Source organism: Rattus norvegicus, chromosome 15, assembly GCF_036323735.1.
Source record: "Rattus norvegicus strain BN/NHsdMcwi chromosome 15, GRCr8, whole genome shotgun sequence".
Lineage (NCBI taxonomy): Eukaryota > Metazoa > Chordata > Mammalia > Rodentia > Muridae > Rattus > Rattus norvegicus.
Window position 1 is genome coordinate 46,781,651 of NC_086033.1, and position 144,179 is coordinate 46,925,829.

The following is a 144,179-nucleotide window of genomic DNA, read 5'->3' on the forward strand; positions in this document are numbered from 1 at the left end:
ACTTGGCTATTATCATAACTTCAGTCAGTAAAACCATTGTGTTGCAAATGAAAATGCAAGATGAATTTGATTGGATTTGTTTTTTTATTTTATTATGGGTGTCCACTTAGTGATATGAGGGGTGGTTGTTGCAGAAGCCATTTAGCTCCTGATATATCTATGAACACTGGCCTACATAAGTAAGAGCTCTCTATACCAGATGTAGAGTTCGTGTCTTCCAACAGTGATGCCTTTGCCTCAGTTTCATACAAACAGAAAGTAGCTCTTGGACAGCCATGCCTTTGGGTGGTACACTGCTCTCAGACTGGGTGCTGTCTACTGCAGGCTTTGCATGCCTGTCTGTCTATACTCTTCTTGTTCATTATCACTTCACTTTTCCAGCTTTGTTACTTGTCTATCTTTATGCTACCTCTGAGATAACAATGTAACAACCCATGCATGAGCAATAGTAACATAACAGACAGGTAATCTCCTCCTCTTGGTACCATGTCTGCAGACCTTCAGTTCGTCTCTGACTGGATGCTTGCTGCCTTTTTCCCTGGGAAGGAGCAAAATGAGAAGAGGAGTGTTTGGAGAATCACAAAATGTTTCCCTTTCTCTACTTAAAAGTGGTTGTAGTTTTAAAAAGTTGAAGCCAACTTATTGAGTCTATTCAATCCCAAATTTAGTCATTGCTAAGATGGCAGTACAGCTGTAAGCTCCTGCATCTGTAAGAATGTATCAAAACAGACCTCCTGTTTCTGATACAGCAAAAGAGAAGGGACTAAGACAAGAGCAGAAGCCAGAAAACTGCTGTCCAACTTTACCATGAGGGGATCTGAAGTTCTTAAGAAATAAAAACAAGAATGTTAATAGCAGTTCTTCAAACATAGACATCAAATGTTTGGGTGAAATAGTGTCAACTGTTTCTTTGGAGGTTGAAGAAGATGGTCAGTTTTTATGACCAATGTAAAAAATGCCCATATATGAGTCATACTGCTAATTTAAGCCATGAAGGTATGTCTTCTAATTAGAGGTATAACACTTGATTTGGTCTGGACCCTCAGCAGTGGTTGGAGATCTCCAGCACCCTGTGCTATTGTTAGTATTACTTTCCTAACTGTCCAGATCTGACCTTAAATCATCCTCTCCAGCTCTTTTGCTTTGTCGGTTCAAGGTTGGATTGTTGGACTATTGTTACTACAGCAGAGCACAAGGTGTTCAGGTGAATTCCAGCTTGGTGTTTATTGAGCACTTACTTACCAGGTGTGAATACTTCAGCAGACATCGCTCAATCCTCATGAGGCATTTACACTAGACGCTCTGGGAATCTTTATGTTACACTCTACCCTTTAAACCAATCAAAATTTTATACTTCCAACAAATTTCCATATCATTCATTTGTAAGCAAAATCAACCCTGTCCTTAATTTGTTTGTCAAAAGCAAAACCAAACAAAAAACCCCAAATACTTTGATAGAGATAGAGAATTCTGGTCTTCCATTCAAAATACAGCACAGCCAGTTAGTGACGGAAGATGGGGTTTTTGTGGCAAGCATGCATATGTAACTGCTGCCTACTGCCTTCAGTGTGGCTGCCTCAAAGGAGAAAACTTAGACAGCGAGAGCCCACTGAGATGTTTTCTCATCTCACAGACACAGAATGTAAGTGTGAAGTAAGAGCATTCAATAATGTGAAAGTTACCAAGGTCAAAACTGACTTTGTTTTGACAAACTTTCATAATGTGTAGCTGAAAGTCACAGAGAAACCTTGTGTGTGTGTGTGTGTGTGTGTGTGTGTGTGTGTGTTTGTGTGTGTGCGAGTGTGCGCATTTTGGTCATATACTGTGTTAATCATAAAGACATACTGGAGGTATTTGTCTTATAAGGAGAAATGATTTATTTGGGCTATAACTTTGGAGATTTTCATTATGATTAATGGGCTCTATTACTTTGGGTCTGAGATGGCCATTGGTGGTAGTAGGAGGGAACATTGGTTTAACATGTCTTATTGGTTGGGGAGCAACAGACAGGAATAAGTGGGGTTATTTCTCAAGTTCATCCCTGCGATCGAATGATTCTCTACTGGGTTCCATCTCCTGAAATTTCCACTACTTTCCAGCACTTTCTAGCACCATACAAGATCATACTGCAATGCACAGGCTTCTCAGACATATCTAGCACCCACATACAGCATACATCTTAGCCATGAACTTTCTGCATGTCCCACATGCTCATCTGATTCCAAATGAGCCTGTAATGTATGTCACAAGACGTTCCTCTGGCTTGCAGCAGTTCAATCAAACTGGCTGCACCAAGGCACGTACTCAACAGGAAAGTGTCCTCCATCTCCTGAGACCAGTGAGGCATTCAGCTTATAAGGACTTCCTTTTCTCTGCCCTGACCCTTTAGATACTTATATGATTTGCTTAATGTGCACAGCCTCAGTTACAATTGCCATCACAAAGTTACTTTATGCGTGCAAGGTGGCATCACAAGCATCCACAAGGCCTTCCATACATGAATTCCTGGTTCCTGTGACCTTAACAGTTGTTAGGCTCAGGCTGCCATCTCTGGTTTTGCTTTGCTAATAACCAAAGCTACCAGTTCTTCAGGCAGACTCAAAATCTGTGCTTCTTCTGTCAAATCTGGGCACATAGTTCCCAGTGGTTTCCATCATATCTGGGAGGCCTCACAACCATAATCTGTCTCATTTAAACACAAGCATCAGATTCAAAAGGATGTAGAGCTGAATAGAACAGTTTAATGCTCAGCTCATGGACTTAATGCTCAGCTCATGGGCGGAGAAACAGCCCAGTGTTCAGATCACTAGCTGCTTTTGCAGAAGATCTGGATTAGGTTCCTTATGCCTACAAGGTGTCTTACATCCATTCTTAATTCAAGGTCTAGGGAATCTGATACTCTTTTCTGGCTATACCAGATATTAACAGAGTATAATACAAAAACACACACACATACATACAAATCACTCAAATGTATAAAATTAAAATAATTAAATCTTCAAAACAGAATAAGATTTAATGCAAGGTGGGGAGTGAGATGGCTCAGTGGTAAGAGTGTTTGCTGTACAAACCTGATGTCCTGGGTTGTGTTCCTGAAACTTACAGTGGAAAGAGAGAACTGGTTTCTGAAATCTATCTTCTGACCTCTGCAAACATCTTAGACACAGACAGAATAATACACAAAGGCAAACTCTCTCTCTCTCTCTCTCTCTCTCTCTCTCTCTCTCTCTCTCTCTTTCTCTGACACACACACAAACACTCACAGTACACTTACACACATAGACACACACTCACATACATACAGACACACAATTCATACATGCACACATTCATACACAGAGACACAGACACATACACTCACATGCACTAAAACAGGCACAACACACACACACACACACACACACACACACACACACACACACCCTTGTTTAAACATCATTTGCTGTATGATCTTCAGAAAAGCCCAGAATTTTTGACACTCCCAGTTAGCTTTTCAACTTTTAAAAGATTTATTTATTAATGTATATGCATGTTTTGAGTGCATGTATGTATGAGTACCCATGTGCTTGCAGTGGCTGGAAAAGCCAGAAAAGGGAGTCAGATCCCTTGAACTGGAGCTACAGGCAGTTGTGAGCACCTCGTTGCTCCTGGGACCCAAACCATGGTCCTTGGCAAGATTAGGAAAGTGCTCTTACCTTCTCTTACCTGTTGAGCCATTTCTCCATCCCAAAGTGTCACTTAAAAAATAATAGTGAGAAACCTGCCACCTCATGTTTCCTCACATGAAAAATCAAGATCAAAATTATAATAATCATTTCTGAAAAGAAGTATACCATCAGTGGTCAGACACCATGTCAATGATACTTCATTGTTTTCTCTTTGCACAACTCTCAAGGCAAACTTTAAACTTCTGAGGGTGGGAATTGTAATGTAAATAAGCTTGAATTCTCTATAACACCAACCTTAGCATCTCCAGTTCAGCGAACACCCCATCGACATCTGCTAGTTTGATATAAATGAGAGTAACCTACTCCCCCCCCAAATATATCTAATTTTTTATGGCTATCAGCAGGCATGCGTTCTCTTGGTAAACGTGAGTTCCTTCTTGTGATATGTAAATTAAATTATCAACTTGATGAGATATAGAATTACCACGGTAACTAATCTCTGAGAAGGTCTGTGAGGGATTGCCTAGATCAGGATGAACTGAGTTGGGAGGACCAGCTATGAGCTTGGGTTACTTCATTCTGTGGACTGGCATCTTGGACAGGAAATGAGAAAGGATTGGGAGTGCAATTAGTAATTACCTTCTGGTTCCTGACATGGACCCATGATGCCAAACACCTCAAGTTCCTCCTGTCATACCCTCCAGCCATGGTGGATCAAATACCCTGGAACCAACAGTCAAAATAAACAGGTCCTGCCTTAAATTGCTTTTTATCAAGATTTTGTCACAGCAGTGAGAAAAGTCTATCTATAGCTAATCTATATGGCAATTAAATACTTTAAAAATTCCATTCATTGCAAAGAAGAGAATATGATCAGAGAGGAAAATAGATGGATGATGTGCAAAGCATTCGAAAGACTGATGTTTGGAATGGCTGGTGAAAGAAAAGAGAAGATGAGCTGGGATTTGGAGCCACAAGTTGGTTGGAAGCTTAAAGAGGGCAAGATGCTTCAGACTTATCTAAAACCCCTTTGTCTCCAGGTCACTAGGGAGCATGGAGGAGGAGGAATCAAAGTGCTACTAATCAATGGACATGCAGTTTTAAATGAGTAAGATGAGTGAATTCCAGGGATGCTTTGTGTGGATGCCATTCCCTCTTGAGTCACTAGCAGCATTATGTGCACGTACATACTTTTAAAGTCGGTACATCTCATGCAGTGTGCTTGCCCAAATAAAGATATAAATACACACAACATAACGTTAAAAGATCTTTTTATTTCTAGCTAAGATGAGGAGTCCATGGGTTGTTGTCCATTTGTAGTTAATCACACCTATAGGATAAAGCCAACACATACCCAGCCCCTCCACAGTCCACTGTAGAGAAGTATGAGTCTTTTATTTTCTTCTTAACAGCAAAGGGGCTTGCATTCTCAGAGGCTGGCTATATTGTGTGTCTGATGTAGAGTTCTGCTAAGCTGTTTTTGGTCCTTTTGAATGCCTGCTGCTGCTGGGGTTTCTGCTGGGACATCTCAGCACAGCAGAAGGATGAAATGATGGGCGGGCAGCTGAAATCATGCTCAGCCTCCCACCTGGCAGCAAACCTGGCTCCATCTGTCAGTTGTTCTGGATGGGTGACGAGTCCAGCAGTTCAAAGTCCTACTCTGAGCCCGTTCGGAGCACCTTTTTACTGTCCAGGGACCTGGTATTTCTCTGGTGTAGGAGAGCAGATGGGAGCCAAGTGTTCTCCAGCTCAGTGCCCAGAGTACATGGGATTGGCAACCTCACGGGTCCACAGTGCTTTGCCCCTCGGGAGTTTGAGGAGGAATGCTGTGCTTACTTTGGTTCCTTTTACCATCTTTTTGTCATGACCCATCTGGGTGAAGTTTGGAATGCTGTTTATACATTTAAAACCCAACCAGGCATGAAATTAACATTGGGTGAAATTTCAATAACTGCACAGATAGTAAGGCTGAGTGCTTATGCACTAAGTCTGGTAAGAAGAGCATAGCACCAGAGTGGAAGGATGATCAGTATCTCAGATCGAGGAAGAATTTTCTCTGAAGGATTACAGAGCCCAGTTGATGTGCCTGCTGCCCTTTTGAACATTCATCTTTAACAGTTACATTTTGATATCGGAATCAAGGAGCTGTGGAAATGAGTCAGTGATTAAGAACACTGGCTGCTCTTCTAGAGGACCTGGGTGCAATTCCCATTAACTACGTAGTGACTAATAACTGTCTGTAATTCCAGTTCTAGAGACTCTGGTACCTTATTGTGATCTCTGTGGGTACTGCACAGAAGTGGTGTACAGTCATATGTGAAGATGAAATACTCCTACACATAAGATTTTAAAAACAAAATTTAATTATATTTAAGGATTGAGATTATTAATGTCATGAACTTATCAGATAATCAAAAAGAATCACTGAATTTTTTCTACCTCTGTATAAAAATTATATATATAGCTATTATATATATAGCTAATATATCATAATGTATTATATATGTGTGTGTATGAGCATGTGTGTGTGTGAGCATGTGTGTGCGTTTGTGAGCATGTGTGCATGTGAGCATGTGTGTGTGTGTGTGTGTGTGTGCACGCGCACATGAGCATGCGCCTGCATACTTGTGGTCTAGGACTCTATTCTCAGTTTAGTTTTATTTTTAGTTGAAGGATCTACCAGACTATAATGAAGATATAAGATAAGCTATGTTTTCAGCTGAAGGGTTGACTGGAAGATTCTGTATACAGGATGTTACTACACACATTATTGGCAGAATTCCTTTCTTCAATGATATTGTGCTTAGGGCAACAGTTTCTTGTTGTCTTTTGTCATCTCCCATTGCCACCAGCAGGTTCTTCATGAAGACTTCTATGAAGACTCCCCTGCAAGCATGACTCTCTGTTTCTTCAAGGCTAGAAAGAGAAAAGGGAAAACTTCTACATAACAAAGCTGTCTCCATGTGATAATCATGGATGTGCCATCCCATTGCTTTTGCCATGCAGGGTCAAAGGCAACTGAAGGGAAGAGAGTGAGATGGAAGGGCAGACCCCCCGGAGAAGAGTCAGTCTCTGTGGTCTCTAGCTAAGAAAGCAGATAGTCAGTTCTGGGTTCCAACTTGGATAACAATGGGACACCATTCTCTGTGATGTTTCATTTCTATACTTGCAAAAATATGGGCAACTAATGTACTCCTGGCTAATTCATACTGCTGCTAGTAGTCTAGTCTCCAGTGCATCTAGTCATTTCCCCATCAGCAGGAGTGAAGACAGCTCTTTGAACCAGAGAGAAGAAGCTCTCTGTGCTTCTTCTGTTCCGTCTGAGGCTTATTTCTTATTTTTAGCAATAACTCCTCCACCTTCATTTCTTAACTGCTGTTGACTGACGTCTCGAAGGATTTGGCTTATATTCATCTCATTCTTCTTCTTCTCCATGCCTTATGGGGAGGGGGAAGCTTGCTCTTAAACATGGACCAATTTGCTTTCCCATTCATAGATGTGACATAGGGTGCTCTACTTCCTAGGATTCTCATAAGGAAATTCTCCATGGAAAGCCCGTTCACATACCGTGTGCTCTACAGTTCTAGGCTCCCTTTGTAACCTCCACTACTGCCTTCTCCAAAAGGGATGTTGCTTGGGATGGTAGGTGGCTTCTTTGAATGATCTTCATAGGCCAACTCTTGAATAAACTCTAGCAGAGTTAGCTTGTGCTAGTGTTTGGGAATCACTCACTTTGCTCAATGAATGAATATGTGATGGCGGTGGCTGCAGTATCCGCAGAACAAGTGCTATAGTGGAGTGACAGAGTCCTTACTCATTACTCTCTGTCTCTCCCTCTATTGGTAATTACTTAGACGTCATTGTCTTCATGTCCTTTGCAGTTTGATGTGGCCATAGCACCGAATTCTAGCCCATGGAATGTCGATAAAATTGATGTGTTTTGTCATCCTGGACTTTAAATGTCTTCATTATACATTTCATAATTTTTTTTATATCCTGTTGGCTGAATTGAGAAAAAACACAAAGAGAAGTAGAGTTAGAGAAGAGACAGACATCTCAATGGCCACGGAGAACAAACCACAGCATACTCACATTGGACACTCACTCTCCCAGAAGCAGACTGTTACTGTGTTACTTATTCTATGTATGTATGTATGTATGTATGTATGTATGTATGTATGTATGTATGTATGTATGTATGTATTTATTTATTTATTTTTACACTCCAGATTTTATTCCCCTCCGGCTCCACCCTCTTATTTTTCCACATCTCACACCTCCTCCCATCTCCACAAGGATGTCCCCACTCCACCCATACCACCAGACCTCTAAATTTCCTGGAGGCCTCCAGTCTCTTGAGGGTTAGGTGCATCTTCTCTAACTGAACCCAGACTCCGGAGTCCTCTGCTGTATATGTGTTGGGTGACTCATATCAGCTGGTGTATGCTGCCTGGTTAATGATCCAGTGTCTGAGAGACCTCAGGGGTATGGATTAACTGAGACTGCTGGTCCTCCTACAGGGTTGCCCTCTTTCTCAGTTTCCTCCAGCTTTTCCTTAGTTCAACTAGAGACAGCATCAACAGTTTCTGTCCATTGGTTGGGTGTTCATATCTACATCTGACTCTTTCAGCTGCTTGTTGGGTCTTTCAGAGGGCAGTCATGATAGGTCCTTTTTTGTGAGTCCTCCATAGCCTCAATAATAGTGTCGGCCTTGGGGCCTCCCCTTGAGCTGGATCCTACTTTGGGCCTGTTGCTGGACCTTCTTTTTCTCAGACTTTTCTCCATTTCCATCCCTGCAGTTTTTTCAGACAGGAAGAATTATGGGTCAGAGCTTTGACTGTAGGATAGTAACCTCATCCCTCACTTGATGCGCTGACTTTCTGCTGGAGGTAGCTCAACAAGTTCCCTCTCCCCACTGTAGGGCATTTCATCTACCCCTAACCTCCACTGCTTTTAGTCCCGAGAGTTTGTTACTTCCCATGTCTCTGGTACATTCTGGAGGGTTCTCCCAACCACCTTCCTCCCAAGGTTACCTGTTTCCATTCTTTCTACTGTCCCTCAGGGCTTCAGTCCTTTTCCCCTACCCAATACCAGATCATGTTCCCTTCTCCTCCAACCCCTGTCCCCTTTCCCTTCCCTATCCCTCCCTCCCTCCCACCTTGCGAATTTTTTCTTCTCCCTTTCAAGTAGGACCTTTTTGAGTTCTGTGGACTGTATCTTAGGTATTCTGGACTTGTGGGGTTTTTTTGTTTGTTTCTAATATCCACTTATTAGTGACTACTTACCATGCATGTCCTTTTGGGTCTGAGTTACCTCATTCAGGATGATATTTTCTAATTCTATCCATTTGCCTGTAAAACTCAGGATGTCCTCATTCTTAATAGTGGAGTAGTAGTCCATTGTGTAAACTCTGTATACATTCTTTTGTCATGAGACATCTGGGTTGTTTCCAGCTTCTGGCTATCACAATAAGCCTGCTATGAACATAGTGGGACACGTTGGGTATATTCCCAAGAATGGTATCGCTGAGTCTTTAGGTAGATCTATTTCCAATTTTCTGAGGAACCTCCAAATTGATTTTCAGAGTGGTTGTACCAGTTTGCAATCCCACCAGCAATGGAGGAATGTTCCTCTTTCTCCACATTCTCTCCAACATGTGCTGTCACCCAAGGTTTTTATCTTAGCCATTCTGATTGGTGTAAGGTAGAATCTCAGGGTTGTTTTGATTTGCATTTCTCTGATCACTAAGGACTTTGAACATGTCTTTAGGTGCTTCTCAGCCATTCTAGATTCCTCTGTTATGAATTCTTGATTTAGTTCTATACTCTGTTTTTTGATTGAGTTGTTTGGTTTTTTAGTGGTTAGCTTCTTGAGTTCTTTATACATTTTTGATATTAACCCTCTATTGGATGTGGGGTTAGTGAAGATTTTTTTCCAATCTGTAGGATGCTGATTTGTCTTATTGACTGTCCTTTGCATACAGAAGCTTTCCAGTTTCATGAGTCCCCGTTTATCAATTCTTGATCTTAGAGCGTGAGTGAGCCATTGGAATTCTATTTAGGAAATTTCTCCCAGTGTCAATAAGTTCAAGACTCTTTCTTCTATTAGATTGAGTGCTACTTATTCTAATAGAAAAACCTTTGAGTAGGCCTTCTCCTTATAGTAGTCTTAGTTGAGACACCTAAAATTCTACAAGTGTGCATTAGCTTCCCAAGTATGCTTGTATCTTTTCCTATAGCATACTTTTAATGCTCATAGCTATTCCTAGAGCATACTTACAATGCCTTTGAAGGAGGAATGGAGAACCTAAAACTCCAGTGAGAAGCTAATAAAGCAGTCCTCTGTGAGAGAAGTGAGCTAAATATACCTGAGCAATGACAAACAAGAGGGAAAGGGGAGTAGAAAGCAAGAGAACTGGGTTTGGCGCACAGGTATTTGATTTAAGGTATACTGTGCAGAATGAACTTCACAAGGCTTAGGAACAAATTCTGTGTCCAGTATTTATGTGTAGGTTCGTCTGGGAATGAGCCAAACTTTACTATGTGATGTATATCTATATAAGGTGTTCCTTTTCTTTCTTTTCTTTTGCAAGGGTCAGGTGCTGAGGACGAAGCTCTGGTCCTTGTGTATGCTAAGAAAGCACTCTGCTCCTCATCCACATCCTAATCAAGTATTTGTGTTCCTCCTCCAAGTTAACTTACTGTGTTTTTTCATTCATACTATCTTAGCAGCAAAGACATTGTTGTGGCTCAAGGCTTCTCCTACGGTGTTTCTGTAAATACTCTCGAGGACACTGTGACAAGATGTTATTAGCCTCATTTAACTCCAACTTATCCTTTAGCTCTAAGTTCAATTACCCAGAAAACTGATCTGATTCTGTACATTAGATCATCTTTTTTTATTACTGACTCATGGGGACATGCCTCTCATCTCTCTAGGACCTGATTATACTCATGTTGAATTTATTTTTCTCTTCTTTACTGTATTATAACCTCCATGAGCATAAGGATCAAGAATGGTTTCCCCTTTGGAAAAAATCCACCCCACGCAGGACACCAGTGGCAGACAGTCTGAAAGCGTGTTAAATAGACTGAAAAATATCATCTAGTAATCAGCTCTGCAATAGGTCAGAAAAAGGACAATTGTCCCTCAACTACATGAGATTTGCCTCCCTGGGACAACTTACTAAGTGGCTGCATCCTATCTTCAGAAACTGCCTCTACTCTCACATCATGGTGATGGCCACCATCATGAAGCTCCACTAATGGCTGTTTCTATAGTAACTGAGATGTCCCAAGTTTTGTAAACAGAGCTGAATTCCCTTGCTATAGTTACTGTCTTATAGGATCTTATCTTAACTACAGTTGAAACTAACAAGTAGACTTTTTTGTGATAATTAATGATTGTTTGTTAGAGATGTTAATTTTTTTAAAAATATTTTTATTAGTTATGTTATTTATTTACATTTCAAATGTTATGCCCCTTCTCAGGTTTCCCTCCACAAACCCTCTATCCCCTCCCCCTTCCCCTGCCTCTATGAGGGTGTTCCCCTACTCACCCACTCACTCCAGCCTAAGTGCCTTAGCATTCTCCTATGCTGAGTCATCAAGCCTCCACAGGACCAAGGGGCTCCCCTCCCATTGATGCCAGATAAGGCAATCTTCAACTACATATCCAGCTGGAGCCATGGGTTCCCCATGTGTACTTTTTGGTTGGGGGTTTAGTCCCTGGGAGCTTTGGGGGGTCTGGTTGGTTGATATTGTTGTTCTTCCTATGAGGTTGCAAACCTCTCCAGCTCCTTCAGTTCTTCCCGTAACTCCTACATGGGGTCCCAGTACTTAGTCTGATGGTTGACTGCATGCATCCACATCTATATTGGTCTGATTCTGGCAGAGCCTCTCAGGGGACAGCTATACCAAGCTCCTGTCAGTAAGTGCTTCTATCAGTGATAGTGTCAGAGTTTGGTGTCTGCATATGGGATGGATATTTAGATGGGACAGTCTATGAATGGCCTTTCCTTCAGTCTCTCCTCCACTCTTTGTTGCTGAAGTTCCTTCTGACAGGAGGAATTCTGGATTAATATTTTTGAGATGGATGGGTGGCTCATCCTGTGACCAAGGGTCATGCCTATCCACTGGATATGGTCTCTACAGGTTCTATCTCACCTTTGATAGGTATTTCAGCTAATGTCCTCCCTGTTGGGTCTTGGGAACCTCTTGGGTTCCTGGCATCTGGGACTTTTTAGTGGCTGCTCCCAGTTTTCCCTCCCCCACTGCTACATACTTCCTTTCAAATGCTTGACCTTCTGTACTTCTCCCCCATTTCTTCCTGTATCTGAACCACCTGCCCCCCATTTTCCCTCCCTCTTCTCTCTCCCTCCCAGACCCCTTACTCCCTCTCCTTCCTGGGATTATTTTCTTCCTCCTTCTGAGTAAGACTGTAGCATACACATTTTGATGTGGTCTTTCTTCTTTTTGTGTTTCATATGGTCTGTCAGTTGTATCTTGGATATTCCAATCCTTTTTATGGCTAATATACACTTATCAGTGAGTACATACTATGTGTGTTCTTTTGTGACTGGGTGATTCAGGATGATATTTTCAAGTTCTACCCATTTGCCTAATGAAGTCATTTTTTTAACAGCTGAGTAGTACTCCACTGTGTAAATGTACCACATTTTCTGTATCCACTCCTGACATCTGGGTTCTTTCCAGCTTCTGGTTATTATAAATAAGGCTGCTATGAACATAGTAGAGCCTGTGTCCTTGTTATATTTTGAAGCATCTTTTGGGTAGATGCCCTGGAGTGGTATAGCTGAGTCCTCAGATGGTACTATGTTCAATTTTATGAGGAACACCAGACTGATTTTCAGAGTGGTTGTACCTGCTTGTAATCCCCCCAGCAATGAATAGAGGAGTGTTCCTCTTTCTCCACATCCTTACCAGCATCTGCTGTCACCTGAGTTTTTGATCTTAGTCATTCTGACTGGTGTGAGGTGGAATCTCAGGGTCATTTTGAGTTGCATTTCCCTGATGACTGAAGATGTTAAACATTTCTTTAGGTGCTTCTCAGACATTTGAGATTCCTCAGTTGAGAATTCTCTGTTTAGCTCTGTACCCCATTTTTAAATAGGGTTATTTGGTTCTATGGAGGCTAACTTCTTGAGTTCTTTGTATATTAGATATTAGCCCTCTATCAGATGTAGGGTTGGTAAAGCTCTTTTTCCAATCCATGAGTTGCCGTTTTGTCCTAATGACAGTGTCCTTTGCCTTACAGAAACTTTTCAGTTTTGTGGGGTTCCATTTGTCAATTTTTGATCTTTCCCACTTTCTTGTCTATTAGAATCAGCATATTTGGTTTTATGTGGAGGTCCTTGATCCACTTGGACTTGAGCTTTGTACATTCTTCTACATCTTGACTGCCAGTTGAACCAACATTATTTGTTGAAAATGCTGTCTTTTTTCCACTGGATGGTTTTGGCTTCTTTGTCTAAGAACAAGTGACCATAGGTGTGTGGCTCCATTTCAGGGTCTTCAATTCTATTCCACCAATCTATCTGCTTGTCTTTGTAGCAATACAAATACATTTTTGTTTTTGTTTTTAATCACTATTGCTCTGTAGTATAGCTTGAGGTCCGGGATAGTGATTCAACTAGAAGTTCTTTTATTGTTGAGAATGATTTTCGCTATCCTAGGTTTTTTGTTATTCCAGATAAATTTCTATCTCTCTGAAAATTGTGTTGGAGTTTTGATGGGGATTGCATTGAATGTGTAGATTGCTTTTGGCAAGTTGGTCATTTTTACTATGTTAATCCTACTGATTCATGAGCATGGGAGATCTCTCCATCTTCTGAGGTCTTCTTCGATTTCTTTCTTCAGAGACTTGAAGTTCTGATCATACAGATCCTTCACTTGCTTGGTTAGAGTCACACCAAGATATTTTATATTATTTGTGACTCTTGTAAAGGGTGTTATTTCCCTAATCTCTTTCTCAGTCTGTTTATTCTTTGAGTAGAGTAAGGCTACTGATTTGTTTGAGTATATCCAGCTATGTTGCTAAGGTTGTTTATCAATTGCTGTAGGAGTTCTCTTTTGGATTTTTTTGGGGGGTCACTTATGTATACTATCATATTATCTGCAAATAGTGATATCTTGACTTTCTTTTTTCCAATTTGTATCCCTTTGATCTTCCTTTGTTGCCTAATTGCTCTGGCTAGAATTTTGAGTACTATTTTTACTTACACACACACACACACACACACACACACACACACACACACACTGCACACATGAATACACACTTTTATTCTGTAGCGCCAAACATTTTGAGGGAAAACAGCTTAAATGTTTCTTGGCTTTGAAAATGTAAAGCAAAGAATTTCCTGGGATAAGAACTCTTCATAGAGTTTTTCTTGCTATGATCAGTTACATGGTGGGGGATGCTAATGGGTCTCAGGATATTTTAAAGCCAATTACTGAGAGGACTTGCTGCATGAGGATAGAGTGTAGGTGAAGCATGATCACAGTGACCATAGGGAAAGGAGACATACAGAGCCTATTAGAAAGGTCAACATTAAACTCAGCAAGCAGATGTAGAAATAGAAGTAAATTGTAGGTAATATCCTTAATGCTAATAAACTCAGAGAGGTTAATCATTAAGGAAGTGTAAACTTTTAGGCTGTGATTTTCAGTTACTATGGTTTATTTGGAAAGGTAGTCTTTTTTATAGTCTGTCATGCCTATAATTTTACTGTCTTTAATTATTCTGAAACACTTTGAAGGGAAGCGAACTATTATTTGACTTTAATATGTTAAAGATGGGCATAATCAAACCTAATAATAAGAGGTAGATTGTTATGAACCACATCAGTTCAAATGACTTTATACTTTTACCATAAGAAAACAAATTGGAATGGATTGGTCCCTTGCTTTGAGGATCTAAAAATGAAGAAATTCCAAACACAATGGTCTTTAGATATGGACCATGGACAGCAGAAGGAACAGTGAAGTAAATGTCATTCACCCCAGGCTTCTCTTCTGGCGCCTACATTGTGGCTCAGGGAATGAAGCTCCATTATTCTAACCATCCTCACAGAGCACCAAAGACAAACTTTAAAGTCCAGAGAAGATAAAACATTTGGAATTCCTGGGGAAAGCAGCCAAGGTGTGGAGAGAAACATAGAAAAAAAAAGCACTCTAGAAGAGCAGATGAGGGTCTTCCCCCATCTTTGGTTAAAGAGTCTGCATATGTGTAAGGTGTCACACTAAGACATTCTAGGTAACTCAGTCTTGTGCTCTCACTGCTGTGGGGGCACTGAAGCTCTTCTAGGTAGTGAGATGTCCTCATTTAATGCCCTGGAGCCACAGAAGAGTGTTGTGTGAAGATGAGGATAACCCATCATTGGAAAGACTCTACTCCAGATCCTTCCTAATGTTTATCCACTTGAAATGATGACCATAACCCATAAAGATCACCTCATGGAATGGTGCAGCTCTCCTTGGGGAGTTTAATGCAATCAATTGCTTAATAACATTTAGCAAAAATTTCTAGCCACAATCAATACACTGAATGTTGGTGTTGTCTCAAGTTTACATGTTGAAAGCCTAACCTAAATACCTGACGCAATGTGTTGTGAGATGAGACCTTAGGGATGTAATTATATCATGAAGATGGAATCCTTATGAACAGGATTAGTGTTTTTATAAAGATAATCTTCATTCATGGTAACATTTAAATAGTGATGACACAGTGAGGAGATGGCTGTCTATCAATCAGGAAGCATGTACTCACCAGGTGCTGCCTATGACAATAGCTTGACCTTGGGCTTCATCAGAACATAGGTTGCACTATTATTATTGTTGTTATCATCATCATCATCATCATCATCATCATCATCATCATCATCATCATCATCATCTTTACCTCCAGATCACAGTTTCCTCTCCCTCCACTCCTCCCAGCCCCTTGCTCTCCCCTCTTCTTCCTTAGCATGCACTTAATCAGGCTATTTCTCCTTGTAGCTCTCTCTGGGACAGAGAGTTAATAAGCAGTCTGTGCTATGGTTTGGCAGCTCTCATTGCTGTATGGAAATTGGCTCTTCCTTGCTTTGTGTCACTTACTTTATCCTGAAATCACATGATGTAAAATTTTTGGTACCAATAGGAAGTTATGAAAGTCAGGACTTTTATTTTCTCTGATAATTTGGCCTGAGACTCCTCAGGGACTCCACAGGGAGACTGGCATAGGGCTGCTTTCTGAAGAGCTTCTCCTACACCCCTCAGCTCTCTCATGGTTCTCTAACTCTGTCCCTATAGTTCTTATTCTCATCCTTAATGAAGCTCCTCCCCAGGCTTCAAAGGGAAGCCTATCCCCCCTTAGGACCCCATTATGTTTAGGTCTCTCCATTTTGTACTGTAACTGCCATATGCTTCCCCTCTCACCTCATTAAAAGGGAATTACGAGTCAGCTTCCTCTGTGGACTGAGTGCAGTGGCTTGTTCACTCATCTTTATAGACACCTTTTCTGTCTCTAGTGCTGTGTATTAAGTATTTGTTATTTACATTCTTATGAATATATCCTTTTCTTATATTCATATAAATGCAGCGTATGATACCTCCTCTAGCCCAAACAGAATATGGTATTATATGAAGAAAAGGTTACTATGACACATAACAAAGTAAATCATAAATATAAACAGACTTATGCATGATATATGGTAGAATTAGGTAGAAAAGGACAAAAAGCAGCTACAGTTATATGCTCTATATGATCAACTATCTGAGGAAAACAAAGGGTGTGGCAGTTAGGCGAGGTAAGTTGATGGCATAAAAATGGAATAGAAATAGAGCTGACAGCATTTTTAACATATTAACTTACTTGATAAGTTTTATAAGATTTATTGAGGCTTAGAAATGATTTTGATAATGTGACACATTAATTTAAAAGGGAAGAGGGAAGACAAATAACACTAAAGATGTTTAATAAAGACTTAAGGAATTGTATTATTTTATATTTACCTATAATTATAATATCTATCTATCTATCTATCTATCTATCTATCTATCTATCTATCTATGTAATCTTAAATGAGACATGATGTCCCTAAGTGTGCACTAGTACACTTATATATTTATAGTTACTAACAGCTGTCTGACTGAAATTAAGGCTTTCTCTAAGGAAGGAACTCAGACCTGTTACTGGAAACCTAATTAACTACTTGGGTCTGACTAGTAATAATCTCAGAAAAGAATCTGCAGTCACCACTTTACCAAATCAAGATAATTCGTAACTGCACCTTAAAACTTATCCTTGTGTGCATAGGTAAGCATAGGACCAAGGTACCTAGTGAGAGAGTGCAACCTTTCCAGAAACAGTGAAACACAGTGGGCCTCACCCCATGCTTAGATGGAGGATAATGTGACATCAGACTTGCAAATAAACATTAACATAGAAATGCAATTCTGGAAGAAGTTGGATAAAGATGCATTTGGATGGAGCAAGAGTCCTTGCGTAGAATGTATAAGAGTCCTTATGCATAACCTCCAAGCCATGAAGAAAAGGTTTGTTGTCAAACTTATTCTCTTGTGGAGATAGAAAGTGAAAAGGGAAACCACACACCTGAGAGCTGACTTTCCTACAAACATTTGATAAAAGGTGTGTGACAGAACCTGTAAGGAATCCTTAATTTATGAAAATAAGACCATATGCTCAATAAAAGTGGGGCAAAGGTTTACAGAATCTATATAAGAAGACACACTAATAGGTAATAAACACATAATTAATGCCAGACATAGTGACATAAACTGTAATCCCAACACTTGGGAGGGTAAGGTTTGCCATGTGTGCGCCGAGCCTGGGTTTTACACACACACACACACACACACACACACACACACACACACACACCATACACATTTGCATATGCACTCACAAAAACACACATACTCATATATGTACATACAGACATATACACATATACATATACACACATACACCTATGCACACTCTTAGTCTGTTGAGTATATGACCCTGAGTTACAACTTTCTCAAGTATTGCTTAGGTCTTCAGCTTTTCTCTTTAGGTGACAGGCAAACTCCTGAGACAGTGGACATTGACTGCATATTCTCCCTTGTAGGTATGGTATTCTGTGAAGTAGGTCTTCCTTATGGGGAATTATTTGGTATATTTTAAGAGTTACTCTTTTCTTCTAAGGAGACAAGAACAGATTATTTCCTTGGGACCTGTTATAAGTTTCTGATAGGGTTTTGGGGGGTAAAATCCAATGAAATTTTGAAGCTATCCCTTCCCCTGGAGTTTCTGACTCCCTTGCTAGCTCACAGTCAGCTTCTCGCAAGCTGTCCACATGACAGCTGGTGTTTCTCAGATGACAGCTCCAATAGCTTCCTCTTAGGCTCATATGGTCTCTGCTGCAGCTTCTTTATACATTTTTCTCTTCTGACTGACTTCAGAGTAGTAGTTTGTCTTTTATATCAAGACTTTCAGGAGTCTAATGACAGCTTGCTCAGGTTCTTGTAAGGACATGAATGCTGATGCCCAGGCCTTCTGCAGGAAATTTCCTGTGTTCTTTCTATATCTCTCCTAGTCCAAAATCTACAGAATGCTGTTATCATTACTTAAGAAAATATTTCCTTTTAAGTAAATGGACACAATCTATTTAAAACAAATTTTCAATCAAATTTTCAATTTTGAAACACAAAACGTTTTCAAAAATTGAAATTTCAATAAATTTTTAACTATAGAAATGCATTAATAAGAAGTCATTGACTCAAACTATGGGCTTTAAATTACTTAATTAAAAAACTTGAATTTCATTTTTATTTATGCATATGGGTGCTTTGCTGCACATGTGGGCATGCTTGTATGCCTGGTGCCCAGAAAAGCACATGATTGAGTCCCATAGGAATGGAGTAATGGACAGTTGTAAGCCATCATGTGGGTTCTGAGAATCAAAGCCTGGGTCTCTGGGAAGGCAGTATGTACTCTTCACCACTGAGCCCTTTCTAAAGCCCCACAAACAATGGGTTCTCAAAACAGAGTAATAACATACAGCTTGTGAAAATGTATGATGGGAAGATCAATTGTGTAGAAACTAATAAGTGAAAAACCAAGGTTTTGATCATATTTATGGGTATATATGAGCAAGTGAACATCTATGTGATTGTGACTGAGTAAACTTTGAAAATAATAAACAATAAATATTTGTGAGCAAAGACCTGGAGAATTAAGAATTCACAGGTGCGTGGAGACATATTGTTCATGCTATGTGCTTCCAGTTTAATTGATTTTAGCACGCAATATGGAATAATAAAGCTATTAACTACAAAACAAACCTTATGTACAATTATCCCCCAAATGATTTCAGACAGTGTGTTTATTTGGTTGTTGGAACTTGGCTCACTAGCCACGTCTGGTTTTCGACAAGCTACTAAAGCCTTTTTAGAAAAGACAGAGCATTAGAAAAACCATCAGAGAACACAAGTAGCATTTCCAAATAAAAGCACAGAAAAGGAACAGTGAGGCACCAGACACAGATATTGAAGATTTTACAGCTTTATGTTTCTCTGTAGTAGCTAAAAAGAAAAATGCTTGCCAGTGACAAAAAACAACAACAACAACAAAAGAAACAAAACAACAACAACAAAAAAAACCACTATTGATTCTAGCAGCTGCAGAGAAAAATCTATCTTGTAGAAATTGGTGTTAAACAGAAAAGATAATTAATTAGGAGAGTGTGTCTTCCTGTGGGATGTTTGATTCTTTTTTAGCCCGTGGCATGTTATGAGTTTATTCTCATTTCTTGGATTTAATTGAAATGTATGCCGTTCAGTTTCCAAAATGCTTCTGGAACTTTCTCTTTCACTGATTTATCTAATTGCTCTTACATTTGCTGTAAACAATATCAAAGACAAAGGACAAACATAATAAATACCCCAAACCATACATTTAGCGTCATAAAAACTGAAACATTTTCAGCCAGTGGAATACAAATATGTCCAAACACTGTCCCTTTCTCCAAAACAGAAAACTTGATGAAGAGTCAACAAGCCCACATATAAACTAGAACTTATTGCTACATTGATAGGATTTGGAGAAAAGTATAAATTCCAGAGACCTCAGAGATAAATAAACTCTATGTCCCCCACTCCTACCCCAAATCATGGCACCTTCAAACTTGTGATTAAAAGGAGAAAAGGAGACTTGTAGAGAGATTCTGTTAAGTGGAGTGGAACTGAGCTATAACAATAAAAACAACTTTGTTTTGATACAAAAACAGAAATGCTGACCAATGAAATCAAGTTGCAGACCCAGACATACATCCACACACCTATGAACACATGAATTTTTGATAAAGAATCGAGAAACACACACTGGAAAAAAAAGACAGCATCTTCAACAAATGGTGCTGGTCAAACTGGATGACTGCTTGTAAAAGAATCCAAAAGGATTCACACTTAGCATACTGCCCAAAACTCAACAAGAGAAGGATCAAAGACCTTAACAGAAATGAGAACCTGAACCTGGTAGAAGAGAAAGTGGGGAATAGTTGTAAGCTCACTGGCACAGGAAATGACTTTCTGAACAGAACATTGTTAGCACAGCCACGGAGATCAACAATTAATAAATGGGACCTCATGAAACTGAGAAGCTTCTGTACTGCAAAGGACACCATCAATCAGCACAGCAGCCTACAGGATGGGAAAAGTGATAGAGGGCTAATATTCAAACCATGTAAAGAACTCAAAAACTAGATATTAAGAAAACATATAAGCCAACTTACAAATGCAAGTTTATGACTATTATTTATTCAAATATGCTCATGTTGTTTCTTTTCAGTCTCGCTTTGCTTCTGACTCTCCTGTTAAGTGCAGGTCAAAGGCTTTATGGAGCTCCACGATATCTTCTTAATGCTTTCTTCATTATGTTTTCATTCCATTGATTGGGCAACTCTTCAACTGTACCTGTCTTTCTTCTTCCTGCCCAAGGATGAAGTTTCATCTAATTCATACCATTAAATCGCACACTTTCTTTATTTAATTTATATATCTTTATTGATATTTTTGATGTTATCACTATCCTTTCCTGAACTTTTTCATACATAGTTTTCCTTAGCTGTTTGAATACATTTAAAATAAATTATTTAGGGGTGTGTGTGTGTGTGTGAGTGTGTGTGTGTGTGTGTGTGTGCATGCATGTGCACATGTTAAACTCAATGTATAGTGTCTATGGAATATTCTATTCATGCTTATTTCTCTCTGTGTAAGTCAGTCTTTTGGTTTCTTTGAATTTCTTAATACAGCCATTCATATGAATGTATATTACATATAATACACACACACATACACACATGCACATGCACATGCGGGCACACACACACACGCACGCACGCACGCACGCACACACACACACACGTGCGCCCGCACTGGAATTGATAACCCTTGACATTGAGAAACATTTAAAGGATGAACACATGGAATTCGTTCTTGACTTAAGAACGATTGACTGGGGAGTGGTGGGTATGATTCAGGGAGAAGGCTGACACTTAGTTAAACCCTGCAACTTTAGCCTGGCTCAATCATAGCCAAGATCTTTGATCTCTATTAGGGCTTTAGACTGTTGTGGCCCAGTGCCCTTTGCTAGTACACAGGCGAGTGTTTGCAACTTAGAGTTTTATTAGAAATCTAACTCAGCAGAATGACACTCAAGAAAAAAATAACTCTTATCCTCCATTTACTCAAGATGGCTTCTGTCAGATTGTTGGAAGGCTATATTTTGGACAATTTATTAAATTGCCTTAATGTAATTGTGTTTAGTATCTCATCTTCAGAATTTAAAATATTAAATATGGGCTCAAGTCCCAGCTCTATCCTTTTTGGGAGAGCTTCTTAGCCACATTTAACCTCCATTGTTTTCAAATTGAAAACATGGGACAATAGCTCCTTTATGGAGTTTCATAGAGCTCTCACGATCCAGTCCATGGAGAGAAAACAGAAATCTACAGTTCCTAAAAATATCCCGTAGCTTAAAATTTGTAGGTTATAAACAAAGCACCACATAAAATTCATTTTGGTGTATTTGTAGTAAAAATCTGTCCTGAGTTCTGTGTCAAGGTGACTGACAATTTTCAAGGTCTCTTATAAAATATTCCATCTCTGTTTTACAACCAGGTTCAAAAGGGCTCTGCTTCTCCTAGAATGTGTTTTTGCTGCCTTTTCCCCTCTCGTTACTCTCCAGTAATGAGAGTGTACTAATTTTTCGCAGTTCTCCTTCTGCCCGAGCTGCAGAGAAAAAACAGGGAATATTTGTCCTTTATAACAAGTCTACCAGCTGGTCTAACTTGTTTATCTATTTCCTCCCATTTCTTATGCTTATGATTCTTAAGCATTTATCTGACAACTGTAGTATAAATGTCTGCTTTTAAGTCACATTAAACTCTTTTGGGACAGCTGAGCTATTTAAAGTTGAGTCAGAATGTCTCGGAGACTCTCAAGGTCCTCCTTTCCTCAGCTGAAGGTTGAAGGTCATACAAAGGCGCTGAAAGTCACGTGGTAAACCAAGCACAGTACAAGGGTAAGCTCAGGGTGTGGGGACCTGGTGCAAACTAGAAAGTAGCGAATCCTGGAAAACACCTCAGGCTTAGATGTTTGGGATGAAAAGACGGGGGTGGGGGTGGGGGTGGAGGGGTGGGGGTTGTCCCTATTTTAAAAAGAGAGTGGTGTAGCTGTCTCTGGTCACCACTTTTAAGTAAGAATGAAATGTTGCTGCTTTTGAAACTTAAGGGAAGAAGCTCAGGATAAAAGGAGTTGTTTTACTACACATGGTGTTTACTCTGCTAAAAGGATTATAGATAATAAATACAGAGAGGAAGCCTCTGTCATAGAGTAAATACTGTGCCAGAGAAAGTCCTAGAGGAAATTGCTTGTTGAGAGTGGCCCTGGGAAGTTTGCCCTCTTCCCAGAAATCTGGTTTTCCCAGCTTTCGTGTATTGCCAGTGGTGATCAGAACATTACTCACAGACATCATTCTGAAGCAGCTCTGTGGCAAAGGGCGTTGTCCGCTACAGCCTGCTTCTGCAAATAAACAGAGGAAACCATTCAGAACAGCAGTCCACACAACCAAAAAGCACCTTTGCCAGGAGGGTGGTGGCACCACAGTGGAGTTCCCTGGCAGGGTTGCATCCCCTTAAGAGCTGACAGAAAACTCATCTTGTGTTCATGAGAGAAGCAGGGACCGAGCAAATGTACTCATTAAGGTACCTCCGAGGTGTAGGACCAGCTGGTTGAGGATGGGGTGTGTGGTATGATCACAGAGACTGCTCCTCCAAATACAGATGGGGAAACTTTCTGAAGCAGATTAGTCCTTTCAAAGCCACTTTTTATTTATTCGCTGCTCATCCACTTACTCATTCTTACCGGGGCTTGGTGATTGTCAGCTCCCAACTGATTCTAGTGCAAAGTGAAAGGATGCTCTACCATTTAGGAGTTCAGTTAGTGACATGACTGTGACTATCTATAACCACAATAAAAGGAAATGGATTGAGACGCAGGACACAGAGTGTCTGACTATTGGGCTGGGGGGGCAGGTCAGGAGTAGGTGTGGGGGTGGGAGTGTGGATAGTTGCCTGCTATCCCCATCTCAGTGCCGAAGATGATTCCAGGTCTTTTGGTTTCTTAACCAGTGACAGGGTTCTTCAGTTTGCCACAGTCCTAAACCATACTGGGGCATCAGCTCTTTCCATACCTGCCTATCTGTATGGAACTTTAAGTTCAGAAGTGGTACCAGGCTCTGGAACTGGGCTGCCTGTCCTTATTTATTTTTCTAATCCCATGAGTCCGTGATGATCCTGGAATGCTTTCCTGAGGCAGTACACGTAATTGCAGATAAGACACTAGGACACTGGGATAGAAAGAACACCTCACCCCCATCCCTAGCACTTTGCTGCCTGGCCTCTAAATGACCTGCAGGTGGTAAGCAGATGAGATCCACACATCCCAGAGGACCCAGGTAAGAGCCACCTCAGCAGTTCATCAATGGAACAAGCTGAGCAGGAGGCATCTGGGGCTGGGAGGGCAAGCAGTAACCTCAGCCTAGAGGATAATGATTCAGAGAAGAAAGTTGTCACCTGATTCCAAAGCTAAGGTCACAAAGCAGGTGGGAGTACAGGACTGGAATTTACTGTACTACAAGAGGTCAGAGCTGAGGCTCTTGGAACAATATGGTAGGGAAACAGCTTAGAGAACACCATAGTCCGTGGATCTGGATTTGGAGGTCCTGGATTTGGAGGTCCTGTAGCTGCACGAGAGACACACAGAAGAGCTTTAGAAAGAACTGGTAGCCACAGTGGTAAGCACTGTGGACAACTTAAATTTGCAAGTGAATGAAAAGTCCCGGTATTGATGACTCCTACATGCTCCCTCAACTCCCCAGACCACCCCAAAAACCCCAAAATCAAAAACATCCTAATGTGTAGCAAAGACCAAAGCCTGAATGATCGCAGTGCTTCAAGCACAGAATAACAGAATAACTAGGTAGAGCAGCTAGGCAGGGAATGATGCTTTGCTTTTTGTCAAACATCTCACACAAATCATTTAGTTTATGTGGGAGCCGTATTGGATTTGGGCCTGGTTGCTTTGTCACTGTGTGGCCTTAGTCTTAGATTGTAGGATCAAAAGCCCCTCCCTGTAATTTATGGCACAAGAAGTTTACATTCACAGAATGTTGTCAACCTGAACAAGACCCTTCTGGGTCTCCAACAAGGTTTGACCCCTGCTGAGCCCTGCCCTTGCATGTGGAAGCCTTTTGTCCCCAACTGGGAACAGTCTGGCCAGGTACTTCTCACCTGAGTCAGAATTAGGCTGGCCTTCCTGGTTATTTCCCTAATTTATTCAGGCCACATAGTCGGTCCTCTGTTATCTAAGTCTCAGCCAGGGTTCCCCACTGTGCTTGACAGATACCTGCTAAGTGGTGTTCTTTGGATATATAGTTTGGTCAATAAAGAAACCAGAGGCTCTCTTCCTCTTCTGGCTTGACACGAATAACCTGTGTGTGTGTGCTTCTTTCATCCCGCAGGCTTTCGCCCGATTCTCGGTACCTTGTCGGTGCTGGCACCGACAAGTTTATCCTTATAGTGTCCAAGAGGAAGATAAAGGGAGGGTTGTCCCTGTTTTATGTACAAGGAGTGACTAGACTGCCCAGAGTCAGTACAAGATTTCCCACATCCCAAGTAACTAAGAGACCAGATAAAAATTCTGGCTCCTTCTCTTTTGTTACCAAACAGCTCAGAACTCGGAGTTGCCTGAGGTCTGGTCACTGTGACTTCTGTTGCTACTATTTCTTTCTTTCTTTCTTTCTTTCTTTCTTTCTTTCTTTCTTTCTTTCTTTCTTTCTTTCTTTCTTTCTTTTTTTTATTAACTTGAGTATTTCTTATTTACATTTCGAGTGTTATTTCCTTTCCCGGTTTCCAGGCAAACATCCCCCTAATCCCTCCCCCTCCTCTTTTTTATTGGTGTTCCCCTCCCCACCCTCCCCCCATTGCCGTCCTCCCTGCAACAATCTAGTTCACTGGAGGTTCAGTCTTAGCAGGACCAAGGGCTTCCCCTTCCACTGGTGATCTTACTAGAATATTCATTGCTATCTATGAGGTCAGAGTCCAGGGTCAGTCCATGTATAGTCTTTAGGTAGTGGCTTAGTCCCTGGAAGCTCTAGTTGCTTGGCATTGTTGTTCATAAGGGGTCTCGAGCTCCTTCGAGCTCTTCCAGTTCTTTCTCTGATTCCTTCAACAGGGGTCCTGTTCTCAGTTCAGTGGTTTGCTGCTGGCATTCGCCTCTGTATTTGCTGTATTCTGGCTGTGTCTCTCAGGAGCGATCTACATCCGGCTCCTGTCCGCCTGCACTTCTTTGCTTCATCCATCTTGTCTAATTGGATGGCTGTATATGTATGGGCCACATGTGGGGCAGGCTCTGAATGGGTGTTCCTTCTGTGTCTGTTTTAATCTTTGCCTCTCTATTCCCTGTCAAGGGTATTCTTGTTCCCCTTTTAAAGAAGGAGTGAAACATTCACATTTTGATCATCCGTCTTGAGTTTCATTTGTTCTAGGCATCTAGGGTTGCTACTATTTCTTGTCCTACTCTTTAAAACAATAGAATCTTCTTGGGGACAGGGAACTTCCTGTATCCATTGTGACATGGTGAGTGATGGGTTATATCTTGAGGTAATAGGACATCTGAAAGGATTTGTTTTACTTGTTTTTGACTGAAAGGTATTAGCTAGCCAGCCACCTGACCTTGCCTATCAAGTTGAACTCCCACCATGAATCTGCATGTAATTTGCAGTTAGTATATAACCCAGTTCACATGTGCACTGGGTATTTGTAGTACTACATCATAAGAGTCTTGAGTAGAATGGCCTCTTGGGTCTCATTTCAGCAGCTCAATGACATCATCAAGCACCCAGATATTTCTCACCTCTCCACTTTGTGATCTTTCATGTGTCTCGGCTGGCTTGACTTCTTTTAATGAGGCATTATGGAAACATATTAAATAACAATATTTATTGTCATTCAAATACTCCTTCGGTCAGACTTGGATCACAGTCACACCTCAGAAGTTCAACACACTGTGGTTTGCCTCCTTGGTGTAGATAGCTCCAAATTAAGGCAGGAACTGGGGTGCAATCATTTTCCTGAGGAGTCTCTCTTTCAACAAACATAGGATTCTATGATGGTATGCAAGCCGAAATGAGAAGCTCTTGGTTAGAAGCCGGCTATATTTGATAAGATAGGCACTTGGGTTGGATTTAGAAGTGAAATTACTGTACTTTTCTTCACTAGTTTTGGTTTTGGTGCTCTCCAGGGTGAGATAGTGACCAGTGTATCTCCATGATGGGACAGCTGGTATTACTATGAGGTATATGAGCAGCCCTGGAAACCTCTGGTTCAGTACAATGATCTGCTGACCAGGCCGTGCATGTCAACCCTTCACTCTCCTTGAATCTTCTCTACCTTGCCTGGTGTGTGAGGAATGACATGAATCAGAGCTGCCTATGCAACTCAGTCTCTACAATAGTTTTGTGACCTACTGGGACATAACTATAGTGAAGTGATGATTTACTTCACCCTCCATTACATATGGCTAGTACCAAGACTAGCCAAAGAAGGAGCATTCCTAGAACTCCATGTAACTTTATAGTCCTCACTGTAGTATCACTATGCCTATGAGCATCCTCCAGGCTCTTCCCAAGAAAGTGGGACTTAGTGGACTACTCTCACTATGACACATTCTACAGATCTTATTCAACTGTTACACTCATTTATTTGCTAAAACTGAGCCTCTCAGTTCTAAGAGACCTAGGGTAGGTTTGTAAGGTAGATTGAGAGGCAGAAATCACAGACATTTTCTTTATTCCTATTAGATTCCTTAGCCTTTCCTTTCATTTGTTTTTCCTTATTCCCCCCAGTTTCTTCCTCTAGCTCACTTCTTCAGAGCCTGACCAGGTTAAAGATCTTACATTCACACCCAAGCAGAAATGCAAGCAAGTTCATGCTTTGTTGGTGCTCACAGAGATTAGAAACCCTCATTCAGTGTTTGGAAGATTGCCATGTAACTTCCTTTGAGATGAGATTGGAAGCTACAATGTACAAAGGCACCATTTCAAACCCAGTTCTACCCTTAGTACCAGGTCAGAGTCTTCCCTCAGGAGAAGGGTCTGATGTGGAGATATGGATGGTGGTAGAAAGTTTGCATGCTGAAGGGAACCTACGATTCAGGAAGAGGAGAAATGGAATAAGATATTTACTTTCTAAAGGCAAACCAAACCCAGATAAATATAAATTCTAGGTGGTGGGCACAATAGAGTTAGAACATAGTCAGGGGACAAATGAGGCAGAAATAAGTACCTCCACACACAGATTACAGTCTAGGAGCAGAGGAAATAAAGGAAATAACTGTATTTCAGGTTCTATTTTCCTCTTTTGGGTTTGTATGGTAGTAGTTGTGCTTAGCAAACAAGAATTGGACATAGGGACTCTGCTTAGTTATTCCTACTTGTTATTTGTTTGAAAACTTCTGGATTGTTCTTTTTAAAGCAAGCAATAATCTTCTGTCTAAATAATGGACATATGCCAAGTCTTAAGACCTAGAAAACAGTGAAGAAAACTACAGATGGTGGTAGTCACTGAGTTTGGGTCACTTTCTGTTCATGGCAGGAGAGGTTGATTTGAGAAGGTAATTAAAACTCTTTTAGATTTATATGTTTTATATTATGCATGTGAGTGTTTTGCCTACATGTATCTATGTGCACCATGTGCATGCCTGGCACCTACAGAGTTCAGGAGAGTGTATCAGATGGTCTGGAACTGGAGTTGTGGCTGGTTGTAAGCCATTATGTGGGTGTTGGGAACCAAAGCCAGGTCCCCTGAAAGAGCAGCAAATACTCTAAACCACTGAACCACTCCCCAGGCCCTAGGAGGCAATTTAATATTCATGCTTTATACATGAGTCAGATAAGCATTGGAAGTAAAACCTTTGCCTGAGGTGCATAACAAGTAGACTGGCACCACAGAAAAGTTCATAATTTGGAGTTATCCCCTCTCCTCAACCTATCATACTTTTAGAATCACTTTGAGGATGGAAACCAGAAAATCCTCGAGCCCTTTCAGTCTACCAAATCAATATCTCCAAGAGATAACCCTAGGAATGCATGCTTTAAGAATAGATCTTTGGTATTTCCTAGGGACTAGTCATGTATGAAATGCTGAGTTGTGAATTGCATTTCAGCTAAGGTCTATCTTGCAGCCCTGGCCAATATGGTAGCTTTATATTTTGCTCTGGCTAGGACTTTCTGGACAGAATCTTCAAGCCTGGAACAATGGCAGCAGACACAGGCAGGGGCCCCTTTGTTCCTGTATCCAGCCTGCCCTACATTCTCCCCAAGGCCTGCAGCACTCTGCAGGACTCTGATGTCCTGGAATGTTAGTTCTTGACTTTGGCATACTCTGCCTTGGCCTGGCTCACTGCTGACGACCTGTCTGGATCTGGTTCCTGTCTGGATTATGTTTCTGCATTGCTAAGAGGTGTTGAAGCTAGCCATTCCCTGCTCATTTCATATTTTCTCTCCTTTCTTGATGGTAGGTAAGAATTGTTAGGGTTCTTGACTCCCTTTGACTTTTGCATGTACTTTCCTTTTCAGAAAAATAAATGTGGACATTCCTAAAGAATGAGGGAAAATTTAGTATGATGCTTTTTATTTTCTACTTTTACTATGTATATGGTGTAGGGATTGAAGGGGTTACGTGGGCATGTGTAGTACCCTTTGAATCAAGAAGAGGATGAAGTGTCACTTAGATGGCCTTCACTTGCCCACTGTAGCTGTTTGTATTTTTGAACTATGAATCAGAACAAACTGTTCTCCATTGAGTTCTTTTTGTCATGGTATTTTAAGACAGCAACAGGAAAATAAATTAAGACATCTAGTCAACCAACAGTGCCTTCTCAAGGCACTATTCTGCAGATCTACGAAAGCTATTAATGTTATTGTTTCTCACAAGCATGTCTATCCTGAACCTTAAAGAAATGTGAACTTGCTTAAAACACTTTGGTGTTAATGAGTCAAAGTACCTTCTCAACAAAAATTCCATTGGCATTGTTTGCATGTTATGTTTTAGGTCCCCTGAGTCGATGATATCCCACACTGTAGCATTGGGGTAAGAGATGACAGTGTAATGTTGACATCAATGAAAGGACCCCATAGCCTTTCCCCATCACCCCTCTCCCAATCTTCTTTTAAAAGGTCTTAATATTTGAAATGTCACTATTCAAAATTGATGGCCCTGTGGAATTCAGAGTGCTGTGCTACCTTCAACAGATAGCTGCAAATATTCTCCTAAGCTGTTCAGTCACTGACAGGACTTTATTAAATCATAGTGCATTACTAGCTAAATACTAGGGCCAGGGAATAGATGTTTCTAGAATTGGAGAATATTATCTTAATATATCAGGACTGAAGACAAGGGGTGGCCCATGAGACCCAGACCCTAATTCTGAACAAAATTTTCCAGATACCTTAGTTTCTCTCTGAGGAAAATTGCCTTGGAACTAGAGCAATTATATCTAATACCTGAACACTTAGCAAAGGTCATATGAGCAATTTCATCTCTCATGCATTTGCTCCATAGAACATTCTTTGTATGTAGCTGACATTGCTTGGTTTAATAACACTCTGTTCACCTCGCCTTCCATTAGCAGATTAATATGAAAGCAATCTTTAAAGGATACTGCAGATCTTTAATTACTACATCAATGTTAAAATTTATATTGATGCAGCTAGAATATATTAAATGTTAATGGAGATCCCTAGGAACATTTGGCAGAGCTTTGAGATATTAGCATAAATTAATCTCTCCTTAACAAATGGCTTACTTTTGGAGCTGAGGAAATGGGTAAGCGACTCCCTCTAGAGTGGCTTTGCTGCTCTTGTGCAGCATCTGCTAGGGATAGGCTTTGGGATGGGAAAAGAAAAGAAAAGAGAAGAGAAAAAGTGAAGGAAAAAGGTGCCCAAGATTTAATCCACAGCCTCCTTGCACTTACTAATTATCAACAGAGGCGTTTAATTACAAAGAAGAACATGATGTCCTCACCTTCCTTCTCTGAATGGGGCTGTCTGGTTAGCCTGCACTGCAGACTCTAAGGGAAAAGAAGACAGGGTGGATGCATGGCTATCCCCTTCTACAGCTCGTTTGCAGAGTAGAGCAACATGAGCTACTTCTGAAGGTACTAACTTAGGTTTTGCTCCATCTTTGTTACTGGGTTGCATTAAGGCAACCTGTCATTTTGTTATCTTAAAACATGGACAGATCTTTCTAGAGAGACTGTGAATAGGCACGCAGAGGCCTGGATCCAGACTTCCTGGTTCACATGTGAGACATATATCCCGCCTCAGATTTGTGATGCTGAGCACAACATTTGACCCCTGTCATGGCTGACTTTCCTCATCTGTACAGTCAGAGGGATAATCATGGTATTTCAGCTGTAATTACTGCCTGCAGGCCCCAGCAGAAAGTAACCCTGGACTGCTTTCTGTGCTCTGGGCACTCCTATATCCTTAACCCTACAGATCCATAAATGGTCCTGTATTTCTCTGAAACTTGGAACCTAGAGTCAGCGTTGGCAAGGTGCATGCAGACTACATCTTTCTAGCCATTCTCTTGGCGAGTACTGCTCAGTTCTAGAACACTGCTTCTGCTTCTCAGTTGTGTTCTTACAACCCAGAGTCACCATTAAGTTTGACGGATCATATTGCCACTGACTTCGGTGCTGACACTGTTTCAGAGTCCAGGGAGGAGCTAGGAAGCAGAATGGGTTAGGTAGCAGAGGACGGCAGCCAGTCAACTTATTGAAGTACATATGGGGCATAATGATGAATAAGAAAATCTCATCCCTCAGAAGTACTGATCATCTGTTTCCTTACTCTACCTTGGGTCAGGTCCACTACGGTAGAGGCATAAGTTAGTGTAATATATATGTAAGAGTTACACAAAAAAATCTTTGCACAATAATTCACAGTACTAAGTAATTCATATTTATTTAAAATTTGCACACATGTCGGAGAAGATATATATATATATTTGAAACATGATTCTGATTCTTTAAAGTGATAACTACATGAAACATTAGCCCTTTTTCTTAAAATGACACTAGATGAAGCATGATTCTGATTTAACTTTTATGATTTTGTAAGACTCAAGTAAATCTTTAAGTGAAATTATAAGACTATTTTATTTAAATAACATTTATTTCTAATGTATATATTAATTACTATATGCATCTTATGACTTAAATTCTGAATCATTTTCAAAGCCAAATTCAGAAAATTGGAAATAACTTAAAATTCTTATTTCCATATGTATTCTATTTTCCTCTCTTTGGTCAAAATACTCATATTTTATATAATTTGAATAAAAGACTTTATGACAGAATCATTAGGTTGTTTTTAATGAGTGCATAAGGGATTGCTGGGTTGCTTGACAATTTATTATCTTGATGCTCAGACAGATCAAAGTGAAAGTGGACTTTAGAAAACCAAAGTATAATAAAAATCAGTAACTATAAATAGATTTCTGATGTGTAAATCACTTACACTGATAATCATAATTAATATACCATTAAAAACCCACCATTCCTGAGATTATTCAACATATACAGCTATAACAATATTAAAATGTCCATGTTTTCTTATCTGAATTATATTTATGTACTAATATTTATTTGTGCAGTTTTCCAAAGCACAAGATACAAAAGATAATTGCTGGGTTTTAAGAGATCACATTTTATTTATTTTATGTTTAAAATTTTATTCAATATTTTTACACTCCAGATTTTATCCCCTTCCCAGTCTACCCTTTGAGAGTTCCACATCCCATACCTCCTCCAGACCCCTCCTACCCCTGTCTCCACCAGGATGTCCAAACCCCCACATCTCACCCCACCAGACCTCCCCACTCCCTGGGTCTTCCAGTCTTTTGAGGGTTAGGTGCATCTTCTCTGACTGAACCCAGTCCAGGCAGTCCTCTGCTGTTGGGGACCTCAAATCAGCTGGTGTATGCTGCTTGGTTGGTAGTCCAGTGTCTGAGAGAATCCTGTGGTTCAGATGAATTGAGACTGCTGGTCCTCCTACAGGGTTGCCTTCCTCCTCAGCTTCCTCCAGCCTTTCTCTATTTCAACCACAGGGTTCAGCAGCTTCTGTCCATTGGTTGGGTGTAAAGATTTGCATTGAACTCTTTCAGTTGCTTGTTGGGTCTTTCAAAGGGCAGTCATGGTACGTCTCCTTGTGTGTGCACTCCATAGCCTCAGTAATAATGTCAGGCCTTGGGGCCTCCCCTTGAGCTGGATCCCACTTTGGGCCTGTTGCTGGACCTCCTTTTCCTCAGGCTTTTCTCCATTTTTGTCCCTGCAGTTCTTTCAGACAGGAAGAATTATGGATCAGAGTTTTTGATTGTGGGATGGCAATGATGCCCTGTCTTTCTGCTGGAGGTGGGCTCTACAAGTTCCCTCTCTCCACAGTAGGGCATTTTATCTAAAGCCATTCCCTTTGAGTCCTGAAAGTCTCTCACCTCCCAGGTCTCTGGTACATTTTGGAGGGTCCCCCCACCTCCTGCCTCCTGAGGTTGCCTGTTTCCATTCTTTTTGTTGGCCCTCAGGCTTCAGTCCTTTAACCCCCCACCTAATACCTGATAATGTTCCCCTCTTCCCTTCCCTGTCCTCTTTCCCACCTAGGTTCCTCCCTCCCTCTTCCTCCTGTGATTGCTTTCTTTTCCCTACCAAGTGGCATCCTCACTTGGGCCCTTTGGCTTGTTAACCTTTTTGAGTTCTGTGGACTGTATCCTGGGTCTTCTGTACTTTTTTTTTTGGCTAATATCTACTTATTAGTGAGAACATACCATGCATGTCCTTTTGAGTCCAGTTACCTCACTCAGGATGATATTTTCTAGTTCCATCCATTTGCATGCAAAACCTAGGATGTCACAACACATATTTTAAAAGGTAACAATAGGCTCAAAGACTTAAAAACTTGTGATGAGCTAATTGTGAGATGCATAATAGTATGCTCGGTTTGTTGATGCCTAGTGTCCAGAATTGTGATGGAAGAGTCCAGTTAACCCTGGAAGGAGGAGCAAGTGACCAAGGAGAAGTGTAACTAGATCAATGAAATAAAGTCAGAAAACAGAGAATGGGGATAAATAAACACATTGACAGCAACAGGCACAAGAGGAGAAAAGTTTGAAGACTGGGGTGGGGACCAAAAGGGAGCAAAGGGGAAAGAGAAAAAAGGACAGAGCAAAGAGATGGGGCATTCAGAGAAGAAACTGGAAAAACAACTATGAGAGGATGAACAGAAAGTCACTGCTATTTATTTATTTATTTACTTATTTATTTATTTAATGAACACAGACATGTCCATCAAGGGGGTATGAGTGGAGGCATGTCATTAGGGCTATCAGAGTGCACACAAACTGGTGTACACTTGCCAATAGTAAGTAGACACAAAGTGGAGAAATCCTTAAGAAAATACGCTGAGATAGCAAAAGGTTTGGGGAAAGGGGAAAACGTTCAAGAAACCAAATCTTAAGTGCAGCTCTTCCTTAATGTCCAACATATTTTCATTGAGTTCATATACCAAGTATAAAATTTGAGAAACTTGAGATCACATATGGAGACCTGGGCTTACGTGGGAAAGGGGTGCTCAAATCACATTGTGCCACTGACTCTGTGAAGACTTCTTGGGATGTCAGTTTCCCATCAAAAGTCTCTGCTGGATATATGCATTTATATATGAACATAAAAGCAGCCGCCAAGCACTTCATTATTCTCAGTACCACTAATGCATGCATTAAGAGAAGCTCTATAGCTTATCAATCTCTTAGAAGCCTGTCAAGGTTGGACAAAAGACAAAAAGACAAAAGATAGGAACTTCTGATTTTAAGATTTGCTGCAATATCCTTGAAATGTGGGAGCTGGACATACAAATTGAAGAAGCAAGGGACAATTGCCATTCTGTAATGATGCTATATCAGGTCTCCATCAATGAGAGACTGAGGCGAGTGGACAGAAAAAGTGAAGACATACAATTAATATTTTCAATTTAAGGAAAACTAGAGAATGGGAGAAGCAGCCTTGCCTAAGCAGGAATGGTTACTGGCAGCCTAGGATAAAGTAGGCACTGATTTAAATTTCAAAATGTCTTCTGTTCTTCTGTCCATGAGGGTGCCAGTTCCCATTTCTGGGATTTTGCTTTTCTTTCTTTCTTTTTTTATTGGATATTTTATTTATTTACATTTGAAATGTTATCTCCTTCCCTGGTTTCCACTCTGGAAACCCCCTATCCCATCCTCCCTCTCCCTGCTTCTCTGAGGTTGCTCCCCCACCCACTCACCCATCCCCACCTCCCACCCATTCCCACCTTCCACCCCGGCATTTTCCTAAAATAGGGTATAGAGACTTCCCAGGACCAATGGCCTCTCCTCCCACTGGTGCCCAACAAGGCCATCCTCTGCTACATATGTGGCTGGAACCATGGGTCCCTCCATGTGTACTCTTTGATTAGTGGTTTAGTCCCTAGGAGCTTTGGGATGTTTGGTTGGTTGATATTGTTGTTCTTTCTATGTGTTTGCCAACCCCTTCAGCTCCTTCAACTCATTCTCTAACTCCTCCATGTCCCCTGTGTTCAATCCAATAGTTGGCTGTGAGCATGCGCCTCTGTATTTGTCAGGCTCTGATAGAGCCTCTCAGGAGAAATCAATCAGGCTCCTGTCAGCATGCACTTCTTGGCATCTGCAATAGTGTTTGGGTTTGGTGTCTGTATATGGGATGGAAAGCAACATTAGTTAGTATATGCCTTCACAGGATATTGGGATGGCAATCACAGATTATACAATGTATGTGAGTATTTGAGTATGTTTCTAGAGTGTGTTTTCTCTTTCCAACTTCTGAGGGCAGAGGTGATGCTGTTTGTTCCTTGACACATCTCAGACTGCACACATGCTCATACATATGCCAAACAAGGTGTGTAAACTATTGCTAAGCATGCTTGGTTGAAGTACAATGAACTCTCTATGATAGATCAAATTGAAAAGCCCAGCCTCGGTGTCCCACACACTATGCTTGGATTTATTCCATGAATTAAAGCACATCACTAGGACATACTATGGAAGTAATAGAATTTAGTCCTACTTTAATAATTCTCAGGTGTATGTGTACCATCTTTAAGAGATTCCATGAGCTCTTAAGTATGAACCTCAGCTGTGGTGGGTCAGAAGCTAGAAGTCAGTACTGAGAATTCTTTGAGCTGTATTAAACTAAAGCAGGAGTGGCTGGGGAGATGGCCCAATGGTTAAAAACACTTTTTGTTCCCGTAGAGGACCCAGGTTCAGTACCCAGAATCCAAATGGCAGCTCACAACCAATTGTAACTCCCCCAGGGACCTGATGTCCTTTCCCAGCATCTACAAAGAAGGACTCCATGTTGGAGGGGCACGGGAAGCAGCATCTTCTATAACAGTAAAAGCTTCATGATCTGTCCATTGATGAGAGTGGGGTGCTGAAATCTCCTACTACTCTTGTGTGAGGTGCAATGTGTGCTTTGAGCTTTAGTAAGGTTTCTTTTATGTATGTAAGTGCCCTTGTATTTGGAGCATAGATATTTAGGATTGAGAGTTCATCTTGTTGGATTTTTCCTTTGATGAATATGAAGTGTCCTTCCTTATCTTTTTTGATGACTTTTAGCTGAAAATCGATTTTATTCAATATTGGAATGGCCACTCCAGCTTGCTTCTTCAGACCATTTGCTTGGAAACTTGTTTTCCAGCCTTTCACTCTGAGGTAGTGTCTGTCTTTGTCTCTGAGGTGTGTTTCCTGTAGGCAACAGAATGCAGGGTCCTCATTGCGCATCCAGTTTATTAATCTATGTCTTTTTATTGGACAGTTGAGACCATAGATGTTGAGAGATATTAAGGAATAGTGATTATTGCTTCCTGTTATATTCATATTTGGATGTGAGATTATGTTTGTGTGCTTTTCTTCCCTTTGTTTTGTTGCTAAGACAATTAGTTTCTTGCTTTTTCTAGGGTGTAGCTTGCCTCCTTATGTTGGGCTTTACCATTTATTATCCTTTGTAGGGCTGGATTTGTAGAAAGATATTGTGTAAATTTGGTTTTGTCATGGAATATCTTGGTTTCTCCATCCATGTTAACTGAGAGTTTTGTAGGATACAGTAACCTGGGCTGGCATTTATGTTCTCTTAGGGTCTGTATGACATCTGTCCAGGATAGTCTCTGGTGAGAAGTCTGGTGTGATTCTGATAGGTCTGCCTTTATATGTTACTTGACCTTTTTCCCTTACTGCTTTTAATAGTCTTTGTTTTGTGCATTTGGTGTTTTGACTATTATGTGACAGGACGATTTTCTTTTCTTGTCCAATCTATTTGGAGTTCTGTATGCTTCTTGTATGTTTATGGTCATCTCTTTCTTTAGGTTAGGGAAGTTTTCTTGCATGATTTTGTTGAAGATATTTACTGGTCCTTTGAGCTGAGAGTCCTCACTCTCTTCTATACCTATTATCCTTAGGTTTGATCTTCTCATTGAGTCCTGGATTTCCTGTATATTTTGGATCAGTAGTTTTTTCCATTTTACATTATCTTTGACCATTGTGTTGATGATTTCTATGGAATCTTCTGCTCCTGAGATTCTCTCTTCTATCTCTTGTATTCTGTTTGTGATGCTTGTATCTATGGCTTCTTGCCTCTTCCTTTGGTTTTCTATATCCAGGGTTGTCTCCCTGTGTCCTTTCTTTATTCCTTCTATTTCCATTTTTAATTCCTTCACCTGTTTGATTGTGTTTTCCTGGAATTCTTTCAGGGAGTTTTGTGATTCCTCTCTATAGGCTTCTACTTGTTTATTTATGTTTTCCTGAGTTTCTCTAAGGGAGTTCTTCATGTCTTTCTTGAAGTCTAGATCTTGCTTTTCTGGTGTGTTTGTATATTCCGTGTTTGCTTTGTTGGGAGAATTGGGCTCCGATGATGCCATGTAGTCTTGGTTTCTGTTGCTTGGGTTCCTGCGCTTGCCTCTCGCCATCAGGTTGTCTCTGTGTTACTTTGTTCTGCTATTTCTGACATTGGCTAGACCATCCTATAGGCCTGTGTGTCAGGAGTGCTGTAGACCTGTTTTCCTGTTTTCTTTCAGCCAGTTATGGGAACAGAGTGTTTTGCTTTTGGGCGTGTAGTCTTTCCTGTCTACTGGTCTTTAGCTGTTCCTGTGGGTCTGTGTCCTGAGTCCACCGGACAGGTCACTTGGAGCAGAAAAGTTGGTATTACCCAACTGGTCCTGCAGCTGAAGTTGCTCCTGGGGGGCTGCTTTTGAGCTCTCCATGAGGGCGGCAACCAGGAGGGCCTGCGCCTCCTTTTCCCGGGGACCCCATACACCGGGGTCCCAAATGGGGTTAGGTGTTTTCCTCTGGAGTCAGAAATGTGGGCAGAGTGTAGTCTCTTCTGGCTTCCCAGGCATGTCTGCCCCTCTGAAGGTTTAGCTCTCCCTCCCATGGCATTTGGGTGCAGAGAACTGTTTACTGGTTCCCTTCAGGTCCGGGCAGTGTCTGGACTGTGAGGGATCTGCTATTCTAGTGCCCCTATCTTCCGGTTCCCAGAGGCCGTATACAGTTTCCTCATCATATCTTCTTTAATCACTTTTCTCCTTTACTGTTCATTTAGTTTTTTCTTTTAAATGTTTATTTTCTAGAATTCCACACATATACAGAATGTATTTTGATTTTTATCTACCTTTCATTCCAGCTCCTCCTGAACTGCAAGACTTCATCCTATCCTGATCCAACTACATCTCGTATATGTGTGTTTATAGGGCCATACCCTGGAGCAGAGCTCACCTCCCTAAAGAACACCAACTCTCTCTGTCCTAGCAGCCTTCAACCAGCTAAACTCCTCAGCAAGGGGTGGTGTTTTTTACACTCCCCCCCATCTAAGATAGGAGTAAGATCAGTTTGATCTTATTCTATTCTGGTACCACAACCTGCTGTGGGTTCCTGACTACAATACCAGAAGGCAGTTTACAGCACTCTTTCTCAGCTTTCTGCTCTTTCATCTTTTTGCCTCCTCTTCTGACATGTTTCCTAAGTCATTGTAATGTATGTATGTATGTATGTATGTATGTATGTATGTATGTATGTATGTATTTTGAGACCAGTGTTCCTTGTTGAACCTGGATCATATTGCTCCTGCTGGACTGGCTGAGTAGTAAGCCTCTGGGGTCCATGTTTCTCTTCTTCCTGAACTGTGTATATAGATATGAGATTCAACTTGGCTTTTATGTGTTCATTCTAGAGACCCAAACTCAGGTTCTTGTGCTTGTGCAGTGAGCACTTTACCCTGGAGACATCTCCTAAGCCCACATATATTTGCATGGAATGGAATGAAATGCATATAATGATTTGACTTTCATCAGTTTTTAAATGGAAACATATAAACTTTCACTTTTCTTATACTTTTTCTAAGCAGTATTGCAATGAATGTTTTTTGGACCATCCTTAGCTACATTTACAACTATGTTAAACGTCATTCATGGAAATGTGATAGTGTAAAAACAGGATGACCATTTAAAAATTTGATGCACATTTTCAAATGGGGCAAAAAAAATCACTTGTTTCCACTGATATTATCTAGGCAGTACACGAGAGTGGCCATTACCTGATTCTTGCTAGTAATAAATGAAAATTCTATAATGTATTTAAAACTAGGACTGTTATAATTCACTTATAGAAGGTTTCCTTATTTCAGTAGTACAGTTGATGTTCATTGGGTAAATTTTATAATTTGTGTATGTTTTTTTCTTTTTTCCCATTTTTATTAAATTGGGTATTCCTTATTTACATTTCAAATGTTATTCCCTTTCCTGGTTTCAGGACAACATCCCCTAGCCTGTCCCCCTCCCCTTCTATATGGGTGTTCCCCTCCCCCCATTACCGTTCTCCCATCAAAAATTCCGTTCACTGGCTTCCCCTTCCATTGGCACTCTTACTAGACTATTCATTACTACCTATGAATGGGAGCTCAGGGTCAGTCCATGTATAGTCTTTGGGTAGTGGCTTAGTCCCTGGAAGCTCTGGTTGCTTGTCATTGTTGTTCATATGAGGTCTCAAGCCCCTTCAGCTCTTTCAGTACTTTCTCTGATTCCTTAAACAGGGGTCCCGTTCTCAGTTCAGTGGTTTGTTGCTGGCATTCACCTATGTATTTGCCATATCGTGGCTGTGTCTCTCAGGAGAGATATACATCCGGTTCCTGTCAGCCTGCACCTCTTTGCTTCATCCATCTTATCTAGTTTGGTGGCTGTATATGTATGGACCACATGTGGGGCAGGCTCTGAATGGGTGTTCCTTCTGCCTCTGTTCTAAACTTTGCCTCCCTATTCCCTGCCAAGGGTATTCTTGTTCCCCTTTTAAAGAAGGAGTGAAGCATTCGCATTTTGGTCATCCTTCTTGAGTTTCACGTGTTCTGTGCAACTAGGGTAATTCAAGTATTTGGGCTAATATTCACTTATCAATGAATGCTTGCCATTTGTGTTTTTCTGTGATTGGGTTACCTCACTCAGGATGATATTTTCCAGTTCCCTCCATTTGCCTATGAATTTCATAAAGTCATTGTTTTTGATAGCTTAGTAATATTCCATTGTGTAGATGTACCACATTTTTTGTATACATTCCTCTGTTGAAGGGCATCTGGGTTCTTTCCAGCTTCTGGCTATTATAAATAAGGCTGCTATGAACAGAGTGGAGCACATGTCTTTGTTATATGTTGGGGCGTCTTTAGGGTATATGCCCAAGAGAGGTATAGCTGTGTCCTCAGGTAGTTCAATGTCCAATTTTCTGAGGAACCTCCAGACTGATTTCCAGAATGGTTGTACCAGTCTGCAATCCCACCAACAATGGAGAAGTGTCCCTCTTTCTCCACGACCTCCCCAGCATTTTCTGCCACCTGAGTTTTTGATCTTAGCCATTCTCACTGGTGTGAGGTGAAATCTCAGGGTTGTTTTGATTTGCATTTTCCTTATGACTAAAGATGTTGAACATTTCTTTAGGTGTTTCTCAGTCATTTGGCATTCCTCAGCTGTGAATTCTTTGTTTAGCTCTCAACTCCATTTTTAATAGGGTTATTTGACTCCCTGCAGTCTAACTTCTTGAGTTCTTTGTATATTTTGGATATAAGCCCTCTATCAGTTGTAGGATTGGAAAAGATCTTTTCACAATCTGTTGGTTGCCATTTTGTCCTAACAACAGTGTCCTTTGACTTACAGAAGCTTTGCAGTTTTATGAGATCCCCTTATGTTGATTCTTGATCTTAGAGCATAAGCCATTGTTCAGGAAATATTCTCCAGTGCCCATGTGTTTGAGATGCTTCCCCACTTTTTCTTCTATTAGTTTGAGTGTATCTGGTGTGATGTGGAGGTCCTTGATCTATTTGGACTTAAGCTTTGTACAGGGTGATAAGCATGGATCGATCTGCATTCTTCTACATGCTGACCTCCAGTGGAAGCAGCACCATTTGCTGAAAATGCTATCTTTTTTCCATTGGATGGTTTTGGCTCCTTTGTAAAAAATCAAGTGACCATAGGTGTGTGGGTTCATTTCTGGGTCTTCAATTCTATTCCATGGTCTATATGCGTGTCTCTGTACCAATACCATACAGTTTTTATCACTATTGCTCTGTAATACTGCTTGAGTTCAGGGATAGTGATTCTCCTGGAAGTCCTTTTATTGTTGAGGATAATTTTAGCTATCCTGGGATTTTTGTTATTCCAGATGAATTTGCAAATTGTTCTAACTCTCTGAAGAACTGGATTGGTATTTTGATGGGGATTGCATTGAATCTGTAGATCGCTTTTGGTAAAATGGCCATTTTTACTACATTATTCCTGCCAATTCATGAATCTGGGATATATTTCCATCTTCTGAGATCTTCTTCAATTTCTTTCTTCAGAGGCTTGAAATTCTTATCATACAGATCTTTTACTTGCTTGGTTAAAGTCACACTAAGGTATTTTATATAATTTGGGACTATTATGAAGGGTGTCTTTTCCCTAATTTCTTTCTCGGCTTGTTTCTCTTTTGTGTAGAGGAAAGCTACTGATTTATTTGAGTCAATTTTATACCCAGACACTTTGCTGAAGGTGTTTATCAGGTTTAGTAGTTCTCTGGTGGAACTTTTGGGATCACTTAAATATACTATCATATGATCTGCAAATAGTGATATTTTGATTTCTTCCTTTCCAATCTGTATCCCTTTGATCTCCTTTTTTGTGTGATTGCTCTGGCTAGAATTTCAAGAACTATATTGAATAAGTAGGGAGAGAGTGGGCAGCCTTGTCTAGTCCCTGATTTTAGTGGGAATGCTTCAAGTTTCTCTCCATGTAGTTTAATATTATCTACCAGTTTGCTGTATATGGCTTTTACTATGTTTGGTATGTGCCTTGAATTCCTGTTCTTTCCAGGACTTTTACCATGAAGGGGTGTTGAATTTTGTCAAATGCTTTTCAGCATCTAAGGAAATGATCCTGTCGTTTTTATCTTACAGTTTGTTTTTATAGTTGATGGTTTTCTGTATATGAAACCATCCCTGCATGCCTGGAATGAAGCCTACTTGTTCCTGATGGATGATTGTCTTGATGTGCCTTTGGATTCGGGTTGCAAGAATTTTATTGTGTATCTTTTCGTCGATATTCATAAAGGAATTTGGTCTGAACTTCTCTTTCTCTGTTGGGTCTTTGTGTCGTTTAGTTGTAAGAGTAATTGTGGCTTCATAGAAAGAATTCAGTAGTGCTTCATCTGTTTCAATTTTGTGGAATAGTTTAGATAGTATTGGTATGAGGTCTTCTATGAAGGTCTGATAGAATTCTGCACTGAACCCATCTGGACCTGGGCTCTTTTCGGTTGGGAGCCCTTAATTACTGCTTCTATTTCTTTAGGGGTTATGGGGTTGTTTAACTGGCTTATCTGTTCCTGATTTAACTTTGGTACCTGGTATCTCTCTAGGAAATTGTCCATTTCCTGCAGATTTTCAAGTTTTGTTGAATAAAGGCTTTTATAGTAGGACCTGATGACTTTTTGAATTACCTCTGATTCTGTAGTTATGTCTCCCTTTTCCTTTCTGATTTTGTTAATTGGGACACACTCTCTGTGTCCTCTCGTTAATCTGGCTAAGGGTTTATCTATCTTGTTGATTTTCTCAAAGAACCAACTTTTGATTCTGTTGATTCTTTCTATGGTCCTTTTTGTTTCTACTTGGCTGATTTCAGCTCTGAGTTTGATTATTTCCTGCCTTCTACTCCTCCTGGGTTTATTTGCTTCTTTTTGTTCTAGAGCTTTTAGGTGTGCTGTCAAGCTGCTGATATATGCTCTCTCCTGTTTCTTTCTGCAGGAACTCAGAGCTATGAGTTTTTCTCAGAGCACAGCTTTCATTGTCTCTGAGGCGTGTTTCCTGTAGGCAGCAAAGTGTTCATTCCTCATTGTGTATCCAGTTTGTTAATCTGTGTCTTTTGATTAGGGAATTGAGTTCATTGATGTTGATAGATATTAAGGAATAGTGATTGTTGCTTCCTGTTATATTCGTGTTTGGATGTGAGATAATGTTTGTGTACTTGTCTTCTCTTTGTTTTGTTGCAAAGTGATTAGTTTCTTGCCACTTTCTAGGGTGTAGCTTGCGTCCTTGTGTGGCCTTTACCATTTATTATCTTTTGTAGGACTGGATTTGTAGAAAGATATTGTATAAATTTGGTTTTGTCATGGAATATCTTGGTTTCTCCATCTATGTTAATTGAAAATTTTGCTGGATACAGTAACCTGGGCTGGCATTAGTGTTCTCTTAGGGTCTGTATGACATCTGTCCAGGATCTTCTGGCTTTCATAGTCTCTGGTGAGAAGTCTGGTGTAATTCTGATAGGTCTGCCTTTATATGTTACTTGACCTTTTTCCCTTACTCCTTTTAATATTCTTTCCTTATTTTGTGCATTTGGTGTTTTGACTCTTATGTGATGGGAGAAGTTTCTTTTCTGGTCCAATGTATTTGGAGTTCTGTATGCTTCTTGTATGTTTATGGGCATCTCTTTCTTGAGGTTAGGGAGGTTTTCTTCTATGATTTTGTTGAAGATATTTACTGGTCCTTTGATTTGGAAGTCTTCATTCTCTTCAAACCTATTATCCTTAGGTTTGATCTTCTTATTGTGTCCTGGATTTCCTATATATTTTGGGCCAGTAGCCTTTTCCATTTTACATTATCTTTGACCATTGTGTCGATGATTTCTATGGAATCCTCTGCTCCTGAGATTCTCTCTTCTATCTCCTGTATTCTGTTTGTGATGCTTGTATCTATGGCTTCTTGCCTCTTCCTTTGGTTTTCTATATCCAGGGTTGTCTCCCTTTCCTTTCTTTATTGTTTCTATTTTCATTTTCCATTCCTTCACCTGTTTGATTGTGTTTTTCCATAATTCTTTCAGGGATTTTTGTCTATCCTCTCTACAGGCTTCTACTTGTTTGCACGGAGCCGTATTGGATTTTGGCCTAGCCGCTTTTTGACTGCATGGCTCAAAGTGGCTAGGTGACTTTGGGCTGTTTGGCCACAGATATTCACCCCTAAGATGACTGCCATAAGTCTTAAGATTGTTGAATGAAAGCCTCTCCCATGAATTTATGGCACAGGAAGATAACATTCAAGGGATGCCTCAGCTCCCTTAGCAGATACCTGTTACCTCCTGAATCAACACCCAGTGTCTCCACCGCCTGACCTCATCATCTACCGCCTGACCTCTTTGCCTCCAGCTATCACTACCTGTATCCGCACCTCCCCCTCCTCTGTGTTTCACAAAGGACACTCCCCCTACCTGAAAGCCTTAAAAGCTGTAACATTCACCCCAATAAACGAGACCTTGACAACAGAACTTTTGCTTGGTCTCCTTCTTCTCTTCACCCCCATTTTGGCCCACAGGTAGAAAGCCTCTTCGGGACCCTGAATAACTGGGTCCCCGCCGGCGGGGACAAGTGGCGCCCGAACACAGGGACCCCGAAGCAAGGCCGACTATAGGACGATGGAGATAAGAGAGCTGCAGCGGGAATCAAGGACTCTTCAGGCCGCATCGCTCGTGTGTCGCTGGAGAGGGAGGTAAGGACCGGTCGAATAATTGTCGTCTAATTGCCATAGGGAAGGTATGGATTTAGGAGGCTTGTTTCATAGGAGAGATCAAGCGCTCACTCAGGGAGAGAGGATTAAGAGTTAAGAAAAAGGATTTAATCAAGTTTTTTTGTTTTATTGATGAAAGGTGTCCCTGGTTAATTTTAAGCAGTGTGGGGCTAGCTTAAGTAAAACTTGTAATAAAAAAGGGACAAGGTAATGGTAAAGTGTTTTTGCATATGCGTTCTTTTAGAGTTATATTTTAGTCTTTGGATCCTGACTAGAGATAGTTTACACCCTAGACATGAGAGAGAATGGGTTTGGGAAAAACAGTCCTCCCGGACTCTCCACGGGAGAGAAAGAGAAAAACTTTTTAGAGCTCTCCTAGGAACAGAGGGAAGGCAGGAGACGTCCTGCCTCTCTGCTGGCTCCTATTGGAGAAATGCTTATTTCTGGTTCTGGGTTCCATAGGTAGGATATGTGGGTTCCTTCGGGTGGGACACCATCTAGTTTTTTCCCTCTTTGTCTATTGTCTGTCCTTGGTACACCAAGCTATTATCCATGTCTGTCAGTTTATGTCTGTGATTTTTGTTTCTCGTTATTTAAATGTTTTATGTTTTGTGTTCAAAATAAAAAATGGTAAAAACTTTATCTGCCAGTCGTTCACACTTTGACTTGGTTTTAACTCATTTCAAGAAGAGAACAATAAATAAAAAACAGTTTCAATTGGCTTTTGGAGCCTACATCTGTAGCTAGAAGCTTAAGTCTGCTGGACAAGCTCCCTGGGGGCTGGCTAAATGTTTGTACTAGCCGATCACAGCTTGTATGGTAATGAAACTGAAAAATCTTTGACTGTGATTATTGGACTCAACAGGTGACAAGGTGCTTCTCTTAAAATCACAGCTAGAAAACTAAAAATGGTGCTTGGTGTAAATATTAAAGACATGTATAGCCACTTCAATTTTGTTTCTGATTGGTTTTAAATGTATAAATATGCTCTACACGCCTTGGTTAAGTTATTAGATATGGTTAAAAAGGTGTAACATTGGTAACAGAAAGTTGGCTTAAAATTGTAATTTAGATGAAGTCATTCTAGATAACATGTGACATGGGCCTGGTTGCCTTGTCACTGTTTGGCCTTAGCCTTAGATTGTAGCATCAAAAGCCTCTCCCTGTAATTTATGGCACAAGAAGTTTACATTCATGGAATGTTTTCAGCTGCAACAAGACCCTTCTGGGTCTCCGACAAGGTTTGACCCCTGCTGAGCCCTGCCCTTGCATGTGGAAGCTTTTTGTTCCCAACTGGCAGTCTGGCCAGGTACTTCTCACCTGAGTCAGAATTAGGTTGGCCTTCCTGGTTATTTCCCTAATTTATTCAGGCCACATAGTCTGTCCTTTTTTACCAAAGTCTCAGCCAGGGTTCCCCACTGTGCTTCGCAGATACCTGCTAAGTGCTGTACTTTAGATATATAGTTTGGTCCATAAAGAAACCAGAGGCCTTTTCCTCTTCTGGCTTGACACTGAAAAAAAAAAAAGAAAAAAAAATCAAACAGGTAGAGATTGATACAAGACTTACGAAAGATTGATGAGGTTTTAGAACTTGTGAGAGCATTACAGCCAGTTTGCTTACTCCAACTGCCATTTCAAGATAGATTTAGAGGACTGATTTTATACAATTTGTTTATGTCCTGGCCATTGTGAGTTTTGATTTCGTGAGCTTGCTTATAATTTTAGAGAGCCCATAAAGTGATATCATTAAAAATTTTACAAAAGAATGGCTAATAGCCTTATATTATGTAATTTTGTCGCTTCTTCAATGTAAGAAGTTAGAACCTTAAATCTTTCAGTGTATATGAAAATTTTTACTACAAACCTTTGCTCTCAAAATGAGCTTTAATATTTGGGGAGTAGCTGTTGCACTACTCCAGAAAAGAATATTTGAAGCTAATTTTAAGCTTCTAAGGATATGTTAATTGGCTAAATACCTCACCTTACCAGAGGACTTAAGCCTTCCTTTGTTATCCTCATTGGAGATAAAGCTTCAGTTGTGTTAATACAGAATTATAGACTAGAGTCATGGAATTATTTTAAAAAAGAAGCCTGGTAAAACATATCTTATTCCAAACAACAATTAAATTGGTTATTACAAAATACTGATATTTGGCCTATCACATATACAAATCTCAGGCAAAATTGATAATTTTACTCTTTACATGCTTTTGTATTTCCTATAAATTTGTGCATGCAACCCATAGGAAATGAGCTTACTATATTTATAGGTGGTTCATCTAATGAAAAGTCTACATGTATGATTGGATCACTTATTTATTCTCTTCAGTTTCCCCTGCTTTAGCACAGATTATTAAATTATGTGCTGTAGCCACTGTTTAAAAAAAAAAACAAGCTTTTAAGTCATATACTGATAGCCAATGTATGGCTTATGGTTTACAGTTGATTAAAAAGTTTCCCTTTTTAGATACTACTAGCCCTCAAATTATACAATTACTTAATGCTATATTAGAGGCAGGTTTTCTACTTAAAAACAATGAGTGATTTCAGTGTGAATTGTCTGACAACTCACTGTCCTTTCAGTGCTCTGGCTCAGACAACTAAACAAAACCATAGACCCAGCTCTTTGAAAATGGTAATGGAGTTGATAACACACCCTCTTGAAAAGAGGAAGACTCCATTTGCTTACTTTCAACTCCCAGCCTCACCCTGCCGGCTCAGGGATTTCTAGTGCGACTAAATCTGGACAGTATTTATAAGATTTGGCATCTCTAATTAATGCTTATGTTTAGGTAAATAAAGCTGGTGAGGGGCTAGAGAGATGGCTCAGTGGTTAAGAGCACTAAGTACTGTTCCTTTATAGGCCATTTAAGAACTCAAACTAGATTGCCTAGACCCCTTAACAAGGGAGGACAATGATACCAGACAGATTATAGGCCTTACATAGGAACAGTTAGTCAAAAAATCTCATTCTTTATGTATCCAAAACAGTAATGCTAGAGACAATAATTTGGTATAAAAGTAAATTTATAAATACAAGTGCTCAGTGTCCTCAATTTAATCCTCAAGGACTTATCTTAATAAATAATATTTTAACAATATTTTAGTAAATAAAAAAGGGGAGTTATCCCTGTATGCTAAAATATGCTCTTTTAATTTCAATTTTAAAATTTGGATGCCAAGAAACACTCTGAGTTTATGGCACCCTACAACTAGGCATACTTCTGCCTAGGTGAAATAGAAAGATCCACATATTGGCATGATCCTGTTCAGATATTTTATACGGGGAAGAGGGAATCTTTGTGTTTTTTTCTACAGGATGCTACAGGAGTGTGCCAGCTGCCTGAGTGTCTGGTGAGACATGCTAATCCTGGGAGCATGAAGATTCAGCTCTCCTGGTTCGGGTCCCTGGAGTCATTCCTGTGTCCTTGGAGGAATATGGAGGATTCCCACTCATCTTTTGTCATCACAGAAATTTTGGCGTTGCTGCAGTCAGTGTTACCACTGCGTGTTCCCGTCCCACCACGGCCTATGCTCAGACCCTCTGTGCACTGCTGCTTGCTGGAGAAGACTGGACTCCAGCTGTTACCCCTGCCCCCCTCATTCCCCTGGCGACTCTTGCTGCCTTAACTGGTGCTATTGTTAGGCAAGCACAGTGGGTGAACTTTCAGGAGTAGTTGCTAACAATTGGGAATTCTAAATTTTATTACAGGAGAGGCATGTCTAGGCCCTTGGTGGTATGGCCATAGCAGCTGAGGAGAACCAGATGAGGTGCCCACTACTTATCGGGAGAGGCTCAATTTCCACAATCTCTTATATTAATGCCATCTGGCTCCTACTCTTTCGCCCCTGGGCTCAAGTAAGAGGAATGAGAAGATGATCCAATGTAGCTATCCTCAGGGACGGGCAACTTCCTCTGACCCTTGACCAATCTAAGACAGGAACCTTGGGGGCGACAAGGTGATCCTATGACGGATAAGGCTGGGGTTTGAGAGGTCGATCCTAAGACAGAGGTGGCTACACCCCGTTTAAACGTACGGGCCGGTCAAATGCTCCTCTGCCCAGTTTCTCCCCCAATAAACACACACGTATAGCCCAGAACGGTGTGTTCCAGCATAAGTTCATTCCTAGCCATTGGGGTGCAGTCCTAACTGCAAGAGTGGTTCACCATGGCCGAGCTGGGCACTCTGTGAGGCATGTCTGATCTCTCTCAGACCACTACTTCCACCTAATGGTCTTTTATAAAAGAAAAATGGGGAGATGCATGGAGCCGTATTGGATTTGGACCTAGCCGCTTTTTGACTGCATGGCTCAAAGTGGCTAGGTGACTTTGGGCTGTTTGGCCACAGATATTCACCCCTAAGATGACTGCCATAAGTCTTAAGATTGTTGAATGAAAGCCTCTCCCATGAATTTACGGCACAGGAAGATAACATTCAAGGGATGCCTCAGCTCCCTTAGCAGATACCTGTTACCTCCTGAATCAACACCCAGTGTCTCCACCGCCTGACCTCTTTGCCTCCAGCTATCACTACCTATATCCGCACCTCCCCCTCCTCTGTGTTTCACAAAGGACACTACCCCTACCTGAAAGCCTTAAAAGCTGTAACATTCACCCCAATAAACGAGACCTTGACAACAGAACTTTTGCTTGGTCTCCTTCTTCTCTTCACCCCCATATTGGCCCATAGGTAGAAAGCCTCTTCGGGACCCTGAATAACTGGGTCCCCGCTGGCGGGGACACTTGTTTACTTGTGTGTCCTGCATTTCTCTAAGGTAGTTCTTTAGGTCTTTCTTAAAGTCCTCCATCATCATGATGAAATGTATTTTTAAATCTAGATCTTGCTTTTCTGGTGTGTTTGGATATTCAGTGTTTGATTTGGTGGGAGTATTGGGCTCCGATTATGTCATGTAGTCTTGGTTTCTATTGCTTGGGTTCCTGTGCTTGCCTCTCACCATCAGGATGTCTCTGCTGTTACTTCTTTTGCTATTTCTGACAGTGGCTTTACCTTCCTATAAGCCTGTTTGTCCAGAGTGCCTTAGACCTGTTTTTCCTGTTTTCTTTCAGCCAATCATGAGTACAGAGTGTTTTGCTCTCAGATGTGTAGTCGTCCTGTCCTCTGGCTTTCAGCTGTCCCTGTGTGCGGAAACCAGAAAGGCATGCCCCTATTTCTCCTAGGTCCCTATGTACAGGGTGCCCAGATGTCAGTAGGCATTTTCCTCTAGAGTCAGAAATGTGGGCAGAGAGTAGTTTCCTCTGGTTTCCCAGGCATGTTTGCCCCTCTGAAGTTCTAGTTCTCCTTCCCATCGGATTTGGGTGCAGAGAGCTCTTTGACTGGGTCCTTTCAGATCAGGGCACAGTCTGGACCACAGGGCTCCTGCAGCTTGATTGCTACAATCTTCCTTTGCCCAGAGGCACTATACAGTTTCCTCTTGGGCCAAGGATGTGGGCAAAGGTGGGCAGAAGTGGCAGTCTCTTCTGCCCTGCAGTCTCAGGATTGCCCACACACTTGGGTGATCAGCTCTCTCTCCTATGGGGTTTGGGAGCAGGGAACTTAGGCTCGGATCAGCAAGTTCTGAGTGCCAGCTAGAAACCGGCAAGTTTTTTATATTTTATATTTCTCACAGTAATAAATTAGCATTCTTGGTTTTTCAGGACTTTGTGACATAGACTTCAGTGTAGCTTAAATACTGTCAATTATATATTAATCTCAACATTTCATTTACCTGGTTACAAATTTTAATTTTTAACATTTTAATATATATGTATCATTTGAATTGTTTTCAAATCCATTGTTTTTTTCCTTTTACCTTTGCTGTTATTTCAGAAGAACTAACATTGATGCAAGTACTTTGATTCTTGTGTTTTTTAAGTTATTTTAATCAACAAATTAATTTTATTTTAGGGCTTTTCTGTGCGCCTTTATATATCTTGAGTTTGATACAGTTTGTGTTGTTACTGTGTATGAGGTTTTTTGGTTGGTACTATACATTCTAAGAAGTCATTGCTGGCATATGCAGGAGGCAGTGAGTGAGAACAGCATATTTTTTTCCATGGAACTTGGTTGTACTTTCTTACCCCCTTAAGTCTAGGTTCAGGCCCTGAGAAAGCTGAGAAAGGGCAGGGAAGCCTGTGTCAGCCCTGCCGAGCTGTCTAGACAGTGTTTGATGCACGTTTCATCTTTTCTAGGTGACAGCTGCATCCCCTTGGGTTCCACCATCTCGTGCCAGGTGGGCTTCTCTTTCATGTAGAGAACCACGAGCTTGTCAGGTGACTTCTCAGTTTAGACTTTCCCAACACTACAGATCTTGGAGAAGTTTCTTGTAATTGTGCACCTGGGAATGGTATATCTTTGGACTTAGTCACAGGCATAGAGTTTTATCCATTTTACATTCCTTTCATCATGTTCATGAAGCTGGAGGGGAAGAGCACATTAAATATGTGGCCTGTGATTTTTTGCTTTGAACCAGAAACCTTTAGTCAGTTCTTCTTGCTGTTTATCTGTGCATCTTACAATGTAGAGAGTTAAGTGGGTAGGAATTGACATGTTTACAGCAAACAGTTACCTCAGGAAGCCACATCTGCCTTTGTTTGGGCAGCTTCCTACTGTAGGAGTAAGCAATACTGTAGTCAAAGAGCATAACTTTTGTTTAGCAGAGCAGGAATTAAAGCCTGCCATCTCTTATCTTGGTTTCTCCATCGTAGGCAACACTCATCTGGGGTGGGTGGCTTTGCATTTTTTTCTGGCATGAATATAAGTCCCTGGTCACCTATCTTTGTTGCATTTCTAATTACATTATAAAACTTTAGCATGCAAGACTTGCATTTGCTGCTCACAGAAGCTCTTGGTGGGAAGTCATGGTGTTGCAGAAGAAAGGCTGCCAGGCTGACAGGAACTAAAATGAATGAGATGCAATTTTCTATGCCGATTGATTTATGCAACCAGATTGCAAACACCTTGGCCTCTTGCATCTGATCTTCAGGATGGTCTTAATGTTTGAGAAAGCTTGATTCCCTTGAGAATTAGTTCTACACTCCTTGAGGAATGGACTTAAAGTGAGAAGAAGATTCTACCTTCCAGCGTGATCTTCTTTTGGGTAAAAGCTTATGTTTTAAATTGGTTGGTCATGGATGAGGAGGCTGTCAGAAGGAGGAGGCTACCCTGAATCACAGCTATGAGAGTTGGGGTGGGGTAACTGGCCTTCTTTCTTCTCAGAACAGTTATATGGTACAAGGATAGGAGATAAAAGGTAGGAGATATGGTTTTTGTTATATGCTTGTGCCATTAACCAGGAGCTATAGCATTCAGCCAGTTCCCAGACTTCAGGTCACTCAAATCCCAAGACAGAATTTATTCTTCCCCTTTCCCATAAGTAAAAATAGAAGCTCCTGTGTGATTCCCCACCTTAGCATCCTTCTGTCAGTGGTAATGTGCTGGGCTATGCTGAACTGTGGATCTTCTGGGATATTTCTGCTCCATAAGCAAGTCGACTTCTGTTGTGAATATTTCATGCATTCTATGCATGCTTGGCAGGGCCGAGAGCTCTCACCAGTGCTGAATTCACAGCACACACACACACTGGCAGCTTTCCTGAACTGTTTACTTCAGTAACATCAGTGGCAACTAGCCCGTTGAGTGGAAATTTAAGTGGGCTCTGCAAACAAACACGCCTTTGAATCAGCTAATAACAAGATGGGTCCAAAGAGGCCCAGTGTAATTAGGCAGGACAACAGCTGAGAGGATATTAATCAAGGGAAGGAGCACCAAAAGTGATGGCTTCTTTCACCATAGCTTCAGAAATGATGTAATTCCAAAGGGAACATTGAAGGGTGGAATAGTATGAGGACAGAGTCCATCAATACCTACTTATCCTGTTGGTTGACATTTTTAGTATTAATCTGTAAGCTATGCTGATCACTAGAGATGAAAAAAAAGGCAAGCGCAGAGGTTATTTCTTCTGCGCCTTCAGTCATTATGCTTTGAAAACACATTATAATCTTTAATTCTGACAGTATTCTGCAAGGCAGAGATTTTACCAGTGAAGGTAGTGAAGGTAAAGTGTTACCCAGGAGATGGCCAGTACTACACAAATGAAAGTAGCTGTGGCTATCATTGAGAAGGACATGCCACTGTTCAAAGACAGGCAGTTTGCCACCATAACCACTGTTAGCATTCAAAGAAGAGAGAGGTTGATACGGACTGACACAGTCAGCAAAGGGTTTGTTTGCTCCTAGCATGTGGCCAGGAGGATCTTAAGCAAGTGAAGAGCCAGATGGGATGGCTCTTAGGGTCGTTGCTTTCTTCTGCATTTTCTATTGCCATGTCAACATTTTTCTTCTAAATGGGTGAATTCTATAATGAGATAGAGCAATGAGAGGTTGGGAGGGACATAGTGAAGGAGGCAGACAGCATTTGAGGAAGCAAACTGGTAGATGGCAGTTTGTAGGGAGGGATCTGTGTGTGGCAAGGAAGTGGCTTACAGAGAACCTGAGAGGGACATGCAGGAAGAATTCCTTCCTAGACTTGACTGCTGGTCCTGGATGTGCAAAGTTAAGATGGCAGAGCTACTCACTGGGTCATTTCTTGACTGCCAGCATACCAGTGACCCTGGGGGAGCTCACCTAGCTGTAGTCCAAGATTATAAAATTGTCTCTCCTGAGAACCATGAAGATAGAGTGTTTATTGCATAGCTGTGGTAAAATGTCACTGTTACAAAACCCAGTTCTGGAAGGATTTTTTTTTAATTAAAAAAAAAAGGCAAGGTTCAACCTTGCCTTCAAGGGCAAGGCTGATGTTTTCCTGCCACTGTGTGCCAGTACTCATTACATAGGCCTTTTACCAAGCCATTGTATCTCTTTAAAGTTACTGTCTTTGCAGTAGTTTTGCTGATAAAAAGGCAGTGTCTGTTTTATCCTGTTTCACATGTTATAAAATCAAAGCCCTAGGGAATGGTTTCATTCGGCTGCTAGCATAGATACTTATCCTTTTATGCAAAGCAGACATTAGTGTTTCCTCAAAGATTTGATGACACTCAACATTTTAACCATGGTAGAACTTATGAGTCTTTTATATCATGCTGGTCTTTTAAATATAAAGATTTATTTTCATTTTATTGATATGTGTTTACTTGCATGTATATATATGTCACATGTATTCAGTGCCCACAGAGGCTGGAAGAGAGTATCAGGTCCTCTGGAACCAGAATTACAGATGGTTTTGAACTGTCTTGTTGATAATAGAAACAAAACCCAGGTCTCTGCTAGAGCAGCAAGTGCTTTTAAGCACTGAGCCATCTCTTCAGCTCTTATGCTAGCTTTTTAAAAAATTAAACATTACATATCAACATTTTCAGAGTAAATGTCCTCTATTCAAAATACTTAGTACTATGGAAATACTTAAAATGGCATGTTTTCGGGTTGTGGAATCTTTGAATATTTGTAGTGTGAAATTTTAGTGGAGGGGGAATGGAATCCAAATTTTAACACAAAATTAGTTTCGGTGTCAGATACACCTGGTGCCCATACACATCTGGTGGTTTTATGTATCAATTTCACTGTGCTTGCTCTTTGGTTACAACCTATTGCATGAAGTCAGATATAGACTTGTGGGGTCATCTCAGCATGACAAAAATTCCAGATCTTGGAGCATTCTGGATTTTGGATTTGGAGATTAGGGACATTTGGATGCTAGTTCTGCACTGCACTGTCTAACCCTCATTAATTTAGTCAACTCTCTTCAAGGGCAAGGCTGATGTTTTCCTGCCACTGTGTGCCAGTACTCAAAGGTATCTGACCTATAATATGTGATACATAAGTACTTCTTATACAAACTGCTAAATAAAAATTCATGAATTCAGAAGGACTAGTTCAGTGCCAGGTGAGTGAAAACTCTCCACACCTCCACAAAAGACTATTCTAATTTATTCTAAGGTGAGTCACCTTGCCAAAGCCTCTAGCTCTCTTTAGGATAGTCCTAGTCAGTTCATGTTGCTGTAGTCACCTCTTCAGAAACAAATTAACAAGACTTCTTATTCAAACTACACAAGGTGTTTACTACAGGCAACACCCTTGAATTTTGTTTGGAATGACTGTTCTAAGGCAGCGGTTCTTTTCTTTTTAAATGGATATTTTATGTATTTATATTTCAAATGTTATCTCTTTTTCCTGGTTCCCCCCTCTCCCATACCTTCTCCCCCTTCTTCTCTGAGGATGCTTTCCCTCCCACCCAACCACTCCCTCCTCAACACCCTGGCATTCCCCTACATTGGGGAAATGATCCTTCACAGGATCAAGGGCTTCTCCTCCTACTGATGCCAGATAATGGCATTCTCTGCTACATATGCAGCTGAAGTCATGAGTCCCTCTTTGGTTGGTGGTTTAGTCACTGGGAGCTCTGGTGGGGTCTGATTGGTTGACATTGTTGTTCTTCCTATGGGATTGCAAACCCATTCAGCTCCTTTAATCCTTTCTCTAACTCCTCCATGGGTTGGGGGCTGTCCCCATGCTCAGTCTGATGGTTGACTGCAAGCATCATCATCTGTATCAGTAAGGCTCTGGCAGAGCCTCTCAGTATACATACATATCAGACTCCTATCAGCAAGCACTTCTTGGCATCAGCAATAGTGATTGGGTTTGGTGGCTGCATTTTATATGGGATGGATACCCATGTGGGGTAGTCTCTAGATGGCCTTTCCTTCAGTCCCTGCTCCACTCTTTGTCCCTGTATTTCCTCCCATGAGTATTTTGTTGCCCCTTCTAAGAAGGACTGAAGCATCCAAATTTTGGTCTTCCTTCTTCTTGAGCTTCATATGGTCAGTGAATTGTATCTTGTGTATTCTGAGATTTTGGGCTAATATACACTTATCAGTGAGTGTATACCATGTGTGTGTGTGTTCTTTTGTGACTGGGTTACCTCATTCAGGATGAAATTTTCTAGTTCCACCCATTTAAGGCAGCAGTTCTTAATCTGTGGGTCAGACCTCTTGACAAAATATCTGTCTCCAAAAATATTTATGTTACGATTCATAATAGTAGCAAAATTACAGTTATGAAGTAGCAATGAAAATTATTTTATAATTGGGGGCCAGCATTAGGAAGGATGAGTCTTTTAAGGAGCTCCAAGAAAGAAAAGGGAGAGGGACGGCTAGACAGCAAAGACCAAATACCATTCAATGACAGTGCACTATGTGCTTATTTAATGGTAGTAATGGTCAGTTCTCAATTCTCACTGACTAATCTGTCATGAGAGATTTAGCACCATCAACATCAGTACACTTTTATCAAATACCTTACTTTATCAGGTTTTAATTATTTAAAATATTCCATAAGCATCAGGAGCCATTTGCTAAAGCATTGTGTAGCTTTTCCTGAAGAGATGTGAAGAAATGTCTACTCATCCCGGGTGAGATATTGATAACAGACAAAACAAAACAAAACAAAACAAAACAAAATGATGCCTTCTAAGGTTGCTTTAGTGACCTAGTGAATTTAAGAGCATGAGGGCTTATTTACAGAAGCATACACTTTTCCAAGGCAACCACTGTCATGAGGAAGCCCTTTCCAGTATGGGCGATAACTCCCCAAGTTAGCATCTTACAGGCAGATCTCTGGGTGAAGGGTCTTCTTTCTCTGCCCCCCCCAGAAAATGTTACTGCCAGCATAAACTGGGAGTGACGTTTGGAATCCAAGTTTTCTGAGATTTTTGTGATCTGTATGAGCTTCTCTCTTCCCTCCAGGAGAAATGGCTACTCATAAATTGTCAGAAAACATATGAATATGAAGACCTGAATGGAAAACTCAAACCCACAGCAAGCCAGCTGATGTCATATAGGTGTTAGTGCTTATTAGTATGGACTGTGCTGTGGGATGCTTCAGACTATGATTTACATTATGTCTCCCATCAGCTGAAGGTTATTAGATAAAACACTGGAAGTGTTATGGGCCTCAGTTTTCATGTTTCTTAAATTCAGATAATAACTATAACTTCCACTGAGATGTGTGGTAAGAATGAAAGGAATATTTACATTTGTCATCTAACCTGTGCTTTGTGTTGATAGTCATTATAATTGTTGATATCAAGTTTAATAATGAGCAATAAAATGTTTAATGAATTTAAAATAGCTGCCAGTGAGTATAAAAACAGACATTCTGGGGCTGAGGAGATGGTTCTATTGGTAAAGGGTTTGTATGCACACATCAGAACATGAGTTTAGTCCTTAGAATCCAGTTAAAAAGATGGGTACAAAGGACTTTCTCATCTCAGGGCTGGGGAGACCAAAGGAGGTAGACTTCTGGGGTGCGCTGGCCCATCGCCTAGTCAAATTGAATGAGTTTCTGCTGAAAGGGAGCAACCTCATCAAAACCAACAACAAAGCAGCACATATGTGTGGAAAATAAGAATCCTAAGTACAAAACATAAAAATCAAAACAAAACAAAACCAGAAGCCAGGTAGCTCCTGAAGGATGAAGCCTGAGGTTGCCTACCAACCTCCACACTCTCACACATGCATGTGTACCCACAGACATGTGAACAACTGCACAAAATGACACTTTAAATACACAACTCTATCCTTGTCATCACCCTTGTTCTCACTCCACAGCCCTGTCCTCAGCCTTTATTAGTCTTGTCCAGATAGGCAGTTAAGCAGCTCCCTCTCATTGTGCTTGAATCAAAACTTAGTTCCCTGCGTCTTATCAAGCATGTCATTGGCCAGTCTTGTGTCAGCCATGCCGTTTCTCGATATCCAGTCCTTCAGGCTGCAGGCCGTGGGAGGATTTCTTTCCATTTCGCTTACACTTGATGTCTAAACTTTCAACATCACAACTAGATAGGGTTCTGGAGTAGCCATGTTCTTCCTCCTTCACTTCACTGTTTAATCAGTAAGTAGCAACTAAAGTAATCCTCTGTCTGGAAAACTCCTTCCCCAGATATCTGCCTAACTTGCTCCCTCCTTATCTGGTATCCAGTGCGACATCATGCTCTATCAGAACTCTTCTGGTCACCTTACTTAAAGCAGAAATCCAATCGTCTCTTTCCCTGTCCTTCTTCCCATCTTTATATTGTCCATTAGATTCCTGTGAATAGAATATTTATTTTTACTCACTACTGTAATCTGATCCATGTTAGGCACTGAGTAACATCTCAGGGAAGAATGGGTATATTAATTCCTCTCCAGAGAAAGAGGCATGGGAGTAGCAAAATGAACACATGCACACACACACACACACACACACACACACACACACACACACACACACAGAGAGAGAGAGAGAGAGAGAGAGAGAGAGAGAGAGAGAGAGAGAGAGAGAGAGAGATGTGAAGTTATGCAGGATTCAATTTCAATAGCATCTTGCCCCTTGTTATTCATGTACGGAACTGAGCATCTCTGAACTTTGACTGCTCTGTTCTTTGGAAAATAAACATAGCAATACTTTACTTTCAAACTCATGAACAGGCTTGGTACTTAGGCATGTGAATCTCTTGGTACATTATTCTCTCTCTCTCTCTCTCTCTCTCTCTCTATATATATATATATATATATATATATATATATATATATATATATATATATATCAAATAGGTTACAAAGCATGAAGATGCCCTTTCTTAGAAGACATTGGTATCTTACCACCCCTGCATTCATAGCTGCAGTACTGAAACTGCTGGGAGTTTGCTGATGTAGAATTCTTGGTTTCCTTTATATTGTCCATCTATTTTTCAGTGCTTAGGCCATCTTGGGTATTGTCTTTCCCCATTGGAGTCACTGGCTTTTGAGTCTGTAGAGAATTTTAAAATAGATACACAATATACTGATAAAAGAAAGCCTCCTGTTAACATGAGCATTATTTTAAAGTTATAGTTTGGAAAATGAACCCTGTTCTCATTATGTACCTATTAGTCTTCAAACTCCAGTCTTCATAACCTTGTCCCAGCAAAACATTGAAGACCCAGTAAAACTCTTCAAGCAACCTTGTAATAAACTGTGGATGACACTTGACTTAATCACAGCTCAGTCAGAGGGAAATATATCAGATTGCATAAGCCACATTATCATCTCATGCTCAGACCTGTTACATTACAGTCACTGCAACCAAAGACAGCCAGTCTGCCTGGGATTACCTCATATTGCATTGCATCTCATTAGAGCTTGGGAAATGAAAGTGAAATTGTGATTACAGGCTCACTTGGCATACAGCCAAGTATAAATAGTTACAACCCAATGTTTGATTCTGCTGACAGGGTCTTTTTTTTCTCCCATTTTTGAACCACCAGGGTCCTTTTATACATTCCCCATCCTGTCTGGGCTGCACACTTTTCCCACTCATCCTGGGTTATTAAAGAATACTCAGGAGCCAGCCTTTTAGAGATGAGCTAAAGATTCTGACACAACTGCCCAAGGGATTGGCTTCAAGGTACTACATTTGCACCAGAGGAAAAAAGAGAGAGACATTGTAAAGTAAACCCAGTTTTTAGAAACTGCAGTGCCAGAGGGAACATGAGTGGCTAGAGAATGGATATTCTTAGTCTTAGAAAATTGATAATAATGCCGTGTCAGTTGTGTGGAGTGAAACCCCTGGCAGTTGTCTGTGCCTGCTAAGCTTCTCTTTTACAAGATGTATTACTCGCAGTCTGTATTCCAGAAATGTCTTCCCTGAACCATGACCTACCCCCATTCTTTCTTTCTGAGTGTAAGTTAGCAGCCATGAATCCCACTGAGCCCTCATCTTGTTAGGGACAAGCATCATCTGGGGGGAGCAGCTGGGAAGTGCAGGGTGAAGGGAAGGAACAACAGCTTTTCTGTAATTACTTCTCAGCCACATACACCTGCCTCTTCTGACGGCAATTCCTATTCTACGTGGCGCAATCAATGTGACCAAGCACCTCCTTCTTAATGCCTCTGTGAGACAAGCTGTCAAGACAAACCCTGTAGATTATGATTCGGAACACACCCCATCTTTCTGTCAAAGTAAAACAATGTACCAAAGAACAAACCTGCAACGCAAAGAAAATATACATCTTATGCAAGGCCATAAAATCCTCAGCATCCTTCCTCCTTAAAAATAATAATCTAAGTACAAACCAGTATAGCACTCAGACCTTGGCCCTGCTTCCTAGGGATATGGGACATATTGAAAGATATACTACTGTTTAAATCTATATTTCAAATTTTCCACTGTGTTTTAAATTAAAGGACAAGATGGGAGTTTGAGCTCAGTTTGGAATATGCATTCAATTGTTTGAAACAGAAACAAACTAACAAAACAAGAGAACTAAAGTAATGACAAAATCTGGTGTAATAGTTTGACCAGATATTTACAAAATCGCAGTTGGAAGCGCAAACTATTTATTTTAAAGGCACAAGCTGTGATAAGCCATGGTCATTTATAATAAGTGTGTGCTAGACTTCAACTCTGTGCTATGCATTTCATAAATATCATCCAAGCAACTGTGAGAATTACATGAACAAGGACCATGTTTGCATGCCTGCTTCACAAAGATCCTGAATGCCGACTATGCTCATGCACTATATGGGAAGTAAAATGTCTGGTACCTGATATCATGCAGGCGCAGTTGGATACTAAACCTGTTTCTCCGTGAATTTTACTGGAAAAGGTATGGGAGCTTATTGAGGTCAGGTGACTTCCTTAAGGTTTCTCAGATCTCAAGTTTCTCTGACATGATTGACAAGAGACTTTTCCTCAGGAAATGCAAGTGTGTCCTATTGACTAGTAAGGCAACACAGGCTTCTCCATGCTTCTTTGGGATGATCAGAGAGTTGAAACATAGATAAGAGACAGAAACTCAGAAACTGAAAAATTCCATTAAATTTTTCCTTCTGTTCTGGCCAGAAGACTTGGTGAGTAAAGGTGCTTGCTGTCAACCTAGATGATCTGAAGTTAGTCCTCAGAACTCACATGGTGAGAGGAGAGAAGCAGACTCCTATGAGCTGTTTTCTGACCTTCTTGGTCACACCCAGAGCACCCATGCACATAAACACTGAATACATGGATAATTAATCATGTTTTGAGTCAAGCTTACAAGTATGTGTGCACGTGTGTGTGGTGTGTGTGTGTGTGTGTGTGTTTGTGTGTGTGTGTATGTGTGTGTATGTGTGTGTGTGCACGTGTGTGTGGTGTGTGTGTATGTGTGTGTGTGTGCACGTGTGTGGTGTGTGTGTGTGTGTGTGTGTGTGTGTGTATAAAACCAGACACATATAACCATTAAACACTTTTAAGGTGAACTGTGTCTTTTCAAGAGCATTGTCTATAATACCTAAAATACAAGCAGCAATATCATAGCCTCATGAACTGGGACATAACAGAGACATTCTGTATAAGGAAATGGGATGCTGGGATGAGAAGGAATGGCACTCTATTAACTTTGCAAAATGTGAGCTCTCAGAGGGATAGCAAAAATATAATAACAAAGACAATCCAGTCATTTTCCTGCAAATGATATAATTTTATTCTCATTTATTCCCCAAATGAACATCATCATGTATCCATGCCTAGTTTCTTTAGCCATTCCTCTATTTCTGGAACTTAGGTTGGTTGTTTCTATAGCTTAGCTATTATAAATAAGGCTTCAAACACTCTGTGCAACACTGATGTGCAACACGCTTCTGTGGCAGGCTGTCTCAGAACCCTTCAGGTAAATGCCGGAGAGTTGCATAGCTGGGTCATATGATAGGTGTGTTACATTCACACCGATTTCCAGATTTTATACAGTTATAGACAATTATGTAGGTACCCACATCAGGAAAGTAGAAACAAGATTGTCCAGGACAACGAAAGAATCTACTAAGAGTGGGGAGGAGAAAGGGGAGGAATTAGCGGAGACACACTTAAAATATATTATATACTTGAATGAAAATGGCCTTATGTAACCCAGCATAATACAATAAAACATTTAAAAATATAATTATAAGAGAAGGAAGCCAGACCAAAAATATACGACATATAATTTCATTTGTGCAAAGGTTGAAAAATAAGCAATGTTATTTAGAGATTCATACATAGATATCAAAACTCATGAAATGCAGGCAGATGGTCACGTCCAAATCAAATCAGGGTAATTCAAGGATATAGGCAAGAATTCTAAGAGAGAAAGGAGTGCCAAGCTCCTTTGGGCTATAAGCAGTGTTCTCATTCTGCCCTTGGAAGGCACTTGGAGAATGTTTGCTCTATGATAATTTATTAAACTGTGAATTTATATTTTATGCACTTTTCTATATGCATATCACATATTGTTTTACTAGGAAAAGGCTTAATGAAAGAGTAGAAAAGTCTTCTACTGAGACAGATTCTGCAGTGGAGTGGTAGTTGGAAAGCCTCCGCCTTTCTCCTTTCTAGCAGGGATGGAAGTCAGGCGCAGCTGTGGAGCAGCAGTGGCCTCTCTGCTTTCTGCATGATAGGAAGTAAGCCAGAGAAGTTGTATGCCCCATACCTCTAGGGAAATACCTAGATCCGTCCCCGCTGCGGAAGGTGGGAGGAGAGCTGGAAAGGACGGTAATAATGTTTGGCACTACATTAAGAAGGGGTTAAAGGATAGTAAAACATTTTAGCTTGTTTGTGTCTCGGGACTCTGCAATTTCCTCCTCACAGTTGTAGAGATAACCGAGTGATACCCAAATGAGAAAGCCATCTTTATTCTCAGCTGGCTACAGACACCAAGCAGGATAGGCATATTAGCTCAGCTGACTTTGGGACTTGCTTGGCTATGACATCAAGATTATTTATACCTCGTTCTGAGCATCAGGGCTTCAGGGTAGACTGGAGGCTGGAGTAAGTTGTCTTGACACTGGAGAGCACACATTCAAAATGGGGAGTAGCCTGCAGAAGCTGAAAGGCAGTGATGTGGGTAGAGACTCAGGAAACTACTCACCGGACATGTGGGTACCTGAGTAGCCAGGGTTGATGCTATGCTGGCACAGGGAAAATGTGACATTTGTGGTGAGGTCCAGAAGGAAGATGGAGTGTGTGCATGATTTCCAGAAACCTGATTGAGAATCTACACAGCATCCTCCACATCTCGGGTCAATATATTCTAGGGTTGAATCCCAGACACGTTGCATTATTTAGAGACAGGCCTGTCTGCTGAATAAAACAGGGATGAAGGAGGGTCCCAGGGGTAAACTGAGTCAGGGAGGGCACTGTGTTCACATTTCCAGTAGAAACCTTCAGCTGAATCTTCAGGAAAATAAAACCAAAAACTTAGGTTCCTTCCTTCCTTCCTTCCTTCCTTCCTTCCTTCCTTCCTTCCTTCCTTCCTCCCTTCTTTTCTCCCTTCTTTTAAGAAAAAATGTGTTTTTTTGTTTGTTAAAGACGTGTGTGAATTGCAGATCAAATTGCTGATTTAACTCCATCAAGCTCCTCATGCCAAGCAGGATGAATCAGTTCTCAGGTATCTGCAGACACCACACAAATCTGAGGGGCTGCAAAGAAAGCAATCACAATTGAAGGGTGGAGTAGAGTTCAGGGGAGGCTGGTCCAGCAGCTGTGTGAGGTTAGAGATCTTTTTATGCCAAGATTCCTCAGTTTGGAGTACATAGTGACAAGCTCTGGGTATCTTCTATCAGTGGATTTATTGTCATATCAATTATCTACCAATGTCTATGTATCTAATTTCTATTGATTGATCATCTGTTTATATCTATCATTCATTCATCTAGTTATCTGCCTATCATTCTATCTATTCACACATCATATTTCTGTTCACTTCATCTATCAATTGGCATATCTATATATGTATGTCTATGCCTATAAGCATTTATTTCATCTTATATATCCTATCACATAAATAATATCATATATCACATTGCATTTACTACATCACATATATCATATATTGTATATCATATGTCACATATTGCTCATTGCATATACTATCACATTCCACACATCAGATATCACATATAATCACATATACATCATATATTAAACACCAATCATATATCACACATCAGTCGTATATCATATCACATATTATATTATATATCAATCTATCTTACATCAGTGTATTCAGTAAGTAAAGTCATTTTCTTCCTAAATGTTTGCTAATGTAGGCATCTCAATAATGAACAGCTATCTTTTTTCATTTGATTAGTTCTCATATTTATATGGTCCTGTTATTGATTTATAACTGTAGTTTTATAATGATATAAATCTTTGAATACATCCAACTCAATGCATACTTTTTGATGTCACCTTTTGCTGAACACATACAAATTCTACAGTGTTTTTGACTTCCTCTGGGCATCCCTCATACTCTCCATGTTGGAATTTTCAATCCAGTTCTGGAGTTCTTGTCTTTTCTAAAATGTTGTAAATCTCAGCTTCTGGGCTTTGTGACATTTTATTGAGAATTTCTTTTTTTCTCTCTCCTCATTGCTGATCAAACATTTGGCTGAATAAAACACTCAGGAAAAAAACTGTTTCCTATATATTGTTCAGTTTCTCAGCCTGACAAGTCTTTGATAAGGAACATGCAACAATGCATGGCATGTGTTCGTGAAATCAGAACACGTTAAACACTGTCCTGTAGAAGAGCAGTGGAATTCAATGGAGTGGATATAGGATGGTGTTAGAGATCAATGTAGGGAGGAGAGGTAGTTGATGCATATCTTAGCTTCTTATTAGGAGAGAGAGGGGGTTTCTGGTAACTAGAGCTGTCAGAAAGATGAGCTCTGTCCATAGTGAGTGTCTTGTCTCCAGACAAGCAAACGCAAAAGTTTGCACAAATTCTCTAAAGCAAACTTCCTACTGTAGACATACCATGCCATTAGGATGAACAGTCCATACGTTTCTTTCATCTTTAAGATCATAGCTAGCACAGAGTTGTAGATTTCAAAGCTACAATTTAATGAGGAAAAATAGTCACAAATGCTCTGAGTCAAATTTTCATGAACATGGTTTGAAAGAAATCAGTAAGTGGAAGGCCTTCTAGATCATCTGCGTCGTAACACTGATTACACCATTGCACATTGGGATTAGATCACTCTTTTGGAAAATCCTGAAGCTCCTGGAGGAAGATATCCCTTCATGGAGACTGTTCCCTATCTGATCTTTCCTTAGAGAAATGACTGGAGATCAGGACCCCAGACAGAGGATGTATAGTGAGCTTCCAGTAAAAGACACAGTTTCCTCCCTGAATGGGCATGCTGCCTGGAAGACAGGTTGATTTGCATTTATCTGCAGTGCATCCCTTACTTATGTGCAATACTGCAGCATTTCCAGCATCTGCCTAGAGACAGCCTTGTCCTTAGAGGACAACTGCATTCATTAGCAACCATCTTACGCTCTGCAGGCGACATGCCAGTACCTTCTCCCCTGCCTGTTCTCTCTTTTCTACCAGCACCCCAAGAAATGAAAGATTTTTTGTGAGGTCATATTTTTTTTAGCTTTTCAAGGTCATTTAAGAAAAGAGCTAAAATAAGAACACAAGACTATGTTTTTGTTTGAGTGAGGAGTCACAGGATAAAGATGTGCCATCAATACAAAGTGTAACGTTTGAGTTGTACTTGCAGAGGGTGTGAGCCTGGTGAGATAATAGCATCTTTCCCCCTCATCTAAGTTGGCAAAATCCAGGTGGAATTGCTGGGCTTAAAAGAAGCTATGTAGCCTTGAAAGACGTGCAGTGTCATCTTTGACTAAGCCACTCCAATATTTGCAGGAAAGGTTGAGCTAATGTTTTAAGATGAAGCTTTGGCTCAGGTCTAAAGCAAGAAGAGAGAGAGGGTCCCATACTGGCAGGGAGCTGTGTTGTAGATTGTGTTAGGAGCCATGACAGTAAATCTCTCTTGGCAGGTTTTTCATGGCTCTCTGTCTTCAGCCCTTGGGAAAAGGTCACCCAATCCCCAACACTGTGGTTGTTCAAAGGTTTCTAAGTCTCCCATCATACTCACATATTTCATTCAATTTTCAAAAGGCCCTCCAATCTTATAATGAACATTTATCTGGAAAAATATCAAGCAAACTCAAAATTAACTTCTGGGGGAAACTAAGAAAACATTACATATCTCAATCCCACTTTCCATCTGTAGGTGTGTGTGTGTGTGTATGTGTGTGTGTGTGTGTGTGTGTGTGTGTGTGTGTGTGTGGAGTAAAATATCTTTGCATACAATGTAAAAACCTAAATGGGACCCACAGTGGTCATTTATTATGGGTTGGCAGTTACCTAGCTGAGCCTATATAGCTTTCAGAAGCCTTCTCTCTTAACTTATTTTGTAATTAAAGTTTTGAATTCCCCTGTGTGATTTCTTTCCTATCCCTGTCTTGGCCCTAAGACAGCTGACATAAGACTTCAAACCAATTAGCGAGACAGGTTCTCCACAGAAGATAGGGTTTCTGCTCCATAGTAGTTAGGCCCTATCTATAATTGTGCCCCATACTTAGACTCAAAGTATCTGAATAGAGTTTAGAAAGACTGCATGAAGTTATGAACTTGACTTGAAACATGGTTCTTCTCAGACTGAAGGCCTTTCCTTTACTTCCTGATGAGACTCATCCATCTAGATTAGGCAAGTTCAATTTGCAGTCTATGGATGGGCTGCATATGTCCAAGGATGGCTATAAATGTAGCCCAATAAATTGGCAAGTGACAGTATCCTATCTAGATATCGAAATGTTGGATGCCCTTGATCTAGATGATGCTTCAATGTCTCAGGATATAGGAAGAAGTTCTTGTGTACCCAGCTTTATACATCCTGGATGTTCACTCTGTATTCTTACCTTGAGCTCTTAGTGGATCCTGGGTTCTCACACTATACGCCTACATGAGCCTATGGTTCTTAGCAGTTCTGCTCCACGTTTTTGGAGACTGACCTCTTCAGCATGCATTCCTTACGTCTCTAGGCCAGTCTCCCTGTGGCAACAACCAACAGAAGGTACACTGACCAGGAGATGTTTGAAGAGGTCAGAAGTCAAGGATTTCTGTTCTATGTCTCTACTGAATAAATTTTCTATTATGACTGTGACTTTCTGAAATTCTTGCCTCCCCTTTGTGGTGTCATCTCTGGCGTCTCTTATGTTTGCTCAGGTTTCTGCACCAATTGTCTGTCCTTGCTTCTATGAGATATCTGTACTGCCAAGAGAACTTAACCCTCATGACCTAATTACCCACAAGGTCTCACGTATACACAGCACTACATTAAGAATGAGCATTCACCATGACAACTGAGGACTCATCCAAATATTCATTCAGAGTCTCATCTTCCCACTATACATTTTTTAGTTTTTACAAAATTTTAAGTTTAATTGAATTTTATTTTATTTTTGCAACTGGACCATTGACAATCCACCAAGATCTCTTTGTATTTCCCTATTATTATTTGGGAAATTTGATGCAATTTTTGCTTTTTTCAACCTTTTTGTGCTTTTAAAGTCATTATATTCTGTTTAAACCTTTGAAATTAGATTCCAGATGAACCCTGAGCTCTGTTTCTCTATTGGTTGTCACAAGCATTAAAAGTTTACTATTCTGTTGGGACTTTAGTTTTGCCTGTGTTAAAAAAAAGAAGTATTCGTAATTTTATAATAGCTTGTTTTTATGTTCACAGTAGACAGAGGCATACCCTTGTCATGTAAATATTTAAAATTGATATTATTCTGTCATTCTGTGCCAGAGACATTTCTGATTGCAAAGTTTGCTTATCTTCTTTTAAATTTTATATTTCCTTTTTAGGGCTCTTTCTGTATTAATGTTATTTAATATAATTTTTAAAAGCTCTTTAATCTAACATTCTACTATATTATAGGAAGCCCTTCATTATATAGCTGGTTTGTTTAGAGAAATCCTTAAAGCAGTGAGCCCTGTGCCTGACACTCAACAAAAAGTTGGTAATGAATGAGATGCCTGTCCACTGAACTGGTAAATTGCAGTATGTCCTGTGTGGCACATTAATCTTTGAATATTAGATAATGTAAGCCCTGAAGCAGTGGGGTTTCAATTCTGTTCTCTAGCCGTGGTAGCTCAGAAAACAGAAAATGGGTAGTATTTAACTATTCACTATCCAGTATGAGTCTGGTTGTTGCTAAGCAGTTGACAAGATGCTGATCTAAGAAGGTGGAGAAGGTATTGGCAGTTTCTGAGATATTTAGGTGTGTGTGTGTGTGTGTGTGTGTGTGTGTGTGTGTTTGTGTGTGTGTGTGTTTGTGTGTGTGTGTTTGTGTGTGTGTGTTTGTGTGTGTGTGTGTGTGTGTGTGTGTGTGTATCTGTTTAGATACTTTTGGGCACAATAATTCCCTGTGTAAAAGCTTCTGAGTGTGCACTTTCCATCAATTTTTTTATGTCTCTACTAAGTTTTGAAGAAAATAATTGCTTAAACCACATTTGATAGATAATCAAATCAAGGGCTAGGAAGATGGTTCAGCCAATAAAGATCTTAACTTGTAAGCTATGAGTACTGGAGTGTGTTTCTTGAAATCACTGATGATTTTTTAAAAATAGGGGTTGTATTGCTTGTAATCTCAGCACTTTTGAGACTTGGTAGCCATTCAGTCTAGATTACCTGGCAACCCAGGGCAGGATGAGACCTTGTTCCTTGTTTTGCTTGATTTTTTATTAAAATGATTGACATATGAGGAACAACACCAAAATGTCCTCTAGCTTCCACATGGATGTGCACACATGCTCATTTGTATGGGCACACATAAACACACACACACACACACATACACACACACAAGCATGTTCACACACTCAGAAAGAAAGAAATTAAATTAAAAGAAAGGAGGGAAAAGAAGAAGAAAAAGGAAAAAATGTACAAATAATCTGAATTCAGAGGATTTCATAAAAATTCATCACCAGGCTTATTCACATATAACAACACTTAGCTGATTATAACTAAAAGAAATAGTCCCTTTTCATTAATATTTTTACTGCATGTTTTTACCTGCCATTGGGTTACAATTGCCAACAGAGTTCAATATAATGGCACGCTATGCGGCTTGTAGCCTGTAGACCACTCCCATACAGCTTTGGCGCATCATCTGGGTTTGCATAAATGCACTGGATGAGGAGCCCACCTAAGGGTTCCCCTTTAGCAGCAAATTATGCTTTATAATGGTAGTGTATAATCCCTAGTCATTTCCGTGACTACATTCTTGCAAAGTAAGTTACACTAGTGGAATGTAGCAATGTTTCTAAGATCAGTGTCTCTAAGATTTACCCGTACTACTGGTACAACCATTCTGGAAATCAGTCTGGAGGATCCTCAGAAAATTGGACATTGAACTGCCTGAGGATCCAGCTATACCTCTCTTGGGCATATACCCAAAAGATGCCCCAACATATAAAAAAGACACGTGCTCCACTATGTTCATTGCAGCCTTATTTATAATAGCCAGAAGCTGGAAAGAACCCAGATGCCCTTCAACAGAGGAATGGATACAGAAAATGTGGTACATCTACACAATGGAATATTACTCAGCTATCAAAAACAACGACTTTATGAAATTCGTAGGCAAATGGTTGGAACTGGAAAACATCATCCTGAGTGAGCTAACCCAATCACAGAAAGACATACATGGTATGCACTCATTGATAAGTGGCTATTAGCTCAAATGCTTGAATTACCCTAGATGCCTAGAATAAATGAAACTCAAGACGGATGATCAAAATGTGAATGCTTCACTCCTTCTTTAAAAGGGGAACAAGAATACCCTTGGCAGGGAAGAGAGAGGCAAAGATTAAAACAGAGACTGAAGGAACACCCATTCAGAGCCTGCCCCACCCGTGGCCCATACATATACAGCCACCCAATTAGACAAGATGGATGAAGCAAAGAAGTGCAGGCGGACAGGAGCCGGATGTAGATCGCTCCTGAGAGACACAGCCAGAATACAGCAAATACAGAGGCGAATGCCAGCAGCAAACCACTGAACTGAGAATAGGACCCCCGTTGAAGGAATCAGAGAAAGAACTGGAAGAGTTTGAAGGGGCTCGAGACCCCATATGTACAACAATGCCAAGCAACCAGAGCTTCCAGGGACTAAGCCACTACCTAAAGACTATACATGGACTGACCCTGGACTCTGACCTCATAGGTAGCAATGAATATCCTAGTAAGAGCACCAGTGGAAGGGGAAGCCCTGGGTCCTGCTAAGACTGAACCCCCAGTGAACTAGACTGGTGGGGGGAGGGCGGCAATGGGGGGAGGGTTGGGAGGGGAACACCCATAAGGAAGGGGAGGGGGGAAGGGGATGTTTGCCCGGATACCGGGAAAGGGAATAACACTCGAAATGTATATAAGAAATACTCAAGTTAATAAAAAAAATAAAAAAAAGATTTACCCGTACTGTGGTGTATGTCAGTGTTTTACCTCATTAATCAGCCTGCTAGAGTTCACTGCAAAGAAACACAGATTTTATTTCTATATTCATCTATCAGGAGACTTTTGAGCAGTCTGTGATTTTGAACTATGGTGGATAATGAACATTAATATGCAAGAGTTTATTAATTTATTTTCATTTCTCGACAAGTTACTGGCTCATGTGAACTCTGCATGTTTATAATTATGAGATACTATCTAAAGTATTTCCCAAATAGTTGCCAGTGACTTTTCATTTTATTCAATGATCTTGGTTACTTGTCTGGCTTTATCCCTGACTTTTCCCTACCAGCTTACACTGATGATTATCTATTTTGCTGAAAGTCCTCCTCCCCTTAGTTTTTGTATTCGGTCATCCCACACCTGCACCTTGTCTTTTCCTAGACGCTTTCCTCTTCCATACATTTTTTGTGCTGGCCTCTGGCCTTTCTCTCTACTTTATCATTTACTAAATGCTATTCCACTTCCTTGTGTAGTGGGTATTTCTCTCTAATCATCTGCTCAGCATCTTGTTTCAAAGGAAGGTTACTCACAAGAAGGCTCACTAACTGTTTTGGCAAGCTGGTGTTCTCTTCTTCTTCTTCTTCTTCTTCTTTTTCTTCTTCTTCTTCTTCTTCTTCTTCTTCTTCTTCTTCTTCTTCTTCTTCTTCTTCTTCTTCTTCTTTTCTTCTCCTCCTCCTCCTCCTCCTCCTCCTCCTCCTCCTCCTCCTCCTCCTCCTCCTCCTCCTCCTCCTCCTCCTCCTCCTCCTCCTCCTCCTCCTTCTTCTTCTTCTTCTTCTTCTTCTTCTTCTTCTTCTTCTTCTTCTTCTTCTTCTTCTTCTTCTTCTTCTTCCCCCTCCATCTACCCTCTTTCTCCCTCTCTCTTTTCTCTCACCTTCTCTCTCTTCCTCTTCTCCCTCTGTCTCTCTCTCTCCTTGCCTTGTGCCTTATCTTTATTGTTTCAACTGAACTTGAAATTTCAGTGCTTTTATATTTTTCCTCTCCCTGACTCCTTACACCTGGTGTTCCAACTCCTGTTTAATCTATGTGCCAATCACATCAGAGACAGATCCCTTTTCTGCACCACTTTTTTAAACCATATTACTTCATTTATTTAGCTTCTATAGTTCTCCTTATTTGTTCTACTTAATTACTTGATTTCCCTTTTTCCATCACTAATGGAATATACACATCTTACTTGGAGTTCAAGCAACTAACTTGGGTTCTTAGGGGCTCACAGAAACTGAACCGTTCATCAGAGAGCATGCATGACAGATGCATATCTTGGTCCTCATGTGAGACCTTTGATAGCAGGAGCAGGGGCTGTCTCTGACTCTGTTGTCTGCCTTTGAATCCCTTTCCCCTAACTGGATGGCTTTGTCTGGCCTCAATAGGAGAAGCTGAGCCCTGTCCTGCTACAGCTTGATATGCCAAGGTGGATTGATATCCATGGGAGGTATCTATTTCTCTGATGAGAAAGGGAAGGTGTAGAGGGGAAGAGAAGATGAGGAGGGACTGGGAGGAGAGGAGGGAGCAGGAGCTCCAGTCAGGATGTAAAGTAAATGAATTCATTAATGAAAAACAAGCAAACAAACAAAAGAGTTCAAGCACATCCCTCTGCCTTCTCTTTTGAAAATGTTCAGAGTTTCCCCATTATCATTTAAGCAAAGACCCGTCGCTGTGTATAATCCTTTCTAATGTGTTTTCCTAGTTCTATCTCCTACTGCATGAAGCATCCTCACCTCTTTGTTAAACAGGGGTGCTGTGGTACATTTTCTGCTTCCAGCTTTGCACACAGCTCTCCTTGGGAAGCCCTGCCACTTCTCTATGCAAGTCCATTTCTCAAGATCCAAATGCCATGTGTCCTTCTGCACATGGATGTCTATGTTCTCACTGACCCAACTTTATCACTCACTTCTTTTGAGGTCCCAAAGTCATCTTCAATTATTTGTAACAATTGTTTTGTGCCTATTTGGTCGTCCCTCCTGGAGTCAATGACTTTGAGGGTATAAACCATGATATACTTTATCACAACTACAGAAGCTACTATATAGTGTTTGTAAGGTATGATCTTGGCATCAAACTAAGTAATTTATAAGCAAATCTTTTGTAATTACAAAAACCTTCAAGGTAGACACCATTTTAAATCATTGCATAAATGATCAAGTTAATGTTTAAAGAGAACCTGTAACTTTCCTGAAGCTAAACATACACCTAAATGGCAAAGCTAGAATTTCAGACCATACACACCTTATTAAAGTCTACCCCTTTCTTCCTAGCACTTAATTTAGTAAATCCTAATTAAATAAATAAAAGACACCCAATTCATAATTCTCAAAAGAAATATATGGCTTAGGAGTTCTGTATTAGCTCAAAGTAAATGCCAATACTTTCTTACTTGAGTTATTTGTCACATGTGACATGTACACGCATTCATAAGGTAGATGATGAACTCATGGGGACAAAATGGACCTATGCACTCAGTGACTTCTGACAGGTAGCTATGTTAGGTGGCAAATGTCAGGTAATGACCAGAGAACTAAAATGCATGTTTGCCTTGGAATAGCAAGATGAATGGGCAGCCACACCACAAACAGTAGCTGAAATAATGTCAAGAATCCATTCTATCAGAGAATGAAAATTTGTGTTCATCGTGCATCTCCTGCAGTCTCTGACCTAAGATGAAAATACCAAAATATGTGACACTTTTCATGAGTGTAATTTTTAATTGATTTATCTATCAGTTTCTATTTACCATCTGTCTGTCTAGCAATCATCTATATCATCTAAATATCACTTGTGCAGCTATTGTACTATATCATTATTAAATTGGCATGGTCAATCTATCCCCATGTTACCAGGAGTCACATGTGCACAGTTCACTCTACACTGGGACACTGACTCTCATGCCCTGATTTCAATTGTTTCCCCCTATATATATCACATGGTATCAAACATGGAGAAGGGACATGATCCTCATACTTCCAAATACCAGTGTTTTCTAGAATAGCAGCCTCTCTGGTAAGGCCTTTTACCAAAGGAAAACTTCAAGTTATGGAATACTTATGTTAAATTACAGTACTCTTTCCTATTCCTGTCATAAAATAAATGCCTTTGACTCTCATATAGTCTCATCACTAATCAGTGGTTGAAAGAATACTTAATATTTCCTATAAGGTGATCCTACTTTCAGCTTCCCATAATCCATGGGAGCCAATCTTGTTTAAAAGTTGTAAAGATAGAAGGTTATTACACAGTGAGTAAGGTAGAGAAGGGCAATTCATTTGATGTGGAAGTATGAGAGTTAGTTTTGTGATTGATCTACTCCATCCAAAAAAGGGTAAAGTCCATTAAGATATCATAAAGATGGATTTTATCAGTATGCCTCCAGGCCCTTGGTCTTAGAATTGTGGATGGAGAATTTGATGCAGTTTCTACTCCATTGACATTTACGGGGGTGGGGAGGTGCTGTATCTATCTTTTAAAATCCTAGTGCCATTTGCAATTCTCAGGTGTTGTCTTGATTTATTTGTTTGAGTTTGATGTATTCTAATGGGAGCTCTAAAATTTAATGTTCATATTCAGGAAGCAGTTCATAAGTGGAAGGTGCAATTTAAAAAAATTGTATAATTTTTAAAAAGCTTTGCAGTTCAGGGGACTTAGGACAGCATCTGCAGTCAATATTCTAATAAATGTTATTTCAGAATTAGTAACTAAAAATTAAATGTCATTTATTATCATCTCAAGGAGTCTTTGCTGGCACAGGGGATATTTTGCAAGTTTAGAATAGCCCATAAAAACACTGTTTCACTGATCTGGACACAAGAACTCCCTGAGATGAGCAACAATTCAGAGTTGCTTGCTCTGCCCTTACATCTTTGTGAGGTTCCAAATAGAAGTCATGTATGCTGATCAGGCTGTGGGAAAGATGGCAGAAGAACATGGCAGTCTTCTGATCTTTAAGGTATCTCCTATCTGTGGTCCTGCAAATTTCACACCCTAAATGTCTTCAGTAGAGAACAGTGAGCTCCAGTTACACTCACCAGTGCAGACACATACTTAGGAACATACAGCCAGTTATTATTTACCTAGATCCACCATCATGAAGCTATTTGTTTCATCATAAAGAAAGATTACTCTACCCATCAATAATTTAGATAGAGTCCTGTGAAAAGATAGTGACACAGTTAATTTAAGTTTTCAACTTGACACAACCCTGAGTCTCACGGGAGGAAGGCAACTTCAGTTGAGGATTGCATAGATCAGATTGGCCTATGGCCATGTCTGTGAGGTCTTTTCTAGGTTGCTATTTGATGTAGGAAGACCTATTCCTGTAGGCCCTGCCATCCCTTGGCTGGAGTGGTATAAGAAAGGTAATGAGCAAGTCAGGATGAGCAAAGTAATAAGCACTGTCCTCCATGATGTCTGCCTAAGTTCCTGCCTTCAGTTTCCTGCTTTGAGTTCCTGCCTTGACTTCTCTCAATGATGGCCAGTGTGTCCTGTAAGCAAAATAAACCCCTTTACCCCCAAATTGGTTTTAAACAATGTTTTACCACAACAACCAAAAACAAACAAGGACAAGTACTGAAATGTGGCAAATTCTTCTAAAGTTCAAGTTAAAATTAGGTTTCATTTGTATTTAATTCGAGTTTTCACTTGCACAGATAATTCACACTAATGCTGACAGCAGTTTCGAAGTTTTTATGCACAGTAACAAGATCTGGACAGATAATTGTAAGAACTAAGGGTAGCCAGGAGTCCACATCTAAGTTCTTGTTCCAGCTTAGCTCCTTGACTCAGTTTCCTTTGCCAGAAGTAGACAAAGCTGCTATTATTTCCCCCTGAAGTGGAAATGTGGATAACATTTACATACATTTGGTTAGAAATTAAATTGGACATTTGAATTTCAACCCCCAGTCTTGATTCTGCACTAAAAAGGGATAACAATGTGTAAAGACAGACATTGCTGCCTGTGGAGTGAAGCTGTGTGCTGGGGCTGAGCTTTTGCCTCGCACACTGTTCAGTGGAAGGTGAATTGTGCACTCTTAAGTATTTGAGTCTGTTGGAAAGACAGTGAGGTAAATTCACATGGTTCTGCAAACATATTAAAGTTTCAAAAATAGCTTTATAAATAATTTTTATTGAGAGTGTTGCAACTTTGTGGGATATTGAAAACTAATTATAAAACTTACATTTAAAATGGGAAGCATATTTTCTTTCAGGCATCATTTTTTCCCATTACTAGAAAACTGAATGCTGTGCACATTACAGTTTGCTTGCAGGAATGGGAATCCAAAAAGTCTAATTCCAGAAGCATTTGCTTATGAGGCTTGGACTGGAGATACTGAGGTGAATGGCATAGTCACTTCCCTCAAGACACTCTCAGTCTGAATGATGAGAACAGAGAGTGGCTTGGGAGTTATGATTTGTTGAGATTAAAGTTTCTTGATCTGTTTCCCTTTTTATCTGAGAAAATTCCAAGTGACCCCAAGTACACAGATTTATTCAATAAATATGCAAATGAAACACTTCTGCACAAAAAATTGGAAAGGCATTTATTTTTTTAACAACTTCTTTGGCTTACATATAATTTACTATTTACTAAAGAGAAAATCAAATTTGTATGCAAATGTGATATAATTATTTGTTCATCTTGACTTTAAAAATTTAAAGATTGACTGGGTACTAGATACTGCAGGATATAGAACATATTTGACATTTTTCCAAGTTAACCAATATTTTTATTTAATAATCATCAGTGCTGGGAATTCTACTGCACATAAGCATGTTACACAAAATGGCATAATTATGTTTAGAAACATTTCAGAAATTATTCAATGAACTCATATCAATTTTTAAAAGATTCTAATCCAATGTAATTTAAACATACAGTAATTTGATACTAATATATCAGTATATGACAGGAAGGAAATGTTGAATATTTTTCTTTTCTATTATTAAGCCACTATACTTACATAAAAGCAAAAAACCTGTGTCGCAATAAAACTTGTATAACAGACAATATTCTTTTTTAAAAAAAGATTTATTTATTTATTATATATAAGTACACTGTAGCTGTCTTCAGAGGCACCAGAAGAGGGCATCAGATATCATTAGAGATGGTCGTGAGCCACTATGTGGTTGCTGGGATTTGAACTCAGGACCTCTGGAAGAACAGTCAGTGCTCTTAACCACTGAGCCATCTCTCCAGCCCCTAACAGACAATATTGTTAAATAGATTCCATAAGACTCATGTGTATGGGAAACTTACAAGGTTTAGGAAGCACAATTTACAAGTTTCTGGAAGCTCCTGAAACTTACAACGTCCACTAGGTCCCTTTACAGGTTTAAATAAGTACAATTAAGAGCAGGAGAGAGAAGTCTCCTTGACTACAGCAGAAAGGTTTCAGGCAGTGGTTGTCAGTGTACGTTGCATGGCCTCAAAGTGTACTCAGTAAGACGTGCTCATGGTGTTTGTCCAGAACCAAGGTTGCAATGAAGCTGTATGTACAATGAGCAGACTTGGACCACCTTATATTCATAATGTCTTTGGTTTGAAAAAGTTTTGGTTGTATTGCATTCAGAAACCTTGCACTGCTGGGCAAAATAAAAGACTAGGTTTATGATCTGCAAGAGATGAGCTATTCAGAGAAGTTTTTTAGAATAGCAAGAGAGAACTGCTTGGAGAACTGTCTCAAGCAGAAAATAGAGCAAGAACTTTCTGGAGATCTCCAGAGAAAGCAGAACAGAGGGAAATGAATCTGGAAGGCTGTCACATAGGTCATCACTTGGACGCACAATTTGACTTCAAGTCATTTGTTTCAGTATTCTCAAACACCCCTTCTCTCATGACTCTTCTCCAAGCCAAGGCTAGTCCTTGGCATACTGGTTTTGTGTTTGCCCTTTGATACCGAGAGAAAGGGCAGTAGTCTTACTCTGAGACTATGCCCCTCAAAAGATTGTTGTCCAGTATCTTTGGAAAAATAACTCGGGTTTTATGTCTATTGTCTTTTCCTTTCCTTTTCACAAACCTACTGAGAAAGGATCATCATTGTCACGATTTTACACTTGAGATAAAAATCATATACAGAATAATTAGTCTAAGGTCTAATGGAGAGGACATCAGAGCTGAGGCTTAGACTTCATTATCTGTGTTTCCTGCAGCAAACTTCTCCCAGGGCTCACTCAGTGTTGGTTCAGAGAACCTTTTAATATTTTAGACCTTAATTTGGTCCTGTAATCTGGAATTCGTGAGCACTGATCTGTTGGTTTGTCTTGTACACTGGAGATTATTTTGTTGTCCCAAGCAGAGCAGGTGCAAGTCGGCCCTTGGTGTGTCTGGGCACCCTGCTCCTATTCGTGCTGCCTTTAGCAGACTAAGAGTCCTTGTTTTACAATGTGTGAACAGCAGTGTGTTTACACTTCCAGTACTGATGCATGGTTTCCCTCATTGCTACTTGTCCCTCTGGTCATCTGGTGATTTTAGGAATGAAAGTGGCTGGAATGTTTTTATTGAAGATGATACTATTTTAGGAAGCCCCTTGATCTCTTTTTAAAATTCCTTTAAGGTATCTTAGTGAACTTCCACATTCTACCATTCATTTTAAGATCCCAGGTTTTCAGTGGTGTGCCGTTGAGTACTCTCTTGACTAATTCACCCTGGGAGCTAGTTATCACATAGATTCCTTTCTTATTTTGATAGGCAGGTGGCTAGTTCAGATTTTTATTCTGCTTTGACATATGATGAGTGAGAAACTATTAATTGATGTTGGTCACAGGTGCCATAGTAGAGAGAGAAGCTCACCCTGGTGCTAAGCCTTCATTTTCTGAAGGAACAGAGGGGTTCATCCTTCTTGGGAAGACAGACACCTGGCTAGCTCGCTCCAGTTACTTTATTCAGATATTATACAAGGTTAATTGGGCCGGGATAGGTTCCAACTACAAAATTATCTTGTTTATCTTGCCCATGAGAACAGACAATCCACATAAATCTCAGTCTTTTTTTTATTATGTTTAGTCATAATCTCAAAACAATTTCTCAGCCTCTACTGGTTAACCCAAATATAACCAAAGCTTTGCTTAAATATTTCACTCAAAGTCGAGCACAAATTTCACACATTTCATACAAGAATTTTATTTGTTTGTTTATTTATTTATTTATTTATTTATTTATTTATTTATTTATTTATTTATGGGTTTTTCAAGACAAGGTTTCTGTGTGTAACTTTGTCTGTCCTGGAACTCACTTTGTAGACAAGGCTGGTCTCGAGCTCAGAGACCTGCCAGTGACTGCCTCCTGAGTGCTAGGATTAAAGGCATCTTTAAAAGATGTTTTAAAGAGCAATTTTATGTTCCCAGCAGAATTAAGAGTTCAGACAGATATTTGTCATATATCATAACGCCTGTCCATGTACACACTGCACACACACACACACACACACACACACACACACACACACACACACACACACACCCACACACACCAATCAATATGCCAGAGTGGTACATGCTTGCAACTGATGGACTTACACTCCTATACTTTTACCACTGAAGGACCACAGTTTACACTATTCAGACTCAGTGCTGGTGTTGTATATATTATGGATTTTGACAAATCCACAATGACATGGATTCACCATGACAGTATCACCTAGAATAGTAACACTGTCCTAAAACCCTGCTGTGCTCTGCCTGCTCGTCTTCATCCCAAATCTCTGTCTGGCAGCAATGGAGCTTTCACTGTCTTCAGAGTTCTACCTTTTCCAGAACACCATTTGGTTGGAAGTCATAGATTTTTGAACAAATAAACAAATCTTCCTTTGTTAGATAAGTAATGGCAGTCTGAATTTTCAGTCTGATGCTTTTAAGGCATGAAGATAATTTGCACAGGCAGATAGGCTCTCTCCTTATCTTTCCTTATCTATGGATGAAGAAAACATCCTTTTTGGTTATTGTGGAAAACACTTAAGGGACAGAAATTATTATCTAGTTGTATGACATGAACGTCCTTTTGTTCCTTTCCTGTAACTTGAGGTGCTTGCATCTGATTAGCTCTTCTTCCTTTCAAATTGCCTTAATTTTAGTTGTAAGAGATTAAATATGCTTATTTTGCCTCAAGAAAGTGGAAAGAAATTGAATAGAGTTTCTGCTTGGGAAACTAGAAAGCAAAAAGGTAACAGTGTAGGGACAAATCTTTGTGTAAAGAGTTACGTTATAACTCAACCTTATATTTGAATATCATAGACTGGCCATCTGGGAAACTTCCATGCTAACAGCCCATGACCTTTAAAGGCTATGGAAGAAAGAAAGGGGGTGGAGACCAGCGCACTTCATTAGCATCTCTTGCACTCTTACTAATATAGATTTTCATTTTCCCTAAGAGCAGCCCATAAACTCTGTGTAGCAGAAGATATTTGACAAGTCATAAAAGTACTTTCATAACACACAAAGCTGATGTGAGGGGACAGAGAGTCTAGGTGGAATTAAACCTAGATTGGGAAGCTGAAATTCATCATCAGCTGTTCTTGAAGCTTAGCACATTATAAATTTATGCGCTGCATATGGCGAGTGGGGGTGAATTGGAGACTCTAGCGAGCCATACTTCCTGCACATGAGCATATTCCTTTCCTTGCAGAGAAGCAAAGTGTGTAGCTGAAAAAGCAAAAGCAGTTGCACTCATTTTAGAATTAATTTCTGCGATATAGCATGGATATTAAGATGTCCAACATCTTTTCCAACAGTTGCAGCTTTCTCCATGTTTGGTCCAGGTGGGATGCTCAAGGGGATTCCAGGGACTGCAGCAAAACAGTCAAACAACAGAAGAGTCTGCTTGGATATATTCGAATCTCTTTGCAAATCAAAGTATATTGAATGCCCAAGTTTGGCAATAACAAAAAATCATGCATTAAGGTAGACCAAGATTTATATAAGGGAATGATAAGAAAAATCTCTGAACCTAAAATAATTTGAGGGCCAAGAAATAATGATTTGTCATTTGTGTCTCATTCTAATGAAAATTGGTAAGCGAGAACTCCTGGGTGCATTTGATACCTTGAGGTCCTGCTGAGAATGCAGCTTCTGGTTCTCTATATACACCCAATTCTGGAGCAGAGGGAATAAAAGCATGCATACCACAATAATGAGATTACTGGGACAGCTCCCAAATTGAGACAGCTGAGCCAAATCGATAGACGCATTTTTCTTTCCTTTAAAGTTGCTGAGCCCATTAGAAAGACTAATATACTTCATGGTTAGACCCTGAGAACTTAGAGAGCATGTGTCAAGCTCCCTCTTGCATTTGGCAAATTAAAAATTTAAATGCAGGGATGATTCCAAAATGCAACTACACCATCAAAATAACAGTTTCCCTAGAATAAGCATCCCTAGTTCTCGTTTAAAAAATGCTTTTACTCGTTTTTGAATGTGCGAACTGCCCATAGGTGTTTGACTGATCTGCTGCAGTAGGATGGACCATCACACAGGCTAGAGCAAAGGGCAGAGACCTGTGAGTAGCATAGAGTATAGTTTAGAGTGAAGACCCCATCTGCATTGACTGTGTTCACTCTGCAGAGTGAAACAAGTGGACCTCCTTCTCTTCTGTGAAACATTACAAAGCAGGGGAGGACAAAACCTAGAAATTGTTTTGGAGAAATAATGACATGGATATATGTATTTAGTTCAAAGGTATTCTCTTCGACATGTTGACAATTAAATCAAATTGCAACAATTAAAAGGCAATATTTACTGGGAAAGGATTGCTTAAATTAACTTCGATAGAGTAAGCAAAAAATAAAGATATAGTTAACTAAATTTACATTTAGAGGACACTTCATGTAATGGAAAAAGACCCAAGATATAGCTTTGATTTTATTAATAAGCTGGAGAGATGACTCTGTGGCTACCAGCATTTACTGCTCTTGTAGAGGACTGAGATTCGGTTCCCCACATCAACATAAGGCAGTCCAAGTCATTTGTAACTCTAGTTCTATATCATCTGAGGCTGTCTTCTGACCTCTGCAGGCCCCTACACAAGCATGGTACGTAGAAACTAACACATAGACATAAATGGTCTCCTGGCCTATGACTATAGTCTTAGTGATCTGGAGGCAGAGAAAAGTGCACCTCTATAAATTTTAGACCAGCCTGGGCAGCACAGTAAAGCCTTGTCTTTAAATATGTAATGCATGTGATTTGTGAGTTCTCAAACTAGGTATGGTTTTTATATAGGATCATTTATTTATGGTGTATGTTTATTTTTATTGCTTTTGCTCCAGAATAACTTCTCTATATGGGTCATACACAAAACAGAGACACACACATGGATGAACACACACATAGAAAAGGCCATTAACTAGGTGTGGGTAGTAAGTCAAGTGTGCACAGAAAAGAGCCTTAATTAAACCGTGGCTGCACAATCTAAGCAGCTTGTCTAAGGATTAGATTTATTCCTTTGTTTCATCCCTGTCTCACCAAGGTCTCTTAGAAATGTGGGGCTTGTTTCACAGAGAATAAAACTAAACAGTGTTTCATAAAGTAGCAGAAGATGCTGAGTCATTCTTCAGTTGAACAAAAGAATATTCTAGCACATGTATCAGTATTATGGAGAGGGAGAGGGGCAGGGGAAGAGGGAGAGGGAGAGGGAGGGAGAGGGGGAGAGAGAAAGAGAGATCATAGTTTCAGTGATGTCTTGAAGCATATGTTATGAAATGAGTGTGAAAAGAGCCACGAAAGAGGAGACGGCAGTCCAAAACTGGGTCAGGTCACAGAGATACATAAGGAGCGAAATAGCCAGAGAATTTTACAGTCAATGCTAGACAATTCTTGATAGACAACGGCAAGGTCATGTTGGTACTACTGTCATGGAAGAACACTTCCTTTACTTTCACAACTTGCACAGAGAAGCAGGTGCAGGGATGGGCTGCACACAGCATCTGACATCAGCCACACCGGGTTTAAATCATGGCTTCACTGCTTACTGATCATGTGACCTTCGTTGGCTTCATTCTCTCAGGTTTCATTCTTCATGGTTTGACTGGCTGTAGCCATCCTTAGAATGTTCCCAATACAGTTGCATACTCCCTGTACTCACACAATGAGCAATGGTTACCAATACCCCATGGAGATAGAAATAGAAAATGCACATTTGTTGACATCACCATTTCTGTCTATATAAAGTTCCATATTATAAAATAAAGAGAATGAACAACACACTTTCCCTATGCCCAAACAATCTCTGGTTTGTGGGGTAGCAGATGTAAGAGGAGATGGTGCTAGTATTTTCAGCATGAAGATGCCCAATCTCAGAGGCTGGGAAGATGATTCAGTAGTTAAGAGCAGTGGGTACTTCCAAAATGGACTGATATTTGGTTCTCAGCACCCAAGGTGGGTGGGTGGTTCTAGATCCAGGGGATCAGAAATACTCCTCTAGTATCTAAAGACCCCCCTTCCACATATACATGTGGGAGTGTGCGCACGCACACACACACACACACACACACACACACACACACACACACACACACACACAGACACCCCTACACACATAACTAAGAGAAAAATGAGCAGCCTCCTAAGCCACACTGGACTCGATTTGTTTGTTTTGCCTTCTTTCAGGGCCCAGGGGAGGATGGCTACCCAGATGGAGTCGGTCGCCTGCCTTGTTTCCATGGAGGAAAAAAGTAGCACACATTTGTTTAGCTTCTATTCCGAAGTTCACTGTAGAATTAAAATTTTTTATTTGTTGCAGCTGGGTCTGGCAGGGAAGAACATAGTCATAACTGTCCATTGGCAAATTAAAAATGTTATTCTGTTATTTTTGTTTTCTTTAAGACATGCTGTGCATTAAAAAAGTCACTCTTTAAAAAAGTCCTTCTATTTCCAAATGTTGAAAAAATTAGTATACAGAGAAATGTTGTTTGAAGCTCAAAAAAACAAATAAAAAAACTAAAGCAAAAAAAAAAAAAACTCCAAAAAACAAAAAACAACAACCAAAACCAAATCCCAAACGGTTATCTTGCAGTTGCAGTGTTCTATTACATATTCCAAAACTATTTGCATTTATTTTAGTTTTTTGTCATTCTTGTGAATTGGCCAAAAGCAACAGTGTTCACTTCATCAACTACTAATAAAAAATAAATACCTGGGGTTGGGGATTTAGCTCACTGGTAGAGTGCTTGCCTAGCAAGCGCAAGGCCCTATGTTCGGTCCTCAGGTCCAGAAAAAAAAAAATAAACACCTGAGGTCCAGTGATAGTCTTCAAAGCCACATAAGGTGGGATAACTGGTTTAGGATCCGGGACTCTTAACTGTCTAACTGTATTATCTCCACTCCAACCCAAACATGTTTTAAGGTCTAGGATGATGCATCTGAAAATAGAATCATGGAAGGAGAACTCTAGTTTTCAGATTGCTTGGGTGAGGTTTTATGGAAAGTCATTTGTTTCAGTTAAGTCTTAATTGTAGGCTATCTCTCACACCAGGGTTCCCTGCATCCCACACACTGCTGGCTCACTCCCCTCCAGAGACATCATGCAACATGGCAGAGAGTTTAAACACTTCTCATCCTGCTGGACTACTTTAGTACCAGAAGCTCATAGGAGCCCTTGTTTCTTTAATGCACTGATGCCCTCTGACTGCACATTGCAGCCTGGCTCTGTGGCTCCCTGGTATTCATGGCAATACTCCTTTTGTTTAGTGCACAAGAGGACAGTTCATGAATAAAGTTGAAGGTCTCAGAAGTGCAGGTGTGAAGCATGGGCTGCAAAGCTGTTGGTAGCTGATGTTGAATAACTCCATAGCAACAGTGGCACCTCTGCTGGGATTCAGAGAACCTAGAGTATTGTTTTCTTACCTCTTTTCCAGATGAGCAAAGACATGGTTTTTGTTATAGCATCTAGTGTAGTGTCCATATAATCAAAAGAGAGAATTATAGAAATTTCCATCCTCAAAGCTTGAATCACTTCAAAGATAGTTTCTTCCAAAGAAAAGCCATTATAAACTCAAGAACTTGAATATAATTTACATTTATTTATTTATATACATATATATTTAAAAATAATTTAAATATAAATGAATTTTTATTTTTGGTATTATAAGCTATTATTTTTATTCAATATGAAATCACTCTCTAGAGAATTAATTATAGTCCACCCACATAAATATTTTTATTAAAAATAGCACACATTAGAATTTTAGTTTTAAACCATCACACACATATACTCATTGACAATGTAATAGTAATTAATATATAAGTTTGAAAAAGGCACAGAGAAGAAAATAAACACTTGTAATTATATAACAAAAGGGGAATTTTTGTTAACTTTTTGACAACATTGTCAGAGGACCTTTTGTTTCTGTCAAGTCTTTTTATGTAGTTAGATCTTGCTAAATATCATGTCCAAATTTGTATTTATCAAATCAGAAGTTAAATATATATGTATATATATATATATTGTATACATTATTTTTCTTCTGACATATTTTTTTTAAATAGTGGTTGTCAATGACACACGAGAGAGGGAGCCGATATTGGTCCTCTTAGTACAGAACTCTAAGTGGGATTGCTGAGAGTGGGTAGTTGTTTTGAGCCACAACCACTTTAGCATAACATAAATTTTGGATGGCAATCATCTCCAAATGAATTTGATATATTTAGCCTGTATTTAGGTTCATGTGCCATTTTACCAAGTACCACAGAAAACTGAATAGGCACAATCATGTATGGGCATGGTTCTCTATAACTTATTTTCTAATTCATGAATTTTCTCTGGTAGTCTTCCATTACATAACTTCTTTCTGTCTCTCTGCCTTTTTGTCTTTCTAACTTATTTTCTAATGCATGAGTTGTTTTCTGTGAAATCTTCCTTCACATTATTATACTGCTAATTACACATTCCCTTCTTTTTTTTCTGAGGAAACTCCCTTTTAAGCCATGACTAATCTCTAACTGGGCTACACCAATCAAGCGTAAAGCTTTGCCATGAGGAACCAAGTTGTTTTCTTTGGTTATAGTGATTGCCGATATACAACCGGAATCAGAAACTCTCAAGGGGAAGTCTCAGCTATGCTACTTAGAATTGGGGGCTCTAATTTGGGTATAGTTGGCCTCCTACTATCCCAGGCTATAGATTCATGTGCTAGAATCTTGAATCTGAATGGTGAAACTGTTGTTAAGAGGTAGCACTCAATCTCGCACTCCCTGCCTCCAGCTCACTGCTCCCAAACCCCGTGGGAGAGAGATCTCACCACCAAGAGAGGTGGGCACTCCTGAGACCGCAGAGTGGAAGAGACCACCAAAACTGCCCACCCCTGCCCACATACCTGGCCCAAGAGGAAATTGTATAAGGCCTCTGGGTTCCCATAGATAAGGGCACAGGAGCAGCAGGTCCCTGTGTCTGAGACACTGGCAGAACCTGAAGGGACCGACCAGATAAACAGTTCTCTGCACCCAAATCCCGTGCGAGGGAGAGCTGGGCCTTCAGAGAGGCAGACACGCCTGGGAAACCAGAGGAGACTACACTCTGCCCACATCTCTGACTCCAGAGGAAAACACCAAACGCCATCTGGAACCCTGGTGCACAGAAGCTCCCAGAAGGGGTGGCGCAGATCTTCCTGGTTGCTGCCTCCACGGAGAGCTCATAAGCAACACCCCACAAACAAACCTGAGCCTCGGGACCACAGGTAAGACAAACCTTCCAGCTCCAAGCGACCTGCCTGGTAAACTCAAAACACAGGCCCACAGGAACAGCTGAAGACCTGTAGATAGGAAAAACTACATGCCTGAAAGCAGAACACTCTGTCCCCATAACTGGCTGAAAGAAAACAGGAAAACAGATCTACAGCACTCCTGACACACAGACTTATAGGACAGCCTAGCCACTGTCAGAAATAGCAGAACAAACTAACACTAGAGATAATATGATGGCAAGTGGCAAGCACAGGAACCCAAGACTACATGGCATCATCGGAGCCCAATTCTTCCACCAAAGCAAACACGTAATATCCAAACACATCAGAAAAGCAAGATCTAGTTTCAAAATCATATCTGATCATGATGCTGGAGGACTTCAAGAAAGACATGAAGAACTCCCTTAGAGAAACACAGGAAAACATAAATAAACAAGTAGAAGCCTACAGAGAGGAATCACAAAAATCCCCGAAAGAATTCCAGGAAAACATAAACAAGTAGAAGCCTATAGAGAGGAATCACAAAAATCCCTGAAAGAATTCCCGGAAAACACAATCAAACAATTGAAGGAATTAAAAATGGAAATAGAAACAATCAAGAAAGAATACATGGAAACAACCCTGGATATAGAAAACTAAAAGAAGAGATAAGGAGCTGAAGATACGAGCTTCATCAACAGAATACAAGAGATGGAAGAGAGAATCTCAGGAGCGGAAGATTCCATAGAAATCATCGACTTAAATGTCAAAGATAATGTAAAGCGGAAAAAGCTACTGGTCTAAAACATACAGGAAATCCAGGACTCAATGAGAAGATCAAAACTAAGGATAATAGGTGTAGAAGAGAGTGAAGACTCCCAGCTCAAAGGACCAGTAAATATCTTCAACAAAATCATAGAAGAAAACTTCCCTAACCTAAAAAAAGAGATACCCATGAGGATACAGGAAGCCTACAGAACTCCAAATAGAAAAGAAACACCTCCTGCCACATAATAGTCAAAACACCAAATGCACAAAATAAAGAAAGAATATTAAAAGTAGTAAGGGAAAAAGGTCAAGTAACATATAAAGGCAGACATATCAGAATCACACCAGACTTTTTGCCAGAGACTATGAAAGCCAGAAGATCCTGGACAGATGTCATACAGACCCTAAGAGAACACAAATGGCAGCCCAGGTTACTGTATCCTACAAAACTCTCAGTTAACATGGATGGAGAAACCAAGATATTCCATGACAAAACCAAATTTACACAATATCTTTCTACAAATCCAGCACTACAAAGGATAATAAATGGTAAAGCCCAACATAAGGAGGCAAGCTAAACCCTAGAATAAGCAAGAAACTAATCGTTTTGATAACAAAACAAAGGGAAGAAAAGCACACAAACATAACCTCACATCCAAATATGAATATAACAGGAAGCAATAATCACTATGCCTTAATATCTCTCAACATCAATGGTTTCCGCTCCCCAATAAAAAGGCATAGATTAACAAACTGGACCCTGCGTTCTGCTGCCTACAGGAAACACACCTCAGAGACAAAGACAGACACTACCTCAGAGTGAAAGGCTGAAAAACCACTTTCCAAGCAAATGGTTGGAAGAAGCAAGCAGGAGTAGCCATTCTAATATCAAATAAAATCAATTTTCAACTAAGAGTCATCAAAAAAGATAAGGAAGGACACTTCATATTCATCAAAGGAAAAATCCACCAAGATGAACTCTCAATCCTAAACATCTATGCCCCAAATACAAGGGCACCTACATACATAAAAGAAACCTTACTAAAGCTCAAAACACACATTGCACCTCACACAATAATAGTAGGAGATTTCAACACCCCACTCTCATCAATGGACAGATCATGGAAACAGAAATTAAACAGAGACGTAAACAGACTGAGAGAAGTCATGAACCAAATGGACTTAACAGATATTTATAGAACATTCTATCCTAAAGCAAAAGGATATACATTCTTCTAAGCTCCTCATGGTACTTTCTCCAAAATTGACCATATAATTGGTCAAAAAATGGGCCTCAACAGGTACAGAAAGATAGAAATAATCCCATGTGTGCTATCAGACCACCACGGCCTAAAGCTGGTCTTCAATAATAATAAGGGAAGAACGCTCACATATACGTGGAAGTTGAACAATGCTCTATTCAACGATAACCTGGTCAAGGAAGAAATAAAGAAAGAAATGAAAGACTTCTTAGAATTTAATGAAAATGAAGGTACAACATACCCAAACTTATGGGACACAATGAAAGCTGTGCAAAGAGGAAAACTCATAGCTCTGAGTGCCTGCAGAAAGAAACAGGAGAGAGCATATGTCAGCAGCTTGACAGCACACTTAAAAGCTCTAGAACAAAAAGAAGCAAATACACCAAGGAGGAGTAGAAGGCAGGAAATAATCAAACTCAGAGCTGAAATCAGCCAAGTAGAAACAAAAAGGACCATAGAAAGAATCAACAGAATCAAAAGTTGGTTCTTTGAGAAAATCAACAAGATAGATAAACCCTTAGCCAGATTAACGAGAGGACACAGAGAGTGTGTCCCAATTAACAAAATCAGAAAGGAAAAGGGAGACATAACTACAGAATCAGAGGTAATTCAAAAAGTCATCAGGTCCTACTATAAAAGCCTTTATTCAACAAAACTTGAAAATCTTCAGGAAATGGACAATTTCCTAGACAGATACCAGGTACCGAAGTTAAATCAGGAACAGATAAGCCAGTTAAACAACCCCATAACTCCTAAGGAAATAGAAGCAGTCATTAAAGGTCTCCCAACCAAAAAGAGCCCAGGTCCAGACGGGTTTAGTGCAGAATTCTATCAGACCTTCATAGAAGACCTCATACCAATACTATCCAAACTATTCCACAAAATTGAAACAGATGGAGCACTACCGAATTCCTTCTATGAAGCCATTTCTTCAAAGAGTTAGACAGAACAATATGCAAATCAATCTGGAATAACAAAAAACCCAGGATAGCAAAAACTATCCTCAACAATAAAAGGACTTCTGTGGGAATCACTATCCCTGAACTCAAGCAGTATTACAGAGCAATAGTGATAAAAACTGCGTGGTATTGGTACATAGACAGACAGATAGACCAATGGAACAGAATTGAAAACCCAGAAATGAACCCACACACCTATGGTCACTTTATTTTTGACAAAGGAGCCAAAACCATCCAATGGAAAAAAGATAGCATTTTCAGCAAATGGTGCTGGTTCAAGTGGAGGTCAACATGTAGAAGAATGCAGATCAATCCATGCTTATCACCCTGTACAAAGCTTAAGTCCAAGTGGATCAAGGACCTCCACATCAAACCAGATACACTCGAACTAATTGAAGAAAAACTAGGGCAGCATCTCGAACACATGGGCACTGGAAAAAATTTCCTGAACAAAACACCAATGGCTCATGCTCTAAGATCAAGAATCGACAAATGGAATCTCATAAAACTGCAAAGCTTATGTAAGGCAAAGGACACTGTGGTTAGGACAAAACGGCAACCAACAGATTGGGAAAAGATCTTTACCAATCCTACAACAGATAGAGGGCTTATATCCAAAATATACAAAGAACTCAAGAAGTTAGACCGAAGGGAGACAAATAACCCTATTAAAAATGGGGTTCAGAACTAAACAAAGAATTCACTGCTGAGGAATGCCGAATAGCTGAGAAACACCTAAAGAAATGTTCAACATCTTTAGTCATAAGGGAAATGCAAATCAAAACAACCCTGAGATTTCACCTCACACCAGTGAGAATGGCTAAGATCAAAAACTCAGGTGACAACAAATGCTGGCGAGGATGTGGAGAAAGAGGAACACTCCTCCATTGTTGGTGGGATTCCAGAATGGTAAAACCATTCTGGAAATCAGTCTGGATGTTCCTCAGATAATTGGACATTGAACTACCTGAGGATCCAGCTATACCTCTCTTGGGCTTACCCAAAAATGCCCCAACATATAAAAAAGACACGTGCTCCACTATGTTCATAGCAGCCTTATTTGTAATAGCCAGAAGCTGGAAAGAACCCAGATGCCCTTCAACAGAGGAATGGATACAGAAAATGTGGTACATCTACACAATGGAATATTACTTGGCTATGAAAAACAATGACTTTATGAAATTCAGAGACAGATGGTTGGAACTGGAAAATATCATCGTGAGTGAGGTAACCCAATCACAGAAAAATGCACATTGTATGCACTCATTGATCAGTGGCTATTAGCCCAAATGCTTGAATTACCCTAGATGCCTAGAACACATGAAACTCAAGACTGATGATCAAAACGTGAATGCTTCACTCCTTCTTTAAAAGGGGGAACAAGAATATCCTTGGCAGGGATTAGAGAGGCAAAGATTAAAACAGAGACACAAGGAACACCCATTCAGAGCCTGCCCCACATGTGTCCCATACATATATAGCCACCCAATTAGACAAGATGGATGAAGCAAAGAAGTGCAGGCCGACAGGAGCCGGATGTAGATCTCTCCTGAAAGACACAGCCAGAATATAGCAAATACAGAGCCGAATGCCAACACTGAACTGAGAACGGGACCCCCGTTGAAGGAATCAGAGAAAGAACTGGAAGACCTTGAAGGGGCTGGAGACCCCTTATGAAAAACAATGCCAAGCAACTAGAGTTTCCAGGGACTAAGCCACTACCTAAAGACTATACATGGACTGACCCTGGACTCTGACCTCATAGGTAGCAATGAATATCCTAGTAAGATCACCAGTGGAAGGGGAAGCCCTTGGTCCTGCTAACACTGAACCCCCAGTGAACGTGATTTTTGTGGGGAGGGCAGCAATGGGGGGAGGGTGGGGAGGGGAACACCCATACAGAAGGGGAGGGGGGGATTAGGGGGATGTTTGCCCGGAAACCGGGAAAGGGAATAACATTCGAAATGTAAATAAGAAATTCTCAAGTTAATAAAAAAAAAAAGAAGAAAAAAAAAAGAGGTAGCACTCTGTGAGTGATTTGGTTGGTCACCAGGAATACTGCCATTGGAAGAGGTTGATATTAGCCTCATGGAATGGATTTGATCCCTTGTGCTAGGAAGACTGAGTCTGAGTTCTTCTGTTTCTTTGGTACATGATCTCTTCATCTCATATATTATTTCTACCATGAGTCCCTTACTGGAGCCAAGCCCACACTGGCGGTGCCACATTCTTGATTCCTCTCAATTGTGAACCAGTGCAGTTCTTCCTTTACCATGTATCCAGCTCTAGTTGGTGATTGCCACTGCTAATGGCATGAGATAATGTGTGGTCAGACATCACCCATGCCTGTGCATCCTTCAAAATGGAACATTGTGTTTATAGGATTTATGTAAGATAATATGGTCCATTTTAGGAGTTCAGTAGGTTGAACCCTTATAAACCAAACAATATTACTGTGGTAAGGATACTTCAAATTTATTCTCTCTTTATAGACAACTCATTGCTCTTGACAATAGCCACCAAGTGTGATGGTTAATCTTAAATCTCAAGTCTATGGGGCTAGAATCATCATAGAAACACACTTCTGAACTCATCAACGAAGGTATTTCCAGAAAGATTTAAATTCAATGAGAAGCCACACACTGAGTGTGGGCAGTACCATCCTGTATACTGGGACCCTGAACTGAATTAAAAGAAGAAAGTAAGATGACCACAAACATTCATTCACCTCTTTGATTCTTGACTATAGCTGCAATATAACCAGATAGAACTAGCTGCCTAGCTTCCCCACCATGATGGACTGTACACTCAATTCATCTATGAGCCAAAGTTAACCATTCCTTTCTAAATTGTTTTTTTTCAAGGTATTTTATCACAGCAAGGAGGACAGGAACATATAGATACTGACAATAACACAACTTTCTGAGTTACTCCCCATAAATGAGAATTTCTGTCTTTTGACCAACATTTCCACAACATACTCTTTTACCATAGCTCTGGCAAACACTACTTTGCTCTACACTTCTAAGAACTGACTTTATTTTGATTTGACATATAAATGAGGTTGCATGGCTTTGTCTTTCTGTACTCTATCTTTCTATCTCTTTCTCTCCATCTATCTATCTATCTATCTATCTATCTATCTATCTATCTATCTATCTATCTATCTATCTATCTACCTACCTATCTACCTATCTCTCTATTTCTCAGAATATCTTCTAGGCTCATGGTAGTCTTTCCTGAAATAACATATCTTTCATAAAGATAGCTATCAGGCCAATATGGGATACTTTTTATATATTTAATGGGTGACTCAAAGCCAGTTCATTCTGCTATACAGACAAGATTTATCAGAACCAGGAAATGTATGAGTTGGTTGCTAAAGATGACAAATGGTCAAAATTAAATTATACATGCTTTAAAATTAAATTATATCTTTAAAAGAAAATACTCAAAACCATAATCACTTTGCTATATTTTCTCCATTTCCTATGTTTCTGAAGTTACTTATGAATCTAGTACTGACACCATTGTAAATGAGTGTGATGCCGTGTGTGTGTGTGTGTGTGTGTGTGTGTGTGTGTTGCCTACTGTACACTGGTACATTGGTCTGTAAAAGAAAGTCTGACAAATTCCTTTGCTCTTTCACTGTTCCCATCAGTCTACGGATATGTTTTAATTATAGTTGTTCATCAAATGTAAAACTAAATGTTGGGGTTAAGAGTGCCAGAGCTCAGAAAAGTCAAGAAAACATCCTGGGGTCCATAATAGCTATGAAGAATGCTGTTTGAAAAATTATGCTAGTCACAGCTATGACAGATGCATTTATGTTTAAAACATTTGCATATATGTAGTCATATTTTTTAAGAGACTTATAAAATCTTCACTGATTAAAACATGGCTTATGGTAGAATCTTAGCAAACACAGGTTAATGACAACATTTTTCAGTTTTTAAAGATTTGTTTTATTTTAATTATGTGTATGGGGGTGGTACTAGGAGAAGGGGAGTGTACATCTGTGTACATTTGAGTACAGGTACTGGAAGATTCTAAAAAAGGAAGTTAGATTCCCTATACTTGGAGCTATAGGCAATTCTGAACCTCTCCATGGGTGCTGGGAACTGAATTCATATGTTCTGCAAGAGTACTATGTGCTTTTAACTGCTAAGCAACCTCTTAACCCTCAACAAGTGTTGACTGTGATTCTACATGTTTCCTATTTCACAGAAAGTTCCTCTAACAAGAGTGCTGGGATACTGTAGTGATCATGAGAGGAGAGTTTGAACGGGAGGAAAGAACTGGACAATAGACTCTGTTACTCTGTTTCATGAGCCAGCAATGTTCAGGGAGAGAGAGAGAGAAAGAGAGAGAGAGAGAGAGAGAGAGAGAGAGAGAGAGAGAGAGAGAGAGAGAGAGAGAGAGCCATAGACAGAGAGGTAAGAGACCCTCTTGTTTTTTGTTTATTTTTCATGTAGATTTTTGTTTTATGGAGAGGGACTTGTTTAAAGCTATCTTGAGTATTGTCTATTCTAACTTTAACTTGATTTGTCCTCTTAAGCAATAGAATTTCATCTTGACTCTGGTATTAGGATGTATCCTAACTTAGTTTTTTTTGTTTGTTGTTTTCCTTAGAAGCAATTTTGAATTGCCATTTTTCTACTTTGTGTGGGAGAAATGTTCACCTTATAAGCACTTGTGTTGAGTGTATTGGAAAGACTTGTTTTAAAGAAAAATGGTTTGCACATGACTTTCCCTTACCTCTGGATTTTCCTCATGTAGCATGTGAAATACCCATTTGCTGCAATTGCACACTATTGTAGGAGGTTTGCATATCAAATCAATAATATGGGTTACACAAAGAATTAAAAGGCATGATTTCATCACTATCTAGCCTCATTATATTGGGTCTCTTTACATGGGTTTCTATGAATGCCAAAATACACAATTTCAATTTCTTTTGCTGTGATGAGGAGAAAACAATGAATGAGCCAATCCTACCTTTCTCTTCCTTTATGCTCCTTGTAGTAATCAATGTTCATTCATTTCTAGAATTTGAGTGCATAAACCAAAATAGAGAGAAGGCTCTGTTGTCTGCTTTCCTCAATGTCCAGCTCTGTGTGCAGATAGCTTTAATGAATTCTCATGATAGCTCTGTAAGCACATAACTGTCTCCTTTCACAAATGAGGAAAGTTGAAACCTGGAAGATTACAGAGTGTAGGCCATGCTGAATGTGAATATAGCCATCTTACTTCAAGGATTTTTTACTACAACACAATTAGCTTCTGTTGATATTTAAAATTTTAAAAACCAAGTTGTAAGTATCACACTAATATTTGTTACCACTGTCTTACTGTAAGGAAGTAGCAAAATGAAACAGAAAATAAACAAACAACAACAATAAACAAAAAAAGGTGTGCAGAGAATCAAAAGACAGACTCAAATTGTCCATTCTTGAAACTGACTCTTAAAAAACTCATGCTATTGTTTAATTCATGTAAAAATTTGTACTAGTAATTCTTTTGCAAGTCAGGCATACAAACTAGAAGATTCTTAAATTTAGTTGACACTGCTCAAGTTTCCTTAAATGAGTTTCCTTATATTCCCCTGTTTCTCTTAAGGAAATATTGCATGTTTCCTTTATGAAGAAAAATGGATGTAAGTAGTAGGCAGGCAGCTCCAATCCCAGACTAATACAGGAATTGATGAATGCTTGTCCTCTTGATAAAGAACTGATTGCATTTTGTCCCAAATTATGTTAGAACAACATTTTATCATTTTCACTGTTTTGCACTGATTGATAGCAAGATGCTGTTATCATCAGTAAATGGTATTTTTCCTCTACTGAAAAAAAACAGGAAGGAAATCTAGATTTCTATATGGATGAGTCAGTCTTGGGGTGAGTCTGTGTCTCCTAATATTTATTACCATGTTTACTACATATCCTAAGATGCAAGTAATGGAGAGCCAAGTGCCCTGTGAAGAGGAGCAGCTGGGATGCTCTGACAAGGGCATGACCCCATGCTAGAGAAAGAGCCATAAGTCTAATCAGGGATTGCTTCCCAGGCTGCAGAGTCAAACTGTCTCCTAGAATTCTGCTAGAATTAATTTATCAAAGGAAGAGCAACCAACTACTGTGACCAGAGATTCTGCAGCAGTGGGGAATGCTCTGTAAATTATTTCTTTGCCTGCCATAAGGTTTGTATTTGTGTCTACATATTGAACCATGAAGTTTCATCATGACTCCTGTATAAATATCCTCTAGATATCTCTGAAAGGATGCCCAGAAACACCTGTGGGATTCTTAAGTTATCATTCAACTAATTTTAACTAATTGTATGGACTTTTGATTCTGTACCTGGCACTTGCAACATGCTTTGACATAACTTATTTTCTTATTGTGTTTTAATAATAAACTTATATATATACATATGCGCGCGCGCGCGCGCGCGCGCGCGCGTGTGTGTGTGTGTGTATGGTTATTTTTAAATGAGAAAATTGAGCCGAGGTCCAAGTTCACCCAGGTAGTAAGTGAACAAACCAATGAATGTTGCAACTTAGATATGTAGTACTCTGTAAGTTTACAACTGAACAGAGTCTCAAGCTTCCTTTTTCATAAATTAATATTCAAAGTCTGTGACTTATTCTGTGGTTGTCTTTCTCAATCCATCCTCTTTTCAGTCATTCTTGCAGTCATTGTTTTAGCAGACCATTTTATCAATCTGCACTTGAATTATTTGCAAAAGTTTTTCACATAGTAGTGTTTATACATTCATAAAACAGGAATCAAGTCAATTATTTCTTTACTTAAGATCCTTCAATCTGATTGTTTAGCTCTAGGCTTGCTCTTGGGTTTGAAGGACCCTTGAGGAACTTGAATGGAAACATTCAAGTGCCCCAAGACTAACCAGTTTGGAACCCTGTTCTACCAATTTCATCCCAATTGGATCTACCCACCATCAACCAGGGCATACCCTTCAGAGTAGGGTCCAACCCTTCAGAGTATGGTCCACTGAGGATGCAGCCTGAAAAGTGGGATCTACCTGAGGCACAGACAGCAGAGTCAGGTACCCTGATCTCCACTATCTGGCTAATGGCTTCCCCCACCTTTCAGAGAAAACCTGCTGCCATCAGGATCATACAGACAAACCCACGGAAATCCAGATGCCTAAAGAACAGTGTAAGAACACAATTAACAAGACCTAGGGCAATATGGAACCACCATAGCATAGCTATCCTGCTAAAACAAACCCTGGATATCCTAATGAAACTGAAGCACAAGGAGAGGATCTTAAAGATAATCTTACAAAGACAAAAGGGGACTTTAGAAAGGACATGAATAAATCCCTTAAGGAAAGACAGGACAATATATTCAAACAGTTAAAGACATTAAAAAATGAAACAAATAAATATAAAGAAATGCAAGAAAATGCAATCAAATAGGTGAAGGATATGAATAAAACTAAAACCTGAAAAAAGCAATAGAAGCAATAAAAAAACACAAACTGAGGTAATCCTGGTGATGAAAAACCTAGGAAAGAGAACATCACCAACAGAATAAAGAAGATGGAGGAGAGAATCTCAGCTGTAAATGATATTGTAAAAAATTGAGATACATGTGTCAAAGAAAATGCAAAATCTAAAAAGTACATGATAGAAAACATCCAAGAAATTTGGGACACCATGAAAAGACAAAACCTAAGAATAATAGGAATAGAAGAAGAAGGTTCCTAGCTCAAAGACTCAGAAATTATCCTCAGTAAAATCATAGAAGGAAAGTTCCATAACATTAATAAAAGAGATACTTACAAACATACAAGAAGATTATATAACACTAAACAGATTGGCCCCAAAAGGAAATTCTCCTCCCACATAATAATCAAAACACTAAATATACAGAACAAAGAATTTTGAAAGAAGTAAGGAGAAAGAGCCAAGTAACATATAAAGGCAGACCTATCAGAGTTACACCTGATTCTTCCTCTGAGAATCTAAAAGCTAGAAGGACTTGGACAGGTTTTGCAGACACTAAGTGACCAACCATGTCAACTCACCAAAATTTTCATTCACCATAGATAGAAAAACCAAGATATTCTATGACAAAACCAAAGTTAAACAATATCTTTCCACTAACCCAGTCATACATACTAGGAGAAAAACTCGAGCTCAATGCAGCTAATTATACTCAAGAAAAAAAGAAATAATTTCACACTATTAACACCAATAGAAGAGAAACACACACACACTCTCTCTCTCTCTCTCTCTCTCTCTCTCTCTCTCTCTCTCTCTCATTCAACCACCACCAATATAAAAATAACAGGAAGTAAATATCATTGGTCATTAATATCTCTCAATATCAAGAGACTCAATTTCCCAGTCAAAAGACACAAAATATCAAAATGGATTTATAAATAGCATTCATCATTCTGCTGCATATAATAAACACACCTCAGCAACCAAGCTATTATCTCAGTATAAAGACCTGATAAAAGGTTTTCAAAGCAAACAAACTCAAGAGACAGCCTGGAGTAGTCATTCTAATATGTAATAAAATAGGATGAAGGATATTCCATACTCCTCAAAGGAAAAATCCACCAAAAGGACATTTCAATTCTGAACATGTATGCCACAAATGCAAGACCACTCACATTTGTAAAAGAAACATTGCTAAATCACACATTGAACCCCAAACATGTGTGAGACCTCAACACCCCACTCTCACCAATAGACGAGTCATTGAGACAGAAACTAAACAGAGAAAAACTGGAAGTAATAGATGTCAAATGGAGCTAACAAAACACAAAAGCATATTCTTAGCATCTCACAGAACATTCTCCAAAATGTATTCTCCAAAACAATTACAAAGCAAGCCTCAACAGATATGAGAAGATTGAAATAACCCCATGCATCTTATCCAATCACAATGGATTAAAGCTGGACTTCAACGATAACAGAAACAACAGAAAGCCTACATATTCATAGAAACTGAACAACTCTACTCAATGATCACTGGGTGAGAAAAGAAATAAAGAAATTAAGAACTTTCTTGAATTTCATGAAAATGAGGGGAAAATGAGGGTACAACATACTCAAACTTATGAGACACTATGGAAGCAACACTAAGAGGAAAGTTCATAGCATAAAGTATCCTCATAAAGAAGTTGGAGAGTTCTCATATTAATGAATTAAAGACTGCAGATTCTAGAAAAATACACACCAAGGAGGAGTAGAAGGCAGGAAATAATAAAACTCAGGGCTGAAGTCAATCAATTAGAAACAAAGAGAACAATACAAAGAACTAACAAAACCAAATATTATTGGTAAAGAAACAGGAGAATTAATAGACTTGAATAAAAGAAAACTCAGAAATAAACACACTCACCTACAGATAATATCCAAAATTTACAAAGAATTCCAGAAGTCAGATACCAATAATCCAAATAACCCAATTATAAAATAGGGCACAGAGCCAAACAAATGATTCTTAACAGAGAAATCTCAAATATCTGAGAAGCACCTAAAGAAACGTTCAATATCCTTAGTGATCAGGAAAATGCAAATCAAAACAACTCTGAGATTCTACCTTACCCCCATCAGAATGGCTGAGATCAAAAAATCAAAGGACAGCACATGCTGACTAGGATGTGGAGCAAGGGTAATAGTCCTCCACTGCTGGTGGAAGTGCAAACTTGTACAACCACTGTGGAAACCAATTTGATAGTTTCTCAGAAGACTGGGAATAGTTCTACCTCAAGACCCAACTCTACCACTCCTGGCCATATACCCTAAAGATGCCCCACCATCCCACAAAGAATTAGTAGAGAGAGAAGGGAGATTGCTGTCGGTAGTGATGGTGGTGGTGGTGGTGGTGGTGGTGGTGGTGGTGGTGGTGGTGGTGGTGGTGATGGTGGTTGGCAATCTTTAGGACAAGCTAGAGACCAGAGGATCTCTGGGGGTGATTCTAGGTGAGACCCCTTGTAGTGGGGGATATGGATCTTGAAGTGACCACATCCTATAGCCAGGCAGGACTCCCAGTGGGGTTGGCTAAGAACAGCAACCCACCCACAAAACCTTTGACTCAAAATGTGTCCCACTAGGGAGTTGGAAAAAGGATTAAGGGACCCAAAGAGGACAGGGACTATACAGAAAAACCAGCAGAGTCAACTAACCTGGCCCATTGGAGGCTCCCAGAGACTTTATTACCAGCCAAGGAGCTAGCCCAGGCTGGACCTCAATCCCCTGCACATATCTAGCAGATGGGTAGGTTGGTCTTCATGCAGGTTCTGCAGCATCTGGAGCAGGGACTGTTTCTGTGTCTGTTGCCTGCCTGCCTGTGGATTCTAAACGGACCTGGCCCAATTGGAACTTTAAGTATGGGGGCGGAGGTTGGATGTTGGATGGAAGATAGAGAAAGGGAAGGTAGAATGGGGGAGGACTTGCATGAAAAGAGGAAGGGCTGATATTGGGTTGTAAAGTTGAATAAACAAATCCTTCAATCTAAGGTGACTGTGTAGACAACAGTACAACCAAGTCCAAACTCAGATGGCCATTGTGACTATTTACAATGTAGTCACAATATTTCTTTATTGCTCTGCTCAATAGTTATTGGCACTCTTCCCGAGAAAAGAAAAACAAGCAATAACTGAAAACAAAACCTGTGATCACAATTCCAACCACAGGAGCTTCCTGCATTTGGGGAATGAACACTCCCATTCTTTTATACATTTTGGTGTCTGTACTTGAGGGCTTATGAGTCATGAAACTATGCCAGAATACTATAGCTCTTTGGGAGAGAACTAGAGGGGAGGGAGTATATTCTATTGTATAATAAGAGAGAAGTTGAGGATGAGGGAGGTGAACTGAAGTTTTTTTCTTTATTCTTATTTGTCTGCTTGTTTAAAATGGAAAGAGACCTTTTGAGAAACTGTAGCATATTCTTCACAATTCCCGTGGTTATGAAGCACGTTCACTGTAGCGTGAGGACCACAGCAGTAAGCATTCATTGGAAGTGAGGCAGGCTATTCTCTGGAGTGCAGACAGTAAAATGTACAGTGGGAATTGTTTAAAGCTCATTGGTATGAAGACTGAGCAGACCCACCCAGGAACAAACAGCTAAATGCATGAAGTACATTGAAGAGCAGTGGTCTCATCTATACTCAAGATCCTGAAAGTTGGGTACTTGGAGACATTAGAGTAATCTTCTGTTTTCACACAAAGGAGGATGTATGGGAAACTGTGGACTTCCACTACAGGGGCTCAAAAATTTATTAAGTCATCCTTTTGTCTCTGAAAGGAATGATTTTTACAAAAAGAAGCCTAAACAAGACCACATTAAGAGTGATTTCCTATGACATATTGATTATAGCTTAGTACAGACAATGCAGATGTATGTAGGACTGAGGCCTGCTATGTGTGTGCATTCGATAGACATATAAAGCAATAAATCTCTGAGTTATGTTACAATTTGAGCCCCAAAATTAGCATGTGGCTTTTCATTCTATTTATTATAAGTTAAAGAATTCCATTTTGAGCCTTGAGTAGTACGAAGAAAAGATAATGTGATGATAACTCGGACCTCGTAAAGATTCTAAGCACTGATGGTAACACATGAGTAGAAACCTCCTCTCACTCTTTTACGTGCCTTGTTTTATTTTTAGTAACTATATATTAGTTTGCTATGCCTACCATATCAAAGCCCCCTAATGGAGTAGCTTAAACAACAGGAAATTAATGCCATGAAGCCTAGAGCTTGGAAGTGTGAGATCAAGTTATCAATAACTAGAATCCTTGTGAAGATCTGTCATCTTGGAATTAAAATGCCTATTGTCTTAGGGTTTCTATTGCATTTCTAAAACACTATGACAAATGCAATTTAGGGAGATAGGGGTTTATATCAGCTACTACATGAAGGGAAGCCAAGGCAGAAACTCTAGGCAGAAATTTGGAAACAGGAACTGAAGCAGAAGCCATAGAGCAACAGTGCTTATTGGCTTGATCCTTTTGGCTTGCCCAGTTTGCTTTCTTATAGCACATTGGACCATCCATCCATGGGTGGCACCATCTACCATGAGCTGAGCCCTTCCACATCAATATTGCCCTAAAAATTGCCCACTGGTTTGCTCACAGAAACACCTAGTAGAAGTGTTTCTCAACTGAGGTTTTCTTTTCACAAATGACTCTAGCTTATGTCAAGTTGAAATAAAACTACCCAGCATACCTATGTACTGCTTTGCATGCCTGCATGCTGTCACCTCACTATGTATTTTTGCAATGAGTATAATGAAAATACATAATTGTACCACATTGAATTCATAAAAAGCAAAATAAAATATAGGTTCATCTTAATATATATGGAAACACTACATATTCAAAATGAGTTGAGGATATGAGCAAAAATATGAAACCAAAATAAACTTTCTTGAACTAATGTATAAAACCAAAGCCATTAGCCAGATACATTTATATAAATAAACATGATGAAGATAATTGACCAGAAAATCCCTCTTGAGTTTTTCTTTAAGATTAGATATTCATTCTTGGCGTATACAGTAGCCATTGTTATTGATATAAAGCAAAAATGGGAACCAAATATTATGTTTTGAGTAGGAAAATACTGAACTCTATTTGTAGATGGTACTGGTTTCTAGAAAGGATCTATGGATATAACTGAATTCATAAGTGACTGTCAGTGTTGTTTATTATAGAATAAAATAAACTTATTTAAGAATCAAACTCAGAGCTAAAATCAACCAAGTAGAAACAAAAAATGACCCTACAAATAATCAACAGAACCAAAAGTTGGTTCTTTGAGAAAATCAACAAGATAGATAAACCCTTAGCCAGACTAATGAGAGGACACAGAGAGTGTGTCGAAATTAATAAAATCAGAAAGGAAAAGGGAGACATAACTACAGAATCAGAGGAAATTCAAAAAATCATCAGATCCTACTACAAAAGCTTGAAAATCTGCAGGAAATGGGCAATTTCCTAGACAGATACCAGGTACCAAAGATAAATCAGGAACAGATAAACCATTTAAACAACCACATAACTCCTAAAAAATAGAAGGAGTCATTAAAGGTCTCCCAACCAAAAAGAGGCAAGGTCCAGATGGGTTCAGTGCAGAATTCTATCAGACCTTCATAGAAGACCTCATACCAATACTATCCAAACTATTCTACAAAATTGAAACAGATGGAGTACTACCGAATTCCTTCTATGAAGCCACAATTATACTTATACCTAAACCACACAAAGACCCAACAAAGAAAGAGAACTTCAGACCAATTTCCCTTATGAATATTGATGCAAAAATACTCAATAAAATTCTGACAAACCGAATCCAACAGCTCACCAAAACAATCATCCACAGTGATATAAAGTAGGCTTCATCCCAGGCATGCAGGGATGGTTTAATATACAGAAAACCAACCAATCTATTATATAAACAAACTGAGAGAACAAAACCACATGATCATTTCATTAGATGCTGAGAAGGCATTTGACAAAATTCAACACCCCTTCATGATAAAAGTCCTGGAAAGAATAGGAATTCAAGGCCCATACATGAACATAGTAAAAGCCATATCCAGCAAACAATTAGCTAATATTAAAGTAAATGGAGAGAAACATGAAACAACCCCACTAAAATCAGAGACTAGACAAGGCTGCCCACTCTCTCCCTACTTATTCAATATAATTCTTGAAGTTCTAGCCAGAGCAATCAGACAACAAAAGTAGATCAAAGGGATAAAGATTGGAAAAGAAGAAGTCAAAATATCAGTATTTGCAGATGATATGATAGTATATTTAAGTGATCCCAAAAGTTCCACCAGAGAACTACTAAACCTGATAAATAACTTCAGCAAAGTGACTGGTATAAAATTAACTCTAAATCAGTAGCTTTCCTCTACACAAAAGAGAAATAAGCCAAGACAGAAATTAGGGAAATGACACCCTTCATAATAGTCCCAAATAATATAAAATACCTCTGTGTGACTTTAACCAAGCAAGTGAAAGATCTGTACGATAAGAACTTCAAGCCTCTGAAGAAAGAAATTGAAGAAGATTTCAGAAGATGGAAAGATCTCCCATGCTCATGGATTGGCAGGATTAATATAGTAAAAATGGCCATTTTACCAAAAGCGATCTACAGATTCAATGCAATCCCCATCAAAATACCAATCCAAATCTTCAGAGAGTTAGACAGAGCAAATTGCAAATTCACCTGGAATAACAAAAATCCCAGGATAGCTAAAACTATCCTCAACAATAAAAGGACTTCTGGGGGAATCACTATCCCTGAACTCAAGCAGTATTACAGAGCAATAGTGATAAAAAGTGCATGGTATTGGTACACGGAGAGAAAGATAGATCAGTGGAATAGAATTGAAGATGCAGAAATGAACCCACACCTATGGGCACTTGATTTTTGACAAAGGAACCAAAACCATCCAATGGCAAAAAGATAGCATTTTCAGGAAATGGTGCTGGTTCAACTGGAGGTCAGCATGTAGAAGAATGCAGATTGATCCATGCTTATCACCCTGTACAAAGCTTAAGTCCAAGTGGATCAAGGACCTCCACATCAAACGAGATACACTCAAACTAATAGAGGAAAAAGCAGGGAAGCATCTCAAACACATGGGCACTGGAGAAAATTTCCTGAACAAAACACCAATGGCTTATGCTCTAAGATCAAGAAGCAACAAATGTGGTCTCATAAAACTGCAAACCTTCTGTAAGGCAAAGGACACTGTTGTTAGGACAAAGCAAAAACAGATTGGGAAAAGATCTTTACCAACCCTACAACTGATAGAGGGCTTATATCCAAAATATACAAAGAACTCAAGAAGTTATACTGCAGGGAGACAAATAACCCTATTAAAAAATGGGGTTCACAGCTAAACTAAGAATTCACAGCTGAGGAATACCGAATGGCTGAGAAACACCTAAAGAAATGTTCAACATCTTTAGTCATAAGGGAAATGCAAATCAAAACAACCCTGAGATTTCACCTCACAACAGTGAGAATGGCTAAGATCAAAAACTCAGGTGACAGCAAATGCAGGCGAGGATGTTGAGAAAGAGGAACACTCCTCCATTGTTGGTGGGATTGCAGACTTGTACAACCATTCTGGAAATCAGTCTGGATGTTCCTCAGATAATTGGACATTGAAATACCTGAGGACCCAGCTATACCTCTCTTGGGCATATACCCAAAAGATGCCCCAACATATAAAAAAGACACATGCTCCACTATGTTCATAGCAGCCTTATTTATAATAGCCAGAAGCTGGAAAGAACCCAGATGCCCTTCAACAGAGGAATGGATACAGAAAATATGGTACATCTACACAATGGAATATTACTCAGCTATCAAAAACAATGACTTTATGAAATTCATAGGCAAATGGTTGGAACTGGATAATATCATCCTGAGTGAGGTAACCCAATCACAGAAAAACACACATGGTATGCACTCATTAATAAGTGGATATTAGCCCAAATGCTTGATTTGCCCTAGTTGCACAGAACACATGAAACTCAGGACGGATGATCAAAATGAGAATGCTTCACTCCTTCTTTAGAAGGGGAACAAGAATACCCTTGGCAGACAATAGGGAGGCAAAGATTCAAACAGAGGCAGAAGGAACACCCATTCAGGACTTGTCCCACATGTGGCCCATACATATACAGCCACCCAATTAGACAAGAGGGATGAAGCAAAGAAGTGCAGGCCAACATGAACCAGATGTAGATCTCTCCTGAGAGACACAGCCAGAATACAGTAAATACATAGGCGAATGCCAGCAGCAAACCACTAATCTGAGTACGGGACCCCCGTTGAAGGATCTTACAAAGGACTGAAAGAGCTTCAAGGGGCTTGAGACCCCCTATGAACAAAAATGCCAGCCAACCAGAGTTTCCAGTACTAAGCCACTACCCAAAGACTATACATGGACTGACCCTGGGCTCAAACGATTTATGCTCCATGGGTAGCAATGAATAGTCTAGTACGAGCACCAGTGGAAGGGGAAGCCCTTGGTCCTGCCAAGACCGAACCCCCAGTGAATGGGATTTTGGGGGGAGGGTGGTAATGGGGGAAGGATGGGGAGGGGAACACCTACATAGAAGGGGAGGAGTAGGGGTTACGGGGATGTTGGCCTGGAAACCGGGAAGGGGAATAACAATTGAAATGTAATTAAGAAATATTCAAGTTAATAAAGATGGAAAAAATGTAAATAAAGAAATATTTCTAATAAAAAAAGAATTTTTACACATAAAACCAAAGTCATATAGTCTTTTTCCTTTTCTTTTATTCGATATTTTATTTGCCTTTCTAAGGTTATCCCCTTTCCCAGTTTCCCCTCTGGAAACCCCCTATCCCATCCTCCCAACCCTGCCTCCATGGTGATGCTCCCCTACCTACCCACCCACTTCTTCCTGCCTCCACCCTGCACCCTGACATTCCCCTACCCTGGGGCACCAGCCTTGGAAGGACCAAAGGCCTCTCCTCCTAATGATGTCCAACAAGACCATCCTCTGCTACATATGCAGCTGATGCCATGGGTTGCTCCATGTGTATTTGGCTGGTGGTATAGTCCCTGAGTGCTCTGGGTGTTCTGATTTTCTGATATCATTTTTTTTCCTATGGAGTTGCAAGCCCCCTTAGCTTCTTCAGTCCTTTCTCTAACTCTTCCATGGGGAACCCTGTTCTCAGTGCAGTGGTTGGCTGTAAGCATCTGCCTCTGTATTTGTCAAGTTCTGTCAGAGCCTCTCACGAAACAGCTATATCAGACTCCTGTCAGCATGCACGTCCTGGCCTCTGCAGTAGTATCTGGTGGTGATTGTATATGGGATGGATCCCCAGGTAGGGCAGTCTCTGGATGGCCTTTCCTTCAGCAAAGACATATATTCTTAAAAGACATAATTCATAATGGTTTCAAAAGTATTTAAAGAAACCCATGAATGATCTCTACATAGGGATCTAAATTATTATTGAATTTTAAAGTCCTAAAGTAGATATTCAACCCCATTTGCATACATTAGAATTTTATAAATATATCTGTACCCCAAATTGATCTATGAAACATATGCCATGTTAAAATCTCAGTAGTGTGACTGACAGGTCCACCACAAAATTTATATGAATATTCAGATCATAAGGGTAGCAGGTAGTCAATTTTGAAAACCAACACCCTGGGTGGGATTATGTATAAAAATAAACTAAGTAAAGCAGTGTGGCATTGGTACAAATAGGGACATTAGACACAGTGGAATAGAGTAGACTGCCTGAGATCATGTGCATTCATGTGTGGCTTGTTTATAGAGTAATGACTGACAGAATCTCCACTACCTCATTCTGTTTTCAAAGTACAAAGCTTTATCACTCCACTTGGCTAAATTTCAACATAATTTACATTTTTTCTAGGCATCTCAGGTTTCTCAAATATTCATTTCTATCCACAACCCACAGCCCATATTAAGAAATAAATATCAAAATATTGGTATCACTTTATCTACATGTTAGTCTTGATTCATTATATTGGTCCATTTTCTATGGCTAATGATGACGATGATGATAAAAGTCCACAGTGACAAGTGTTCTAACAGCCAACTATTATAAGGACTTTAGACAGCATCTAAAGATGTGTTAATATGTTTAATCTGTATGAGTAAATCTATTGCCCATATTCATTATGCAGATAATTTTCTCCATTAATGGCTTTAAAAGAATAAAGTGGGGTTGGGGATTTAGCTCAGTGGTAGAGCGCTTGCCTAAGAAGCACAAGGCCCTGGGTTCGGTCCCCAGCTCCGAAAAAAAAAAAGAACCAAAAAAAAAAAAAGAATAAAGCAATCTATAAGATCATATTCAGCAAGAGTCAGTAATTATGTTAATATTTGCCCAAATGAAGCAAAGCCTGAAACTCATAAATGATCACCCTGGTTAATTAACTTTATTCATTTATTTTGGTACTGCATGTACATTTTTAAAGAATGTACATCTCAGTGATTTTACTTATATAAGGAACAACACTCTTCCATTTATTTTTTAAATAAGTAAGGCACAGCTAAATGAATTTTCCATTGTTCTTGTGTGTTTGCTGTGGCTGTGGAAGTAGAGATAGGGACATTTAATTTATCAGAAAGAATATTTCAGTTTTGGATTCCTTGATAAAATGCAGGAATGCATATGCATTTTGCTAAATATAGTGGGTAAAAATATTTGAAGCCATTCTAAAGTCAATACATTTGTATGTGGCATAGAGCTTTTGAATATTTGGGGTTGGGTTGGTACAGGGATTGTGTCTACTGCATGTGACTGACATATTGGATTCTCTCTTTATATCTTGAGATAAGGTTCAAACCTTAGCACATTTAAACCAACAGAATTCTTCAGTAGAACCTCCCACACATTATGACTTAAAAAATATTAAAAATGAATACTTTAAAATTACAATCAATAATTGCTGAATTTTAAAAATGTAAGTATTTGGAAACTCTTATTCATGTGCCCTTTTCAAAACCTTTGTGTGCATTGCTTTTAATCTATAGAGATAATTCTGACAGCTTGATCACTAGAGAAAATTTGAAATTCTTGATTATGATGTGAATGGCTAAACATGGTAAGAAACATGCATTTTAGAATTTTTCTGCGTTTGTTCCAAGATAACTGGACATTGTTTTCACCGTTAACTTGTTTCTTTCCCTCCTTACTACCTTCAATTGACTGTTTCATTGCTGGGATTATAAGACATGGATCTGAGCCCATTATATCAGGCCACTCAAAATGTATTTTATTTCTCTCGATTTTCTTTTTTCTTTTTCTTTTTACTTTAAAAAGCAAATTAAAATGTATTAGAAGGTTTTAATTATATAACATGATTGTTTTCTTTGAGTCATTTTCATATATAATGTATCTTATCTTATTCATCGCATTATTCTTTTTTATGCCTACATATGCTTCTGTTCCCTTTCTTTTTTTTTTTTTATTAACTTGAGTATTTCTTATATACATTTCGAGTGTTATTCCCTTTCCCGGTATCCGGGCAAACATCCCCCTCCCCCCTCCCCTTCCTTATGGGTGTTCCCCTCCCAACCCTCCCCCCATTGCCGCCCTCCCCCCACCAGTCTAGTTCACTGGGGGTTCAGTCTTAGCAGGACCCAGGGCTTCCCCTTCCACTGGTGCTCTTACTAGGATATTCATTGCTACCTATGAGGTCAGAGTCCAGGGTCAGTCCATGTATAGTCTTTAGGTAGTGGCTTAGTCCCTGGAAGCTCTGGTTGCTTGGCATTGTTGTACATATGGGGTCTCGAGCCCCTTCAAGCTCTTCCAGTTCTTTCTCTGATTCCTTCAACGGGGGTCCTATTCTCAATTCAGTGGTTTGCTGCTGGCATTCGCCTCTGTATTTGCTGTATTCTGGCTGTGTCTCTCAGGAGCGATCTACATCCGGCTCCTGTCGGTCTGCACTTCTTTGCTTCATCCATCTTGTCTAATTGGGTGGCTGTATATGTATGGGCCACATGTGGGGCAGGCTCTGAATGGGTGTTCCTTCAGTCTCTGTTTTAATCTTTGCCTCTCTCTTCCCTGCCAAGGGTATTCTTGTTCCCCTTTTAAAGAAGGAGTGAAGCATTCACATTTTGATCATCCGTCTTGAGTTTCATTTATTCTAGGCATCTAGGGTAATTCAAGCATTTGGGCTAATAGCCACTTATCAATGAGTGCATACCATGTATGTCTTTCTGTGATTGGGTTAGCTCACTCAGGATGATGTTTTCCAGTTCCAACCATTTGCCTACGAATTTCATAAAGTCATTGTTTTTGATAGCTGAGTAATATTCCATTGTGTAGATGTAGCACATTTTCTGTATCCATTAAGGGACTCACATCTGAGCTATTTCTTTCAACAGCCATCTTCAAGACTTTCTTTCAGAGTCATCCCTATGAATAGGCAGAGGAGATAGGTGTTTCTTTCTTTTTTTTTAATTTTTTGTCTTTCAAAAACATAGCTCTGAAAAGCTCAAGCCACCTTTATTTGTACAAATTTCCAAGGCATTCAAGCATACACAGTTTTAATTAATTTTTTTCTTTTATCATTTTTGATAGACCATTAACATTTACCCATTTTCGTTTCTTTTCATCTTTGTGTGAACAATTGCTATAGTATTATTCTCCATATAGTCTCAGAATGGCAATGATTAATGCCCAATTCATCTTTCTTTGTTGGGTCTTTGTGTGGTTTAGGTATAAGTGTAATTGTAGTTTCATAGAAGGAATTCTGTAGCACTCCATCTGTTTCAATTTTGTGGAATAGTTTAGATAGTATTGGTATGAGGTCTTCTATGAAGGTCTGATAGAATTCTGCACTGAACCCATCTGGACCTGGCCTCTTTTTGGTTGGGAGACCTTTAATGACTGCTTCTATTTCTTTAGGAGTTATGGGGTTGTTTAAATGGTTTATCTGTTCCTCATTTAAATTTGGTGCCTGGTATCTGTCTAGGAAATTGTCCATTTCTTCCACATTTTCCAGTTTCGTTGAATATAGGCTTTTGTAGTAGGATCTGATGGTTTTTTGAATTTCCTCAGATTCTGTAGTTATGTCTTCCTTTTCATTTCTGATTTTGTTAATTTGGACACACTCTCTGTGTCCTCTGGATAGTCTGGCTAAGGTTTTATCTATCTGGTTGACTTTCTTAAAGAACCAAATTTTGGTTCTGTTGATTCTTTCTATGGTTCTTTTTGTTTCTATTTGGTTGATTTCAGCTTTGAGTTTGATTATTTCTTGGCTTCTACTCCTCCTGGGTGTATTTGCTTCTTTTTGTTCTAGAGATTTTAGATGTGCTGTCAAGCTGCTGACAAGTGCTCTCTCCTGTTTCTTTCTGCAGGCTCTCAGAGCTATGAGTTTTCCTCTTAGCACAGCTTTCATTGTGTCCCATAACTTTGGGTATGTTTTACCTTCATTTTCATTAAATTCTAAGAAGCCTTTAATTTCTTTCTTTATTTCTTCCTTGACCCGGTTATCATGGAGAAGAGCATTATTCAACTTCCATGTATATGTGGGCATTCTTCCATTATTGTTATTGAAGACCAACTTTAGCCTGTGGTGGTCTGATAGGATGCATGGGATTATTTCTATCTTTCGGTATCTGTTGAGGCCTGTTTTATGACCAATTATATGGTCAATTTTGGAGAAAGTACCATGAGTTGGTGAAAAGAAAGTATATCCTTTTGTTGTAGGATAGAAAGTTCTATAAATATCTGTTAAATCCATTTGGTTCATGACTTCTCTTAGTCCGTCTATGTCTCTGTTTAATTTATGTTTCTGTGATCTGTCCATTGATGAGAGTGGGGTGTTGAAATCTCCTGCTATTATTGTATGAGGTGCAATGTGTGCTTTGAGCTTTAGAAAGGTTTCTTTTATGTATGTAGTTGCCCTTGTATTGGAGCATAGATATTTAAGATTGAGAGTTCATCTTGTTGGATTTTTCCTTTGATGAATATGAAGTGTCCTTCCTTATCTTTTTTGATGACTTTTGGTTGAAAATCGATTTTATTCAATATTAGAATGGCTACTCCAACTTGCTTCTTCAGACCATTTGCTTGGAAAGTTGTTTTCCCGCCTCTCACTCTGAGGTAGCGTCTGTCTTTGTCTCTGAGGTGTGTTTCCTGGTAGGCAGCAGAATGCAGGGTCCTCATTGGGTATCCTGTTTGTCAATCTATGTCCTTTTATTGGGGAATTGAGTCCGCTGATGTTGAGAGATATTAAGGAATAGTGATTGTTGCTTCCTGTTGTATTCGTATTTGGATGTGAGATTATGTTTGTGTGCTTTTCTTCTCTTTGTTTTGTTGTCTAGACGATTAGTTTCTTGCTTTTTCTAGGGTGTAGCTTGACTCCTTATATTGGGGTTTACCATTTATTATCCTTTGTAGGGCTGGATTTGTAGAAAGATATTGTGTAAATTTGGTTTTGTCGTGGAATATCTTGGTTTCTCCATCTATGTTAATTGAGAGTTTTGCTGGATACAGTAACCTGGGCTGGCATTTGTGTTCTCGTAGGGTCTGTATGGCATCTGTCCAGGATCTTCTGGCTTTTACAGTCTCTGGTGAGAAGTCCGGTGTAATTCTGATAGGTCTGCCTTTATATGTTACTTGACCTTTTTCCCTTACTGCTTTTAATATTCTTTCTTTGTTTTGTGTATTTGGTGTTTTGACTATTATGTGACTGGAGGAGTTTCTTTTCTGGTCCAATCTATTTGGAGTTCTGTAGGCTGTTTGTATGTTTATGGGCATCTCTTTCTTTAGGTTAGGGAAGTTTTCTTGCATGATTTTGTAGAAGATATTTACTGGTCCTTTGAGCTGAGTGTCCTCACTCTCTTCTATACCTATTATCCTTAGTTTTGATCTTCTCATTGAGTCCTGGATTTCCTGTATGTTTTGCAGCAGAAGCTTTTTCCATTTTCCATTATGTTTGACAGTTGTGTTGATGATTTCTATGGAATCTTCTGCTCCTGAGATTCTCTCTTCTATCTCTTGTATTCTGTTGGTGATGCTTCTATCTACGGTTCCATGTCTCTTCCTTTGGTTTTCTATATCCAGGGTTGTCTTCCTTTGTGCTTTCTTTATTGCTTCTATTTCCATTTTTAATTCCTTCACCTGTTTGATTGTGTTTTCCTGGAATTCTTTCAGGGATTTTTGTGATCCTTCTCTATAGGCTTCTACTTGTTTATTTATGTTTTCCTCCATTTCTCTAAGGGAGTTCTTTATGTTTTTCTTGAAGTCCTCCATCATCATGATCAAATGTGATTTTAAATCTAAATCTTGCTTTTCTGGTGTGTTTGGATATTTAGTGTTTGCTGTGGTGGGAGAATTGGGCTCAGATGATGCCATGTAGTCTTGATTTCTGTTGCTCGGATTCCTGTGCTTGCCTCTCCCCATCAGGTCATCTCTGGTGTTACCTTGTTCTGCTATTTCTGACATTGGCTAGACTATCCTATAGGCCTGTGTGTCAGGAGTGCTGTAGACCTGTTTTCCTGTTTTCTTTCAGCCAGTTATTGGAACAGAGTGTTCTGCTTTCAGGCATGTAGTCTTTCCTGTCTACTGGTCTTCAGCTGTTTCTGTTGGTGTGTGTCCTGAGTCCACCACGCAGGTCACTTGGAGCAGAAAAGTTTGTCTTACCTCTGGTCCCATGGCTGAGGTTGCTCCTGGCGGGCTGCTTTTTAGCTCTCCATGAGGGCGGCCACCAGCAGGACCTTCCCTGCCTTTTCCTGGGGCCCCCGTGCACCGGGGTCCCAGAAGGCATTAGGTGTTTTCCTCTGGAGTCAGAAATGTGGGCAGAGTGTAGTTTCTTCTGCCTTCCAAGGTGTGTCTGCCCCTCTGAAGGTTTAGCTTTCTCTCTGAGATAGTTGTTTCTAATACATATTTCACTACAGGACTGCTTATTATTCATAATGATATCAAGAGTTAAGTGTCAACACATCTGTTCCAGGCAACACTCCACATAATGCAAGCACTGGTCAGGTATACTTTGTGGGAATCAACTCATTTAATCTCTATAGTCATCACAGGACACAGACTTACCTTCATAATTCTCCTTACCTAGGAGAAAGCTGAAGTGCACACAGGTTCAGAGTTACACCCATGCTCACACAGCCACAGCAAACAAACAGAATATGGTTTGGACCCAGGCTTTCTGGCTTGAGACATATGTTCAAGACTATATACCATATTCTCAGCTCTGTACTAAGTCCCAGAGTCAACAAAGTAAGTGCAGTAGCCAATCTTATGTCAGCCAAATTGTGATGGATGTCACAAACAGACTAAAGACCAAGAAGCCTTCAGAGGAAGTGTAGCACCCAAGCAGAGCATAAATAGTTACCAGGTAAAATGGAAGGGTTTTTGAGCTTGGTAGTTGGGAAGAGTCTGCTGTGATGGATGAACTGTGGGAGACAGTGATCAAGAACTTAGCTGAGCTGGAGAGATGTTTCAGAGAGATAGATGGCTTAGGGGTTAGGAGCACTGATTGCTTTTCCAGAGGTACTGAGTTCAATTGCCAGCAACCACATTGTGGCTCACAACCGTTTGTAATGGGATCCAATGCCATCTTCTGGTGTGTCTGAAGACAGCTGCAGAGTATGCACATAAAAAAGTAAGTAAATAAATCTTAAAAATAAAAGAGTACTGGGTGTTCTTTCAGAGGGCTTGGGTTTCATTCCAGGCAACAATATGGAAGCTCACATCTGTCTGTGACTCCAGTTCCAGGTAAGTCAATACTCTCCTTTGGCCTCCCCAGGCACTAGAAATGCATCTGTCCAGGCTGTAGGCTACATGCATGTAAGAACTGATAATTCACCATCTATCTATTAATTGTAGGAACCTGTCCTATTCATAAAGCATGATGAAACAAAAGAATTGTCACCTTACCTGGTTTACAGCAATTGTTAAGGAGGACTGACATCAAATTGCTATCCTAAGGTCAAAGTATTCCATTTTATCAAACAAGAAATGCACACTAGTGCCATGTTGCTGTTGGTTTCTTAAATCATAGTTCCTTACTTCATGTGTAACCTTCATTCTCTATGCCTAGGCCAAATTATATCCCTGGTTTGGAACCAATCCCTTTACTATGACCTCAGAGTAAAAAGAAAATATTCAAAATACAGAAGATAAAATGGAATAATCAGTAGGAATCTTGACTATCTGACCAATCAGAACTAAAAACATTTCCCTTATGTAATCCATTTAGCTTATGTGAGAAATGGGCCAATAAGGAAATGTTGAACTCAAAAATATGGGAAAACCAAAGGCTCTGAAGGTACCAATGGGCCTTCAGATTACAAACAATTATGACTTTTCCATTATGTAAGCCTAAAATCATTTCAAAACTATCCTAGCCACTTCACTTTGGATTTCTTTCTTCATATAAAAAGTTCCAACTATCAGAATATTATTACTAAAATTCCATCTTCTAAAATGTAATAACATTAGATCAGTATTTTGGTCAAGATGTATTAATCACTCCATCTTATGGGCTTTAAACATTTTACTTTTCATTCACATTCTGGGCTAGGAAGACTCGGAACTCTCATTCTCACTTCAAGGGCCAGGATAAAGGAAAAATCCTATCTGGTAAACAACTTGTCCTGGTGTAGAAGGGAAGGAGATGGAGAGGCAGAAATAGCAGTTACCATTTATAACTCCTACTAGAACATGGCTTTTGTTAATTTTACTATGTAATTGGTAAATATGTCTCCCATAAGACCATAATCATGTCAAACTGGAGGAAGGTATAGTCCCACAGTAAAGGATGTATTTGAAACAATAGTACATTTTCATATTTACTGTATCAGGTCAGTCAAATTGTTCTTGAAAATATGCATAATATTCATATCATCTACCAAAATTAGTATAAATTCAGACTTTGAGTTAGGGGTAACCTTACACTATAGCCCTGAGTATCCATCCCTCTATTGTATCTAAGAACAAAGGTTTGGCTAGACTCAAAGCATCTCTGATATTTAGGACACTGGATGCAAGTGAATGATGGGTCCTGAATCTCAGATGCCATGGGTTGTGGTTGTTGTTACAGGGGATCTCACACACTCTTGCAATTGCACACAATATAGTGTCTTGCTAATCCAACATAATGTGTCATCCTTGGTGAGCTCTGGCATCACAGTTCCCTCTGTTACGGAGTCTGAAGTACATTTGCAGTCTATCTAGCCAAATCCCGTCACAGTAGCTTCCTTCATTAAACTAATCTCCAGTTCAGATGACTCACACCACTCTGAGAGTTCTCCTTGGGGTCTCTTGAGCTCTTCAGTGCTGGTAAAGCTTGCTTGGCTCCCTTTCAATTTATCAGAGACTCTGTGAAATGAGGGAGTTGAGTTCTTATTCACTTTCCATATAAATTCTCTCTGCCATGCATTTTGTGACCACGTGCCTAAAGGCTGGCTTCACTCAGGGAACTGAAAAAAGTCTTCTTTGTAGATGAGTCACAAGAATCAGTTGCATTCTTCCACTGATAGTGGGCTCTGATTGCCGCACTCTTTTATGATTAGAAAGCACCTCATAGGTTGCTGTTTTTTGTTTGTTTGTTTGTTTGTTTGTTTTGTTTTTTTAATCCTGTCCAAGGCAAAGTCTCTCCACCTATAAAGGGAAGTGACTGGCCGACAACAGTTCAGCAGTTTTTGTCTATCTGACTTCCACTCTTCATATGGAAATTTATGGAGGAGAAGTCTTGAGCAAGTAAAAGGATTTCTTATTTTTTAGCACAGTAATAGCTATTTCACTATGGGTTGAATTCTATCCCTTGAATTCAGTTATCCAAACTCTAACTCCCAGCATATAGATTCACTTGGAAACAGGGCCATTCCAAGTGTGTGGTTTAAGATGATTTTATTTTGGAGGAGAAGGAACCCAGTTCAAAATGATTGGTATTCTTATAAAAGTGGATAATTAGGACATAGTCATGCACACAGAAAGAATGGAAAGAACACCATGAACTCAGCTATCTTTAAGCCAACGAGAGACTTGAATCTTTTTCTCAGATCCTTGTTGATACATGAAACTTCCATCCTCCTGGTTTGTGATATACTCGTGATATATTTGTTATATACAAGCTATCAAGTGTGTGCTATTTTGTCTTTAGAGTATCAGATTCAGATTCCATTACATAAGTGTTTTAAGGAATTCTTGAATTCATAGTGGGTGTGAAGTCCAGATTTTAATAGTTCTGAAACTTCATTACATCCATACAGATAGCTGGAGTTAACAATATAGTGTTATACAAAGTCCACATCCTGAATTGCCTCACCTAGTTAAAAATGCCCCTAATCCTTCATTATAACATGGAGCCATTTATTTTGAGGAAGTCAAGAAAAAAATAATGTTCAGAGAGAAAAGATTTAAATAGAAATGGCAGTGATGACACATGGCTTTAATCCCAGTACTTCGGTGGCAGAGGTATGTGGATCTCTGTGAACCTAAGGTTAACCTGGACTACAGAGTGAACTCCAGGACAGTCAAGGCTAGATAGAGAAACTCTGTCTCCTAAAACTACAAAATGAAAAAGGATGAAAAAAAGAAAGAAATGCAAACTGAAGAGGCACATAAGATGCCTAGCCGGCTCTGGAGTTCAAGAAGTTTGGGGGCTTTGTGATCAATCACAATATACAGTCTCTAGTACAAGAGAAGTGGCCTCAAAGATGATCCTCTGACCTTTGAATGCCCTCACTCACAATTTAGTTCAATGTAATCCTTTTCTGAGTTCTTCAGAACCAATTCAGCTCTAGGCATCTGCACCACAATCCATTTTAACATTCACTTTGCCTACGTGAATGGAAAGTTTGTGGGATTCTTTTAGGTGTACCCCCAATTTTAAGAGCAGAGTAGGTGGAATGGACTGTCTTCCAAAAGAACCTGTCAAGATCCAAAAGTGTTTGTATTAATAACCAGGAGAACTTCATTTGCCTGGAAGCGTGAACATTGAAAGCACTAGACAGCATGCTTTCATACCTCTTAAATGGCTTAAAGACTCATTTACCAGAGGAAATGAAGTAGCACTCCACCAGGATTGTATTTGACTAGAGAATTATCTGGAATATTTGGGCCTGTTTTAATCTGTTGAATTATTGCAAAGTTACTGCTGGACTTTAAATAAATCTAGAACGAAAGATATCAAATATTTTGGTTTTAAGCTGTTTTTACAGCTGGTCACTGAAGTTGATGTCCTAGATATCATCTGTACACACTATTTTACTTTCTACAATTACAAAAAATGTCAGGAGAAGACAACTTTTATTTTAAAACATACTATTTCAAAGGAAACCTACCATACAATTCCATGTATATAACATTTGTGAAATGGTATAAATTTGGGAAATATGATCATGTTGTTACCGTGAAGGCATGAAGGAAAAGTCTAGTCTCTAAGAGTCTAGCAGCACAGAGTCTTCAGGGATGGTAGAGTTGAGTGCCTTGATAGTGGTTGTAGTTAATACCCTAGCCTGAGATTTTTGTTCTCTTGACCAGAAGGTACATGGTTGAGCTTGCAAACTTTACATTGGCTTTCTCCTGGCTCTTAAACTTCCTTGTATACACCTCTCCATTAAAATGTGGATCTGATTCAGAGCCCAGGCTCTAAGGGCATCTAAGAGATTCTAGAGGGATTTGTAATTTTTTCCTTTCTATACTTGTGACACAAACCTGAATACAGAATAAAGATGGAACTGGATGTCAAGTTCATTAACAATAGCTTTATCCCAGGGTTGACTTTCCTTCAGAACAGCACTCCATCTAAATAGACTCTCTGATAGCAACTGCTTAGTGGTTCACCAGTCATCAGTCACTGCACAAACTGCAGTTCACCCAGCATTTCTTTTCTTTTTGATATATACCAAGAACTTTTAAAAATAAAAGTTGCTGATATGCAATTCTATTCATTTTCTTCCTTACCTCAAGTCACAGTGTTACCTGAAATTTGGCATGGTCCCTCTATGGTCACCAGATGATATCAAAGAAATTCAGGTCCTTTCTCACAAATAAAAAGTAAAAATTAAGAGCTGACTAAAATGAAAATTAAAAGCCAATCTTATTAGCATTTAAAAGAAGGAAAAGGTTGCAAGCTATGAATCTCTGCAGCTATCTGGAAAAAGAGAATAGGGAGAAGGAAAAACTTAATAACCATGTTGTTTGAGTAGTTGTCGTGGAGATCAGTTTCATGGTGACAGGCAGTCATGTGGTGACAGGAAGTCATTTGTCCACAGAAAATCATATGGCAAGGAGAAGGGCTTTAGATAATGAGTAAAGGAAACCAAAATGTTAAAGACAGCATGCTTAGAAAAGAAATGGAAGAAGGAAAGAAGGTAAGCTTTTCTGAGAAATTTATGATTTATGAATCACAGATTTATGAAGCAGTTTGACTGTGACTCTAAACAGTGATAGGGGGTAGGAATCATTGGAAAGAAAAGTGCAGTGTCTTATTAAAGGGAGAGTTATCCCACTTCTCTCTTTAGCACTGTTTAGTGCAAACTTATCTTTATGGGGGTGTTCCTTTATAGGGTGATCACTTGGCCAGGTGATTGACTAGCCCAGCTGGAATGTTAGGTCTCTGCCCTAGTCTGAGATTTCACTCTCTTGACCAGGATAATTTTCTCTCAATGGGGCTTTCCTGCTGCTGTGTCAACAGCTTTTTCACCATCCTCCAGACATGCCATTTGTCTCCAGTAATCAAACTTCCCCCTTCCACTGCTATTAGACTTTATTGCAGTCTCCTTTTGTCTCTTCTAATCTTGCAATACTTCTTGTTCAATCTGACTTTCTTATTTCAACCTCCTTATTCGCCACTTGCTTCCTGGCTATTTTTTTAATTGCTGAAAATTAGCCCAGATGCTAGAGTTCTACAGCACTGCCTGTCAGTCCACTGCACAAATGCTCTTTGTGATGGTTTTTAATTTTCAACTCAACACAAGCCAGAATCACCTGGGGAGAGAGGCTCAATACAGGAACTGTCTAGATCATGTTGGGCTCTAGGCTTTTCTGTGGGGAATTGTCTTGATTGTCTTGGTTGATATGGGAAGAGCCATCCCAATGTGGGGTGGGGGGAAACCATTCCCTAAGCTTGGCGTCCTACATCATTAAAGAAAGCAACTGAGTATTGGCATGCTCGTAAGCAAGCAAGTGAATACGTGCATTACTCCTCTCTCACCTTGATCCCCAGTGTGATATGACTGGTTGTCTCAAGCTCCTGCTTCTGTAGCTTCCCCAGTGATCAACTGATGCTTGGAACTGGGAGCTAAAATAAACCCTTCTCCTGTAAGTTGGTCATTGTCCAGATATTCTTATCGCAGCAACAGAAATGAAACTAGAACATCTTTTACATTTTATACTAATATATCTCATTAATTCTCTATTCACCATCCTTCTAGTGTACCCTTGACTTGCATTTCTACTTAGCTCAACTTAAAATTTTACCTCTAAATATTTAACTTCAGTATTATTAAATATCTAATTGATGTACCTTACTAAGTGTATATTGAATCTTATTTTTACTATATTTCTATATCTAGTTCCTAGACCTTTCATCATTTTTCTATCAACATCTTCATATTTTCATCTCATACTCATTCACACCTGAGAACTCGAGACTAATCACTTGAAATATTTAAAACTCATCTTTCTCATTCTCCCCACCAATTTAATAAAAACCACAATGAATATGGAAAAACAGTACATGGGAATGTTTTAACATCCAGCTCCACACTTAGCAGCATCATATTGTCTTGCCTACAGCATTCATGAATTACAGTCTCCTCACCTTTCAGCTTACTCAAGCCATGAATTCATCTCTACTCTATCTACCTTATATTGTTTCAGGATTTCATTTTTTGCATGTCCAGGAACTTCTGTCCAATTATATTTATCTAATAGTTAACAAGAACAGGGATACATGAAAAGAATAGACAAAGTACCTTTCATCCCATTTTTTCTTGTAAACATAGTATCCTTTCTTCTTTAACAGTTTTAAACTTATTATTTTAAAACCATAATTAGTATGACAAGTTGTACTAGTTAAACAGCTTTCATGTGAAATGCACTTCTCTGAGAGTCTGTGAATTATAGGACTTTGTTGACTTCTGGACTTCCAAGTTTGTTTTGTAAGTTTCTTTAGACATTATGATACTAGTTATTGTCTAAGGACAACAGAGCCCACAGATACTTTTTTGAACATGCCCCCTCTTTGTCATATGTCAGATCAATTATGGCCTCAATACAACGTTAGGCAGGACCTAGTTCCAACAGACCATTGGTCCATCATAATTCCTTATAAGCAAATCAGCACTGTGAAGATCTCACCCAAATATCTGTAGCAGTCTTCATTACAAAATACATTTCTTCAGCACATTTTATATTTTAAAAGCCTTAGCTATAATATAGGGGTTCTCAACTTTCTATGCTGTAAACCTTTAAAATAGTTCCTCATGTTGTAGTTAGTGACCCCCAACCATAAAATTATTTTGTTGCTACTTTATAACTAACTTTGTTAGTGTTATGAACTGTAATGTAAATATCTGATATGTTGTGCATATATGTGGTATGTGACCTCTCCTCCTCAAAGGGATCACGACCCACAAGTTGAAAACCACTGCTGTAACATATAGCCTTTCTATTAGTGAAAAAAGTTTTCTTTGTAAGTGAGAGGTAATATAGTTCAATGTTGAAGTTAATATCATGAAAAGAACAGAACTAAGGGTGAGCTGTTCTTCAAATTTGTGAATCAGTAGCTTCCTGAATAACACCAGGGTGGTAAATGAGTGGGAAATGGCTCTATTTTGTGTGTTGTTATGTTGTTACGATGATAAGATTTTTGAGACAACAATTTTATAAGGATATATCTATTTCTTAAAATGACCAAACCAAACAAAACACTCAACACAACTAAAGCAAAAACCAGAATGAGTCTCTGCTTTCTTCAAGTCAATTGGTCAGTTTATCCTAGAGAAGCACAAAGACACAGATACCTCATTAGCTCTGTTAAACATGCTTCACCTGGAGTCTTCCAATATTGCATAGCTTCAGCTGCTCATTGTTTTTATGTTTTCAATTTCTTTAAAAACACATATTGCCTAGGTAACCCATTCTCTTCCTGTATTGTTCTTCACTTAAACTTAACATCTTATTGTAGTATGTTTAAACTATTATATTGGTAGAAATATATTTCCTTCTAGTAGGCCTGCTATTTCTCAAGTCTTTCTATTTTGAGAACTATAAATTATGTATTTTGGCCCACAGCTCCAGAGGCTTTAGTGCATGGTTGTTTATTCTTATGAGCTCGGCCAGAACTTGATGGCAGGTAGCATACAGTACAAGATTTTTTCCACTTCATGGTGGTCAGGAAGCAGATTAGAGCAACTAACATGGATGACAGGAAACAGAGTGAACAGAATACAGAAAGGGGCAAAAATAATAACAGGCCTCCAAGAACAAACCCTTAGATGACTTGCTTCTTTCAGCCAACTAGAAAATCCAACCACTTCTCAATAATCTATTCAACTTTTGTATCCATTAATGGTCACAGCCTTTGCAAGCTAATACTCCCTGGAAACAATCTGATAGGCCCCCAGAGATATGTTTAATACTCTTCTAGGTATCTCTTAATGAATACAATTAAGGATTAGCCATCACAGTAAGCTGGTTCTCAAAGCATCACCCACCTGCTGCAAATCAGTTGAGTCACTCTTGCTGTTAGCTTTGGTATCTGCACTTAACTTGATTCCAGGTGATTTCAATAGATATATCAGAATTGATAAATTACCAACAGTATAGGTGCAATCATATCTATACTTAAAAAGGCCAAGTTTGGAAACCAAACTTTCTAATATATTCAGGCTGTGATTTTGGGAAAATCATTAACTTTCTTGAATTTTAATTTATCAGGAAAGTGGATAGTACAATAAGCTCACAAAGGCTAGCAGAGATCAAACGATATATGAAATGTGAAGTAAAACTGTAGTGTTCAAGAGCATTCGTTAATTGTCATGACTCATGATTTCTATCTTGGAATTCTCTAGAAGTGCTATTCATTTCATGCTATTTGCATGCTGGCTGTTTAGCTACTTTATTAAGGTTACATCACCTGCAACAGAAGACAAACCCAGAAGTTCAAGTTGCCATCAGGAGTAGTTGATTGATATGATTGGTCATGTCAGTCTAGTTGGCTGAAATTATTTCATGGGAAATCATAGGATCCCTGATTTTCAAAATCACAGTTATATACAGACAAATTGAGCACAACTAGGGCAGGAGTCCTCTCCAATCTTACGAGATGTTGATCAGGATTTGAGCTGTTGCACAAATACTTTCAAATTCCAGCTGCTCCAACAGATGTAGGGTCTACATTGGAATTGGTTCTTCCAACTGCTTTCAGTTTATTCTAATTTTATATTTCCTCCAGCTGTTTTGGGAGCATTTTAAAACAAATAAAGCATTGCTATAAGACCTTGAGGGAACCATTCTCTGTAGCATCATGGTTAAATCCATCTTAGGAGACTTTCCCCTATTGTATTCTAGTACTTTCTTTAATTCTTCTCTACTAGAGTCAATTTTACTGTTCCATAACCAGTTTTATACTGTTTCTTACTTTCCCATTTATTGCTATAAATTATAGATGACATCTTGCTTAAACTGCATGAGAGAATATTTATGAAATATTCAGTGGATCCCTGGCAGCGTTGAATGCCAACTGATTGGATACTTCCTTGTTATCTAGGAGTTTATATTCTGCTTAAAATATAAGATATATACATCACTCAATATTTAGCAAGTTAGTATCAATATATGAGTCTCAGAGCTCAGAAAAATTGTGTTAACACAGAAAGTAGCATGGTTGACTGAAGAGTGGTGAAGAATGGACTTGAAATTCATGTTTCACAGAGAATTAAAATCACTGATAACAGACTAGAACACTCTTTGAAAGTGAATATCAGTCTTCAAATTGCAGTGAAGTTTGTGTCTCACTCCATTTGACATTGAAAGAAGAAGTAATAATAGTTATCCTAGACAGGAAAGAAACAAAAATGTCACCAGAAGCTGTCCCCTGATATCCAACATCCTGAGTCCTGCTGGAATCAGGAATATCTGGAAAACACCAAGGACAATCAGATAGCTAAAGGCTACACAATCAAGAAGAGCACATTTAGTAAGAAACAGGGCAATATGGCACCACTGGAGCCCAGCTATTCTAATGCACCAAGCCCTGGATATCCTAACAAAGCTGAAACACAGGAAGAAAACCTAAAATCCAATATTGTAAAGATACAGGGAAAGTGAATAAATTTCTTAAAGAAACACACACACACACACACACACACACACACACACACACGATCAAGCAAGTAGAGGAAATGAATAAAACCATTCAATACTTGAAAATGGAAACAGAAGAAATAAAGAAAATACCAACTGAGAGAATCCTGGATATGGAAAACCTAGGAAAGAGAATGAGAGCTACAGAAGCAAACATCACCAACAGAATATAAGAGATAGAAGAGTGAATCTCAGACATAGCAGATATAATTAAAGAAATCAAAACATTGATCAATGAAAATGCTAAATTTAAAAAGTTTCTGAGACAAAACATTCAAGAATCTGGGGCACTACAAAAAGACCAAAGCTAAAAATAATAGGAAGAGAAGGACAAGATTCCCAGATTAAAGGCAAAGAAGATATTTTCAACAAAATCATGGAAGAAAATATCCTCAAACTAAAGACATGCCTATAAACATTCAAGAAGTTTACAGAGCACCAAAAAGAGTGGACCAGAAATGAAAATCCTCCTACTACATAATAATTAAAGCACTAAATGTAGAAAACAAAGACTATTAAAAGCTAAATGGTAAAAAGGACAAGTAACATAAAAAGACAGATTTATCAGAATTATACCTGAACCACTGAGACTCTAAAAGCCAGTAGGACCTGGGAAGATGTATTGGAGACTCTAAGAGAACATAGATGTCAGCCTAGACTACTACACCCAGCAAAACTTTCAATTACCACAGATGAAGAAAACAAGATATTCCATGATAAAACCAAATTTAAGTATTATCTATTCACAAATCAATGCCTAGAGAAGATACTAGAATGAAAACTCCAACCAGTGAGGCTAAGAAAATAGAGGAAATAAATAACCCCACATTGACAAACCAAAGGAATGGACACACACACACACACACACACACACACACACACACACTCTACTACCATCAACATAAAAATGACAGGAATTCACAACCATTGGTCATTAATATCTTTCAACATCAATGGACTCAATTCCCAATAAAAGACATAGGCTGACAGAATGGATGTGAAAATAGGATCTACCATTCTGCTGGATACAAGGGACACAGCTCAGCAATAAAGATGGACAAAAAATTGAAATAATCCCCTGTATTTTATCGGAGCATCGTGGATTAAAGCTGGAATTCAAGAGCAACAGAAACAAAAGAGAGCCTACAACTCATGAAAACTGAACAACTCTCTACCAATGACTACTGGGTCAGGGAAGAAATAAAGACTTTTTAGAATTCAATGAAAATGAAGGCACAACATACCCAAACTTATGGGACACAGTGAAAGCAGTGCTAAGAGGAAAGTTCATAGCATTAAGTGTCTTTATAGTGAAATTACAGAGAACTCATAATAGCAACTTAAAAGGACAACTGCAAGTTCTAGAATAAAAAGGAGCAAATGCACTCAAGGAGTAGATGGCAGAAAGTAATCAAACTTATGGTTGAAGTCAGTTAGAAACAAAAAGAACAGTATATAGAATCAATGAAACCAAGAGCTAGGTCTTTGAGAAAATCAACAAGATAGACAAACCCTTAACCAAACTAACTAAAAGGCAGAGAAACAGTATTCAAATTAACAAAATCAGAAATGAAAAGAGAGACATAACAGATTCTTAAAAAATCAAAAAAATTCATTAGTTCTTACTTCAAATGCCTGTAGCCCACAAAATTGGAAAATCTAAATGAAATAGAAAAGTTTCTTTATAGATAACACATCAAAAATTAAATTAAGATCAGGTAAACAATTTAAGGAGTTAAATAAACCCTAAGGAAATAGAAGCACTCATTAAAAGTCTCCCAACCAAAAGTATCGATTGCTGTGCCAGATGGGTTTAGCACAGAATTCTACTGGACTTTCAAAGAAGAGCTAATGTCAGTGCTCCTCAAACTGTTCCACAAAAGAGAAACAGAAGGAACATTGCCAAGCTCATTCTATGATGACACAGGCATCCTGACTCCTAAACCACACAAAGATTCAATAAAGAAAGAATTTCCAACCCCATGAACTTGAAGAGTTCCCTCATGAACTTGATGCAAAAACATTCAAGAAAATACTCACAAAGTGACTTGTGCTGGCTGTTTTTTTGTCAATTTGACACAAGCTGGAGTTATCACAGAAAGGAGTCTTCTTTTGGGCTACAAGAGCCATTTGATACTAAGAGCTCTGTGGGATGTTCTATAGGATCTTGGAAGATGATGTTGAGAACAGTGCAAACGACAGAGGCCTGGCTTATGAAATTTCAGAGGGAAAATTAAAGATTCTTATCAGGGACGTTACTGTTTTGACTGTGAAGATTCTGTGGTTTTGGTTAGCTGTGATTAACAAGATACCAGGACTACTAAAACAAAGCCTTTACATTACTGAGACTATTGACTCTTGTTAGTTAGCTAGAACTAAAAAATTAATGGCAATTAAAAAAGAGACCAACATCATTGGGGTGAAATATTCTGTGAAGTGTTTTCAGAGAGTACAAAGGCTATGTTCCAGAAATAACCAAGGTTGTACCTAGTGCTGCAGCTGGATTTCGTGATATGTAAGTGTCATCCAGGTCGTATTAGTTATGAAGGCAGGAAGGGATCATAGAGAACAGCTGAGTCTCTACACTATGAGAGGACATGAAAGGCCATTGGTGAAGGTACAGGCTCAGTTGCAATCCATAGCCCAGGACTAAAGGGGTCATACAAAAGAGTTGAGGCTTGGCACCATGAATAGAGCCTATAAGAGGCTTTTGGTAAAGATTAGTTGCAGTAGAAGACAACAGTGTTTTGAGGATGCTAGTATCATGAGATGACTACCAAGAACAACAGTAAAGTACAGACAACTAAAGCCTAGAAGACAAGGTGTATGCTACAAAGGACAGAGCTGGAGAAATGACCCAAGGCCTTGGAGGAGCCCAAAAGATCATGAGTGGATCACAGACATTAGATGGTTAGAATGTGATTTTACTTTTGATTGTGACTATTCCCTGATATTTTCCTTCTCAAAGAAAGAACATATTTTAGTAAAGCCCATAGATAAGAGGCTTTAAATTGTGAAAAGACTTTATATTTTAAAAAAGATTAGGTATTTTAAAGAGATTAAAATTTTAATAGGTAAATATTTATAGAGTGTGAAACTTTTAAAGTTATTTAGATCTTGGGGATAAATAAGAAAGTAAGGGTTGAGGCTTAATAATGATGTGTTTGTATGTTGAGTTGACAAGAGGTCAATTATACTGGCTGGTTTTGTGTTCCAACTTGACACAAGCTGGAGTCTCACAGAAAAGAGCCTGCCTTAAGGAAATGCCTTCATGAGATACAGCTGTAAGGCAATTTATCAACTAGTGATCAAGGGTGGGAGGGCCTGTTGTAGGTGGTTCCATCCCTGGGCTGGTAGTCTTGGGTTCTATAAGAAAGCAAGCTGAACAAGCCAGGGGAAGCAAGCCAGTAACATTCCTCTAATACCTCTGTATCAGCTCTTGTTTCCTGGCCTGCTTGAGTTCCAGTCCTGACTTCCTTTAATGATGAACAACAATGTGGAAGTATAAGCTGAATAAACCCTTTCCTCCCCAACTTGCTTCTTGGTCATGATGCTTTGTACAGGAATAGAAACCCCAGCTTAGAGATGAGTCCTTGAACACATTAAAAACATCAGCCCATGATCAAGTAGGCTTCATCCCTGGGAGGAAGGGTGGTTTAATATATCAAAACCCATCAATAAAATCCAACATATAAACAATATGAAGAAAAACCCACATTAGATGCTGAAAAGGCCTATGACAAAATCTAACATCCCTTCATGTTAAAAGTCTTGGAGAGATCAAGGATACAAAGGCAAATAGAAACACAGAAAGACAATACACAGCAAGACAATAACCAATATCAAATTAAATGGAGAAAAATTGAAGTTATTCCATTAAAATCAGGGGCAAAACAAAGCTGCCCACTCTCTTCCTATCTCTTCAATATATTACTTGAGGTTCTAGTTAGAGCTATAAAATAACTGGAGAAGATCAAGGGGCATAAAATCTGAAAGGAAGAAGTCAAAATTTCGCTATTTGCAGATGATATACGTAAGTGACCCCAAAAATTCTACCAGAGAACTCTTCAGCAAAGTGGCTGGATACAAAATTAAGTCAAAAAAATCAATAGTCCTCTTTTATGCAGATGATTAATGAGCTGAGAAAGAAATTAGAAAAATAATACCCTTCACAATAGACACAAATAATTTAAAATATCTTGATGTACCTCTAACCAAGAAAATGAAATATCTGTATGACAAGAACTTCAAATCTCTGTTGAAAGAAATTAAAGAAGATATCAGAAGGTGGAAAGATCACCCATGTTCACAGATCAGTAGGAATAACATAGAAAAAATGGCTATCTTACCCAGAGCAATCTACAGATTTAACATAATTCCCACCAAAGTTCCAACACAATTCTTTATAGACTTTGAAAGAGCAATTACCAATTTCATATGAAAAATTAAAAATCCAGGATAGCTAAAACGATTCTGTACACAAAAGTACTTCTGGAGATATCACTATTCCTGATTTCAGAGCAATGGCAATCCAAACTGCACCACATTGGCATAAAACAGACAGGTTGATCAATGAAAGTGAATCAAAGACCCAGAAATAAACACACACATCTATGGAATGTGTGGTTTTTATTTTTATTTTTTTGACAAAGACACTAAAATCATACAATGGAAAAATAAGCATCCCTAACAAATGGCGCTGGTCTAACTGGATGATTCCATTTTGAAGAATGCAAATAGATCCATATTTATCATCCTGCACAAAACTCAAGTCCAAGTGGATCAAAGACTGGAGAAATAAAGCTGATCCACTAAACGTAGTAGAAGAGAAAGTAGGGAATTGCTTAACACATTGGCACAGGAGACAACAGAACACCAATAGCTCAGGCACTAAGAAGGACAGCTCATAAATAGGACCCCATGAAACCGAAAGGCTTTTGTAAACCAAAGGATACCATAACTGCCACAAAACTGCAGCCTATTGTAGGGAGCGGCTAAAGATGGCGCCGACATCTGGTGGTCGTTTGTGGTAAACACCTACAGCGCATGTGTTGGCAGACCCCCAGCACCTACAAGGCCAGGGTGATATTCATGCTAAATAGGTATTTCATGCTCCACCAATCCCCAGTGGACAAATTTACAGCCACAGCCTCTTGTATTTAAGGCGAGTGCCTTTGTTTCCCGGGGTCCCCGTATCATCAATAAGGTGTTCCTGCAATAAAGGCTGATTGAGAAGGATCCAACGGTGTTGCGTCTTCCTTGCCAGTCGAGGTGGGCGCGACAACTGGTGGCCCGTACGGGGACCTGAGAAAATTATCTTTTCTCGTCTGGATCCAGAACTTTTTCAGCCTCAGGACGGTCGACGTCGGTAAGTTCCCAGTAGGGGCAGTTAGTTGCCGGAATTGGGACAATAGAGTTCCTAGAAGTGGAACGGTAAAGTTCCTGAAGTTGGGACGATAAAGGTCCGGGATAAGGGATTGTAAAACTTCCCTAGTAGGACAATAAAGTTCTCTGGAAAAGCAGAGACAATGATAGCCTTGGTTTAGAGGCAAAAAGGGGTTTGTGGAGCACGGTAATGTTGTCTTTTCCATTTGATCCTTTGTGGGTTGGACTAGCACTTTTGCCTTATACTCTTTTTGTGTTGTGGTGTTGCTTCTGTCTGAATTGCCACCGTCCAGGGCACGAATGCATTTGTTGGGAAGAGTCCATGATGAGCCACAAGATCGTGTGTAAATAAACATGCCAGCTCGCCAGCTCCCCTTGCTTGTAAATCGATCGTAAATAAGGTCGTAAAAGCATGGGAAGCTCACACTACACCCCGCTCCTGTCAGCTCTTCAGGAGCTTCTTGGTTAGCGTAAGCTTAAAATTGAAAAGAAAATCCTGCTGAGTTTTCTTGATGAGTGTAACCTTTGTGCCCCGTGGTTTATAGTGTCAGTGTCGCTCACTTTGAGAGCATGGGAGAAGCTGGGAAAAGATCTGGATAAGGAGACTACAGTGGGCAAGCTTAAACAAGGGACAAGGCCGCTTTGGCGTATGATCCGTGCCTGCTTGGAAGATAAACGATGTGAAGAAGCTGTTAGGACAGATCAGAGAATCCTTACAGAGCAACAGGAGAGTATGTCAGAAGGAGAGAAAGTTTTGAAGGAAGGAAAGAAAAGAAAAGGAGGAAAAGAGGTAAAAGAAAAGGCAGAAAAGATCAAGGAGAGGATAGACAAAGGCGAGAATAGTAATCAGGATCTAGGAACAAAAAAAAAATTATCCCTCATTAAAGGCATTGACCTTGGAGATGTCTAGTGATTCAGAGTTTAGTGATAGTGACTTAGCTGATCTTGAGGAGGAGGTAGCTCATTATGAGAAAGAGATTTATCATTCTGACTGGCCAAACACTTACGCTGTGCAGAAACAAGCCAAGGACTTAAATAAGAAGGCAATTATGCCAACAGCACCTCCTGCACCACCGTATAACTTTCAAGGTAAAACAATGGTGAAGCCTGCAGGAAATACTTCTTTTTGCCTGGAAGTATGGAAAGAGTTAGGATTGAGTTTTCCAGTTTTTCTGGATGCAAACGGGCAGCGACATCATGAACCTGTTGACTTTAAGGCTATAAAACAATTAACAAAGTCAGTCAAAACCTATGGAGTCAACTCAGCTTTTGTTATCCCTCAAACTGAGGCTCTTGGCAGATACTGTCTCACCCCTGGAGACTGGGGGAGTTTAACCAGAGCCTGCCTCTCTCCGGCTATGGAACAGGTGTAGTGAAAGGAAACTTAATTTTATGGACCCCGCTCTAGTGGCAGTGTGTTGGTTGATAGCCCACGTTAATTTTTGAAGCATAGTGTTTTATCTGTGCTTGTGCTCCCAGCCCACACAGTAGGGGGGAGCGAAACTAGCTGCGGAGCTGCTACAGTGAACATGGAGACTGCTCAGTCTCACCCAATTTTTCTGGCTCTTCAGGAGCTGTTTAAAAGAAAAAGGCTTAGGATAAAAAGAAGCACTATAGAGAGATTTCTTAGTGAGTGCGATTGCCATTGCACCTTGGTTCGCAGTCTCTGGGAATCTTGAGGTGGACAGCTAAGAAAAGCTGGGAAAGATTTAAATTTTGCTTGGGAACAAGGAACCTTAAAGGGACAGGCTGCATTAGAAATGCTACAGGAGGAATGATCTAAAAAGGCTGAGAGTGAGGTGGGGGAGGACTCTAAGGAAAACAAGAACAAGAAAAGAATTTCTGCTTTTAGTGGCCAGACCTTCAACTTTTGCTCACAGAAAGAGAGTGCTCATTAAGAGAAGTTCTTTCAGGGAGCCTGCCTTATCTGTTGGTTTTATTCCAAGAGAGGAGTCAGTCTCCAGCATTAAGTTATTTTTCTCGTTAGTCATCATTAACATGGAGAGTGCCTTTGATTCTATCCCCACAGCAGCCAGTTCCTGCTCCTATGGTCAAAATGCCCCAGGTTGGGGACAGAGAAGCCCCTCGGACTACAAAACTGCCAACAGCCAAAGGTAAAAGTTAAAACAGAGAACATTCCAGGCCCAAGCCTAACCAGATGTGTTTCAAATGCAGATGCTTCATCAACTCTGACCAACTTTTACTCCACAGGACGAGATAAAAATAATAAGGACTTGAAGATCCGATCCTTCTCCTGATTTAGTAGCTCTGTTCCAAGAACCAGGGGCCATAAAACCTTTTGGCCCTTATCTCCTGGAGCCATAAAACAGGGACGTATTGGGGTAAGATGGGCTAGAAAAGGCCTCGATGATTTGGGCTAGCATGAGTAAAACTTGTAATAAAAAAGAGACAAGGTAATGGTAAAGTGTTTTTGTGTATGCATTCTTTTAGAGTTATGTTTTAGTCTTTGGACCCTGATTAGAGACAGTTTACACCCTAGACATGAGAGAGAATGGGTTTGGGAAAAACAGTCCTCCCAGACTCTCCATAGATGCTTTGGAGAAAGAGAAAAACTTTCAGAGCTCTCCTGGGAACAGAAGAAAGGTAGGAGACGTCCTGCCTCTCTGCTGGCTCCTATTGGAGAAATGCTTATTTCTAGTTCTGGGTTCATTGGTAGGATATCTGGGTCCCTTCGGTGGGACACCATCTAGTTTTTTCCCTCTATGTCTATTGTCTGTCCTTGATGCACCAAGCTGTCCATGTCTGTCAGTTTATGTCTGTGGTTTTTGTTTCTCATTGTTTAAATGTTTTATGTTTCATGTTCAAAAGAAAAAATGGTAAAAACTTTATCTGCCGGTCATTCACACCTTGATTTGGTCTTAACTCGTTTCTGAAAAGAGAACAAATGAATAAAAAGCAGTTTCAATCGGCCTTTGGAGCCCTGTACCTGCAGCAAAGAGCCTAGGTCAGCTGGACAAGCTGCCTGGGGGCGGAGCATCTGCAGGAGCTGATCTTAAAGGCGCCAGCAGCTCCTCAGCTTCTTGGTATGGGAGCTGATGGCTGTTTCTCTTAGAAAAATCCCTGACTTGTTATTAGACTTAGCAGGTGACAAGGTGTTTCTTTTAAAATCACAGCTAGAAAAGCAAAAATGGTGCTTGGTCTACATATTAAAGACATGTGTTAACCACTTCAATTTTGTTTCTGACTGGTTTTTTTTTTTAATACTTTTTTTTTTTATTAACTTGAGTATTTCTTATATACATTTCGAGTGTTAGTCCCTTTCCCGGTTTCCGGGCAAACATCCCCCTCCCCCCTCCCCTTCCTTATGGGTGTTCCCCTCCCAACCCTCCCCCCATTGCCGCCCTCCCCCCATAGACTAGTTCACTGGGGGTTCAGTCTTAGCAGGACCCAGGGCTTCCCCTTCCACTGGTGCTCTTACTAGGATATTCATTGCTACCTATGGGGTCAGAGTCCAGGGTCAGTCCATGTATAGACTTTAGGTAGTGGCTTAGTCCCTGGAAGCTCTGGTTGCTTGGCATTGTTGTACTTTTGGGGTCTCGAGCCCCTTCAAGCTCTTCCAGTTCTTTCTCTGATTCCTTCAATAGGGGACCTATTCTCAGTTCAGTGGTTTGCTGCTGGCATTCGCCTCTGTATTTGCTGTATTCTGGCTGTGTCTCTCAGGAGCGATCTACATCCGGCTCCTGTCGGTCTGCACTTCTTTGCTTCATCCATCTTGTCTAATTGGGTGGCTGTATATGTATGGGCCACATGTGGGGCAGGCTCTGAATGGGTGTTCCTTCAGTCTCTGTTTTAATCTTTGCCTCTCCCTTCCCTGCCAAGGGTATTCTTTTTCCTCATTTAAAGAAGGAGTGAAGCATTCACATTTTGATCATCCGTCTTGAGTTTCGTTTGTTCTAGGGATCTAGGGTAATTCAAGCATTTGGGCTAATAGCCACTTATCAATGAGTGCATATCATGTATGTCTTTCTGTGATTGGGTTAGCTCACTCAGGATGATATTTTCCAGTTCCAACCATTTGCCTACGAATTTCATAAACTCGTTGTTTTTGATAGCTGAGTAATATTTCATTGTGTAGATGTACCACATTTTCTGTATCCATTCCTCTGTTGAAGGGCATCTGGGTTCTTTCCATTTTCTGGCTATCATAAATAAGGCTGCGATGAACATAGTGGAGCACGTGTCTCTTTTATATGTTGAGGCATCTTTTGGGTATATGCCCAAGAGAGGTATAGCTGGATCCTCAGGCAGTTCAATGTCCAATTTTCTGAGGAACCTCCAGACTGATTTCCAGAATGGTTTTACCAGTCTGCAATCCCACCAACAATGGAGGAGTGTTCTTCTTTCTCCACATCCTCGCCAGCATCTGCTGTCACCTGAGTTTTTGATCTTAGCCATTCTCACTGGTGTGATGTGAAATCTCAGGGTTGTTTTGAATTGCATTTCCCTTATGACTAAAGATGTTGAACATTTCTTTAGGTGTCTCTCAGCCATTCAGCATTCCTCAGCTGTGAATTCTTTGTTTAGCTCTGAACCCCATTTTTTAATAGGGTTATTTGTTTCCCTGCGGTCTAACTTCTTGAGTTCTTTGTATATTTTGGATATAAGGCCTCTATCTGTTGTAGGATTGGTAAAGATCTTTTCCCAATCTGTTGGTTGCCGTTTTGTCCTAACCACAGTGTCCTTTGCCTTACAGAAGCTTTGCAGTTTTATGAGATCCCATTTGTCGATTCTTGATCTTAGAGCATAAGCCATTGGTGTTTTGTTCAGGAAATTTTTTCCAGTGCCCATGTGTTCCAGATGCTTCCCTAGTTTTTCTTCTATTAGTTTGAGTGTGTCTGGTTTGATGTGGAGGTCCTTGATCCACTTGGACTTAAGCTTTGTACAGGGTGATAAGCATGGATCGATCTGCATTCTTCTACATGTTGCCCTCCAGTTGAACCAGCACCATTTGCTGAAAATGCTATCTTTTTTCCATTGGATGGTTTTGGCTCCTTTGTCAAAAATCAAGTGACCATAGGTGTGTGGGTTCATTTCTGGGTCTTCAATTCTATTCCATTGGTCTATCTGTCTGTCTCTGTACCAATACCATGCAGTTTTTATCACTATTGCTCTGTAATACTGCTTGAGTTCAGGGATAGTGATTCCCCCTGAAGTCCTTTTATTGTTGAGGATAGCTTTAGCTATCCTGGGTTTTTTGTTATTCCAGATGAATTTGCAAATTGTTCTGTCTAACTCTTTGAAGAATTGGATTGGTATTTTGATGGGGATTGCATTGAATCTGTAGATTGCTTTTGGTAAAATGGCCATTTTTACTATATTAATCCTGCCAATCCATGAGCATGGGAGATCTTTCCATCTTCTGAGGTCTTCTTCAATTTCTTTCCTCAGTGTCTTGAAGTTCTTATTGTACAATCTTTTACTTGCTTGGTTAAAGTCACACCGATGTACTTTATATTATTTGGGTCTATTATGAAGGGTGTCGTTTCCCTAATTTCTTTCTCGGCTTGTTTCTCTTTTGTATAGAGGAAGGCAACTGATTTATTTGCGTTAATTTTATACCCAGCCACTTTGCTGAAGTTGTTTATCAGCTTTAGTAGTTCTCTGGTGGAACTTTTGGGATCACTTAAATACACTATCATGTCATCTGCAAATAGTGATATTTTGACCTCTTCTTTTCCGATCTGTATCCCTTTGATCTCCTTTTGTTGTCTGATTGCTCTGGCTAGAACTTCAAGAACTATATTGAATAAGTAGGGAGAGAGTGGGCAGCCTTGTCTAGTCCCTGATTTTAGTGGGATTGCTTCAAGTTTCTCTCCATTTAGTTTAATGTTAGCAACTGGTTTGCTGTATATGGCTTTTACTATGTTTAGGTATGGGCCTTGAATTCCTATTCTTTCCAGGACTTTTATCATGAAGAGGTGTTGAATTTTGTCAAATGCTTTCTCAGCATCTAATGAAATGATCATGTGGTTCTGTTCTTTCAGTTTGTTTATATAATGGATCACGTTGATGGTTTTCCGTATATTAAACCATCCCTGCATGCCTGGGATGAAGCCTACTTGATCATGGTGGATGATTGTTTTGATGTGGTCTTGAATTCGGTTTGCCAGAATTTTATTGAGTATTTTTGCGTCGATATTCATAAGGGAAATTGGTCTGAAGTTCTCTTTCTTTTTTGTGTCTTTGTGTGGTTTAGGTATAAGAGTAATTGTGGCTTCGTAGAAGGAATTCGGTAGGGCTCCATCTGTTTCAATTTTGTGGAATAGTTTGGATAATATTGGTATGAGGTCTTCTATGAAGGTTTGATAGAATTCTGCACTAAACCCATCTGGACCTGGGCTCTTTTTGGTTGGGAGACCTTTAATGACTGCTTCTATTTCCTTAGGAGTTATGGGGTTGTTTAACTGGTTTATCTGTTCCTGATTTAACTTCGATACCTGGTATCTGTCTAGGAAATTGTCCATTTCCTGAAGATTTTCAAATTTTGTTGAATATAGGTTTTTATAGTAAGATCTGATGATTTTTTGAATTTCCTCTGAATCTGTAGTTATGTCTCCCTTTTCATTTCTGATTTTGTTAATTTGGACGCACTCTCTGTGTCCTCTCATTAGTCTGGCTAAGGGTTTATCTATCTTGTTGATTTTCTCAAAGAACCAACTTTTGGTTCTGTTGATTCTTTCTATGGTCCTTTTTGTTTCTACTTGGTTGATTTCAGCTCTGAGTTTGATTATTTCCTGCCTTCTACTCCTCCTGGGTGTATTTGCTTCTTTTTGTTCTAGAGCTTTTAGGTGTGCTGTCAAGCTGCTGACATATGCTCTTTCCTGTTTCTTTCTGCAGGCACTCAGCGCTATGAGTTTTCCTCTTAGCACAGCTTTCATTGTGTCCCATAAGTTTGAGTATGTTGTATCTTCATTTTCATTAAATTCTAAAAAGTTTTTAATTTCTTTCTTTATTTCTTCCTTGACCAGGTTATCATTGAGTAGAGCATTGTTCAATTTCCAAGTATATGTGGGCATTCTTCCCTTATTGTTATTGAAGACCAGTTTTAGGCTGTGGTGGTCCGATAGCACGCATGGGATTATTTCTATCTTTCTGTACCTGTTGAGGCCCGTTTTTTGACCAATTATATGGTCAATTTTGGAGAAAGTACCATGAGGAGCTGAGAAGAAGGTATATCCTTTTGCTTTAGGATAGAATGTTCTATAAATATCTGTTAAGTCCATTTGGCTCATGACTTCTCTTAGTCTGTCGACATCACTGTTTAATTTCTGTTTCCATGATCTGTCTATTGATGAGAGTGGGGTGTTGAAATCTCCCACTATTATTGTGTGAGGTGCAATGTGTGTTTTGAGCTTTAGTAAGGTTTCTTTTACGTATGTAGGTGCCCTTGTATTTGGGGCATAGATATTTAGGATTGAGAGTTCATCTTGGTGGATTTTTCCTTTGATGAATATGAAGTGTCCTTCCTTATCTTTTTTGATGACTTTTAGTTGGAAATTGATTTTATTTGATATTAGAATGGCTACTCCAGCTTGCTTCTTCTGACCATTTGCTTGGAAAGTTGTTTTCCAGCCTTTCACTCTGAGGTAGTGTCTGTCTTTGTCTCTGAGGTGTGTTTCCTGTAGGCAGCAGAATGCAGGGTCCTCGTTGCGTATCCAGTTTGTTAATCTATGTCTTTTTATTGGGGAGTTGAGGCCATTGATATTGAGAGATATTAAGGAATAGTGATTATTGTTTCCCTTTATATTCATATTTGGATGTGAGGTTATGTTTGTATGCTTTCTTTCTCTTTGTTTTGTTGCCAAGACGATTAGTTTCTTGCTTCTTCTAGGGTATAGCTTGCCTCCTTATGTTGGGCTTTACCCTTTATTATCCTTTGTAGTGCTGGATTTGTAGAAAGATATTGTTTAAATTTGGTTTTGTCATGGAATATCTTGGTTTCTCCATCAATGTTAATTGAGAGTTTTGCTGGATACAGTAACCTGGGCTGGCATTTGTGTTCTCTTAGGGTCTGTATGACATCAGTCCAGGATCTTCTGGCCTTCATAGTTTCTGGCGAGAAGTCTGGTGTGATTCTGATAGGTCTCCCTTTATATGTTACTTGACCTTTTTCCCTTACTGCTTTTAATATTCTTTCTTTATTTTGTGCGTTTGGTGTTTTGACAATTATGTGACGGGAGGTGTTTCTTTTCTGGTCCAATCTATTTGGAGTTCTGTAGGCTTCTTGTATGTCTATGGGTATCTCTTTTTTTAGGTTAGGGAAGTTTTCTTCTATGATTTTGTTGAAGATATTTACTGGTCCTTTGAGCTGGGAGTCTTCACTCTCTTCTATACCTATTATCCTTAGGTTTGATCTTCTCATTGAGTCCTGGATTTCCTGTATGTTTTGGACCAGTAGCTTTTTCCGCTTTACATTATCTTTGACAGTTGAGTCAATGATTTCTATGGAATCTTCTGCTCCTGAGATTCTCTCTTCCATCTCTTGTATTCTGTTGGTGAAGCTTGTATCTACAGCTCCTTGTCTCTTCTTTTGGTTTTCTATATCCAGGGTTGTTTCCATGTGTTCTTTCTTGATTGCTTCTATTTCCATTTTTAATTCCTTCAACTGTTTGATTGTGTTTTCCTGGAATTCTTTCAGGGATTTTTGCGATTCCTCTCTGTAGGCTTCTACTGGTTTATTAATGTTTTCCTGTGTTTCCCTAAGTGTGTTCATGTCTTTCTTGAAGTCCTCCAGCATCATGATCAAATATGATTTTGAAACTAGATCTTGCTTTTCTGGTGTGTTTGGATATTCCATGTTTGTTTTGGTGGGAGAATTGGGCTCCGATGATGGCATGTAGTCTTGGTTTCTGTTGCTTGGCTTCCTGCGCTTGCCTCTCGCCATCAGATTATCTCTAGTGTTACTTTGTTCTGCTATTTCTGACAGTGGCTAGACTGTCCTATAAGCCTGTGTGTCAGGAGTGCTGTAGACCTGTTTTCCTCTCTTTCAGTCAGTTATGGGGACAGAGTGTTCTGCTTTCGGGCGTGTAGTTTTTCCTCTCTACTGGTCTTCAGCTGTTCCTGTGGGCCTGTGTCTTGAGTTCACCAGGCAGCTTTCTTGCAGCAGAAAATTTGGTCTTACCTGTGGTCCTGAGGCTCAAGTTCGCTCGTGGGGTGCTGCCCAGGGGCTCTCTGCAGCGGCAGCAACCAGGAAGACCTGTGCCGCCCCTTCCGGGAGCTTCAGTGCACCAGGGTTCCAGATGGTCTTTGGCTTTTTCCTCTGGCGTCCGAGATATGTGTGCAGGGAGCAGTCTCTTCTGGTTTCCCAGGCTTGTCTGCCTCTCTGAAGGTTTAGCTCTCCCTCCCACGGGATTTGGGTGCAGAGAACTGTTTATCCGGTCTGTTTCTTTCAGGTTCCGGCTGTGTCTCAGGCAGGTGTCCTGCCGCTCCTGGGCCCTCCCCCACGGGAGCCCAGAGGCCTTATACAGTTTCCTCTTGGTCCAGGGATGTGGGCAGGGGTGAGCAGTGTTGGTGGTCTCTTCCGCTCTGCAGCCTCAGGAGTGCCCACCTGACCAGGCGGTTGGGTCTCTCTCTCACCGGGTCTGGGAGCAGAGAGCTGCTGCGGGCCGGGATCCGCGGGTATGGGACTTCTTCTGACTGGTTTTAAATGTATAAATATGTTCTACATGCCTCGGTCATAGATTATTAGCCTTTAAGTTATTGGATATGGTTAAAAAATTATAACATCTATAACAAGAAGTTGACATAAAACTGATAATTTAGATAGAGTCATTCTAGACAATATGTGACATGAGCCAACCTAGAGAAACAGGTCTAAATTGAGATAATATTTTTATAGAACTCTTATCCTAGAAGCCAGGCACCCCCAAATTACAGAATGTAAAATTGTGTTGGAAGTTTTTAAAAGATTTCATGATTCTTTCAATTTAATTTCTGATTCTGCTTATGTAGTTAACGTTGTGCGCTCACTTGAAATTACAGGGCCAATTAGGTTGACTAGTACTATATGTCAAATTCTTTTAGAATTACAAAAATTTATTTGGGCCAAGAAAAAATAAGTTTTTCATACAACATATTCGAGCTCATACTAATTTGCCTGGTCCCATGGCCAGTAATAACGCTTTGGTGGATGCTAGTACTCGCAGAGAATTTATTTTTCATGCAGCTCTAGTTGATCTTGCTAGAGAATTTCATCAAAATTTTCATGTTCCTGCTTTCACTCTTCAACAAAAATTTAAAATCTCTAGAGCTACAGCTCGTGATGTAGTATTACGTTGCCAGAATTGTGTTCAGTTTCACCACCCTCCTCAGGTGGGAGTTAACCCTCGTGGTCTGATTCCACTAAAACTCTGGCAGATGGATGTCACACACATATCTCAATTTGGAAATTTAAAATATACACATGTTTCTGTTGATACCTGTTCTAGCATTATACATGCCACTCTGATGACTGGTGAAAAGGCTCGTAATGCCATCAGTCATTGCTTAGAGGTGTGGACAGCCTGGGGAAAGCTGACAGCCTCAAGACAGACAACGGACCTGCCTACACTACAAAGTCTTTTCAGACATTTTGCCAAACAATACAGGTCAAACATACTACAGGATTGCCATACAATCCCCAAGGTCAAGGAATTGTAGAAAGAGCACATCGTACTTTAAAAGAGCTCTTACAAAAACAAAAAGGGGGAATTGCCTATGGCAAAACACCAAGAGAACAGTTGTCTTTAGCTCTTTTTACTCTAAATTTCTTAATTTTGGATATGCATGGCCGCTCTGCTGTGGATCGCCATGCTGCTACTAAATCTATGACTAATCAAATACAGACAGCTGAGACTATCAATCAGATTGTAGAAAGAACCGCAGTGGCATTAGAGATACAAGAAGAATTTAATGCCCACTTGGCATCTGGCTTTCTATTAGCTAACCAACGAATAGATTTGATTCAAGAACAAATTGAGGCATTATATCATATGACACAGCTGTCCTGCGTTTCCTCTCTTAGAGGTTTATGTGTTACTCCATTGCAAGCTAACTTTTCTCAGTATTTTCAACAGAGCAAAGAAATCTCAAATTATTTGAAAGGAAACTGGTCCATGGAAGCGGAACAATTATCGAGACAATTGCTGATTGCTGTCCTTAACAATACCAGAATGGAACCCATCACGTTTGGAGATTTCACCTCGTGGATCACTAATGCTTTCTCATTTTTTAAAGATTGGGCTGGTATGTTTGCCTGGGGGGGCCATTGTCCTCTTGGGATGTGGAGTATGTCTATGGCTTTTTTGCCATTTACAACGAGAGCATGCCAGACACAAAGCGATTGTTTACCAAGCTATGGCGGCCATTGAAAGTGGTGCTTCTCCCAGTGTATGGCTGGCCTCTCTGATAGATTGAGAGTTCGCCCTAGATCATATTTTGTCACTGTCATGTGAAGTCATTGTATCCAGAGACGGGCAACTTTCCTCAGGCTCGGACCAACCTAAGACAGGAGCCCGGTGGCGATAGGGTTAATTTCCAGTGACGGGTAAGGCCGAGTTTTTAGAGAGGAACGACCTAAGACAGGAGCAATGACGTGTATTGACGTGACACCCAGATCTAGACCAGTCATAGACAGAGGTGACCTTGCCCTGTTTGAACATTCGGTCTGGTCCTATGCCCCTCTGCTCTGCTTCTCCCCTAATATTAAACACACACATATAGCCCAGGACAGTGTGTTGTACATAAGTCATCTCTAGCCATTGGGGTGCAGTCCTAACTGCAAGAGTGGTTCGCCATGGCCGAGCTGGGCACTCTGTGAGGCATGTCTGACCTCTCTCAGACCACTACCTCCACCTAATGGGTTCATTTTTAAAAAAAACAAAAAAGAGGGAGATGTAGGGAGCGGCTAAAGATGGCGCCGACGTCTGGTGGTCGTTTGTGGTAAACACCTACAGTGCATGTGTTGGCAGACCCCCAGCACCTACAAGGCCAGGGTGATATTCATGCTAAATAGGTATTTCATGCTCCACCAATCCCCAGTGGACAAATTTACAGCCACAGCCTGTCTTGTATTTAAGGCGAGTGCCTTTGTTCCCCGGGGTCCCCGTATCATCAATAAGGTGTTCCTGCAATAAAGGCTGATTGAGAAGGATCCAACGGTGTTGCGTCTTCCTTGCCGGTCGAGGTGGGCGCGACAGCCTACATACAGAGTGGGGAAAGATCTTCACCAGCTCTATATCTGACAGAGGACTGGTATTGAAAAAAAATATTTTAAAATGTTCGAGATTTCCCTGTTGAGAATTCTCTGTTTAGCTCTGTACCCATTATTAATTGGGTAATTTAGTATGTTGGTGTGTAATTTTGAGTTTTAAAATATTTTTTAAATACAAGTCCTCTGTCAGAGAGAGTTGGTGAAGATCTTTCCCCATTCTGTATAGGAGGAAATACAGTGACAAAGTTTGGAGCAGAGACTGAAGGAAAGACCATTCAGAGAATGCCCTACCTGGGGATCCATCCCATATACATACAGCTATCAAAACCAGACAATATTGCTGATGCCAAGAAGTGATGCTGACAGAACCTGATATAGTTGTCTCCTAAAAGGCTCTGCTGGAGCCTGACAAATACAGAGGCAGATGCTCACAGTCAACTATTGAACTGAGATCGAGGTCCTCAGTGGAGAAGTTAGAGAAAGGATTGAAGGAGCTGAAAGAGTTTGCAGCCCCATAACAACAACAATACCAACCAACCAGAGCTCCCAGGGACTAAACCACTATCCAAAGAGTACACATGGACAGGCCTATGGCTCAAGCTGCATATGTAGCAGAGGATGGCTTTGTTGGGTATCAATGGGAGGAGAAGCCCTTGGTCCTACCAAGGCTGGATGCCCCAGTGTAGGGGAATGTCAGGAAGGGGAGGCAGAAAGTAGTGAGTGGGTGGGTGGGGGAACATTCTCATAGTATCAGAGGGAAGAAATATGGGATGGGGGTATATGGACAGGAAACTGGGAAATTGGATAGCATTTGAAATATAAATATAAAATATCCAATAAAAAAAGAAATGTTGAATGTTCTTAGCCATGAGAGAAATACAAATCAAAATGACTGATTTATTGTACACCCATCAGAATGGCTAAGATCAAAACTCAAGTGACAGCACATTCTGGCAGGGAAGTGGAGCAAGGGGAACATTCCTCTATTACTAGCAGGAGTGCAAACTTGTTAAACCACTTTGGAAATCATTTTAGTGGTTTCTCAGAAAATTGGGAAGAGTTCTATCTCAAGAGACAGCTATACTACACCTGGGCATATACCTACAAGGTGCTCAACTATGTTCAGAGCAGCGTTACTCATAAAAGCAAGAAACTAGAAACAACCTAGATTTCCCATAACAGAAGAATGGATAAAGAAAATACAGCATATATACACAATGGAATATTATTCAGCTATTAAAAACAGACGTTATGGAATTTGTATGCAGATGAATGGAACTGGAAAAAATCATCCTGAGTAAGGTAATCTAGACCCAGAAAGACAGGAGTGGCATATACTCACTTATAAGTATATATTAACCATAAAATACTGGACACACATGCTACAATTCACACTCAAAGAAAATAAGTAACAAGGAGAGCCAGTGGAGGATGCTTGACTCTCAATCAGAAGGGGAATTAAAATAGTCGTCAGAGGTGGATGGAAGGGGGGAACTGGGTGAAAGAGGGGGTAAGAAGGTGATGGGGGTGACCCTAGGTGAGACTACTAGAAGCTAAGAATATGGAGACAGATGTGGCCACCTCCTGTACCCAGTTAGAACTCCCAGTGGAGGGCAGGAAACAACCTAACTACAAAACCTTCAAATTAAAATCTGTCCTGCCTATCAGCTGTGCAGGGATAAAGATGGAGCAGAGATTAAAGGAATGGTCACACAAAAACTGGCCCAACTTGAGCCCCATGCCATGGGAGAAAGCCAGCCCCTAATAGTATTAATGATACGCTGCTACGCTTGCAGACAGGAACCTAGTATAACTGACTTTCGAGAGGCAATATCTTCTACTTCCAGCAGTAGATAGAAACAGATACAGAGACCCACAGTCAAACTTTAGATAGAACTCTGGGAAGTCTTGTGGAGGAGCTGGGGAAGGACTGAGGAAGCTCAAAGGGTGAACAACACCATAAGACCTATAGTGTAAACTAACCTGGGCCCATGGGAGCTCACAAAGACTAAACCACCAAACAAAAAACACATGCATGGGTTGGATCCAGGCCCCTTCCATATTTGTAGCAGATGTGCTGCTTGGTTTTCATGTGGGTCCATTAACAATGAGAGCAGGACCTGTCTCTGACTCTATTGCCTTCCTTTGGATCCCCCTTTCCCTAGCTGGGCTGCCTTGTCTGGCCTCAGTGGGAGAAGATGCGCTTAGTCCTGATGCAACTTGATATGCTAGGGTGGGTTGGTACCTAGGGGGTCCTCCTCTTCTCTGAGTAGAAGAGGAGGGAGTAATGGGGGGAATGGTTTGTAAGAATGAGACTAAGAGGAGGAAGAGGGCTGTGATCAGGAGCAAATTAATTACTTGATTAATTAATGGGAAAAAGAGATCTTTTCAAAAACCACCAGAAACAACTGAACAGAGGGTGATATATTATTGCTACTGAGTCAGCAACAATCTTTGAGGTTCAGTGTGTGAGGGTTGGACTGGTGTCCTTGATCATGGGCTATGTAATGTAAAGGAGGACTTGTCTTTGAAGTAGCACATTAAAGACATTGGATTATGCTCTATCCCTCATTAGCTGGTCCATTTGGAAAATTTCTTTGCAAGCCATTTTCTAAATTACTTCCCTGGCCCACATCTTTGTCCGTAAAATAAAGATAATGTTTATTCAGAGGATTTTGAGAAACACATTGAGGTAATGCTACAAAGATGTATAATGTATGCAAGAAGTGACAGGAATTTTATTTTATTTTTTTATCTTTATTAACTTGAGTATTTCTTATTTACATTTCGATTGTTATTCCCCTTCCTGGTTTCTGGGCCAACATCCCCCTAGCCTCTCCCCCTCCCATTCTATATGGGCTTCCCCTCCCCATCCTACCCCCATTACCACCCTCCCCCCAACAATCACGTTCACTGGGAGTTCAGTCTTGGCAGGACCAAGGGCTTCCCCTTCCACTGGTACTTTTACTAGACTATTCATTGCTACCTATGAGGTTGGAGCCCAGGGTCAGTCCATGTATAGTCTTTGGGTAGTGGTTTAGTACTGGAAACTCTGGTTGGTTGGCATTGTTGTTCATATGGGGTCTCGAGCCCCTTCAAGCTCTTCCTCTTTCCCTGATTCCTTCCTCTTTCTCTGATTCCTTCAACGGGGGTCCCGTTCTCAATTCTGTGGTTTGCTGCTGGCATTTGCCTATATATTTGCTGTATTCTGGCTGTGTCTCGCAGGAGAGATCTATATCCAGTTCCTGTCAGTCTGCACTTCTTTGCTTCATCCATCTTATCTAGTTTGGTGGCTGTATATGTATAGGCCACATGTGTGGCAGGCTCTGAATGGGTGTTCCTTCAGTCTCTGTTTTAATCTTTGCCTCTCTCTTCCCTGCCAAGGGTATTCTTGTTTCCCTTTTAAAGAAGGAGTGAAGCATTCGCATTTTGGTCATCCTTCTCGAGTTTCATGTGTTCTGTGCATCTAGGGTAATTCAAGCATTTGGGCTAATAGCCACTTATCAATGAATGCATACCATGTATGTCTTTCTGTGATTGGGTTAGCTCTCTCAGGATGATATTTTCCAGGTCCAAACATTTGCCTATGAATTTCATAAAGTCATTGTTTTTGATAGCTGAGTAATATTCCATTGTGTAGATGTACCGCAGTTTCTGTATCCATTCCTCTGTTGAAGGGCATCTGGGTTCTTTCCAGCTTCTGGCTGTTATAAATAAGGCTGCTATGAACATAGTGGAGCATGTGTCTTTGTTATATGTTGGGGCATCTTTTGAGTATATGCCCAAGGGAGGTATAGCTGGGTCCTCAGGTAGTTCAAGGAATTTTATTTTGTTAAGGGGTCAGAATGCTATTTTAATGTTAACTATATTGGATTAACATGGGGGTGGGTATGTTTACAGTCTCACAATGTTATCAGAACAAAGTTTAATCTTTACAAATAAGTGAAGAGTAATCCCCCAAACTCCTGTGTGTAGAAATGAAGCAATTATAGAAATCATTGTGGCCTTTATCTCAGGAAGAGACATGGGAATGGGAGAGGCCATCGGATCATTATCTTTCATAGGCAGAACCGTGAACTCAGGCTAGAAGGTTCTGACACTCTACAGAAGGACCTGGAACTCCTAAGGCACAAAACCTTCTTTGGAACCATTTTCAAGGGTATTTTGGGATTAAACAATAAACAATGTAGATTAATCAAGAAAGGACAAGACGAACTGAAGACATAGAAAGGAGATGCAAAGCAAAGTGGATAAAGCTACACATCATGTGTTCTAGAGTTTCTATTAAGTTCTCTAACTTATACGTTGTGTAGGGAGTTTGTCCTTCCACCTTAGGTGTCAATGAATCATCTCTAGA

The 144,179-nt window shown here is 39.8% G+C and overlaps 2 long non-coding RNA genes across 7 annotated transcripts; one reads left to right on the forward strand and one right to left on the reverse strand.

Annotated features, from left to right (window-relative positions):
• Positions 1-4,924: 4,924 nt before the first annotated feature.
• On the reverse strand, positions 4,925-98,697 carry LOC120097024 (uncharacterized). 4 transcript variants are annotated; one of them, XR_010058193.1, is made up of 6 exons: positions 98,531-98,687; positions 93,362-93,561; positions 58,034-58,181; positions 45,840-45,915; positions 22,701-22,756; positions 4,925-7,671 (listed from the first exon to the last, which is right to left on the reverse strand). It is a non-coding gene; the product is annotated as an uncharacterized LOC120097024 (long non-coding RNA). The 4 variants fall into 4 exon arrangements; XR_010058194.1 differs by lacking the exon at positions 4,925-7,671 and adding an exon at positions 20,472-20,662; XR_010058192.1 differs by lacking the exon at positions 58,034-58,181 and having other exon boundaries at positions 98,531-98,697.
• Positions 98,698-127,160: 28,463 nt separating this feature from the next.
• On the forward strand, positions 127,161-139,762 carry LOC134481980 (uncharacterized). 3 transcript variants are annotated; one of them, XR_010057935.1, is made up of 3 exons: positions 127,161-127,594; positions 129,641-129,725; positions 138,687-139,762. It is a non-coding gene; the product is annotated as an uncharacterized LOC134481980 (long non-coding RNA). The 3 variants fall into 3 exon arrangements; XR_010057934.1 differs by lacking the exon at positions 138,687-139,762 and adding an exon at positions 129,823-130,029; XR_010057933.1 differs by lacking the exon at positions 138,687-139,762 and having other exon boundaries at positions 129,641-130,029.
• The last annotated feature ends 4,417 nt before the right edge of the window (positions 139,763-144,179 follow it).